Here is a 144,179-nt window from a genome sequence, read left to right on the forward strand (position 1 = left end):
GTCATTACACAATATAAAATTTCATGTCTCTAAATCAAATAATTCTAAAATCCAAACAAATTAAAATGATTGGTATAAACTTAATAATTTTGCTATAGGACACTACAAATCGGTAGAGTTAATAATAATTTAAGTTAAAATTTATATTGATTAATTTAAAATAATAATTTATTCAATTAGTTGAACTGTTAAAGATTTATAAAATTATTTTTAATTATTAAAAATAAATTTTTAAACTGATAGAAATATTATTTAATACAATTGATTGCAAAACATTACCTTATAACGGATTGTGGCCTTTGACCGCTATCTTTAACTGTTGACCCGCATGTGAGACGCACGTGATGCATCAATGTATTTAATTTTTATTTTTATTTTTTTTTTAATTTTTGTTTTTATATTTATTTTTATTTAATTTATTATTATTATTATTATTATTTTATTTTTTTTAAATAAAAATAATAATAAAAATAAAAATTTAAAATAAAATAAAAATAAAAACAAAAGAAATAATAATAATAATAATAATAAAATAAAAATTTTAAAAAAAATTAAAATTAAATTAATTTTTTTATATTTTATATTTATTATTATTATTATTATTTTATATTTTTATTATTATTATTATTATTATTATTATTATTATTATTATTATTATTATTATTTTAAATAAAAACAATAATAATAATAAAAATTTAAAATAAAATAAAAATAAAAACAAGAGAAAAAAATAATAATAATAATAAAATAAATAAAATAAAAATTTTAAAAAAAATTTAAAATAAAATTATTTTTTTTATATTTTATATTATTATTATTATTATTTTTATTATTTTTATTATTATTATTATTATTATTATTATTATTTTTTTTTTTTTTAAAAATAAAATAAATAATAATAATAAAAATTTAAAATAAATAAAAATATAAAGAAAAGTAAAAATAAAAAAAAATAATAATAAATATAAAAAAAAAAATTTAAAAAAACTAATTTTTTATATTTTTTAGTATTATTATAATTATTTTTTTAATTTTTATTTTTAGTTTTAATTTTATTTTTATTTTTTTTTATTATTATTATTTTACTTTTTTTAATATTAATTATTATTATTATTTTTTAATTTTTGTTTTTATTTTTATTTATTATTATTATTATTATTATTATTATTATTATTATTATTTTAAATTTTTTTAAAAATAAAATAATAATAATAATAAAAATTTTAAATAAAATAAAAATAAAAACAAAAGTAAAAAAAAAATTAATTTTATTTTAAATTTTTTTTAAAATTTTTATTTTATTTATTTTATTATTATTATTATTATTATTATTATTATTATTATTATTTTACTTTTGTTTTTATTTTTATTTTATTTTAAATTTTTATAATTATTATGTTTTTTATTTTTAAAAAAAAATTAATAATAATAATAATAATAATAATAATAATGATAATAATAATAATAATACTACTAATAATAATAATAATAATAATAATAATAATAATAATAATAATAATAATAAAAATAAAAATTAAATACAGTAATGTATCACGTGCGTCTCACATGCGGGTCAACGGTTAAAAATAGCGGTCAAAGGCCACGATCCGTTATAAGTTAGTGTTTTGCAAACAATTGTATTATATAAGATAGTTTTTTGCAAAAATTTTTATTTAAGGTAGTTTTTTGCAAAATGAGGTATATACTAGGTAGTTTTTAACATTTTGTCTTTAATTAAACAAATATATAAGAACCATATATAGTAAGTTTTTCTAAATTTAGGGAAGTATTAACTTAAAACCTATTTTTTTGCAACCTATATTTAGCCTATGCCGCAACTCACTAATTATACGGAGTACGGGTTCTTTAATTATATAATAATTCTATTAAATAAAAAGATAAAATAAAAAAAATAAGAATATAATTGGCGAAAACAATGGATAAGTGATAATTTTTTTGTATGATTGCAAAAAATACGAGATTTTTTCCTAATTCCTGATATTATTTTATTTTACTTTTTCAATATCTTTTTACTTATAAATACTTCACAAATATATTTACATCTAAGATCTACGTTCTCTATATTCTTCATTTTAAGAACCATTCTTAAAAAAAGAAGAATTCATGGCTTCCTCCCAGTTGGATATTAGAAATCAAGAGTTTCGCCTTAAAAACATCCAAAAGTAATTAATCTTCTAATGTACTTTCTTGATATTTTTCTTTAAATTCTTTGTATTTTTTGATGATTTTTTCTCATGAATTTATCTTAATGAATGTATAAAATTAAATATAACTATATTGTTATATAATTAACTTAAATAATCTTGGATTTGTAAGTACAGAATTTTCAAAAAACTACTCGAAATACAACATAATCCAAGTGAAAAGACAGTGCAGACAGAAGTAAAAGATTTCGCTATATATATCGAGTCTTCCGTGTATACCAAGGCAACCAACAAGGTATTTATTTTTAAGAATTCTATATATTTTTTTTTGGTAGTGTTATGGTTTCGTATATTGACTGTAGTTTGGAAATTTTCATGTAGGGAATCAAAGTTTTTTCACTTTTTCATAAATGTTTATCAAATTTTTATATTGACTTTTTAAGAATTTTAAGTTTTTCTTGGGATAGATAAAATGTTAAATTTTTAGTTAAATTAAATTCTCTTTATTTTTTTTGGAAAAAAATCTCATTTTGGAGTTAAAAATATCGTAAAGTAAAAAAAAATTCTCTTTTGTCTATTATGTTTATAAAATGTTTGTTTATAATGTGGAAAAACCGAAAGTTTAGGGTTACCACGTAGAATTTCCCTTATAGTTTTTATGACCGTGATACACTAAATATGATGGTAATGATGATTAACTTTGTTTTTTCAGCCCATCTTGTATGAGACCGTCTCACCATGAGACGCGCCTATATAATTAGCTCATTACTTTAAGATCGTAAGTGATCATTTTAAGGTTATGAGTAATCACTACTATAAAAAGTAATTATTTTAAAATTAATCACTTTAACGTTATAAGTGACCACTTTAAGACAAAAAAATATATATTGGGTCAGCCCAATAAAGACAATCTTACTGTGAGACCGTCTCATTTAAGAACACAAATTCTAGTGAGAGAGCTGGCCCATTATATATTTTTTAAAATATTGTAAGTAGACATTAAGAATGATGTAAGTAGACATTTAAGATATTGAAAGTAGGCATTAAAGATACGGTAAGTAAGCATTAAGGATAATGTAAGTAGGAATTAAGAATTAAGTTGATATTAATCTTTAATGGGTTGAGCTTGAGATACGTCTCTAAAAAAAACGGTCTCTCAAGTGACTAGTTGATTTAAGAATTAGTGTAACATTAAAATCGTCACCTAAAATTAACCTATATTTGTACCTTTTGTGCATTTTTATTGCGAAATTGCAAGCTGCAGATGATAATAAATATGTTATTCAAATTAGTATATAGATATAATCATATCAAGTATATCAAATAGTGGCGGATTTATGGTTGTAAATTCCACTTTTTGATTTATGATTCTACAATTTTACGATTCTAAAATAAGTAAGCAATCCAAATTTTAATTAGTAGGATTTTAATAATGGTAGGACTGCAGGATTCTACTATGATCAAGAATATGAGTGATAAAATTATAACATGATTCTACGATTCCACGATCTAACGACCCGATTCTATAAGAGTAGTCTAACTTTTACTTATATATAAATATAAGTTAAGATTATATACTTCCTGCGATCTTAAAAATTCGTCTACTTTTGATTTGCAGTTCATAAATAATTACGTCTCAAAACTTTAAAGATAAAATAATTAATATGAACAAATATATCTCATAATCAATTAGCTTATTTCATACAAAAATATATTATAAAATTTTACAATTTATGTCCATCAATTTTGATCCTACACTTATCGATTCTTTATTCTTACGAGTTTTAGCACAAATCTTTGGTTCTTGTTTATTTGCAGGAGGACTATATAAATCGGTTGGACAGAAGATTGAACGAGGAGATCCATCGTTTAGTTTCTAGTGGTTTTATACAACCATCAACGGGTAATTAAATAAAATCTACCTTGTCGGTTTTAAGTTTAATTTAATTGATAAATGTTTTTCTTTTTAGAGACAATGTCTTTGTAAGTTCATCTCCTAGACCCGCCTAAAACTATTTTTGCAGCAAAAAAAAAAAAAAAAAACTTTCAAAATAATAAAACACGCGCTGCTCTTATACTATCACTTTTAAGTTGTAATGGTATTTTTTTTATAGTTATGGTAGGGACTCTTTGGCTGCATTCTCCTTGTGGATATGGGTTGCCGTCTTCCTTCCCTTCCCAGATCCTACTCATAATTTCTATGAGCGAATATATTGGATATGATTATGATGATGAATTGTTGTTTTCGAAAATAGTAGGCATTTTCACTAAATATACTTGGCATTTAAAATAATCGGCATTTTTACTAAATATATTGGGTATAATGATAATGATAAGTTAGTGTTTTCAAAAATAGTTTGCATTTTCACTGAATGTAATAAGCATTTAAAATAGTTTGAATGGACATGTAAAATTAAATTTGGTAGGTATTTTTAGTTATAGTAGGAATTTTTAATCATCAATGTAGATTTTATAATAGTTATAATATACATTTGAACTAGTTTTAGGCATTTTTGTTATTGTTTATTAATGCAAGAGTTATAATTTTAGTCAATAAAATAGATGTTTTACTTGATGAGGTAAGCATATGAATTAACTGAGGAGGGTATAAAAAGTTACCATAGTAGTAAATTAATAGGCATTTACGATATTTCCAAAAAGTCGTTTTTTTGAAAAGGTATCAATGAATACAAATTTTTGTGAGAAACGGTCTTTTTGAGAGACCATCTCTAATTGAGCCGGTCTATTATATATTTTTTAAATTTTTGTAAGTAAGTATTAAGAATGATGCAAGTAGACATTTAAGATATTAAAAGTAGGCATTAAGGACACGATAAGTAAGCATTAAGAATAATATAAGTAGGCATTAAAAATACGGTAAGTAGGTATTAATCTTTAATAGACTAGGCTTGAGATACGTCTTTCAAAACAACGATGTCTCAAGAGACTAACTGATCAATGAAATAGATATTTAACTTAATGAGGTAAGCATATGAATTAACTTAAGTGGATATAAAAAGTTACCATAGCAGTAAATTAATAGTTATAGTACCCATGTGTAATAGTTATAGTAATAGACATTTACGATATTTCCAAAAGGTATTTGAAAAGTATATAATAGATGTTTTTAGTACTAGTATGTATTTTTACAAATAAAAATAATTGTTTTGATTAAATTCATCCAAGTAAGTGATATTATTTTGTTCATCAACATTTTTATTCACATCATAAAACTCGAGCGATTGATATTGGCTAATCTCGATCGATTCCAATAATAACAATAGTTTTTGCTATGGATTTTACTCAGAAAATCAACAGAGACTTGGAACTATTCAGAGACCTCCTGTTACAGAAACAAACAGGAGAGCTGTTGCACCACTTGATACAACCCAGCAGATGGTTGTTCTACAGAGATTAGATCAAACAAATAGGACACCAAATGAACCAAAACCAATTCCAAATACATCAATTAGCTTCCAACAACCAACGCTTCGCAGAAAATGGATCGCAGAGAACCGACAGATGAGTGCTGCACATTCAGTATATGCATTTCGAAACCGCATTCCTACATCATTTTCAGGGATTCAACAAAGGGATGTTGTTGCACAACCTGTAGCTTTAAACCAGTTACCAAAATATGAGCAGCAACAAGGTACATCAAATAAGATGCCGAATAGAGTTAGTTGCTCACAACAAACGCCTAGCACAAAGTGGATCGCGGAGCATCAACAAACAAGAACTCCATTTCTGGATGCGCAGATCGAAACTCACAGGAATGACCCATATCGGTGTCCTAACACTGTAGTAGCTATTCACGATACGCAAGCTCCTCGGTTGCCAAAAGCATCAGGTAAAAATCTGGTTTCAATAGCTATATGGGTAGGGGTCCTAAAAAAAAGGGTCCTGAACGATCACTAATTGGGCTCCCCTTACAAAGACCCCTTTAGACTTTATCTATCCCAATAATAACATTAGTTTTTGCAATAGATTTATTTTCAGAGAACCAGCTGATGAGTGCCCAACATTCAGTATATGCATTTTGCATTCCTACGTCATTATCAGGGATTCAACAGAGGAATGTTGTTGCACAACCTGTAGCTTTGAACCAGTTACAGACATTTAGTTGCACACAACAAATGCCTAGCACACAATCTGTAATTGTTGATCACGATAAGCATGCTCCTCGGTGGCTAGCAGCATCAGGTAAAAAACTGATTTCAATAGCCGTACAGGTAAAGGTCCTCAAAAATAGGGTCCTGAATGATCACTCATTGGGCTCCCCCTACTGAGACCCCTTTTAACTTGATAAATTCCATTAATAACAATAGGTTTTGCAATTTCTTCTCAGGGAACCAGCACATGAGCGTTGGACATTCAGTACATGCATTCCAGAATCGTATGTTTACATCAATATCAGCGAATCAGCAAAGGAACAAGAACAAACAAGTTCTACATAGTTCAGCGCAAACATCAAATAGTATGTTGAATACATTTAATTGCACACAACCAACGACTAACAGAATGGGGATCGTTGAAGAAGAACAATTAAGAGCTCGATTTCAGAATTTACATATCGGGTCTGACAGGAATAACACTTCTCTGTTGTCTCAAACCGTAGTTGATGATCAGAGTAAGCATGCTCCTCAGTTGCTAGACGTATCAGGTAAAAACTCGTTTCTTTTAAGCAATTACTCTGTCTTTCATAACACCCTTTGTATAACTTAATTAAGACTCGTGGAACACACAACAACACAAATTATACTCCACTTTAAACATTAGCTAACTAAAAATCTTTACAGCATTAAATTCTAATGTCAAAAGTGCTGATGCAACAGACTGGAACTCCCTTTTTGCCAAGGTAATTCCTGATCAATTTCCTCCGGTTTACTATTTTTCGTTATAAGTTATACAATTCAATAAGAATAGGGTATTATGGATCATGATATCAAGTTTTGTGTGGGTGCATTGTAGTTTAATCACATTAGGGCAACATACTTATCTGATCTAAGCTTACTAAGGAATGCAGCCGGAAAAAAATATGAAAAGGTACCGGATTCAAGCATTCAGCTATTAGTCCTTATTGTATACAGTTTTAAATTACACCCTTGATTCTCTGATTCTCAAATTCGTTACACTTTCGTTGCAGGCATCATCAATTACCAGAAAAAGGGTATATTATCAACAAGCTCTGTCATTTAAAAATTTAATCGGGATTCTAGATTGTGAAGAAGGTGTTCTAAAGAAAATGTCTAGAGAAATAATGATCCACAATTTGCAGAGAATCAAGACAATTTCGGAAGCCATAAAGAAAAAGTTTAAGCCTGCTAGCAATCAAGCAACAGAGAAAACAAGGGGAAGTGTACTCGATTGTGCTTCAAAGGAAACAATGCAGATGGATAAACCAATCGTGGTGAAATCAAAAAAGATAAGGAAGTCACGAAAACAGAAAGACATTATGGACTCGATTGTGCCTCAACAGACCTATAAACACATTGGAGAAAGTTCAAATACCCTACAAATTAGTGCTTCAACAACAATGGAGAAAACGAGGGGAAAAGCACTCAATTGTCCTACAATGGAAACAATGCAGATGAATGAAAACATTGGAGAAAGTTCAAATACCCAGCAAAATAGTACTCAATCTGCACAACATATAATCCTTGCTACCAATCCTGCTAGTGCCTCAGCAACAATGGCGGAAACAAGGGGAAATGTACTCGATTACCCTCTAATGGAGCATAAGGAAACAGTGCAAATGGATAAACCAATCGTGAACAAATCAAATAAGATACAGGAGTCACAAAAACAAAAAGGCATTATGGACTCGATGGTGCCTCAACACATTTTAATTGCGAAATGTTCAACAACAATGGAGGAAATGAGGGGAAAAGCACTCGATTGTCCTACAAACGAGACAATGCAGATGCATAATCACATTGGAGAAAGTTCAAATTCCCGGAAATTTAGTACTCAATCTGCACAACATGTATTCCTTGTCAACAATCCTGCTAGTGCCTCAACAACAATGGCGGAAACAAAGGGAAATGTACTCGATCACCCTCTAATGGAGCATAAAGAAACAGTGCAGATGGATAAACCAATCATACGGGAGTCACGAAAACAAAAAGGCATTATGGACACAATGGTGCCTCAACAAATTTCAATGGCCAAATGTTCTTCAACAACAATAGAGAACATGAAGGGAAAAGCACTCGATTATCCTATAAAGGAAAAAATGCAGATGTATAAACACATTGGAGAAAATTCAAATACCTTGCAAAATACAACAATAATGGCGGAAACGAGGGGAAATGTACTCGATTACCTTCCAATGGAAACAACGAATACGCCACGTTTTTCACATCCTGAGCCAATATTGCAGCATAAGGACTCAAAGATTACAAATGAACTACCTCCAATTTCTGAGACGATACTTGATGTATCCATGGAAATGTTTGATGTATCCATGGAATTTGGGGCACCTACCAGCTATGTGGTTCCAAACGAGCAAGAAGAACCTGATTTAGAGAAGCTAAACAAGATTTTGAGCACCAACCAAACAAAAGAATCATTGAGATCTTCCTTGGTTATGGAGGGGTCAGATCCGGTTCAAGTTCCAGATGATACCGTTCAGGATCCAGATCAGGGGATACTGCCTGTTCAGCGCTTAGTGGAAGCGGTATGTGTTTTTGAATGGTTAAATTAGTCCGGTTAATATTTGAATCAATTTGAAAATGACATGAAATTTAAGTGAACATATACTCTAACATATTCTAACAAGAGATACTCTAACATGTTCCAGATGAGACCCCAAAATATATTATATACTTTAACATGGTGAAAATCAAAATTAAGACTTTATTAATTCGAAAAAATGTTACCTATTCTGATTAAAATATGACATAATTCTCAACCTTCATACTTTAAACCTTAATTAAAATGATTGCTAAGTTTGACTTTTAATGGATAAAAAATTGTTGATATAATTAGGAGTTGGTATTAAATTTTTAATGTAATTTTGCAACAAAAACTATTTTAAAGGGTTTATACCATATTTGACCTATTTTAATCATTTTTTTTACAAAATTTATATTCAAACAAATAATACCTCTTGAAAAGGAGAAAAGTAAGTGGTAATGGACAACATATTAAGTAAAAGGTATGTTTGAAGCATGGTATCAACTAACCGACATTCTAACACGACTCAGGCGAGTTGTAACAGATTTTTAAGAGATTGTTTTGAAATAATGCGAGAAAACAGTCATTTAACTCGAATTTTGTCCGATTCAAGCATGTTGAAATCGTATTTTGCAGAAAATACGGGTGGGATTTTATTTTCTTTATGAGATACACAAAACTCCAATAACATTCATCTATCTTTCAAATTATGCCACAATTAAAGCACCTCACCCAAATTTTTGAAGGTGAGAATTCCATTACACATATTATGAAAATTTTAACTAAAAGTCTTAAAACTCATTATTATCAGCACCACTGTTTAATATAAATAATTAAATAAAAATAAATAAATTACTCTTATGATTATAAAAAGATATAAAAACCAATATATCACTAAAAATAAATAAAACATTTTTATATGATTGATGCAACCGTACAGCTTAGTATATTTAGGAGCCTTTGTACGTCATGCTTCTGACCACCCCTTGGAGCGGGCAAGCTTAAATTGATTTATTATACATTTTGTTGCAGGGCAACCATAATAAAATAGCAGCTGAAGTCCATAAAGCAAACCAAAGGCTAATTGAAACTGAAATAGAAATAGTTTCTTCTGCTTCTACTATTAAGTCTAATGAATATGAAGGAACAATGATCAAATGTATCTATACGCCTATTACCTTCACTAGGGGATCTTGGAGACATATTGCACCCAAATTAGCTGTAAGTCCTTTTTGAATCGTTTAGTTGTTAGTGTTAGATTATATATAACATATTCTGAGACCTTAACTATCAGTTTAAACTTTTGGTTGAGTTGGTTTCTTAACGTGGTATCAGAAGCCAGTGTGACAAGAGATCACGGGTTCGAATCTCAACCACCCCTCATTCAAAGTGAAATATCTAGCGCCATGTATGAGGAGAACATGTGTTGCATTCACAATTCTAACCCAAAAGGCTCTCGTTTAAGAGATCGTTTTAGATTATATAACTATTAGCTTAAGCTTTTAGTTGAGTTGGTTTATTGACACATAGATTTCCAATTATAATAAATTATATCAAAATGGACTATGAAGTTATAAATAGAATAATTTGCAAATTACAGCCTTAAAGTTAAACACTTGCGAATACAGACTCAATGTTTATTTTTTGCGAATTACAGCCACCAAAGTATCAAAGTTTGCAAGTTCACGCCAAAACACTTAATTCCGACAATTTTGGTGGTCAGAATTTTAGGTTAAATGGTTGGACTTGTGTGTTGTTGGCCTAAATTTGTAAACTTTAATACTTTGGTGGCTGTAATTTGCAAAAAATAATTGAGATTGTAATTTGCAAAAGTGCTAAATTTTAAGATTATAATTTGCAAATTATTCCTATATGTTAAAGCAAGTGTCAATAATCTTAATGATGACGTTAACTTTAAACATATAATCGAACATGCTTTGTCTTGTACTTTGGAAAAGGTTGATAAAGATGTGTCGGATATGAGTGGTTTAAGGTTTGGGACGGTTGATGAGAGTTGCTTGATCAAAGCAACAAAGTAAGAAGCAGACTGTGAGTGGCTCGATCGAGCAGAGCCTAGCTCGACTGGTCGAGAGGTGTTGGCTCGATCGAGCAGATTGTCCAGAACAAGTCAGTAGCTTCACTGGAAGCTCACTCGACCGAGTGGTAGTTGAACAGACTACATTGAATTCTGTTTTTTGTCAGAATTTGTAGTAACTATGCAATAATGTGGTGCATTACTCTATTGTTTATTGTAATGTTTATTGTCATAGTTAATTAGGATGTTAATTGGAGTGTTACATGTGAGTTTATGGTGAATTATAAGGGAATATTAAGAGTGATGAATACCTTGCCTATAAATAGGATTCATCACTCATAGTAACATTCACCACAAACACACGTAATGTTGAGAGGGCTATTACATTGTTAAAAACTTGAGAGTGTTCTTACTTTGCTTTAGTATTTGTGATCTTGAGAGATTGTTCTCAAGAGAAGGGTGGTTTATTATACTTGTAATTGTTGAATTTTATATAATAAACTACATTTGAGGGGGAGGTATCCAAGATACCTCATATATACTTGTATTTATCTTTGCATTACATTTTTTATTTGTTTTTCTTTTATGAAACCTCTTTGAGGCTTTCATTTCAGTATAAATAATATTTTCTATCGAGACTCAACTCATTACATAATTTCTTCTATAACGCAGGTTAAATCTCTTTCCGTTAATCTCCTTGTTCCATGGGATTATCCTACAAGTTCTCCTAAAATCCACAGGCCGCTAGAAGAAAATGGGTGAGTGAATATATGGATTCTTCAATTCATTTTTTTTTGCTTTTGAATTCTTGAATGAAGTTAATGTTAAGACTATGTAACATATAGCATCAATCATTTTGTTATGCTTTTGGTTTAATTGGTTTTTTGACATGATATGAGCCAATATAACGAAAGGTTACGGGTTTAAATCTCACACATTTCTTATTTTAAAGTTCAATATACAATATACAATGAGTTTCAAATATATATGGGAAAATAAAAATCTAATTTGGTTGTGTTTTTAGGGAAAATAATGAATTAGATGATTTCAATCAGCGCATTCAAGGCCTTGTAACCATAGAAGAACTGGCTAAAGCTTGGGATGCTTACGGTCGTTGGATTTTTGGCCAAATAATACGTCCCATGGATCTTTCATGGGTAAAGGTTTCCTGAAACAGATGAATATTAATATGTACATTTGAATTTGCATACAACTAAAATGAAAGGTTTTCGAACGGCAATCTATTATTTCATACTTCCTCCGTTCTGAAATAGTCGCTACATTTCTGTTATTTACACTATTCATCGTTCAAATTTATTTTATCTATTATGATTAATGTGTAAGAAAAAAATAATCATGTAAGATTTAGTTTGAATCGTCTAATTGCATACTTTCATAATATTAACTTTTATAATTTTTAGATGTGTATAATTTAATATATAAATGATTAAAATATCATATTGAATTACATAAAAAATTAAATGTAACAAATATAATGGAACAAAGAAAATATAATACACGGTTCAAAAGAAAAAGAGTAACGAATAAATTATGCTCGTGCCTCTTTAAGAAGTGGGCAAAAGGTTTTCGAATGTTGTGCAGCAATTGATGAAACACATGAATTTGTTTATTCCTGTATTAATTATTTTATTTTTTTTATTTGTTTTTAAATTCGGTTTTGTACAGTTCTCGGTAGATTTGATTTGTGCTCATGGTCGTCGGTTAGCAACGACAAAGTAAGCTATAGTTCAGGGCCCTGAACTTTTTAGGGCCCAACATACTTATTTTTATGTATATATGTGATATTAAATTGAATTAAATTAGATATAAATTACATTTTTATGTATATACTATCATTTATAATCACATTAGTATACTACCATTCATAACAATTACTATCAACGAGCAAAGTCTTTGCCTTTTATTGTCTTTGTCCTTTGTTTGTTGTTTGTAATAGCGAACAACCTTCTTACTTAGGTAACAAAAACATGGGTGAGACCGTCTCACTTGTTAGACGCGTCTTATTGGGCCGGCCCAATTGTATATAGTTTTTTTTAGCAATTTTACAAATTAAAATGTCAATTTCAAGAATTAGAAGATCAATTTAAAGACTTAAAATACCAATTTTAAACAATTTCAAGGATTTGAAATTGACATTTTAAGTCATGGAACTTGTTAGTTTTAAGACTTAAAAGGTCAATTTTAATACTTAAAAAATCAACTTTAAGATATAAAGGACCAATTGCATGACAATAAACTTTGAAATTAACCTTTTAAGTCTTAAAATTGTATTTTTAAGTCTTAAAATTAGTATGTCAGAATATTTTAAAAATTATTGGGTCTGAGCCAATTGCACGACTAAGGCTGTATTACTTAGATTTGGAGATCTATTTGCTTATTTTGGTATATAAGTTTTTCCATGACAATTTTAAAAACATTTTTATACATTTTTGTTTATTTTATTTAAATTTTCATGGAATGAACCAAAACCCGACCCAAAGAATGACTTCGGGCTTGTCCAATTCTAGGCGGTGCTCTCCCATTTTCCCTGCCAGTATGAATCTCTTTCTCTTCTTTTTTCATATCAAAAACTGGATCTTTTACCTCTTAATTTCTCCCTTATTGATTTCTTCTTCGAAATCTAGGGTTTATCATCACCTTCTGTAGGAGTACTTGGTTTTTCTTTCTTTGAGAATTCATCATTCAAAATCGCAGAAATCGGGAGTTTAAGCACAATATTTCAGGTAAAGACAATCTTCCATAATTTCGGTCATGATAGTTGGATTTAAATAAAAAAGATTTTACATAGAAATTTTGATTGTGGGTATTCTTGTCTTGCTACTGCTATGTTGGTTGTTCTTTTTCTTGTGTCTTGTATTACATTAGAGGACAAACTCTCCTTTAATCAATTTGAGTTTCCTTCATTTGTCAGGCTGATTGAATTTTATTGTCTAATTGTTTTGCTATTATTTGGTAAAGTCAGCTATTATTTTAATTGGGGCTTTTCATTTTTGGTTCTTAATGGTTTTTGATTACTTTTAGTCCAAGTTGAATGCGTTAGGAAGTTGTTGCAGGACAATTATTGCAGAAATTCAGCTAATTCTATGAAAATTTATGTAGATTAAAAAATTTTTGGTGTAGGATTGAGTTAGGGTTTTGGGTTGTGGTTGTTATTCAGTTTAAAGTAATGTTCTTGTTTTGGCTACATATTATATGGAAATATCCCTTGACTTTTGAACTGTTTAGCTTGTTAGCAATTATCAAGCATAATTAGTTGACATTACAGATACCTAATGATCTTCACCAAATTCCTTTTCAGTATCAGCATGTCAAATATTTGGTAATTAGTTGACATTGGAGATATATAAGGATTCATAGCATCTGTCATTGAAACTTGAAAATAATCATGTTTATGATATAATTTCGTGTATTCTTGATGGATCGAAAGATTTGTTGGAGTATTTTTTAGTTGTTAGATTATTATGGACTACAGTATAATAACTCATTCGACAAAAAACAGCCTCCAGTTATAACTTTGCTTACCTCCGGATTCCCAAACCCTGTGGAGTTAGGTTTGGGAATGTTGTGTTTATGTAAAAGATTTAACTAGTAAAGTGAGGTTCCATGATGGAATAAGTGCAACATTACGAGCTGTTGCTGTTGTTTTAGTCACTACACCGTAAGGGTATGTGTGCACAACATTTTAAAAGGGAAAGTAAGGGAAGGGAAGGGAAGAGAAATGATGGGGTGTTTTCCTTACAAATGGGTAAGGAGTTCTTCCCTTCATCTCTCTTTCCTTCATTTTCATTATCTCTATTTTGCTATCCTAATGTAGGAAATCCAATCCCTCTATTTGATGTTAAACTTAAGTTGTGAATCGAGATTCTGTGATGGATTAAGTGTGACATTACAAGATGCTGCTGGTTTTAGTCACTACACCAAAACTGTATTTATATATCCTAATGGCCCATTACTTTCGAAAATAACCTCTACCTCTTTGTTATCACTATAAAGAGTAAGGCTGCGTACACCTGATTCCTAATGACCTGTTACTTTCGAAAATAACCCCTACCTCATTGTTATCACTATAACGATTAAGGCTGCGTACACCGGATTCCTAATGACCTGTTACTTTCGAAAATAACCTCTACCTCATTGTTATCACTATAAAGAGTTAGGTTGCGTACATTTGATCCTTGATGACTTGTTCTTTTCAAAGATAACTTCTACCTCTTTGTTATCGCTATAAAGAGTAAGGTTGCGTACATCTGACCTCTGAGCTCACCATTGGTGTGGGAGCCATTTAAAGGCATTATAACAAAATGTTGTAATGACCCGTTACTCCGTTAAGATGTTATTGCATAGGTCTACGTTGTTGAATGCAACTCATTTTGCTTGTCTCTTCTATTTTGGATTCATACTATGTTGATTATGTACTCGGACGCCACATGAGTTATGAGAAACCGTTGTCTTTTTTTCTCTAATTTCTTTTTTAGTATTCCCTTAATTTACGAATCACAACAACTATTTGAAGCCAATTCATGTGGATAATTAATTTCAATTTTATCAGCTTTCGTATTTGAGAAGGTACCTGAATTTGGAACTGGGTACTACTAGTTCCACCACTGGTTATAGAAATTTACGACTCGTTTGAGTAAAACCAGTACAGTTCCAAAATTTTAGCCCTGCGCCTACTTTTCTTTCTCCCAAAAACAACAATGGCGAGCAGTCTTAGCCGCAGAATTGTATCAATGGTGAAGATCACACCCTCTACAACCCCGAGTCACTGGACAGAATCGTTGACTCGTATGGTACCAAACTTAGTTTCAGGTTTGAGTTTTTCAACGACCAAAGATGAATCCAAACCCAAAGAAAATGATGCAATTAATAACACTACACCAGTAGAAGAAGAGATAGTAAATGTCGACAACGATGAAGAAGACGATGATGGAGAATATGTGAACAAAGAAACCGGTGAGATCGGCGGGCCTAAAGATGATAATGTACTTGTTGGGTGTATCAGTTTGAGCTTCTTGAATGTCTCTGAAACAACTCGTTTTATGGTGAAAATCCCACTTGAGATGAAGCAGCCATAGAAGGAGAGAAGGAAGAGGAGGGGGAAACTAACCATGGTTAGGTCAAATTCGAGATTTAACGGCAACTTAACGGAAAAATGATTAATAGTGTCACGGTTGTAATTAGCATATAGTTGGGGGTACCATTGAAATTAACTGGGGTACCATTGATATATTGCTATAGTACTGGGGTACCATTGATAATATCCCTTTCTTTTATGCTCTTGATTATACATACTACTAGCTATTTACCCGTGTTATGCATGTGATTATAAAACTATTTTATAAAAAAATATAATATTAATTTAGACATTGTTGTTAAATTAATACAAATGTTAACTTAAACAAGTATATCTATAAAATTTTTAGCCTATCTTGTATGAGATCGTCTCACCATGAGATGGACCTATATAATTAGTCCATTGCTTTAATTAATAACTTTAAGATCGTAAGTGATCGTTTTAAGAACTATTTTAAAACTATAAGTAATCACTTTAACGTTATAAGTTAACACTTACAAAAAATGTATATTGGGCCAGCCCAATAGAGATGGTCTCACTGTAAGACCGTCTTATTTGAGAACTAGTGTAAATTTTTAACTTAACCAAAAAAATATCAACTAACTATAATACAAAATATCTTTAATTTGTGTTAAGTTTATCAAATAAATTAATATTAGTATTTTTAATCAAAAATATTTACTAACCCTTGAAAAGAAGTGATAATTAAAAACAAAAGCTACTCATATGCTTACTAAACTTCATCTTCATCATAACATATATTTGATTATTATGACATTTATAACTACACAACATGTTAACATGAAAACAAATTAAACATGATCTTCATCAATATCTTATTTCTCTTTGCTTTCATTTTATCTCCACTCAACTTTTCCAAATTTGATCTTAATTTATAAACCTTATTTTATCCCATATCTGCATCCATTAAAAATGTTTTTTGCAACGAATTCCATTGTTGCGGGTACAACCGTAGCTAAAGGTTTTAGCAACGACTATGATGGTTGCAAAAGGTATCTGTTTTTTGCAACGAGATCTATTGTTGCAAAAGAAGTATTGTTGCAATTCCTTCCAACGTTTTTAGCAACAAAAAAGCTCGTTGCCAAATTTTCTGCATTTTTAGCTACAACTGTTTTCGTTGTTAAATATATGTTTTTCACAACAATTCAAGTTGTTGCAATACATGATAGTCAATCTTTTGCAACGACTTTACTGTAGGGAAAACAATTAAGTAAATTTGTTATTAATGTTTTTAGCAACAACTATTACCGTTGCAAAAAATGTACACATTTTTCGCAACGACTTTGTTATCTTCTAAAACAATCTACAATCTATATATAAACTAGACAATTAAAATAATAAATAATTTATAACCAACTAAACTAATATCATCGATTATCATTATATATTAATTTGTATCCCAAAATATCACACGTCCCAAATATTATCGTGTGTCAAAAATACACGTAATTCATATACATGTAACGTATAACCAATTTTCCGAAATAATTCTCCTACCATATACAAGTTTTCATGTAAAAATTTACAAGTGATAGGCACTTTGCATTCTCAATCTCCATAGTTGATGCTTCAATTTCATCTGCTTCCATTGAATCTAACACCTCCGTTTGTATTGAATCTGCAAAATAAGCAAAACATCCGTTCAAAACTCTCCAAGCAATAAACATGTAAAGTACTTTGTTGAAGCCCCACCTTTCAAACTAACCCATGAAACTAATGACCTGTAAGAGAGCTCAAATGGTCTTAACTTATTAGCTACCTCATATTCTATTATTTTTTTAGTCTTATTTTGGACAAACTCAAAAAGAGAACAGCAAACATACACCAATACAGAATTATGGATCCCACTATATGCAGCACATAAGCATAGTACATAACTCATGAAATAACGTACTTAATTAGCTACCTCGTATTCTAATACTTTTCCGTCTTATTTTGAATAAACTCAAGAAGAGAACAGCAAACATACACCAATATAGAATTACGGATCCCACTATATGCAGCATAGTACTTACCTTATGATATAACATACAAATCAACTTGAATAAACATTACCAGCTTCAATTTGAAAAGAACAATATAATTTCAATGCTCAAACATTACCAGCTTCCACCTCTTCTCTTCAACCGATGTCCAAGACGATAAGCAACCCGAAAGCAAGCAATACATATTTACAAGCACGAAAGTGTTCAAGTTTTACATTTGCTCTAGAAATATTATAAGAAAGGAACCAGAATTTGGAATTAGCTAACTAACCTGTCATGAGCTGCATTGCCTTTAGAACCTTAGTATCAGGTGTGACAGTAATGAGTTTGTTCTACGAGCACACAATACGTTCAGTAAGAGGACATGGAAGAGTTTAATTAGACTCAAAGGCAACCATATTTAACGAAAGTGTAGACAGAGTCCCGAATATATTTCGATGTGAATAATTCATTTGCATAGTAATTCAAGTTTTTCAGGAAAATATATTTCAATTAAAATGACAGCTAATAATGGTTTATATGTTAAGAGTGACAGCTAATAATAGTTGTTCCTATACGTTACGTAACGGGGTTTTGCGATTCGGTATGCTCAAGAACTGTTATAAACTGGTCATTATGTAACGGAACGACCTCTTTATATTCCCGATGAGATGTGACATACCTGTTCAGTCATGATGTCACCAACTTTGGTGGATTTTGAAGATCTTCCTTGTACAATGATTTTTCTTAGATAATCTGCAACATGAAAAACAGATTTTAGTTGCCTGAAGTCCAGCCGCTATGCTTTTGTTAGTTGCATTTAGCATGATATGAACTAGTTTAAGGGATAAGTTTGTGCAAAGAAGGTACAGTTTCTTTTGAGTCTAATCCAGGAAGCAGCTCACTGAGCATATGAAACTCACTCAAAAAGTAGCAAAGAGCATATGCAGGAAGCAACTCACTGAAGCATTATCTTATGTATTGCAAGCCTCTTAACACTGCACATTCTGAACATGTGAAAAATAAGCTAATTGCTTACCTAAGGCTTTTCAGCCTTGCTTAAACGCTAGAAAATGTGTGGAGAGCTCAAAAATTGCCAAAGATACTTGACAATGAATCAATGACATAAGACTTAGAAGAATCCAGGAGAGCCATCTGACCAACACTATTATAGAGTCAAATTGTCATAACATTGGGCTTTTAAATGAGACATTGTAGGAAGATTGGGTAGTTAAGATGAGTATGTTAAGGTAGATTAAATAGGCATATCCTAAAGGAAAAAACTAACTGATATAACCCCATCTTTAGTTCATTACATGGTCTCATTTGATGATTTTTTTCCCGTATTAGAGATCTAAATAAGTCAAACCCTCACATCCGCTTCACCCAAGGCTATTTAGGATTTCTAATGAAAATTTTTCATAAAATTTATAAATAAAAAAAGCTTTTGTGAATTAATTGGAAAAATAAGCAGCATTATCAACCCAGAAATAAAAAAAGCTTTTTATTAGTTTTCATCCTGCAAAGTCAAAGAAGCACAAACATGGAAAAAAATTACAGATTTAGAGATGAATAAACAAGAAATTGAAGAGCTGATATGAAGAAACAATGAAACAAATCAGTAAATCAACAAATTATAATTAGGGATTTAGGGAATTAGGGTTCATAAATGAAGAAATTATAATTAGGGTTCAAAACCAGCATCAAAACGAGTAAACGACAGTCGACAAAACCAACATTCAAGCATCAAAACCAGCATCAAAACCAGGCCAACATTCATATTTTGATTCATCTTCACCATAAAATCAAAAATAAAACGAATGATGAAAACCAGCATTCAAAACCAACATTCAAAACCGGCATCAAAACGAGTAAACAACAATCGACAAAACCAACATTCAAAAATTAGGGTTCATAAACGATTAAACGTACGGCGTGACAGCGGTGGCCGGTGGCACTAGGGAGGCAGGGACAGGAGCGCCGAAGGTACGACGTCGACGTGGGGAGGCCGGAGGCGAGGCAAGCAGGCAGGAGGCTTGAAGCAGGGAGGAGGCGATTTTGCTGTTTCGCGTCGCATGAGGCTTAGCTTTCTGAAGCAAGCTTTCTCTCTTTCTCCAATTTCCCGTGTATTTGGTTTTCAATTTTCTTTTTTTGCAACGACATTGTTGTTGCAATACATAAAATAATTTTTTGCAACGACTCGTGTTGTTGCGTTACCTAATAATGCTTTATAGCAACGACTGGTATCGTTGCAAAAAACAAATATTAATTATTTCAAAGCCCGCGCTCATTTTTTTTATGGCAACGATTATTTAGCAATAACAACGGATTTTGCAACAATTTGTATTTTTCGCAACAAAAAAAATATAGTCGTTGCTAAAACTTGTTGCTAAAAACAAGTTTTCTTGTAGTGCAATAAAATCAACTCTTAAAATATCATCTACTCTTTCTTAAGTATGTGGGATGCACTAAATGAAGACTTTGAAATTCAATCATATAAATAAGACAAGCTATGTATGTGACACTAACAAAAAATCTTAAAATTTTGTCTTTACATCTTAAGTATAATTAAATTTAGAAGACAAAGAGTTTTATTTTCTAGCATATGATACAAAGAAAGATGTATTTAATTGATGAAGACTAAAAGTTTCAATATAATTAAATTTAATTGATATTTAAGAGTTTCAATGCAAAAAAGACATAAAAATGAAAATTGTATAATTTTGAGCGGCAATTGTGTTGTATATGAATGTCACGTGACACAAATTTTCCTAGATTATAATATGTATATGATATGACTATATCTTTTGTATTAAATTTAATTTATTGTTCAATCCAAATTTTCAACATAATTTGACCCAGTGTTATTAAGATCGAGATTCTACCTAGGATTGTTGAAGAGGTAAGATTGTAATTAGTAGAATCGGATTTTATGATCGTGTGATTCTAAAAATATGCATTAATGTTTTTTGGATTACTGATTGCCAATTATATTCATTCTCTTTTTAAGTTTTAAGGTATAAATAAAAACTTATTTAAATTCATCGATTAAGTTTTGAAAAAAATACTTTTAATAATCATTAATAAACAACAAATCAAAAAAAAATTTGAACATTGTAGAGGGTATTGACATAATTATTTTAAATATATATTTATACGTAGGTGAAATCTATATTATATGAAAATATTTTGCGAACTACCCATGTAGAATTGAATCGTAGGATCATAGAATCGTATTATGACCCTACCATCTAATTTCTTGAGCTAAGTAGTGGTAGGATCGCACGATTGTTGAGAGAAGGAAGGAATTTCTAGGAAAAATATGTTAAAATATATCTAATATCTCTTAAGGTGGAAAAATTTAGAGAAAAAACATTTATTATCCTTTTTTTTTCTTTTTTTCTAAACACATAAGATACACTCTCTCTTCTTATTCCTCCCATTCCTTTCTCTATTTTCCTTTCGTTTTTACTTTCTAGATTTGTTATCCAGTTCCTTTTCTAAGTTAATCATGTAATAATAAAAAAAAATTTATTCTAACGCATAGAACTTTTGCACCAATACTTGAAATACACAATGTGAGTACGCAAAAGTAACACGTAATTCTTAATCAACACAACATAGCACACGTATATGTATTCTTTACAGCATTACAAATTCCACTGTGAATCAACATTATTATTTATTTATTATTACTCCTATAAAACCCAATATTGATCAGTAATGTATTAGTACAATTACAGGAAGACTATAATGGAAGCACACAAAGAAAGAAAAGAGCAGCTAAATTCGGGAGGGAAGAAGCTTGATGAAGATAGCTGTAATGGCGGCGGCACTATAGACGACGGCGGCGAGGCGGCACGACGGCCAGGAGTTATTGATCGGACGGTTAAAGAATTGATTAGAGATGCTATTTTTAGTGATGATAAGGGAAAATGTAATATGACCCAAAATCCTAATGATGTTCTTGCTTTCTCTCGTTCTGTTAATAAAATCGATTCCTCTTTGGAATGAATGAATGAATGAATGAATGAAATAGTTTCTGATTTTATTGATGTTTTTTTTTCTTGTATTGGCGATAGCAGGTCACTTAAGTTTGGGAAAATTGAGATATCCTTAATTTAATGGTATAGAGAGATAAATAAACGTTCTGAGTTGATATAATTTAGAGCTTTTTTTGTAATAAATGTCCAAAATTTAATGGGATAGATTGATAAAATAATGTTATAAATTAAGTAGAAATTTCACGTGGGTAGCATTCAATTTATACCTTATTCAATTTATACCTTATTTAACCACTGTAATATTTTTCGTTAAATTCTTATCAATTTTCGTTTAATTTACCATTTTAATGTTTCTATCCTTATTAAGTGTTGATTGTTGTCTTTATAATTTGCCTTAAACATTTAAGAGCGTTGATGAATTAAACGTCAAAATGGTGAATTTAACATTTGAGACTATAAATTGGATGCAAATAATAAAGACAACAACTAACACTTAATAAGGTAGAAAATTGATAAGAATTTAACACTTAATAAGGTAGAAAATTAATAAGAATTTAACAGAAAATACTACGGCAATTAAATAAAGCATAAATTAGATGTTACTATGTGGAAAAATCTATAGTTGGATGATACTATTTGAAAATTTCCGAAATTCAATGAGGGAGAGAAAATTTTCATAAATTTAGTGAGATAGATAATAAATTAACCAATAAGTGAGCTTATATTTAACTAATTTTAAATGTATTAGTAACTATCCGATTACCATTAATAAACATATACTTATGTATATTTGACTCTCAAATCTGTGGACTTAAGAACACATTTAATGGTACGAAAAATGTTGGTCTCATAAAAGAATTTCAATAAACAAATTTTTTTAAAAAAATTATGATTGGTTTGAGTTTCGGTTTTATGAAGATTGAAAACAGAAACTAAACACTTCATTATGAGAGAGAGAATAAAAATAATAGACCAAAAAAAATGCTCTATATAAACATCAGAGTAAAAGTAATAAAATGTACAACTCGTCTTGAAATGTGTTCATATAATTAGTTTATTTTTTTAAATGATCACTTTAAAATTGTAAATGATCATTTTAATAGACTAAATATATATCTGCTATCAGCCAAATAAATATAATTTTACTATGAGACCGTCTAATTTAAGAATTTGGGTAAAATGTAAACCCCAAAACTAAAATAAAAATTGTTATAAGAGACGATCTCTCCAAAAGACGCATTAAATATATAGGTTAAATAACACAATTAATATAAATTAAAAAAAAATAAAAAAATGTATTTTTGTAAAGATTGCAGTAGCTGAAACTAAAAACATGACTAATACTATCATGTATATCCACATCCTTTGATTTTGCACCTTCCAACATTCAGCATGACACATAATCCAAAGACAACCAATGAGAAATGAGATAACATTGTACTTTCAAACCACACATATCACAATATCCAGTCATTCAAAACCACTAAAATGCCCACAAATTAAGACCACACAAACACTCTTTAAACCTTACCATAATCTTCTTTTCTATCATCTCTTTATTAAATCCCACCTTCACCTTAATTTCTCATTTTTCTTAGACATTTCTTCAAACACCTTACCTTCAAACCTTCCAAGCATCTTCCAATGGCTACTGTCACTTCCTCCACCGCCGTCTCCATTCCTTCCTTCACTGGCCTTAAATCCACAGTACCCAAAAAACCCACAACCGCTAAGGTCACCACCACCATTTCCGCCGCCCCAAGAATGTCCATCAAAGCTTCAATGAAGAACGTCGGAGCTGCCGTGATTGCTACAGCTGCAGCAGGAATCCTTGTGGGAAACGCCATGGCGGCTGAAATCTTACTAGGATCTGATGATGGAGGCTTGGCGTTTGTTCCGAACGATTTTACTGTCGCTTCTGGGGAAGAAATTGTGTTCAAGAACAATGCAGGATTCCCACACAATGTTGTATTTGATGAAGATGAAATTCCATCTGGTGTTGATGCGGCAGGAATCTCCATGAATGAAGAAGATTTGCTTAATGCAGCTGGAGAAACTTACAAAGTTACTTTAACTGAGAAAGGAACTTACAGTTTCTACTGTGCTCCTCATCAGGGAGCTGGTATGGTTGGAAAAGTTACTGTTAATTAAATTATCTTATGTTTGGAGTATTAATTAAATTTAATTTTTAGCTTAAGATGAGTTTGTTTGTGGAGCTATATAAAGACTGTCAAATCATTGATACTATCAATTATGCTCTCTCTTTTTGGTAGTTTCATTTCACGACTATTTTCATCATTTTATTTTTAATGCCAATGTTTTCTTGTTAAGTAATTAGTAATTAAATAAAGAAACCATAGAACTTTTATAAAATATAAAATGACACTGATAGCATTTTTTAAGAATTTTTCATATGTTAGCATTCAGTTTATATCTATCTAACTGTTGTAGCATTTTTAAATTTTTATCAATTTTCGTTTAATTCATCATTTTGCTACACTTGTTAAATGTTAGTTGTTGTCTTTATACTTTTCTCCAAATATTTAAAAATGTTGATGAATAAAACGGTAAATTAAACGTTAAAATGATAAATTAAATATTAAACGTTAAAATGATAAATTAAATATTTAAAAGCATACAAAAGGTTTAGGGCAAGAGTAACTATCTCATCATGATTACTAAGATAGGCAGCCAATTCCATAATTCTAGTTCACCAATTTTAATTAAGCATTTAAACAAATTGATTTAGTTTTTTACAAATTCAAATTAAATGATTTATTTTTTATATGTTTTTATAGAATTTAATTATAATATGATAAAATAAAATTAAGCTAATCGAATTGGCCGGGATGATGAATATTAACCATTTTACATCCTTTTTCTTATAATATTGATAAAATTTGATTGGTTTTATTAGAAATAGACTGAACATTTATTAAATATATAGATATGTTAATTATTAAAAATATTTTTGTATATTATTATTTTTATTCATTGATTTAGTACTTTATTAATTTATCACTAGTGTTATCTTTATCGTCATACTCGGTCTATCCTATTAATTTACAAACAATGAGATAAGTAATTCTTGATTGATTATTTGGAGGATTGTCGTAGGCTTTTGTGTATTGTTAAATTAAGAGAAGAGGAAGTATTATGCGAGAGAGAGTTTTAGTTTGTGTAAATAGTGTTTTTATATTGGTTGATGTTTGCAATACAACTACTAATATGTATTTATAAGGCTTGAATGTGGGTTAGTATTAGCTACAATTCTAGTTTTCTATTTCTAAACTTATCTAGATATATCTAGGTAGCTTCATAATATTTAGATATATTTATGAGATATTTTCTTTTGAATTTTCTAGATTAAAATTAACAATTCGATAAATCTTAAACTCTTATTTGTCTTCTGAAAATTTTTTCTATTGATATAGATTTTGTGCAAATATACACAACATGCTCCCCCGTCTTGCAGAATTATTACTCGATCTTTTTCTTGTTGACCAACTCGTAAATGTAATAATGTCGTATCTCTATATGTTTTAATCTGCTATGAAATGCTCCTACTAAATTTTTAGATAGCTATAGTTGACATGGTGTGGCAAAAAATGGTAGTTAGTTCTTCTAGCTTATGTTGTAAATCGAGTAATATCCGTTGAAGCCAAACAGCATTGCAAACTACGCTTATAGTTGCAATGTACATTGCTTCTGCTGATGACAATGTTACTGTTGTGCGCTTCTTAGATAACCATGAGATTATCTTGGATCCTAGCCGGAACACGTATCCAATTTTGCTTTTTCCGGTTATCCATGCTTCCAGCATTGCTTCCAGTGAGCTTAAATTCTTCTTCCATCTCGTACATTATGATGTCTTTTAACATATTTTTTCATATAAATATCTTATGAAATATTATAATACTATATAGTACCCGTATGATACACGACTTTATCAAATTTTCTGACATATTTGTATAAATTAAGAAATTAAAATTTCAAAAATAAATTGTACATTATAGTTATATTTCGTTTCACGCTAAACAGTTCTATACATTACGTACATTATATCATATTTTGTATTGTGCGCAATATAATTATATTTATACTTTTATTTTTTTATTTGAATAAAAAAGCAAATGGTTCGTACCCTGAGTACAATACGAAAATATGATTTTTATAGTAAAAAATAACACTCATTTTTGCTAACAAAATAACTATTACATTAATTTATAGAAGTATTAAATATTATTACTATTAATAACACACTTTAAAAAATCAAATATAAATACATAGAAATATGTAAATTTGTTTTATTAGTTTACACGACAAAGATAATTTGTTCTCATAAAAAATGTAAGTGACTTATATAAAGATACTCACAACCTAGATCATATTAGAATTAATCATTGCATTTAAGTAACCAAGAGTGTAAATAACAAAAACAAATCATAATAAAAGTATATTACGTTTTAACCATCTCAAAATATCCAATACACTAAATAATATTCATTTAATAAACAAAATTAAAAACATTTTATAAATAATTGAAATAAATGAAATATAATATATAGTTTTCTAGTACATTAAATACGATTTGACCTAAAAAGTAAAAAAATAATTAATAAAAATATAATATACTCAAAATAAGAAAGTAATAAGTCAAAAAAAATTATAATAATAATATCATCATTAAATTTTAGAGAGAAAATTTTAATAAAAAACCAATACGTAAGTAATTTTAAAAGATGATGATATTAACGTATTTTGTTTTAGTAATAGTTATAATCTTTATAACCATATAAACAAGCTATGTATTTACTTACTATTATCGTATGTTATTCGAAGATCTAAATAATCATGAAAAATTTTATAATTGTCATTCACCGAAAAATATTAATTCATTATAGTTTTTAACAAATTTGCATCTATTATTCTATTATATATGAACTGCTTAGTGATTAGTCATCTCGGCGATCTTGTTATACAACTAATTGCCATATTTGTATCTCACATTGGTTATAATTTATAAGGTTTCATTCCAAGAATTACTCCCACACTTTTAAATAGCTAAAAAAATCCCTTGCTTTTCAAAGAACGCAATTTTTTGTTTCTTCGTGCTTAGCAATATAAACTATAAACAGCCAAGACAATTATTATTATGTGTTGTCGTCTTCCAATCTAAATCTTTTTTCATTCATGTAAAATTTTATGTAATAGTTTCTAGAATGAATAGCAACAATACTTTAATTGATACATTCAAAAAGATTTTTCAAAACCTCTACCTCTACGTCCCCTTTTTAAAATAAGCAACTTTATTGTTTATTTAATATATATATATATATATATATATATATATATATATATATATATATATATATATATTTTGTTATAAGCAATTTATATTAATTATTACAGTTTTATGAAAATATTATAATTTAAACTTACATGTAAGTTTATACTAATAATCTCCGTCCGTGTATTATACAAATTCATATACTAGTTCAATATAATATATATAATCCGTAATAAAAATGAATTATTAGCCATATGATGAAAGAGGGCAAGCAAGTATTTATTTGAACTGCAAATTGACATTGCAGAGATTACGGACAAATTCGAAGTATAATTAATCAACTGCCTGTATTCTGTTCACAATAATCATCCAAATAATTTAAGAATTGACAAGAACCAACTACCATTACAGCACAAGGTTAAGTACCTTGCGAGCTCATCATACGAGCGAATCCTTCACAAAGACTCGGATAATAAACCGTTATCTTCTGCTTGAATGGTAGCCTCCAACTCTTCGGTAGTCAGAATCCTCGAAGAAGGAACAAACTCTGTACTGTCGAGAGATTCAATTTCATTCAGCAGGACGAATCTCACTGAAAACTGGCTTTCCACAGCCTTGATCGTTCGTACGATGAAACCTGATCTCGGAAGAATATCCTTCATCCGGCAAATGAATTCTGAATGGTCCCTTGCCTAAGCATGAGATATATGTCTCCATTGTAAGAACAAGCAGTTGCTATATATATATAAAGTGTATGTGACATAAAAAATGCATCAGTAGATCAGTAACATGCCTGCCTATACTTTGGTGCCCGCTGAGGTATTTTCAAGTATGTCATATTTGCTTCTTCATAGTCCCATAAAAATGATGTATGGTGGATCCACCGGTTTTTTGTGATTGATTGAGCATTTCCACCGAATTTGTGGCTGCCAAAAACATAATCTACGAAAGAGAAAAGGCAATCAAATGCAGCTCAAAATCAAACACCAGATTCCTAGATGTTACTCGTTAGTAGTCCCATCATCATCGAAAAGAAACAAGAAACCCAAATTTAATTTCTAAGAGGAACTTCATGGATGATAACTATCAATATCAAAATATTAATTTGCTGATTACCATTTTCACGCAGCTTAAAATCTCCAGCTTTGCAGAACACTTTATTATACAATAGGCTACTCCATGCCATTATTGGATGAGGATATGGTTGCAAATTGGGAACAGCATCCTTGTTGCATATGAAAGAAACAAAGATTGTCCCATCATCGACAATCACTGTACCTCCCCCAGTAAACCGTTTAATGACAGGTATCTTCTGTTGGAGCACAGACCTAACGTCAAGAAGTTCGGTTGGTTTCCTGATAACAAGCCAAAAAACAAAAAACCTCATCAAGTCCTGAGGCCAAGGGAACGACTCAAAAAAATATGACAATACAACACATTCCAAACCTCTACACAGTGGCTTCTATCTACGGTTCCACTCAAAAAAGCATGCAATATTTGAAGCAAATCACATCTTCCAGAGAACTCAACCAACCTAATGAACATAACATGCCTAAACTTAATACTAACATATAGGGAGTACATCTGTACTTTGGCGTTCCCTGTCAGGCTATCACCACAAGCAAGTACAGATGTTATAGCAGTATTACGCTAAAAAGATAGATAATTAATATCCAAAAATAGCAATCAGCATCTGTTTCAGTCATTAAGCACATAATAGGATCTTGAAATTTAAAATCCAAAAGTACTAGAATCACTATCAAACCGTAAGAAACTACTTTGTGTATATGAATGCACATAAAACCAAATCCAGGCCATTACTCAACTGAGATAAGAAACTAAAACACATTACGGAGATGCTCAATCATGAAATGATAAAAGTGACATACTTGTTTTCTAACCTAAGCTCCCTACGCAAGACCTGAATGCAGCAAAAGAAGCACCACATTCTTCACAATTTTTGGTCAGGAATGCAAACACCAGCATTGACACCTCTTGCCTTTGGGAATCCTACATCACAACACAGCTAATCAAGAATAAACATTCTTTGATGTACTGAACTTATCATCCTACTTTATCGGTCAATACATTTCACACATACAAGCTGATATCATGGTATTATAAGTGAGCAAGATAAGAGATGTTCCAGCAGATTTTTATTAGCAAAAGAATGTGAATTGTTTGGTATACAAACAAGTGGACACAAAGAAAACAAGAAGAATTGTTGAAAGAAGTATGTGTTTGATGCAATCAATGAACTAGAACATATTCAAGTAAATAAGATGAGATGAGCAACAAACAAACTAAAATAAACAACACACAAATTTACAAGGTTCACCAAATATGGTTACATCCTCACTTAGGCTAGTGTTTGATCATGTGTTTAAAGGACAAGAACAAATAGTTCACAAGTATGAAGGAATTACAAAGGTAAAATAACTAATTGTGTTTGGGAAGAGAGAATAGCTAGAGAGTGGTTTTATAAAACTTGGAGCAAGTAGGAAAGCTGAAATACACTTTGTATAAAAGTTCTTAATGCATACAAGGGGTGATACATAGGCGAATGAAAAGGGGCAGCAGCTAGCAGGTACCAAGCTGGTCAGAAGCACATGAATTAAAGCAGTAGTATGGTGCTTGTCTGAGCGCATCATGTGCTCGTCTGAGTAGGACCTCTGACTCATTATTCCTTCTTCATGTGTAAGCTTTAGCCCCTTCTCAATGCTTCTTCCCAATGCTATTTAACCAAACCCCTAAACTTGAACTAAAATGGTATAGCTTCTTTGGCACACACTCCATCCATGCTTTGCTTCATCAACCAAAGAAGCATGATCAGCTTCCAAGGTGCACATACTATACACTCCAAATCAATAAAGAGTTGGAGACAAACTTGCTTGTTAATTCCCAAAGCTTGGGTCAATTTTGCCAAGACATATCTTTCGGAATTAATCTCGTTTTCCAAACACTATTACTAGAGTCCAAAATACTTAGCGAAACTAAGCAAAACTGGGGTGAACCAAGTCACCAAATCACAACAGAATGTAAAGATAATTTAGAATTTTATGAATAATCATGCTGGTGAGCCCATCCGTGGTTAGTAATCTTTTTAATTTAAAAGCATTATCCTTCTGGGTGATCCTCACAATAACAAGTACCTAACATACTGCAGTTGCAGAAGTAAAAAAAACACAATTCATCATAAACAAAATGTACACTCACATCATCATACCATAGGCATTCCAAGCACACACAAATTTACAGAAGCACAGGGGAAAAGGACTTACCCTGAGACTCCCATAACAATTGTAGGATCAGGAGTCCCATCATTGATTATGCACCAATTATCTGATGAAGTCCGAAGCAGTTTTTCTTCCAACTGTAGCTGCTGTAAAATAGGTACTCTATTTATCCTTACTATATTCATTAATGGAAGCCCAAAGTTTCTGATTTGAGATATATCCATTAAGGACAAACTGAAATAACTTCAATCCCTGCTCCAAAGGATACAACAATGAAAGACTTCTAAACTTGGATTCTGCTCCTCTGCTTCCAAAAGCTTCCTGATAAGAGATCATTTACAACAGGAAGAAAAAGGAGTTTACAGGCCGCATACGCAATAGCAGAAGATGAAATTGCAACTCAAGAAAATTATCACTCGTTCAAAGGTTGAAATATGTTTGGAAAAGTAGAATATAAGGATGATATTAATGATAATGTTCAAAAACAGAGTCAAATTAATGGAGCTCATAGCAAGAAATGGAATATATATATATATATATATATATATATATATATATATATATATATATATATATATATATATATATATATATATATATATATATATATATAGAGGGCAGAATCAGGTAAAAACAAGTAATGTAGTGAAAATGGAAAACCAAATTGAGATATACATGTTGTGACAAAAGATGTATATATTGTCTAAAAGGGTGTACATATTTTGTGAAAAAAAAAGTTTGTGTGTATGTGGTGAAAATGAAGTGCATTGATCATTACATTTGGTGCTTTGTACTAAGCATGCGTTACACTAGATATTGGAAGACCAGTCAATTTTTGGGCTCTTTTGCTATTCCTTAATCCTGGTTTTTCCATGTTTGTTTGATTCCACCTATTTGCTCTATGTTACTTAGATCTAATCATGCATAACTAAACATACAAAAGTTCATATTAATTAAAAATTACATAAATTAAAACAGAATTTCATAATACTTTTATTTATTCATAAAAGAGAATAAATGAAGTAAATTTCAAAGTGATTAATAAACTGTGTAAAAAAAGGAGGTTCAATTTAGTAGTTTACCACTTGTAAACAATAATTCATTGCCCTAATAACATTAAGCGGCTCGGATACGAGGTATCCTCCAGGGTCAGTCTTTTTTAATCTTGCAATTGTTCTGTCTGTTCATTTATTTCTCAAGCAAATTTCAATCGAACCAACAAAAAAAAAGCATCGATTACTTTAACCAATTCAAGGTGTGAGTATCCTCCAAGATCAGTCTTTTCTTCTTGCTTTTGCTTAAATTTTCTTGTTTTTGCTTCAATTGCTGTTAGATTACTGTCTCTGGATTTATCAGTTTGTATAACCATTAATTGGATTGTTTTCTTATCTCGGTCTTACTACTGAACATGATAATTTATTTAGCGACTTTGTCTCTGTTGTTACTTTTGATCATCTGAGCTTATTTCATTACTTCATGGTAATGAATTGGATATGCTTCAAACGGAATTATTGAACTATTGGGTTATTGGATATGCTCAAAATGGAATTATTGGATTATGGGAACGATTAAGATTGTTTTTTTGGTTGAATGGTCGGTTGTTTCGGTTCTTTTTTATTTTTGAATCGTGTTTTGGTTGAATTTTATGAGGGTGTTCCATAATTTTTATTATTAAATCCTAAAATCACCTGATTTTATGTTCATGTGGATGCAATCCTGAATCCTAGTATATGATGAGCAGAACAATTATTTCTTTGTGTGTGCTAAACCAACTCAGCTACCTTTTTTGATTATATGTTTCACAATTCACTCGAGCCTAGATTCCCCCTATGGGGATATAGAAATAGTTTAATGGAAGAATGATAACTACTAAGTGCTAAGTAGTTTCTTATGATTACTAGCCATTCTTTTATATTTGTTGACATTGTTCATTCTGGAGAAATCAAGCAGAATTGTGCGACCATGAAATTCACATGGAATTAAGAAACTTAGAAACTATGCTTTCTTCTCTCAAAGATGTGTTATGGGTTATCATTTGTTTACTACTCGTGATTACGAGAACAGGTAGCCTAACTGTAGTGTCATTGACTATTAGTACATTGACTTACATAGCTTGAAAAATCAGGCTCAACAAATACGAATGATTGCTTGCCTTAAAGTAACTTTGTCTCATAATAGAACAGTAGCATAATCCGTATTACTCGGCTTTGGGTACTTCGTACTAGGATATGTATTCAAGTGTTCGGAACACCTAATATTGAACACGAAAACCCTTAATTTGGACACCAAACTCCCTGAAAACAAGAACAAACCCTAAAAACTCTCAAAAATTCACAAAAATCCCTATAATTGAACATGAAAATCCCTATAAACAAACCCTAAAAACAAGAACAAACCCTAAAAACATATCAAATTAAATCCAAAATAGCAAACACTAGAAAACCCCTAAAAATTAAACCCTAAATTTTCGAAAAAAATTAGATATGAGAAGAGAAGAGAAGATACCTGGCGGCAGAGGCGGTGGCCGGCGGCAGAGGCGGTAGACCTGGAGAAGTCGTAGCTGGAGGCGCTAAGGGAGAAGGGAACTAAGCAGTAAGGGAGACTTTGTGATGAGATAGTAAGATACTATAATTGAAAGTTGAGAGTTGACTTGACACTTTGGGACGAAACTTAAAAATAAGATATTGAAAATAAATATTTTACTCTATGTTTTTATTTGATAAATAATAAAATAGATAAGGAATCAAATAAAAACAAATAATTATATTTAGGAAAAATTACATAGAATAATCAACATTTTCATAATTTTTATATAATAATTTCACTTATTGATTAACCAAGAATAATCTCAATTTTATGGGGTATTTGCTTAGGGTAAACTTGAGTAATTTGATGAAAATTAGAAAAAAATTTTGAAAATTTACATAAAAAAATTCTAAATAATAAAAAAATCATAAATATATTTTTGAACAATTTTTTAACATTTTTTCGGATATTTTATTATAATTTATCTTTTTTTAAAAAAATAAAACTTGCTATAACAAGTCATGTGATTATCGGTTTACTCCAAGAAAATAGCCCTTCAAGTTGAGATTATTCATGGTTGGTTAATAATTAAGATTATTGTAAGAAACTCATGAATAAATTGGATTATTCTATGCAATTTTTCCTTATATTTATAAATTTGTCTTAATTCTTTATTTTTCTTTACTTTTTTTTCAAACGGTCTTTATTTTTCTTTACTTAATACATTAATTGATAGAAATTTCTTTTTATAACTTATTTAAGTCTCAATTCAAATACATACTCTTTAAAACAAAAAAAAATTGACACTACCCTTTACCAATGAGTTCCAAGTCTCATCTTCCAATCTTTCTTAATTATCATCCCCTCACCATACAATAAACTTTCTAATATTCTAGCACAAAGCCCCAATCATTATTGTTTTTAAAACTTTTCTTTCACCTTCTTTCACCTTTTCTCATTACGCTACTACTGAGTTAATGCTATATGATTCATATATATATATATATATATATATATATATATATATATATATATATATATATATATATATATATATATATATATATATATATATATATATTACTACAGATTTGAATTAGTTTCTACAATCTATTGTAATATGTCAATGTTTTATAGTTCTATATCCAAGGGGTCTAAAAAATAGGTTATCTGAGCCCCAAAAAAGATTTGATTCCATGAATTTAGATCAAATTTAGGATTCATTATTATTTTTTATTAGAGATATTAACAATTAAAATTGTTCATTAATGGATGTCAAAGAACAAATGGAACACATAAGTTGAACAAGAGGAAATAACATTTTTCCCTTTTTATGATTCATCATCCAAAGTTATTTTATGTATTGTGGATAATATATAGGGAAAATAGTCATGTTTAATCTAACTGTTAAATTAGGCTGGACTTATTGTGAATGCCAGCATATTAACGGGGGGACACAAGTGCACACACTTCATAAGCCAAGGAGATATATACCATCCCAAAACCATATGGCAATGGGAAGAAGGTCTCTAATAGCTTATAAAGCGTGCACACCATTTTTAATTTATCGATGTGGAATAACTCATCCCAACACTAACTAATTGCGTATTATCATAATATTAATTTTTTTAAAAAATAATCTTATACAACTCACAAAGTAAACTATCGGAAAATACACTAAAGGCATAAAAAGTTAATTTGGAGCAATTAAAAAATCAAAGAAAGTACTAGTATATGCTAATTGCTATGATTTTAATTTTGAAATAATTATTTTATTTGATTATCGATTTTTCCCATGGTATGCTAAGATCTCGTTTAGTTGACATCAAAAGCAAATCTCAACAAGAATTTCTTTTCAAAAGTTGCCCCCTGTTTCAATCCAATAATTTTTGCTATAGTCGAATGTAATTAATATAAATTAAAAAAAAATTAAAAATAAATCGCCCAGATCTAGGCGATTCATTTTTAATTTTATTATTATTTTTTTCATTTTTTTTTGAATAATTATTATTATTTTTAATTTTATTATTGTTATTATTATTATTATTATTATTACTGTTATTATTATTAATTTTATTTATATTCTTTTTGAAGAATATAAAAAACTTAATTATTGTTAATATTATTGTTATTGATATTATTATTATTATTATTATTATAAATAAGAAATTTGCAGGGAGTGGCAAAGTTATAATTTTTTAAAAATCAGGGGTAAATTCGTAATTTTATGAGGGAGGGGGTGACGATAAAATAAAAAGGGATGACAGTGTTTAATAACTCCCATATAAAAAAAAGGCAAATAATCAAAATGAGAAGAGTCAAACAAAAACAGCGAAAATATAGTAGTGGAAAAAGTATATCAATTTATAAAATATTTTCTTCATACCAAAATCTTATTGAATAGAGTGCATTACATTAAATTGTTTTCCATTGCAAAATGTATACTTGTACATTTTTATATTATCATTTTTTCTTTGCAAATTGACAATAAAATTTATGAAAAAAACTAGGAAATGAAAGAAGAGGAAGAAGGTAGAATGGAAACTATCTCTTTTTCCCTCAGACCTAAAACTATATCTACATTTTAGCATTAGTTAGTATACAGATTCTGTCTCATAAAATTTGCTATAAATTTCTCGAAAACTCTCAAATAGCAAAAAAATAAAATATTGCAAATTCTATGTAACGAAGAAATATCTAAGATTAGGGAGCGAATCTTGTCTACGTGACCAATGGTGGGTATTTATGGCTCTCTATACACCAATAGAGTATATATCTAATGATACAATTATGTTTAAAGATAGCATTCCTAAATCATATGGACTATGGTGGGTATTTGATTTATCTAAAGTTATATTTCTTTTCTCTATCTCTATGAGTTTGCTACTGTAGGGTTTGCAAATAAATCAATAAAAAGGGAGAAAGTGAGTATTATAATAGATTAATAGGATTTGTAAATGGGTTACGTCTTGAGTGAATATTGGTTTTAGTCTAAAACAGAGAAATAAAACTTAGGTTTTGGTGGGGTATTTGTGTTTAAAAGAGAGAACAGACTAAAATAAGATGTGTAGTAAAATCATGGGAAGAAGGGAGTAATAAGAATCATGCTGATCCGACCCTTTGGGTTATACTAAAATTCTTTCGCTCCTCAAACACTTCTGGTAAAAGCATATCAAATGCCTCAAGGAAGAAATCCCATTCTCTTTCTTCCATTTCACCAAAAGAAATTCCCTCAATATCATTCATCCTACCTGGTGTTGCAAAACTTATGCTCTTAACTAAGTTTGCTCCTTTACGATTTTCACTTGCCTTAATGCTGTTAGCTTTTGTTGTCTCCTGGACTACATCATGATTAACACATATAGCCATCGGCCTTAAGTTTTTAACTTCCATTTTGCAATGAGGTGTTTTGCTTAGACAAGTCGTATTTGGTTGGTTTAACATGTTGTCGTGTTCACACTCCTCGTCGAATTGAAACAAAGGGAACTCCTTCTCGTCTTCTGTTTGGGTATCGCCATAGTGAATATTGAATGTTAGCGCGGAGGCTACTGCGACCTTTGCTCTAGCACAAATAGTCTCTAACACACTCATAGTTTCCTCTCCACCAAGGCAATCCCGAGTCATCATTTCACCAATTTCACCAAGACAAAGTCCTACAGAGGCTGCCCTTTTAAGGAAAATTGTGCAAATCACAAAAACACGAATTGAAGCCTCACCAAGACTAGGAATTTGAGTTCGCAAAAGTTTTGCATCTTCAAAAGGGTTTAATTTTGATATGTAGTTCATTTCATCATCTGAGAAAGGAATTGATGATTGAGGCCAATGGAGCCACTCAAAATATGGGTCATCTAGCCACTCAGGTAAACAAAGTCCATGGTCAATAGGAATGAGTTTAGCAGCACCAAGAGAGTGCTTATCTCGTTCATACTTTCCAACAAGTATATTCCCAGAGTGTCGATCAATGTTAAGGACTCTTATATCGAATATTCCAATGCGATGTACAGACGAGACAGAAAAACCAGAAGGACTTAAGTCACCTGCATCAGAATCGTGTTCTACAAAACGCTGAAGAGAAGCAATCTTGTATCTCGAACATGAAGTTGGTGATGAATTATTGACATGAAAGTTAACATTCGAAAATTTTACAAGTGCCGTTGGAGAAACTCCAGCAAACCCATCATGATCAAGAATATAAGCAGCCAACTCCCTAATTCCAGTGTCGCCAACTCTAATTGAGCGTCTTAAGCCAGGTTGGCCAAGCATTCTCCCTGTGAACCCTTTTGGGTTGTTCAATGCTAAAGGTTCTTCGTCAATAGGTTTTGCTACTGCAATAGCTTCTCCATTACGGTTATTCAATAAGTACGCACCACCGAGCCCATTACAAATAGGCATCGGATGTACACCAGAAGCCAAAGCTATAGCAACTTCTACAACAAGTGCTCGCACTTTAAAGGCACCTTTACCCCCAATGAGTTCAACTTTCCGACTCTCATCAAAATCTTCTTCCGCCTTTTTAGTTAAAGTTAAGCAAGGAGTAGATATACTGCGATGAAAGCTAGTATTAGTAGTAAGTTCAGCTTGCCCAATGGAATGAAACACGTCATTTGAACTCTTTTCGCGTGCAAAAAAATCGAGGTGTGTAAACGTTAGAAGTCTACATCTTTGCGATCGAGCAGGAGGTTTAAATCTAGGATGTTGATCAATAACTAAAGCCATTTTGTAATCAATATGAAGTTAAGTTTATTTAAGAGTTAGTAATTTACATTCCCTTTTTAGTAGCCTTCTAAAAGTGGGGTTGAACATAGAATTAGCAATCTTTCTTTTCAATAAGTAACTTTCCCAAGAACAATAGCCATTAGATGCTCCTACACAACCCAAAAAATAAAAAAAAAATTCAACCCATGTAAACTATACATAAGTAATTAAAAACAAATGAAGAACAAAACTATTTCAACATATATAACAAACAAATCAACCTGTGTATTTGTCCCTCGCTCCTCTGTACTGTACATATCTCGTCAGAGCTTCTGCATGGTTTATCACGCATGTTAGTTATTAATCCAAGTTTTAATTATTTAACTTAGTCTAGACAAACTGAAAGAAATGAGCTATCTCTATAAAGGGTCGATTTTGTGTTTGGAAAAATAACAGATACGGACTCTATACATTATAATAATAATAATTATTATTATAAATAAAGATATGTCATATACTTCTTGATTGATAAAAGAATAATTATAAATTTCAAATATTTAAATGTCTATTTTGTTAACCAAAATTTTGGGATGTAAGGGTCTTTTCTTACTATGAGCCATAGGTAAATGCTTATTTTTCCTATAATTAGAAACGGCCCTGTTTAAACGAGAATGTATATCTTGATGATGCATAACTAACTTATTTGATAAAATCACGCAATATGTTGAATCAAAACTCACATACAATACTTGCAATGTAGCAAATGCCATATTCTAATCACAAAAAAGATTTCATATATCTGATAAATAAATACGAGAACAATAATATTGCATTATCATAATTTCATTAGGAAAAAATTCAAATATACTTATTTTCACTAACACAAAAACAAATTTAGTTATTCTTCAAACAACATAACAATCATAAGTAGTAACTTAATTGATACAACATTCATTACGCTGAATCAAATCTCACATACATCTCATACAAATGCAATTATTTATACGACATTTTAAGTACGACAAATCCAACAATATTATATTATCCTAATATCATTACGACAAACATTATATATATATATATATATATATATATATATATATATATATATATATAAACAATAGAAAAGGCTAGAAATTTGAAAACAAAAAAAAAAAAAAAAAAAAAAAAAAGTTACCCTGAACACTGGGAATGGCATTCAGGCAGACGAAAACAGGCCAAAGAGAGCGTGAGACAATGAAAAAAATGTAAAAAGGTTTAAATTAGTCTCCAGAGGATTTATACTCCTCTTGGAAAACTTGCATAAAAAAAATGCTCCCTTCCTCCTTTTCCTTTTTTTTTTTTCCAAAATAATTCAACTTAATCCTCCTACCCCACCCCTTATATTCTTCAAACTTCCCTAAATTATTTCTACTATTTTTGTCATTTTTAAAAATAGATGTTTTTATCTCCTTCCATATGAATTTTTATGAGTTGTTTTTCTATTTTAAGGTTATTTTTCTCATTTTTCTGTGCATAATTCACTATCACACAACAAAGCAATTTTACACATAATATATGAATTTAGGTGTGTAAATTTAGCATAAGAGTTGTGTTTTTAAGGAGAAAAGGGAAAAAAGTTTGTTATTGAGGAAGTGTTTATTTGTCCATTTGTTCATTTTCTAGGTTAAATAATTTTTGAGTCTTTATCATCAATTATAAGTCACGAGTTTGTATAAAAAGAAGACAATGGGTTTATTTTAATTTTTAATCGTTACTATTAGTTTCCCATAAATAAATCAAGTTGATGAAAAATACTTTTACATTTATTACCAAAAATAACTTACAATGAAAACAAAATATTTGTTGATTTATTGAATATTTATCTTTTTATCCTTATAGACTTTTGGTGGAAGATAACAATTATGATTGCGACACATGTTATTGAGATTAAGTGCTTTAATATATTAGGGTAATGATATTTACAACCCTTAAGGTTGTACATAAAAGTTAGTAAATTAAACTCCCTCCGTTTCTTTTTGTTCATCCCATTTACTTTTTGCGTAGTTTTCAATGTAAATTTTAAACCTCAATATCTCTAAATATACATAATAAAATATTATAAAAAATACATAATAAGAAAGTATACATCAAGACGAATCTAATGAAATCTCACATGGATATATTTTATCTTCTAAATATGCGTCAAAAATATTAATTAAATTTTTCTCCCCTTAAGGTGAAATATTCCAAATGGGAAAATATTAGAGAACGGAGGGAGTATTTATTATCAATAATTTTAGGTTTTCAAAAGAATCTAGTATAAAAAATTAAGAATAATTAATATTTTTTATAGTTATTTTAAATTACCAAGAAAGAATTAATGATAAAGTAACACAATATAATTAAATCTTATGTTTTCAAAGCAAAAACAATAATGAATTACATAATAATTATACAAAATTCTTTTTTATATATAGCTTTTAGGGCTGTATATATCTTTTTCATATAATAAATAATAATGTATAATTTGACAATATTGAATGATATTTCCTTTGCTCCATTAAGAATGCAATGCATACCCAAAAAAATTTTGGAAACTTAAATGTCGCATTTTCACTGGAACACGAGGAAGAGTTGAAAGAAAAAAAGTTAACTACAAAAATATTATTTTTCGTGGCAAATATTATTTGCTACTTAAAAAATAGAAAATGCAAATAATTTAACAAACCTTATCCTAATAAATATTGCACCAGTAACAAACTTTTATTCAATTTTCTACATAAGCATTGAATAAAATACAACGCAAAAAGCTGTAAAAGCAATGAAAAATTCTAAAACTGCTATTTTTGAGTTTGAAGTTATTATCAATCGTTATAAAAATTTTATTTATGATTTTATGTCTTATGTATTTTTTATTGTTTCTGACGACTGTAACAAAGTAGTATATATGTGTACTCACAGATCTCTTGATTTTGAATGTTGTATGATATAAATGAAAGGTTCTTCTTTCATTCAATCGATTATTTTAAATGAAATGAAAAGCAGTGTCTTCTTATCCAAAAAAAAATACAACAGTGTCAAAAGTAATAATGTTCTATTTTCCTTTTATTATCATCACTTTTCTTGGCTTTGTATTATTTCATGCTGCCAAGCTTTGAGTAACTAGCTTGCTAGTGAGACAGCAATGACTCTTTAGAAGCACCTACTTCCACTTGCTCCTATCGAAAATACTTTTATGAAACTGCCACTGCCACACCATTCTGGATTTTTTCCGATGCTAGCGCAGGCGCCTAACTCCCTTGATTTGAAGCTTTTAGAATTTCTTCATCGCGAGGATATGATCTTCCACTGCCACATACGAGATCTTTGATAGCGATCTTCAGTTCCTCGTCCTTCAATAGTGTCTCTAACGTAACATGGGAACCTAAAAGTGGGAATTTGAGCGCATTAGGATGATAGTAAATGGTCTTCGTGTATAAAATGGTGACAGAGTTCACAGTTGTAAACAGCAACTAAATGATACGCAACTAGGACACGGTTTTGGTATCGAGATGTATCAAACAGTGAGGCTCAGCTAATTACAAAGGAGAACAAAAATGTTCAAAAAAAAAAAAAAAAAAAACATGTAGCGCAAGGGTAAATTTGATCTAGGAGGGTCATAGCTATCTTAGTTTGGTAATCTACAATTTAGCCCTTTTTGCTTTTTTCTTTCACCTTTAAGATTATTTATGGTAATATAATGAATTTTTCCCATCACCTTTCTCGGTCCTCAAGAATCTAAAAGAGTGTAGTTTCGCCCCAACTAGTGTCCTTACCCATATCAGTGCCAAAGATATGACATGGGACAATAAATCGGTTTTTTAGCTAGAGCATAAAAGCATACTCTTTCTCTGGTCCCCAAGAATCTAAAAGAACGTAGTTTCGCCCCAACTAGTGTCCTTACCCATGTCAGTGTCAAGGATATGACATGGGACAATAAATTGCTTTTCTAGCTAGAGCATAAAAGCATACTCTTCTGTCCCATTGAAATTATTACATTTCTCTTTAAAAGCTCTACTGCGGAAAAGCTAATATAGCAACTTCAGTGGGACAAGGGAGTAATTATATTGTCCACAAGTGAAAGGACAAGACTGTTCTTACATCCGGGAATTTTTTTTTTTTTTTCATTGCTCTGGTTGATGTAAAACCTACAATCTTAACTCTTGCAAACTCCATAAGATGGCAGGAAGGAAGAAAATAATGAGAAATAAAACATACGGAATCTCCAGTAATGTTTCGGATTTGTGGGATCATTGATTGTCTCTTCATTTGCAGGGCGTGTTGTGTACTCATTCTTCAAGGCCAACAAGTCCTGAACAACCATAGGATGACATGTTTCTCAAGTCAATCGATGTCTCTCGACCTAGCCACTGACAATATTACTGCAGAAAACGAGAAATATATGTACCTGGAGAGGGAAAATAGCCCACATAGAAGGGGCTTCGACATGCTGACGTATGATAAAATAAGCGATCTCTGGTACACATTTACTGGGTGGAAGCTTATTTGATCCCACAACGGTCTTGAAAAAATGGCGTCTTCTCTCTTCATCTTCTTCCCACCAAGCACGCATAGTAGAGCAGTCATGGCATGACGGAGCACATACCTGAGACAATTTATACATTTTTCTTTGGTTACAATACAGCTTAGAATCACTGAATCACATTTGCTTTACTTCCTAGTCTCCTAAGTCCTATTCTAATTATTGATAGCTGGGAACCAACCAAACATTCCTTCTATATAAACAACAGATAAACAAACATAAAAACCCGAAAGCCACCGAGAAGACTATAGAGAAAAGGAAAGTTTCGGAACTATCAGATTGATATCAAGAAAATTGGGGGTTCGCACTAGGGGTGTTCAACAGACCGGACCCCAATTTTGAGCCCTTATACGGCCGGTTTTTATAAGGACTTTGTAAGGGCCGGATTAATATGGGCCGGGCAGAAAACAACTCTACTAAAATCAAATGGAGCAGGCTATAAAAGGGCCGAAAACGGGCCTTTATAAATAGGAAAAACGAGCTCTACTACAATTATTATAAATGAAAATACCAATGGGAATTAATAACATTTCTACAATTTAATTATTATAAAAAATAATTTAATTAATTATAAATTGATCAATGGGGATAATAATAATTTCTATTTATGAGAACAGGCCGGACCGACCTTTTCAAGCCCGGCTCATATAAAATTTTAAAGGCCTTTGTCCGGCCCGACCCATATTTACTTAGACCCAACCCGGCCCATGTCCAGCCCATTGAACACCCCTAGTTTGCACCATGCCATGTATAGAAGTTCTGGTGACATGTTGGAACAATGACCACTACGAACAACTCCAATATGTCAGTCAGACGTGTGTGTTACAGTTCTTCGTTTCCCCTTTTTCAATCACTTTTCTTTTGATCACAACATTGAATGATATTACACATCATGTGAATATTTCGATTGACATGAGATATCTGCATTCACAGAAGTTACTTAACGATGAATTTGATTTGACTTACAGTCATATAGCCATATTGAGAAGGAATACCAAACTCCAAACCAGGCTCATTTGGCATACGTTGAATCCGTAAGCCTATTAATCCAAGCTCTTGCATAACCTGCGACAATCACACTCAAGTCAAACAGAAGCTACTCTACAACCACAGAGAAGCAAATGATAAGATCGTCGACAAGCCACTTACAGGATGAACACAAGAAGGAATTAACCCTAAATCCTCACCACATGCCAGCATATCTGATGAGTTCAAGAGGACTGGCAGTGTCTTCAAAGCGTTTTGGCGCCAAAGATTTTCTTGCCGGTGGAAATAATAATCATAATACAATCTTCTCAGAACATTTTTACTGTAACAACGAGGAATCAGTCAGAATTTCTTTGTGTTTGTCAACTTATCGTCATATTATAGTAGTATCAGTTTAGGAAAATGATACCCAAGTTGGTATTGCAGAACTATTTCAACCATTGAGTCCCAACTTTCAGTTCAACAGTCACTGTCTCCTAGAAGATTTTACTTCTATTTGCCTTACTTTTGCGTGATTTACTCATCAAAACATCCATGTACGCCACATCCGTCTCTTAGTTCCCATGATATTTAATTCGTTATTAATATAATCATGATTTCAATTTAAAATTTATCAAGATTTAGTTAAAAAGCTTAGTTGAGTTATTTGACCTTTAAAAGGAAAAGAAAACTTCATGTTTTAATTAAAGCATTCTTTTTCTTTTTCTTATCAATGAATAGATCTCTTTACTTGTATGACTTAGATGTCTCGTATTTCTCGAAAAAGGGATTCGATTGATGGGATTTGGTATGATACTATGAGATCGATGAGATCAGGTACCTGTGATCATCAAGATCTCTGAAACTTGTAGTATCCTCAAGATTGAAACGAGGATAAAATTTGCTAGCATCTTCCGGATCTCTGATCAGAACTATATTCTGAAATATCAGTTTGAAAAACGAAAATTTTAGAATCGCTAAGAGGAAGGCACACAATGCAAAGACTTAATTTCCCGTCATATATGTACCCGTAGAAGATCAAACAGATTGAGCCTGAGGGCTGCTTCACTTCCCAACAACAACGATTTTTCTGTGCATTCCTTGAGCTTGGAAGCTATCTTCTTCTCAGTGTTGCAATCTTCCCTAAACTGAAAGAATTTCATATCAAAAGGCACATAAGTTTTGGACCAATTTACACTAGGACTAGTGACTATACAACCCCGGAACGCAAAATCTATAAAGAAAAATTAATTATTAGATGCAACATTTTCTAACGTTCCGCATCATAGCATGTTAAATCTATGTGACATAGCGAATTAATGCCAATCCTGATACTTGGATGAGTGAGAATTCTTTGAAAAAACGGACTTTTAATCCACTACTATCTATGGTGCTACCTTTGGCGTGTGGAGAGCCGGAAAATTAGGAAAACTAACACTGAAATGAAGGTGACTAGAATACCTCATAATGGCCTTTCTGATGCTCATGCAGAAAAAGAGCTGCGATAACCGTCCAAGAAGAACCAAATTTTTCCTAAGGAAAGAAATTCATAATAAGAATCGAAAATTAAGAGTTCTACTTTCAACAAGTTACGGATAAACTGTTTCCAAGTTGATAATCCAAAAAACGAATCAGTTGCTAATTGCGTAATAGAGGCAAGAAGAGAAAAAAAATTACGAATTTACCTGCAAAAACTCTTGTCGAATGAATGGACGACTCAACCGGTCAAAATCTTTGATTCCCTCTTTTTCAAGCTCTTCCTGTAAGCAAGCATCATTGGCTCATTAGCACGCCCCAATAATACCGCAACATGTAAATGATGGCATCTTCTATTCGAAGAGGCATAGTAAATAGGAGTATGACTACTGCTCTTAGCAAAGCCCACATTAGATAGGAATTTGAGTATTAGACTACGACGACAAAAGTGCACAACTGCATGAAAAGGACCGTAAAACACCATCGTTTGTCTTCTTTGAAGAGTGTACACTACAACATAATTCGCTTTTAGTGGGATATATTTAGCAACATTTAATTTAAATGTCACTACTTCAAATTTTTAAATGTATATATATTGGATTTAGTGACATTTATTAAACCCTTTAGCAGCATAATAAAAAATCATACTAAAAATTTTCGCGACATATGATCTAGTGACGTCATTATACACTATAGTAACAATTACATGTCACTAAAGGCCAAATATAGTGTCACTAAATCACTTTATAGTGAAACTTAAAATAAAAACCAACAATTATTACACTAAAAATATAAATTCGTGACATTTTTTTAAATACCACTAAATAGTATCTCACGAAAATTTAATTTTGTTATAGTGGTAAAGGGTATTTCAGCAGATACCTGGCTTAAAGGAATTGATGGTCTGAATTTTCCAACTAGACCAGTCATAGCATGATCCGGGAGTTCCCAAATTCTAAAGAACCCCAATATATGATCTATTCTATAAGCAGTAAAGTACTTCGCCATCTGATAAGAAAAAAGAGTTAAAAGAAAGTTAAAACAAGTATACAACTAAAGACATGCACACATTTTGAGAGCTAAGTAATAAGCTGAAAGTTGCCTCCGAACCTGAGTTAAACGAGCACGCCACCATCCATAGTTGTCTTTCGACATTTCCTCCCAATTGTAAGTTGGAAAACCCCAATTTTGCCCATTTTTATCAAAGTAATCCGGTGGTGCTCCAGTTGATGTGTTCATCCTAAACAAGCTCGGATAGACCCATGTATCAACACTATTCCTGTCTACACCAATCGGGAGGTCTCCTTTTAGCACTACTCCTTTTCTCCTTGCATATTCAGCAGCCTCCGATAGCTAAAACAACAACCCCCTCTCATGAGAAAGCTTCAAGCTAATGCCTAATGATATACAGCTCGTCTTGTATGAGACCGTCTCACCAAAAGACGAGCTCATATAATTAGCACAATTATGTAATTGATCACTTTAAAATTATAAGTGGGCCAGTTCAATAGAGATGGTCTCACGATGGACCGTCTCATTTAAGCATTTGTGAATGATATAATCTTCAAACAAAATTTATTCTACTCACTTGTATATGCAAATGGTATTGAATGTAATAGTGAAAACAAATGATGTCGTATTGGGGACTGTCTTCGGAGATAAGTTTCTCAAGCTGCAGAAGCAGAAAATATTTGTCAAGGTTTTGCTAATGATAAGAATGTAGCTTCAATGAAAAGTACTACAAGACTGTTTTTATTTTAACACAAGAGAAAGTGAAACAACGAATCAGAACGTATTAGTTTGTTTACCTTCTCGTTTGAAAACTGCGAAAAGCGACCCCACTGACTATGATCTGAGGTTTCGAAGAAATCCCGTAGAAAACAGAAGGCAGCATAAGGTTTCAGCCACTCCTTTTTATCAAAAACAAAGAGTTAGATTGCAGGACTGTAATTTATGTAATTCATATCATTGACTATCTCAAGGGTGCTTAGGAGAACCTCGTTTTCAGAGAAGAACTTCTGGAAAGAACTAGACTTGAGTATCTGGTCCTTTTCTAGGGAGAAAATTTTCTTGGCAATGGAAAGCTTGGTGGCCATAGTGGCTTCATAATCAACATCCTGCAGTGTCAATGAAAAGAGCAGCTATTATGCACTTTTTCTATGATCAACATCCTGTTGTATGAAACACAGTGGCGGATGATTACCAAGGTGGGAGGGAGCGTCACCTCCCAGCAGGGCCGTCCCGTTCACTTTTGGGCCCCAGAGCAAAAGATAAAAAGCGCTCCTAAAAACTTAAGGCGTAACGAATAATATAATACATCTTTTGTTTTTTATTGTTGATATTTAAACTACTTTATTAAAAAAAACACTAAGAAATCATATTATTTAGCTAAAAATGTAAATTATATATAAATTTAATTCAAATTAAAATCACTTATATACATAAAAATAAGATTTTTGGGCCCTAAAAAATTTGAGGCCCTGGGCGGTGGCCCGCTTTGCCCTTGCTAATTGACGGCTCTGCCTCCCGCACTCTTTTTTATCTAAAATAATTAATATATGTACAATTATGCTTTTAAAATCATATACTAATAGTTAATTTTAGTGGTAAAGTTAATTTTTTATAAAATAGAAGCCAAGAGTTTAAAATTTTTCCTCCTCATTTTTTAACCCAAGTTTAGTGTTCAAACTTTAGCCTCGTTAAATTTTCTTTCAAGTTTCGCCACTGAGGATATATATAGGGTATGTTTTAAACTTAAAAGAACTGATGTTAGCTAATGCCTAATAAAAGAGTACCTTCAAATCAAGTCGTTCTTTTGCTTTCAGAATCTCTTGCTGCAGGAAAAAAAACAATGTAACTATGAGGAAAACTATCCGATAACATAATCTGAAATTGATCAATAGTATTTGATGTTGAATTCATCATAAAAACATGTATCTCGCGCATATATTACCTTAATTTCATTGGGAATACTATCAGAAAGTGCTTGAATTCTCAGATACAAGGGATGCAATGCAAATACAGACAGAGAGCTGCAAATCAATGGAGAAAAGAGTCATTTTTATACCGACTTAATAGACGCATCACGCAAGCAATGTGTGCAACTAAAGTTTTGTTTCCTAATTCCTTTAACAAGTATATACAGAATCAAAAACCCAATAAAAATACTAACAGCACAACGAGAAGCATACTTAATTCTCAAACCCAGCCCAATATAGATCCAATCATAGTCAAAAATGCGGTGACGGTCACAGTTGCAGTAACGGGGATGATGCGGTTTTTGTACCGCCAAATATCGGCCTAAACCCTTAAATAGCGCTTGGAATGGCCTAAAACACGAGGTTTTTACACCTTTACAATGCGGAAAATATGGTTCGGTAAATATGAAAACGTTTACGATACTTTATGGCCTTATTTTTGCACTATGGATCCAATACAAACAAGGTATTTACTTCAAAAAAATATTAAAGCATGAAAATTAAAGCCATAATGAATCTCTCATAATGCAATTCTAGATTCCTTAATAAGTTTTCTCATGTTCAATAATATCTACAGGATACAGGCATAGAAGACAAGACCTTGACGAGTAGGTTCAGGAGCTCGGGATTTCAAGACTAACCTGTAGGGATATGAATCCCACCACATTCCATGTACTGAGGTGTCATTGATTGGTAAAAGTTGAACAAGATGAAAGCCTGAAGAAATAGCCCAGTCAACAAGCAACTTAAGGTCAAGAAACTCCCCGACTCCAACATCCTCTTCTGATCGAACTGAGAACATAGGGATTGCCATGCCAGCACCCCGCCATGGCATTTCCTGACATTACGATCCATCACGAATATATAAATTATCTCTAAATTTAAATGACATCCAAAAGATTCAAGGGTTTCAGTTAAAGTGCTTACTCTCATCATCCCATCTGAGAGAAAGATGTATCTAGCTTGCCTACTCAGTGTTTCCACTGAAATCTCTCGGTTTGCCCCTATCTCAACAGAAAATTTTCCGGACTTATCGACTTTCCCATATCTGTATGTGAGATAATTGTTAAGGAACTCAACAAACATTACATTTTCCGTTAGAATCCCATTACGTAATTTCTACATAAAAAAGGATATTTTATAGGAAAATCTTCTTTTCCCATCACACAGTCCGCCTGCCAAATCGAGTCCCCAGCATAACTGAGCTTAAGACCACTTTCAGCCTTCCACTGGCCCAGCTTTTGAGGACTACCTATCACACAAACCTGTAAAGATAATCAAAATTCAATCTTATTACAACTCGAGACAAAAAAAAGGTTAATATGGTGCAAACGTAAAAGAACTATCGACTACAACGGAGTTGGAGGACGTACTGATGTCCCGTCATCTATGTTAGGACAGCAAATTTGGAAATGTACTAGAACTGAATCTGTTCAAGACAATCAAACGTTGGAATCAATATCTTCATCACAAATGAGAGGCATCATCATCGTACCCGGTGTATCCCGCCTATAGAAAACTATGATCAGGATCTTGGGAGGTAAGAAAGGCGGCAAGCCGGCAACCCATACCCGTAAAGGAGGATGCGGCCAAAGAGCCCCTCAGCTCTAGAGATATCCTCGGAAATGAAAGGCGAACAAATGAAAAAGAACATGAAAAAAAGAAAGAGTTGATAATAGTAAACAAAAAAAATCCACAAGCAAGCAATACCTTCAAGACCTAATTTATTCTGCAGGACACCAAGGGGTCTCTCAATTGGCAAGCTTGAACTCTTACGAAAAATGACATTTTTGAATGCACTTGTGAAAGGTAGAGCATCTGAACCCGTCTGGAGACCAAGAACAATTTTATATTACTCTAAGAGAGAAAGAAATCTTAAAAACCATTTCATTCTTTCTTCATGGATCTTTAAATGTTGTCAACATTATCAACAAAGACTCCATTACCGTTCAAACAAGAGTTGAAGGCAATATTTATGATTCTCAATTGACTTAACATTGCATATCACCTATCTGTCCATTATAAGCTTTCATTCTAAAGCCCTCCCAACCCCATCAAGCCAAAAGGTATGAGCACAAAAATCATGACTGAGGCATTTGGTGATCCATTGAAACAGTAATTTTCCGAAGTTGCCTACTTGTATACAAGTCTAATCTCAAATGATTATGTGATTATCATATGCTTATAGCTTGAGGGAAAGAAAAGTACCAGCAATAATCTATACATAGCTACAGTAGAAATGATCATATGACCCAATATAATCAACATTCAACAACATTACATTATCAATGCCAATAAATTGACTCCCACCTAGGCAGCATAGCTCAAAAACACGGTTTAGATAGTCGGTAAACGTGTACGAGGTCAATTTGGCCTATATTTGGTCGCAGTAAACTCAAAAACCTTTCAGATACAGTCTCAATACTGTGATGTGGCCTATATTTTGGTCGCGGAAACTCAAAAAACCTTTACAATACAGTCGCAATACGGTGATGCGGCCTTTCAGAAGCATTGAAAAACAAGTAACCAAGAACTATATACCTGCCAGAGATCATGAAATTCCACAATTTCTCCATCTTGAATACAACCAGACAATAAAAGCTTCCTCTTTTTCCCCATTTCTTCCCTCAAGATATTCTTATCTTCATCCACCACATAGTAACTGTATTCACATTCAAACCCACTTGGAACTTCAATGCTCCCATGCCATGTGAGTTCACTACTTTCATGCACAGGGCTCAATAATAGACCCCTTCTCACATTCCATGAACCAAGCAATGGTATTGACCCACAAACAAGAAGATTCTGACCCCATTGAGTATAATATGGTATTCTGAAACTAACACTCACTGATTTGATTGTATTCTCACTTGAAAACAATCCCAAATTCAACATTTTCTCCACAAATGAGTGAACTTCCTATTCAATTACCACAATCTTGCATAGAACAAACAAAAACTGTTAACATTTTTAAGCAATTTACAAATAAAGATAAATGAAATTTGTTAAATTGAACTCAGATTCAGATCCTGAAAATGACCAAAAATAGCCAGAATTCAGGTATATATTCAAATCTTGAAACATCATTCAATCAAATGGTAATAAGAACAAACCCATTTTAGCAATTTCGGTTATTCTCAACAGTAATTGGTGCAATAAGTGTTGACTTTTACACAAATATGGAAAAACCCAACAAATCCCAATAATCAGAATCACAAAAAGTGATGAATATTCATTAATTGGCACAAAAAAGGTGAAGAACAACAATATAAAAATACAACCATACACTAAAATAACATATAATCCTATATCACAGACAAAAGAAAAGCAATTTACATGATCACCTTTACTTGGATGAATGGATCAGAGACCTTAGTAAATGTGTAACAAATTAAAAAAAAAAAAAAAAAATTCTACAATGGATGAATGAAAAAACAGCTATAAGGGAAAATATGGAATTAATGAAAGATTCTTTTTCTCAATTTTATATATTTTTTCTTGGTGCGATGTGTAAAGATATCATATTTTAAAAAGCTGAAAACTTCCAAATTATGAGGGGTGAAGAAATTCACTAGTGTTCTTCTAGAAAATTGTAAAACTCTATGTGACTTTACTATAAAATATCCTGTGCGGTGGAGCTATCAAATTTGTGAATGGTGAGAGCATATAATTCCAAAATTTATGAGAATCATAAATTATAAATTAATTCACATATACATGAAAATGATGATTTTGATGTTTGTGAAGGATGATTTTATCATACTCTCTCCTATTCAGCTGCTTATGTGTTCCATTTCATTCGGCTTATGTGTTTCATTTCATTCAGCTTATGTGTCCCATTTTTTTTTATGGTCAAGTCACCTTAATTGTTTCAATTCTATTTTTGTTATGGGTTTTTGACTTTTATGTCCTTAGTAACTTTATCCTATTTTCAATTATACCATCCATTACCCATACTAATTTTCCTTCCTTACATTAAAAAACCCATAATACCACTCTCTATCTACCCTTAGGGTCCCACTTTTGACTCTCCTTAAAATCCGTGAAAAGTCAAATGAGATTTCTAAGGTGAATAGGAGGGAGTATTAATTTATCTTTTTTGATTTTATCTATTTTATTATTATTATTATTATTTTTGTCTTTTGTGATGATTTACAGATAATAGTTATTGATTAGGAATTATTATTTTAATCTTTGCAGAAGAATCAGAATACGGACTTTTGAAATAAACAATGATTTTGAATTCTAGTAATATGAAATAGGTTGGTCGATTTAAAATTGAATTCGATTTTGCATTTATCTAACAACTAAAATTGCCACTAAAATTGCACCTCATATATTATGTTTTTGTACGAGTTATACGTAGTCTTTTGCCTTTTATAATTGCCATTTACTTCTCTAGTTTAATATTAGCCTCCTCGCTAGTTTCTACAACTAGCACAATATCATTAGTCAATCCCTATTGTAAAGCCACTCTTACTGAAAAAGATTTTGTAATCTCAATATGTATCTGTATGTTAGTTGATGTTCCATCATACATGTCTCGTATTTCTTCAATATGGCTCCGTGAAAGCTTATACATAATGATTCGAAAAGCCCATCCATAATGATTGCAAAAAGGAAAGAGTTTAGTGTCGATCCCTAGTGTAAACCTACTTCCATATGTCTCGTTTTGTGTGTTAGTTGTTTTATTAATTGAAGAATTGAAGCTTTTCTTAAGGCTTTAATGGAGATTTGCAAGAATGAAGATTTTAGAATTGAAAAAGAAATATGAGGCTTTGAGAGAGATTACACCAATCACCTCACACGCTTTAAAGACTCTTCTAATAAAAAAATATCAAGTTGAAATATCATAAATGTTTCATCGAAATGAAAGGTGTCCTAAATTTTATTTGGAAGAAACATCGTCCAATACAATGTCCTCAATCCATCTAGGACCATCATCTAACCACACTTCAATATACAAAAATATACGAAAATCAAACGATATAATTTGTGCTTTAGGTACCAATGACACTAATTGATCAATTCTTCTCTTCCCTTTAATCACCTTATCATAATCCCTTGCTGCATATTAATTTTTATTTTATTATTTAATCTTAAATCTTTTTAATCCTTAATACTTTGAATATAATAATGAAATATGTTTGAGCTCTTTTTAATTTCAATCTTTTATTTTGTACTCAAATAAAGATATTGTAAGGATTATCCCTATCACTAATGTGAATTAGAGTGATAGCTGCAATCAAAATGTTTTCATTTATAAGACTTTCTTAAACAGAGGTCTTAATAACCTCGACTTCTTCGATAATAATAAAAGTATAATATGACATCTTCTTTTCCTCTCAGCAAACTGCTGCGGAAATCAAAATATGAGTGTTAAAGTGAAATGTAAAAAAAAGCTTCAAATATGTTATGTTTTAACCCTAAATAAATTATGTTATAACTCTCAAGTATATGCTGGTATAACACCAAATGTAATTGTTATAACCCAAAATAAATGTTGTTATAATTTCAAATATATTATGTGACTTTTCATATTCCACTTAACACATGCGCTTTAATTTCAATAGCAATTTTTTAAAAAATTAATATAAATTAAATTTAGGTTGGGCTTTTGAGAGCCATCTTTACAAAAGACGGTCTCTCAAGAGAGCACCTGATAAAGTAGATAGACTGGTGATGATGATTCTAAAAAAATTATTATGTTATAACTCCCAAATATATGCTGGTATAACACCAAATGTAATATGTTATAACCCGAAATAAATGTTGTTATAATTCCAAATATATCATGTGACTTTTCATATTCCACTTAACACATGCGCTTTAATTTCAATAGCAATTTTTTAAAAAATTAATATAAATTAAATTTAGGTTGGGCTTTTGAGAGCCGTCTTTACAAAAGACGGTCTCTCAAGAGAGCACCTGATAAAGTAGATAGACTGGTGATGATGATTCTAAAAAAATTATTATGTTATAACTCTCAAATATATGCTGGTATAACACCAAATTTAATATGTTATAACCCGAAATAAATGTTGTTATAATTCCAAATATATTATGTGACTTTTCATATTCCACTTAACACATGCGCTTTAATTTCAATAGTAATTTTTTTAAAAATTAATATAAATTAAATTTAGGTTAGGCTTTTGAGAGTTGTCTTTACAAAAGACGGTCTCTCAAGAGAGCACCTGATAAAGTAGATAGACGGGTGACGATGATTCTAAAAAAAATTATTACTTCAACATTTTTTAACGGTGATTAATTTTCTCACTAAATATTTGGAGCGTTCCTTAATCCTTTTACTCGGTCTCAGTACACAACTACACACACACTTCCCTCTTATAAGCTTAATACACCTTTAACATTTTCGAAACGCTTAATTTTTTCAATTCTCTCTCAAAATTCCCCAAAATTTTAATTTCTTTCAATCCCTAGGATCTTTTGGTGACTTCTATTTCACGTAAAACAATGGGCGGAAGAGCAGTGGTTTCAGACGATGAAGGTAAACCCTCAAAGTTTTTCCCCAATTTTGTTTGAAGTTCGATTTTCGCCGTTTTCACACTTCCGGAAAACCCTAATTTCTCATGTTATACAAATTTGAAATGATTTAAATGGTGATTTCGATTTACAGAGGAGCTTGATCTTCAAGATGACGAGAGAGAGCAAGATGAAGAAGGCGAGGAACTTGATGATGGGGAAGGTGGTGGTGGTGATGATGACGATGAAGACGAAGATGATGGTTAGTCTTTTTAATTTTTTTTCGTGTTATGATCTTCAAGTTTATGTCTTTTGCGCTGATTTGGTGCTGTCTAGGCTACGGTGAGAAACTAGGGTTTTGATTTTCTAGGTTTGCCTTTTTGGATTGTTTAGTGCCTTATGGAAATGTTTTTGGTATTGTTAATCGGAAAATGAGTAATTTTTTTAGCATTCTATATGTTACTGAGCTGTATTTCTAGACCCAATAGCGTGGATAATAAAATTGATTGTGTTACCGATGTAAATTCTTGAAATGTCAATGAGGTTTATTTGGGTCCATGTATCAATGCTATGTCTATTGTGGTTGTAATGAAAATTATTGGCTGTGTAAAAGGAAATGCCTTTTTGTATTACTTTATGGTTGTGATTGGATTTGATGGGCACTAAACATCACTAATGTGAATGAGTAAATAGATGCTAATGAGCTGACTGCTGTAACAGAAGGACAGGATGAGTTTGAGAATGATGGTTTCATCGTTGATGGTGATGAAGAAGAGGAAGAACCAGAAGAAGAAGAAGAAGAAGATAGGGACGATGATGAGGAGAGACATAGAAAGAAGAGAAAAAAGAAAAGGTTGATCTTTTTCTGAATAATTTGTTATTAAACAGTCTCAAACGTTATCATTTTTTTCTGACGCGGGTTTGACTCTTTAAGGGAATCCTTTGAACTTGATGATGATGATTATGAGCTTCTTCTGGACAATAATGTTAAGGTTCCTCGTAAAGTGAGTATGATGTTTGATCCTAATGGACTATCCCACTGTAAATGTTATATTTATGCATTGGATGTTTTGTTGGTGTTTGAACTTTTAAATATCTGATTTTACTTTGTTTTTGTAACAGGAAACTAAAAAGTTGAAAAGGTTAAAGAAGGCTCGGCGTGATGCTGATGTTGGGCATTCTGGTCTCTCTGATGAGGATGAATTTGATGGAGCTGGGAGAGGTGGAAGGACAGCAGAGGAGCAGGTCAAACGCTCCTTATTTGGTGATGATGATGGTAAATTGCTATGTCTTTTCTGGTCGTTGCATGCAGTATTACAAGTTAAATTATTTTATGGGATATTGTGCTTTACAGGAGGACCGGTTGAGGATATCCCTGAAGATGATGAGCAGGTAGAAGAAGAGGATCCAGACTTGAATGATGAAGATGATATGGCTGATTTTATTGTTGACGAAGATGAAGTTGATGATGATGGAATGCCTATCAGGTATTTATAGGTTTTTTTTTTTCAGTTCTCTCTAGCTCCCGTTATGTTTCATTTGATAATTTCCGTTGCTTTTTCTGGAATGTAGAAGAAAACCGCAAAAGAAAAAGAAGCATAGACAAGCTCCTGGAGTTCCATCATCTGCACTGCAGGAGGCTCATGATATCTTTGGAGATGTCGAAGAACTTCTGGATATGCGTCGTCGATTGAATCTTGAAAGAGATGGGTATGATGATAGTGGTCAATGGAAGGACAGAGGGCTGGAATATGAGTTTGAACCTATCATTCTTGCGGAGAGGTATATGACTGACAAGGATGATCGTATGCGGGAGATCGATGTACCTGAAAGATTGCAGGTGAATATCTGTGCACCTTGCTCAACAATATCTTGTAGTTTCTGGTTTTTGTATTAGAAATGTGCTGTTGTTGGCATCTGCTGAAATGACGGGTGACTTATTTTGCTATGCTGAAAGATATTCGAGGAGAGCACAGGTCCTCCTCCTACTGATGCTGAATTCATTGAAGCTGAGACCAAGTGGATCAAAAAGCAGCTAGAATCTGGTCAAATTCCTGGGCTTGCAAATGTAACATTTGGAGAAGAAGTAGAAGATCATATTAGAAATTTTCTGAACTTCACACATGTTCAGAAACTTGATGTGAGTATTGGCTTGCTGCATGCTGTATTTGGGGAAGCTAGTGTTTTCATTCTTTTCTGGTTGGTCTTATAATTTCTTAATTTGTTTGAATTTTTTCCAGCTTCCTTATATTGCTATGTACCGCAAGGAGGACATTTACAGTTTGTTGAAAGACCCCGAAACAGGTGAAGATGTCAGCCATGATAAGCCTGCTTTAAGAAGGCACAAGGTAAACCTTTTGTGGTATGAGAATGAGTTTAGCTTTCACGTTGGTTTAAATACCTTTTGGATATTTTTGGTGACTTTAGATTTTTGACTGTGGAAAAGAGAAAAGAATTGCAATCATTATGTTGTGAATTTTTTTTTTTTATGAAAATGAATGGTTAGCTCTCTCCTCTCCTCACATTACATGATATGTCCTGAGTTCTTTGACCTTATTGAAAATATCGCGTCTCTTAAAAGAGTTTGTAGAAAATAATGGTGAGTGGACAAGTCAGGTCACAGTGGTGAAAATCAAGTTACTCATTAGGGTAAAACAATACCATTAGCATCTTAGGAGGTTAAAATAACACGCTCCACTAAAATGAATTGTTAAACATTCAACTTTAAATTTTTGTTTATTAATGTGCGTATGTGTGTGTGTTTATTTGTTTCTTCTTAAATAGTTTTGATAATTTATTGTGGCATTCGATCTTCATGGCCTTTTCTTGTTGCCTAGACAGGACATGCTATATGCTTACTTGATAGGTAAGGTTTTTGAGACAGATTTGCCTATGCAGGTGCTTTGGGTTGTCTATGACTCAGATAGAAAATGGTTGCTTCTTCAAAAGCGAAAGAGTGCTCTCCATGGATATTACAATAAAAGATTCGAGGAAGAGTCCCGCAGAGTATATGATGAAACAAGACTAGGTTTAAATCGACAGCTTTTTGAATCAATTATTGAAGCCTTGAGACTTGCCGAATCTGAAAGGGAAGTGGATGATGTTGACTCAAAATTTAATTTGCATTTCCCTCCTGGTGAGGCTGGTGTGGATGAGGGGCAGTATAGAAGACCGAAGCGTAAATCACTTTATAGCATTTGCAACAAAGCTGGTTTATGGGAGGTAGGCAGCAAATTTGGCTATAGCTCTGAGCAGTTTGGCAGGCTGATCTCTTTGGAGGTAATGTTGTTTTTGTGGTACTTTTTTTTTTTGTTTTTATATTAATATTTGGTTACCTATTAATTTAACTCTCTATCCTTCTTAACTTGTAGACAAAAATGGATGAACCTGAAGATCCAAAGGAGACACCTGAGGATGTTGCCTCAAACTTTACATGTGCGATGTTTGATTCACCTCAAGCTGTTCTAAAAGGTGCTAGACACATGGTATGTGCTTGAAAAATTAGGAATATATTGTGCCTGGATTGTTATAGCTGCTTTATGAATGGTTTGTGGTTATTTTCAGGCATCAGTTGAGATAAGTTGCGAGCCTCGTGTGAAAAAGCATTTTCGTAGTATATATTTTGACAATGCAGTGGTTTCAACATGTCCTACATCTGATGGAAATGTCGTCATAGATGCTTTCCATCAATTTTCTGGTGTCAAATGGTTACGCAATAAGCCATTAAACAAATTTGAGGATGCCCAATGGCTTCTCATTCAAAAGGCTGAGGAGGAGAAGCTCCTCCAGGTTACTATTAAAATGCCTGAGGAGAATCTTAAGAAGTTGTTAAGTGATTCCGAGGATCAGTATGTTAGCTGTGGTGTTAGTAAGCTAGCACAGTTGTGGAATGAGCAGAGAAAATTGATATTGCAGGATGCAATTTTTAATTTTATATTGCCAACACTGGAGAAGGAAGCTAGACTGTGGTTGACTAGCAGGGCTAAGACCTGGTTGCTCATGGACTATGGTGAACATCTTTGGAATAAAGTTTCTGTGGCTCCGTACCAGCGGAAGGAAAGTGATATGAACTCAGAGGATGAGGCAGCACCAAGGGTCATGGCATGCTGTTGGGGTCCTGGAAAGCCACCAACCACTTTTGTCATGTTGGACTCATTTGGTGAGGTTATTGATGTCTTAGAGGCTGGGTCAATCAGCCTGAGGTCTCAAAATATTTCTGATCAACATCGTAAAAAGCATGATCAGATGAATCTTTTGAAGTTCATGACTGAGCATCAGCCACAGGTCGTAGTCCTGGGGGCTGTGAGTTTGTCTTGTACCCGGCTTAAGGATGATATTTATGAGGTATCCCTCTTATCTGAACTTCGACTTATTGAACTATAGTTTGTAGATTTGAAGATTGCAGTTGCTACTTATATTTTTTATAGCCCTTCTTTTAATGTACTTTCAAAAATTAACTGATTTTCTATCGAAAAAATTGGCTAGGGTTGATGAAGCTATCAAACTTGTGTAATTGATGTAGTCTGTGATTATAGTAAATCTGTATTGTTTCAGCTAGCAAATGCATGATTATTGATATATATAAAACCAAATATCCTCTTTTAATAATTAATTAACAATCGTTGTGGAAAGTAGATCAATAGTGTAACTAGTAAAAGAATGGTAAATTTGAAAGCGCAATTCAATTTTTGTAGTGGAACAGAAAAGAGGTAAAAAAGAAAGTTATGATGAGATATTTCTTGTTTGCTTGGAGGAAAATTACATAAGGGAATAGGGACTAAGATTTCCTTGGATGTTTATGCATGATGACATGTTGTTTGGTTGGCATTTGGCATTGAATAGATTAAATGTGAGACATGAGCCTCCTTGGGAAGTAGAAATTCTCAAGAATATGGCATACGTTCCTCTTATACTAAGTCACAAAAGTTAAGTACGTGCCTTTGGTATCAAGAGTGCAAGTTTCCTAATGTTCATCTAACAATTAACCATTATTTCTTCAGAATTTTTCTAGGGGTTTTACTATTCTTGGGAATTTGCTACCTTTGTGAATCAAACAAGCATTTACATAGGCATGTAGGGTCTTCATTATATTTTTGGGTTTGCAATCCACCTTATGGTATAAGTCTGTTTTAATTTAAACTTAAAAAGAAAGTACTGGATACAGATGGTTGAGATGTTAGAAGTACTATAAGTTAGCCCGTGAGTCATCTTGGCTTGCTTTTCTAAATGAACGATTGAATTGTCATCACTCATCAGTTCACTGCTATACAGTGAATCCCTGATTCTTTTTCTTCCAGGGATTGGGAAAATCGTTATTTGTTCATTGGTTCATATTGTTTTTTACAGTGAGGTGTGTAAACCTTAACATTGAGGTTGTGGTGGTGAAGTAGTGGCATCATTTCACACATCATATCTCTATGGTATGGTTCAAACCTCACGGGACTCATTTGTGGGAATTCTCTTTTCTTACCCCGTGTCCTCTTCATCTTATCAAACCCCAAAAAAGTTTTATAACAGATCAATGTTCCTTTCAGATTGTCTTTAAGATGGTTGAAGAAAATCCCAGAGATGTGGGGCACGAGATGGATGGATTGAGTGTTTTCTACGGAGACGAATCTTTACCTCGTCTCTATGAAAATTCGCGTATTTCATCTGATCAGAATCCTGGGCATAAAGGTAAATATACAATTTTTTTTTTATATCGATCATAAACAACCTCTTTGCTATTACATGGGAAAGGTTGCGTACTTCCGATCCCCTGTGGCCTAATAATGGCATTGGGGTAAGGAGTGTTGCTATAATCAACAAGTTGGACTTCATATCGCTATTTTTCAAGCAGGTGTTGTGAGACGAGCTGTTGCCCTTGGACGCTACCTCCAGAATCCATTAGCTATGGTTGCAAATCTTTGTGGACCAGGCAAGGAAATTTTGTCGTGGAAACTTAGTCCTTTAGAGAGCTTTCTCAATGCCAATGAAAAGTGTGCAATGGTTGAACAGATTATGGTTGATGTAACTAACCAGGTGGGGATTGATCTGAATTTGGCAGCAAATCATGATTGGCTATTTGCTCCTTTGCAGTTTGTTTCTGGTCTTGGGCCCAGGAAAGCAGCATCTTTACAGCGGTCACTTGCAAGAGCTGGGGCAATAGTCACAAGAAAAGACTTGTTGACTGCACATGGACTTGGGAGAAAGGTGTTCATAAGTGCTGCTGGTTTTCTGCGTGTTAGGCGTAGTGGTTTAGCTGTTAGTACCAGCCAGTTTGTTGACGTCTTAGATGATACAAGAATACATCCAGAGTCCTATGCCCTGGCACAAGAAATGGCAAAAGATATTTATACAGAAATTGTGGGAGATGATAATTTTGATGATGATGATATTGAGATGGCAATTGAACACCTCAGAGACCGACCAAGTGCATTGAAATCATTTAGTGTTGATGCATATGCAAAGGATACAGACCGTTTGTCTAAGATAGAGACCTTGCATGCGATTAAAATGGAATTGATACAAGGATTTCAAGATTGGCGTAAAGCATATGAAGAACCTAATCAAGATGAAGAGTTCTATATGATTTCTGGGGAGACAGATGCCACATTGAGTGAAGGACGAGTTGTTCAAGCTACAGTTCGCAGGGTGCAACCTCAAAGAGCAATGTGTGCCTTGGAATCAGGATTAACTGGTATGCTTGCACGAGAAGATTTTTCAGATGATTGGAGAGATTGTGATTTGACTGAGAAGTTGCATGAAGGTGATATCCTTACCTGTAAGATAAAAAATATCCAGAAAAACAGATACCAGGTGTTTTTGACATGTAAAGAGAATGACATGAGGAATATGGGGCATCAGAATATTGAGAATCGAGACCCTTACTATCAAGAAGACAGTATCAGCTTACCAAGTGAGCAAGACAAGGCTCGCAAAAACAAGGAGCTTGCGAAGAAGCGTTTCAAACCTAGGATGATTGTTCATCCTCGTTTTCAGAATATTACTGCTGATGAAGCGATGGAGGTATGTATGTTTTATGTGACTTGATTTGTGTCTTTCTTGAAATAGATTTTTTTTGGATGATATAGGTATTGTTTTTCCCCCATTTTTGTTAGAATTTTTTTGGGAGATTTGTGGATGGATGGGTGACACTAGCAAGTGTTTCTCAAGTCTATAGATGCTAAATATTTCCCTAGAAAATTCTGAGAATGTTTTTCTTTAAAACTCTCTGAAACATGGTATTTCAAGGCATAGAGAGTAGTTTTAGACTTTATTCGTATGGAGATCTTTTCTTGCTTATTTTTTTTATCACTGTGGCCTGTCCACCTTCTATTAATTATTCACAATTTATGTTCTACAGCTTTTGGCAGACAAAGAACCCGGGGAAAGTGTTATTCGTCCAAGTTCTCGAGGTCCATCTTATTTGACCTTGACTCTGAAGATTTATGATGGTGTCTTTGCTCACAAGGACATAATTGAAGGTGGAAAGGACCACAAAGATATAACAAGTTTGCTTCGGATTGGGAAAACTTTGCAGCTTGGTGAGGATACTTTTGAGGATTTGGATGAGGTTAGTATAAATATCGTACACCTTGCATCACTATGCTGACACGTGGGAGCAATATTCTCTTGTACAAAATGAGTCTAGATTTTGCTAGCTGTGCTTAATCTTTAATCATGAATAATGAACATGATTGTTAATGTTCATTACAAATGTCTGGTGTGCCGGTACAAAACAATCTCTGTTGTGTTTTTACTCTTGGTCACAATAGGCTGTTTAGTGTGGTGTCAAACTGTCAATTTGATGCTCATCCTGAGCTACTCTTGTGACAAACAGTCTCTTGGTGAGACGACCTCAAACAAGAACATATTCTCATACAATAATATATACTTCTAGATGGGCTATTTAGCCCAAGTATAAGACACGTCTCTGGGTGAGACCTTCTCGTATAACAATTTGTGTTTATGTAATTCTAGGCTTGAGCAATATGCAGCATGACTATCCTTTTTTCCCTTCAAATTGCAGGTTATGGACCGCTATGTTGATCCCTTGGTTACTCATTTGAAGGCAATGCTGAACTATCGCAAGTTCCGAAAGGGTACAAAAGCAGAAGTTGATGAGCTCCTTAGGATTGAGAAGTTAGATAACCCGGCTAGAATAGTTTATAGTTTTGGAATTTCACATGAGCATCCTGGCACATTTATCCTTACATATATTCGTAGTTCAAATCCTCATCACGAGTATATCGGTTTATACCCTAAAGGCTTCAAATTCCGCAAGAGGATGTTTGATAATATTGATAGGCTTGTAGCGTATTTCCAGAGGCATATTGACGATCCCATACATGAATCACCGTCTATTCGATCAGTTGCTGCTATGGTGCCAATGCGTAGTCCAGCAACTGGTGGTTCCTCTGGTGGTGGTGGATGGGGTGGCTCAGGAGGCAATGATGCTGGCTGGCGAGGATCTTCTGATAGAGATCATTTGAGGGCAGGTAAAATTTGCGATGTGCATAACAATTTTGACTTAGATCCTCGCTTTCTTCGTTTTCCTCTGAAAATTGTACAAGGCCCGTTATCTATTTTTTGGAATGTCTAGCTTATTATATTATGTGCATGGCCTTTTGAATGCTATTGAAGTTTAGGTGGCTGATCTATCTCATTCTTTAGGTCACCAACACTTGAAATAATTTAGTGCAAAAACTAAAAAGAAATTAGTAAGATATAAAAATGAATTTCTCTAGAGTTTGGATGGTTGGATGATTGCAACCTTATCCTTGTCAAAACCAAGAGTTTCTGATCATTCTTTGATAGCAAACTACAACTTCACATGGATCTAGCCATTTTACTAAAGTTGAATAAATCCTTGCTTTTATTGAGAATGGACACATGCATTGAAGTTTATGGTGATGAATATTGATTTGAAGATTGTATTATCTTGATAGAGAACAATTATAGTATTTTAAATGGTATCTGTTCATGAGTGACAAAATTGTTTTTGTTTTTATAGGACGAAATGATTACAGAAATGGTGGTCGTGATGGGCATCCTAGTGGAGCACCTAGGCCATACGAAGGAGGAGGCCGTGGTCGGGGTCGTGGCCGTGGCCGTGGTGGTCGAGGCTCATATGATGGAACCAGAGATGGCGGGAGCAGGGATGGTGGTGATTCCAGCTATGGATGGAAGCGGGGCTCTGATAATAGAGATAGCGGGCATGGTTCCAAGCGTGGTTCAGACAATAATAAAGAAGGAAGCAATAGTGATTATAGAAGCTTCCCTGGTGCTAAAGTCCATAATGCTCCAGGTGAGGAAGCTTTTCCTGGTGGATGGAGTTCAAGTGGGGCTGGTGGTAGTAGTAGTGGAGGCGGAGGTGGAGGCGAAAGTAGCATTGGAGGCTTGCGCGTATCTGGTGGTGATGCCCGCAAAGATTCTAGGCGGGGTTCAGGTTCAGTTTCAGGTTCCAAGAGCTACTCCTTGGGACTGTCGGACAGCCGGGGTGGAGGAGGTGGGTGGTAGGTAAATACCATCAATGGTTTTCTATACCTGAAATAGATGAACATGTTATCAGCTTTTGAATCACCAAATCAAGTTTTGACTAGGGACTCTTGTATTTTAGCCCAGTAATGACCTTTTTCAAGGTAAATGTAAGCAATTAGTGAGTAAAATATTCTAGTGTCTAATTACAGTCTCCATCCCTTGATCGTGGTGTTATTCAGTCCACCGGCGTTACGCGACACATCTGTAACGATTTTGGCGATGTAGAGATTTGATTTGGCCAATTTAGGGTTAGATTACGACGAAGTCACAGCCTCACAGGAGTCGACGAAAATTGAATATGGAAGCAGTGTTTGTAGAACTCTAGATACTTTTATTTTGGTCATTTATGGGATTGGATACAAGCTACAAAGTATTTGTAATGATATAGTTTAATAAATTAATTTTTTACTTCCATATTTTAACTTACCTATAATTAGAGATATTAACAATTTAAATGGTACATTAGCATGCGTGTTTCAACTTGAATAAAGGAAGTAGCATAATTTTACGAACTTCTTTTTCTTGCGCGAGCCTTTATATAATTTTTTCTTGTTTTCTGGTTAGTTTCGACAGTGGTTCACTTTTTTAAAGATGTCTTCTCAAGATTTTATTTGAGTCAAGGCAAATTTTGTGTTTTGGTCAAATGTGTTTTTTTCATACATCGATCTTTTCATTGTTTTTTAGCTTTATAGTCAGTCAAACAGCCAAAAAAACTTATTTGCAAATACTTGAAAGTGGCAATGCAAATAATGTTTATTGTTTAAACATACAACAAATACTAAGCAAAATAAAATTACACAAGACCAGGACCAGAACAATGTTTATCAGCCCCTAACCCTAGAGATTCTGGTCAGGGAAATGGCAACATTGGTGAGGACATTGTTCTCTTCAGCCATCGAAACTCGAGCTTTTTCCCTGTATCGTTCGAACACCTCGTCTACGATTTCTTGGCCAACATGAGCAATAATCAAAGGCTCAAGCACAGATCTCATACATGTTGTAAAGTCATATTGATCAGAAGTGTCGTCTAAAGTGCTGTCAAACTTGTAATCATTTCAATCCCAGCTGACTTGAAAAACATGAACTAGATTCACATTAAAAGACCCTTCTTTTTTCACTAGAAACTCTAGTTCTAATGGTGATGGTGTGTATACCGCGATATTGAATGCGTTTAGCTTTGCTTCATCTATGTTACCCTGCACATTATTATGCATGAGATAAGGACCCTACCGCCAAGAGACGAAGGAGAATTAATTTTAGTGAGAATTGAATTCTTATCACAAGGGTGAAATGAATTGTTTTCAATTATTAAATCAATTTATTATTCTTATACGGTAATTAACTATATTTACAAGGCTTTATATATGTTAAAATTACACTTGTCGATTTTTAACCGGATTTGAAATTTTGACTAATGTAGAACTAAAAATGATATGATACTTTTTAGAATTTTAGAATTCATAATATTTAATCATTTTTTGGTGTTAATTAAGTTTTTAGTGTATTAATATAGTCGAATATATTTATAAGATTTGGGTAAATATATAATATTACAATACGCATATAATTAATAAGTGCTTCTCTCTCAGTTTCCTTTACCAATTGACTTTTGATCATAAGTAGGGTCTATTTTTTGATTATAGGGTAGGCCTTATAAAGAAAAAGTTAGGTGAGATTCGATCTCAGTACCTCATTTAAAAAAGACAATACTTGCGCAAATTGAGAGAAGATTCGATTCTCATAAAAAAGGTCTATGTGAGGAAATTTTTTTTTATTAAAAAGATTGTTCATATATGCAAGTAATACTTGCATGTTCACTTTAAAAAAAACCAAAAAGTGGTGAGGAACCATTTAAAAGTGGGTGGAAAACTCTCTTTTTCCATAAAGAATATTGATATTTATATGTTATTGTGTTGTTGTAGTAAGGGTAAAAAATAATGACGAAAATAAAAATTGGATATTTTCAGTGAATTAACCCTAGAATTGTGATTCTTCGCCACCTTTTTCATTTTATCACCACCCCTCTAATTGAAATTACAAATTTGCCCCTAGACTTAAACAAATTACAACTTTGCCACTGGACTTAAAATTTCTTATTTATAATAATAATAATAATAATAATAATAATAATAATATTTAAAAAAATAAATTAAATATAATAATTAAAACAGAAATAAAAATTTAATAATAATAATAATAACAATCACAATAATAATAATAATAATAATAATAATAATAATAATAATAATAATAATAATAATAATAATAATAATAATAATAATAATAATAACAAGAACAAGAACAAGAACAAGAACAAGAACAACAACAACAATAATAGTAATAATAATAATAATAGCAATAATAATAAAAATAAAATTAATAAAAATTTTTTAAAAAATAAAAATAAAAAAATATAATACCAGTCGCACAAAAGTGCGACTGTACCTAGGTCGAGTCGCAAAAAAACTGCGACTCGACCTAGGTACAGTCGCACTTTTTGTGCGATTGGTATTTTTTTTTATGAATTTCGAATTGTGAAATTTTTTTGTTTAATTAATTTATTTTTTAAGTTATTGTTATTTAAATAAATGTTGTAATAAATTATTTTATTTTAATATATTATTATATTATGATAATGTTATTATAATAATTAGTTTTGAATTTAAATAATTTAGTTAATGTTTAATTATTTTTTAATATAATAATAATATATTAATTAAAATTTAGTTGTTAATTGATTTTTAATTTTTTATTAATAATTTTTTTACTAATTTAGTTGATAATATTGTTATTAAGTCCAATGACAAATTCGTAATTTTTTAAAGTTAAGGGGCAAATTATTAATTTCATTCCGATAAAATGAAAAGAATGACGAACTATAACAATACCCATAAAATTTCTCATCAAATGACAATCTGGCCAGACAATGATTGTGTACGACGAAGCTAAGGATAATAAAATCCAAATAAAATTTCTCATCAAATGACATCTGGCCAGACAATGATTGTGTACGATGAAGCTCAGGGTATGAAGTAGCCAATATAGTAAGAGAAAATAAGAATTATGTTTTAAATTAATGGTAGAGGATGAAGAAATTTTGAGATAATTATCATTTTATTTTGTAGTGAAATAAGAAGCTAAAAATGTTACTTTTGTTTGAAAAAAAAGTTGGTACTTTTTAGCTAAAAAGTATTACTTTTATAAAAAAAATACTTTATATTTTATTTCCTTTGTTATTTACATGAGTTTTTTTAATATTTAATATTTTATTTTTGTTGTCATTAAATTGCGTTAATAATTCATATTAGAATAATTATATTATTATGATATATTGTTATTTTCATGAATTGTTTTATATATTTTTATTGTCATTAACTTACTTTACTAATCAATTGAATAATTATATAATTATATTATTATACTCTCTCCGAACCATTATAGATGTCTCATTTTCTTATTTGGCAAAGTCTTTTTAGTTGTCCCATTTCTATTTTTGTCAATCTTTTTTTACTTAAATACCCTTAGTTCACATACGTAATTATGAATCTACCCCGTAAACCCTACTAACCCAAAATAATGAACAATATAACCCAACATCAATAATCTTAATCATTCTTTCCCTTTTTTTAATTCTCCTATTTGCTCTACTGAAACCCTATCTCTCCCTCTCTCTCATCTTCATCCTCAACATCTGTATTTTTCTTCATCTTCTTCAATGATCTTCATCTTCATCCCCATTCTTACTGTTTACGGTTTATTATCTTCATTTTCATTTTTTTTCCACCATCTTCGTCTTCTTTGAAACCCTAATAATTTTAGGGGTTTTTTTTTAAATCTGGGTATGTTCTTTACTTTTCTGGATTTTTCGAACATGGCGTCACCAAGGTCTTGTCTTTCTTGGGACTTGGTTGTCTTCGTCCCAAGAAAGTGATCCTACGATTGGATCTCCTAACCCATGGTTCGATTTCTACAATCGCCTACCTCCATCTTCTACGACTTCTGGTGAAACGGATCCTAACTGGGGAAAAAGTATAACTTCTGAAGATGAAGAAATACAGGGTATGTTTGATTTACAACTAGATCTTCAAGATCTATACATTGAGAACATTTTTCCTTCCTCAGATGAAGAATCATTGGATGATGATGAATTACTGTCTGATATAGATGTTCAAGGCTCATTTTCTCGTATGGATACATCTTTCCTCTATGACTAATGATGATTTTGTTTATGTGGTATGTATGGTATGCATGTCTATGTTCGTGTTCTGTTTTTGTTGTTCTATGATTTTTTTTGAGGGTAAACAATTGATTATAGCTACAAAATCCCTAAATCCATTCATTTTGCCACCAATCTAGGATTTTCAGTTCATAAGCCACCAAACATTATGTTTAGGAGGCTATGTTCTTACCAGATGTAGGGGACAATTAGTATGGGATTTGGGTTATCTATGATGAGTTCAATTTGTTCTCTGAGATGAATTTGTTTTCATTTTGTTTTTGAAGCCATCAATAAATTGTTATATGACATTTCCTTCTAAATGTTTACGGCTAAACAACTTTATAATTTAATTTCTACATCGTGTTTAGACCTAAACATTTACCTAACAATGTAACCCAAAAGTGAGTACAAAAGGTAACCCAAAAGTATACTCATGTGTGTGACATTCGAGAATTTAAAATAAATAAAATTATTTTGGGCTTTAAACTAATTAGAAAATTTGCCATGAATCAAGTGAGTTAAGTAGGTTATAATAATAATAATATAATAAAAATAATATATATATATATATATATATATATATATATATATATATATATATATATATATATATATATATATATATATATATATATATATATATATATATATATATATATATATATATATATATAAGAGGTAGAAATGTAAAAAAATGGGCGGCAAGCTAAAGCTAGGTGACAAAATTTTTTTAAGACTTATCCTAAGGATAAACCCAAGGATAAAAATCTTGGAGTAAATCATTAATACTTGCCCATGAAGGAAATTAAAATAATAAATAATTTCATAATCTTTACCTATAAATAAATGAAGCATGCCGTGGGTAAGGAAAAGAAGAGAAGGAAAAATCAGAAAATTATTTCATAAAAGCTAATTCTTAAAGAAAAATTCTACAAAACCCTAGAAACATTCATAAAAATTCTCAAAAAATTTTCTAATAATAGTATGTATTTAGTGTTAATTATAGAAATTCAAGGGGAGGAAGCTAATATTGTGGTTGAAAATTCTACAACAATGGATTTAATTGATAGTGAAATTATTAAAGGTATAAATTCTTACATATATTTATTTACATAAAATTATTCTCATAAATTTTATATGTGTATAGTATATATAAATTAATATTTTCTGGAAATTTTGATGAATTGATTCGTTATAATTTATTTTATATGATTTATTTATTAAAATTGTCAAAAAACCGCATAATCTGAAATAATATAAATTAAAATAGTAAACTTTAATATTTTTTTAAAAGAAAATTTTTTGGTACATATATATATGAAATATAAGTTATGTATTAATTTCATCAATTATAGTCGAGTATAAATATTATTATTAATTTTGACTAAGATGTGTAAGTTGAATCTTGATTAAAATTGGAGACTAGTAATATTGAGTAATTTGATATTCTTGAATTGACTGTAAGATTTTAAAGGTTAGAATGCTAGCATAACTCTTGGTTAAGCTACGGTCTTAGGAGGAGAAGTAATAAGTTACATGTTAGTATAGTAGTATCGAACGCTCTCTAGTGATGTTATGATCTTGTTATGCTTTAGAAGACGACGTCATCGAGGAACCTTTCTAGTTGATAGCTGCAAATCGATCACGGCTTTTTGGAGCGTCTCGTTGGTGAGTAGTAACAGTCCCTTAAAAAGGGGTCTGGCCAGGCTACCATTTGTAAAATGTTTATTTAAAGTTTGTGAAATTTATATGAACGTGATAAATGTTTATGAATGATTATGCTGATATTGATATGGTCAATGGATCAGGCTTGCGAGCTGGTCATTGACGGAGTTGAGGAACATGGTTCCCTACTCCCTGTTTTTGAAGCGAATTGTCATTGAGATATTGACTAGCTTCACCCGAGAGTGACATAGCCTTAGAGCTGTGGATGTTCCTCTCAACTAGACTCCCTGTGCGCACATAGATCTAGGAAACTGATGTTGCTTTTAAATCATTTTTTTGAATTGCTGTGTTTAATTGTTTTGGATTGTTGCTTCTCACTCAGTTTAATCTGATTCCTTGTTGTTTCCATCTTTTAGTTGATTACAGAACGAATCCGGTCGGGAATAATCGGGTTAGCAATGTTGATGAGAGTGCTAAGGATGTCCTTTTGAGCTGAGGCCGTGGAAGCTTATAGTTTGTATTAGGAATTTGTTTAATGTATATTAGTTCTGATTAGTTCTGATTATGTTGATTATAATGGACTCGTAGTGGGTTGTATGGTTACTTTATGTTTATATTAGATATTTGGTTGAGATTTAGCTGTGTTGGTTTCGTTATAGAGCTGGTGATTCCTTTGCCCAGGTTTTGGGATATGATTTAAGTTTCTTGGGAAATAATCCCCGTGACGACCCTGTTTACCCAGTCAACGGTAAGTCGGGTTGTTACAATGTGTGTCCTATTTACATGTTACTAGTGTTCATGCTGGTGCTGCTTCTGTTAATGTACTTGTTTCTTTTGTTGGTGCTGTTGCTTCATTTGTTGCTGGAATATCTGCTGCTGCTTCTGTTATTGTACATAGAATTGGTGTTGGTACTGTTGTTTCTTTTGTTGGTGCTGTTGGTTCATTTGTTGCTGCAATATCTGCTGCTGCTTCTGTTGTTGCTTCTGTGGTTGCTGTTGTTAAATGATGATGATGGAAAACTGCTTCGTCTTTGATCCCCAAGTAAAATAAAATGACCTCAAATGTAGTTTCATCCACCTTTGTGTCTAGATATCTTACTGCCTCGTAAATTGTTTCCTGTTGTACCCCCAAACAATGTGGGAGTCTCCCTTCCCTTTTAAGTTTTGATTTGCTCATGTGTGGAATGTCATAATCTATACCACCTAGTTTCTTATTAACCTCAATTTTACATGCTTATAGTGTGATCCATACATTCTTCAGTGCATTTGGTTTTAGATTGTCAAATGCTGTAGTCACTGCGTTTACTAATTGTGCATAGTTGTATGCTGATTTTTGATGTTGTAACGATTGACCTAAAGAACCCTAAGTCAAGCACATTCATATCTGGTGAGTTAGGAGGTTGTTGCACTAAGTGGAAGCTAAATCCATCAAGTGTTGCCACCTCTCTAAACACTTTATCATCATCTAAAATGTGTGGTTTAGCATTGTCGTGTTGAATGAAAATTATTGTGCTTAAATGTGGTGCCCATTTACTTCTAATTGCTGGTAGTATCTTGTGCACAATTATGTCTCTTGTGTGATCTTTAGTGATTGATTGTATTGGTTTGGTCTCTGGCTCTCCTCTCTTTCTGTTTTTTGAACTCCTTTGTGCTGCCACTTCATGTGTAAAAGAAAATATGCCTATCTTTCCATAAAAAATCATCTCACCTTCACTAGAAAAGATTGGTCTTGCAACGGCACACATAAACATGATCTTGGGGACAAATCTTTTAGATTGGATTTCTCTATGTGGCTCTATTTCATCTTGAGTTAGATAAAATGTTTGTTGTGTCCTTGTAATATAAAACAACTTTTCATCCATGTGCACTACATTTGACATTTCATTAAATGTGAAGTTGCTTGTTTGCTCATCTAAAATACAACTAGTAAGACAAAAAATTAACCTGTCGAGTTTATTTTTGTCTGTAAGTAACGGTTTGATTGCGTTGGTGTGCTTTCGAAAGTACTTTTTTGTTTTCCATCTGCAGATTGTAGTTTGGCTAACTCCCATGGCCCTTGACAGTGCTCTTAAAGTTGTCTTCTTCACTTTTTCAATTGACTTGAATTTGTTTTCATCGAAGGGGATGGATGGCCTTCCTTTGTTGCCTTTCTTCTTGTTGTTGACATTAATTGGAACTTGATTATTTTTTTGATCCCGAATCTGTCTCCATATTCATTCGATTGTCCTCCTATGCACATTGTACTTCTTGGCAATTTCATTGATGAACCAGTATGGTGGTTTCCCTTCACTGTTTAGCGACATTAAAAGCTCATGCATTATTTGAGTCTTACTAAAATTATCTAGCTCTTTTTTTATAACCATTGTATGTACTTCAATGTGGATTGGTGGAAATTAATTGGAGGTGCTGATTTCTTTATTTAATGCTGTCTTATATAGATGCACTGATTCTTGGTGTTTTGAGGTGTTGTATAGGCGCAATTTTTTTTAGTTTGGCGCCATTCCACCAAAACTAATTGTCAACTATCTGGATTGATGGCTTCTTTTCATTAGTGTATTTATCTTCTAGTTTCATTGATGGCTTCTTTTCATCAGTTTATTTTTCTTCCAGTGTCATTGATGACTTCTTTTCAAAATCAAAACCTTTAGATTTTTTGTAGTTATTTAATTAATTTTGAACACTAAATGCATACCCTGTTTGTTTTTTTATAAATTTGAAGTCAACGAAAGATTTAATATCCGCATGCGCATGTGGCGAGAGGGTTGCTCGTTTTCAATTGCCGTTCAAAAAACGTTGAAGAAATCAAGGAAGAATTGAAGACTTAGTTTATTTTATGATTTTGATGGTTTTTGTAATTTATTTGATGTAATTTTTTGAAATTTAAATTAAGTAGTTTAATGGTTGGTTAATTATAACAATTTCGAAAATGTATTAATTTCAATTAATTCCCAAACAATGTGAAACCCAATTTTCTCTCCAAAATTCATTCTATCTACTTTATTAAGCAAAATGAGGGAATCATTAACAATTAATCCAATTACTTAAAAATACCCAACTACCACCTTTTTAATGGACTCCACACACCCTTAATAACCGTGCCCAAGCAAATGGGACATCTATAATGGTTCGGAGGGAGTATTATATATAGGGGTTAAAAATGAATTTTAGCCAAGAAAGAAGTTAGATGTACAACCGACGAAAAAATAAAAATTTAGTTTAAGATTTATGAGAGGATTTGAAGAGTTTTTAGATTTATGCTATGAAGTGTCACAGCCTCACAAGAGTCGATGAAAACTGAATATGGAAACAGTGTTTGTAGAACTCTAGATACTTTTATTTTGGTCATTTATGGGATTGGATACAAGCTACAAAGTATTTGTAATGATATAGTTTAATAAATTAATTTTTTACTTCCATATTTTAACTTACCTATAATTAGAGATATTAACAATTTAAAGAGTACATTAGCATGCGTGTTTCGACTTGAATAAAAGAAGTAGTATAATTTTACGAACTTCTTTTTCTTGCGCGAGCCTTTTTATAATTTTTTCTTGTTTTCCGGTTAGTTTCGACAGTGGTTCACTTTTTTAAAGGTGTCTTCTCAAGATCTTTTTTAGAGTCAAGGCAAATTTTGTGTTTCGGTCAAATGTTTTTTTTTTTTCATATATCGATCTTTTCATTGTTTCTTAGCTTTATAGTCAGTCAAACAGCCAAAAAAACTTATTTGCGAATACTTAGAAAGTGACAGTGCAAATAATGTTTATTTTTTAAACATACAACAAATATTAAGCAAAATAAAATTACACCAGAACAGAACCAGAACAATGTTTATCAGCCCCTACCGGCCCCTAGGGATTCTGGTCAGGGAAATGGCAACATTGGTGAGGACATTGTTCTCTTCAGCCATCGAAACTCGAGCTTTTTCCCTGTATCATTCGAACACCTCGTCTACGATTTCTTGGCCAAAATGAGCAATAATCAAAGGCTCAAGCACAAATCTCATACATGTTGTAAAGTCATATTGATCAGAAGTGTCGTCTAAAGTGCTGTCAAACTTGTAATCATTTCAATCCCAGCTGACTTGAAAAACATGAATTAGATTCACATTAAAATTAATTTTAGCGAGAATTGAATTCTTATCACAAGGGTGAAATGAATTGCTTTCGATTATTAAATCAATTTATTATTCTTATACGGTAATTAACTATATTTATAAGGCTTTATATATGTTAAAATTACACTTGTCGATTTTTAACCGGATCTGAAATTTTGACTAATGTAGAACTAAAAATGATATAATATTTTTTAGAATTTTAGAATTCATAATATTTAATCAATTTTTGGTGTTAATTAAGTTTTTAGTGTATTAATATAGTTAATATATCCATTAATTTATAAGATTTAGGTAAATATATAATATTACAATACGGATATAATTAATAAGTGCTTCTCTCTCAAGTTTCCTTTACCACTTGACTTTTCCAACATAAGTAGGGTCTATTTTGTGATTATAGGGTAGGCCTTATAAAGAAAAAGTTAGGTGAGATTCGATCTCTGTACCTCATTTAAAAAAGACGATACTTGCACAAATCGAGAGAAGATTCCATTCTCATAAAAAGGGTCTATGTGAGGAAATTTTTTTTTATTAAAAAGATTGTTCATATATGCAAGTAATACTTGCATGTTCTTGTAATTGAAATATCGTACATGCTTTGAAATTTATATATTAGAACAAGTTAGGTATGACAGGCTTGTACGTACCTCAGAAACCATATCATTGAGAACATTCGAGAGGAGCTCTAACGAGTAACTCGATTCCTTGGCATAACAATATTGATTGTTTTGTCTTCCTAGTAAAGTTAAAACCATTTTACCACCATCTATCATTTCCATGGCTCGACATTGTAGAAACTTCAAGAAGTCTTTTTCAAATTGCTCATAATACGCTTTGAGGACACTCGGAGGACTTGCTCTTGACATGTAAATGTTTCTCTTCTGGTTTTCTATTATGTTTTCGGGTACCTGACATTTATAACCATGACAGATCGAGAATTTTAACTAAAGAGATTATCAAAATTGATTATAAATAAACATAAAATGAAGGGGCAATGCTATTTTTTAGATAGGAAATCCAACATGATTTTTTTACGATTTTATTAAGAAAATCACAATTTATATTTTATAGTGGAAATGACACTTCCAAGCTAGTGTTAAAAATTGGGTTAAAAATAATTAATTATGGAAAAAAAAAATTATTTTAGTGTTACTGTATTTTCTTTTCATTTAAATTATTTTTTTGAAATTTTGTGATATTTAAATTTTAAAGAAATAAATTAATAATCTAAATTTTTATAATAGGCAAAAAGAAAGAAAAATAAAAATAATAATTAAAATTAATTTATTTTGGTGAATAAGAATATACGCCAACTCATTTAATAAATTATTTAATTTAACATATTTCGTGTCGTTTTTGATCTTAAGGGAATTAATAATTCATGTACTAAATCTAAAAATAAGCTATTAAGAAATTAATTAAATGAAATAAAATTTTATTTTCTAAAAATTTGGATAAATGAGCTAGGATCTATAATAAACCCAATATGTCCTTTTAAAGACATTTTTAGCGTTTATTTATGATGGAACTATTTATTTTATCATTTAAAATAAATAGATATTTAAGAAATTGATTATTAAGAAATTAATAAAGCTTAATTGAAAATTTATCTATAAATAAATATTAAAGACCCATTTTAGTTTTATTTAGTTTAAAAATAAATGATTATTCATATGTAAGATGTTATAAATTTATTTCTATTATATGTTATTGTAATGTTGCATTAAGGAAATGCCAAACCATGCTTCCGGCATGTAAAAAACGTGGGACGTGTTTTCCGACACGTAAAATACGGCGAGCACAGTAAGGTTGTTTAACCTGATCTGTGGCTCGAGCAACATTGTACTGGAGGAGTGACGACTCCCACTAAGTTAGGGGTTTTTGTTTACCTCACCCTAACAGGCCCTTACATATATCAAACAAAGATCATATGTGTTGCATTTATTAAATAAGTAATCGGATTCCACGCCCTAACACTCAAGCAGAAGTGTTAGTAAATCACACCCTGGTACTCAAGCAGAAGGACCAGAAGTTTAATATATTTAAATAAATCTAATCTTAAAATGAATTCCCTATAATACATAAGATACCTTGCATATTATTTGTTGTGATGCACTTATCTTTGCATATTACTTATTGCAATGCATATACTTTCTATACTTGTATAATTGTGGTAAGTTTTTATACTCGGTTTTTTTTAAAGCTGACCGATTTCCATCGGCTGTTCCCATATTTCGGGAGCAGATGCTGCAGGTAACTTTACATGAAGTTATTAAGAAGCTATTGTATTGTTTATGTGAGATTAAGATATAATATGTATGTAGTTTATATTATGGACGATAATTATGTATTAAAGAAAGATGTAATATTTAATATTATATTTTAATGATTTAAGTTTTCTTTATTTATTTTGAAAATTCGTTTTAGTTTTTTTTCTTTTTCGCAATAATCACGGTTCGATAGACATCCGCTTAGCATTACTTACTATTATATTATAATAAACCTATATTTAGAAAAAAGACTGTCCGTTACACTTGGTATCAGAGCATAATGGGGTGGGGGGACGAATGGCTATGGGTAGAGGTGTTTAACACCTAATGGGGTGATCGATCAACAACTCAAGGGTTAGGTTACATTTTAACGAGTTATTAACGGGTCGGAACACTAACAGGCTTCACTACAAATAAGTATTGAAATAGCGATGGGAAAAAAGCGAGGGGAAGGGTTGGTCGCCAGTGGCGACGGTAAGGTGAGGGGCAGTTAGTCGCCAGTTGGAAAAAGCTCTTGTGGCGACGGGCACGTTGGTCGCCATTAGGCACCAGAGACGGTATTCTTTTTTTGTTTTTTATTTTAACCTGTGGCGAGGGGAAGAGCGGTCGCCATTTCGTCGCTAATGTTTTTTGTTTTTAATTTCAATGTGTTTTAAAAGTAGGCGATGGATAGGTTGGAAGCTCTTTGGTCGCCAATGCTAGTACTGTTTTTTGTTTTTTATTTTAATCTGTGGCGACGGGTTATCTAGTAATCACTGTCTCGTCGCCATTGTTTTTCCTTATTTTTTGAATTTGAATTTGAAAAATGGGGATGGGTTTGTAATCGTCGTGTTGTCGCCATATTTTGTATAAATAAGACGCATAATTGTTGTGCGTTGTATATTTCGGAAACTAAAGAATTAGGAGAGGTTAGTGATTTTATTATTCTATTTTGTAGCTTGTTTTTTGTCTTTACATGAGTTGTTTTATTTATTTTTATTATTTATATTTAATTTCTATTGTCATTAATTTGATTTAATTTTATTATTTAATTATTACATATTTTATTTCCTTTGTTATTTACATGAGTTTTTTTTATATTTTTTATTATTTTATATTTTATTTTTGTTGTCATTAAATTGCGTTAATAATTCATATTAGAATAATTATATTATCGTCATATGTTGTTATTTTCATGAATTGTTTTATATATTTTTATTGTCATTAACTTACTTTACTAATCAATTGAATAATTATATTATTATATTATATATAGGTGTTAAAAATGAATTTTAGGCAAGAAAGAAGTTGGATGTACAACAGACGAAAAAAATAAAAAGTTTAGTTTAAGATTTATGAAAGGGTTGGAAAAGTTTTTAGATTTTGCTCGTACAAATAGCATGAGTTCTGAGATTAGATGTCCATGTAAAAAGTGTAAAAATTGTTGTTATAAGGAACCAGATGAAATAAGAGAACATCTAATGAGAAGGGGGTTTGTTGATAATTACTACGAGTGGGAATATCATCATAACACAGAGGTAGGAACAACATCTGATGTTGTCGCGGTAGTGGGAGAGCAATCGTTAAACAATCAAAATCCATACTCAGAGATGGTGCATGATGCAGTAGCTAGTGTATTTCCAGACACTTACCATCAGTTTCTTCCCTCCCGCTATGATGTAGTATCAGTAGATAATGAACCACCGGTAGATGTTGACGAATATTCAAACCCTTATGTCGACAGTTCTTTGAAATGTTAAATCTTGTAAATAGTCCTTTATTTCAAGGTTGTAAAAATCACACCAAGATGTTTATTATTGGTTGACTTACAAACCTAAAGACAACTTATCGTCTCACTGAGAAGTGTTACGACGATATTTGTGCTATTGTGAATGAAGTAGCCTCACAGGAGTTGATGAAAACTAAATATGGAAGCAATGTTTGTAGAACTCTAGATTCTTTTATTTTGGTCATTTTTGGAATTGGATACAAGCTACAAAGTATTTGTACTGATATAGTCTAATAAATTAATTTTTTACTTCTATATTTTAACTTACCTATATTTAGAGATATTAACAATTTAAATAGTACATTAGCATGCGTGTTTCGACTTGAATAAAGGAAGTAGTATAATTTTACGAACTTCTTACTCTTGCGCGAGCCTTTTTATAATTCTTTCTTGTTGTCTGGTTAGTTTCGACAGTGGTTCACGTTTTAAAAGGTGTCTTCTCAAGATCTTTTTTTGAGTCAAGGCAAATTTTGTGTTTTGCTCAAATATTTTTTTTTCATACATCGATCTTTTCATTGTTTTTTAGCATTATAGTCGGTCAAACAACCAAAAAAATTATTTGCAAATACTTGAAAATGACAATGCAAATAATGTTTATTGTTTAAACATACAACAAATATTAAGCAAAATAAAATTACACCAGACCAGGACCAGAACAATGTTTATCAGCCCCTAACCCTAGGGATTCTGGTCAGGGAAATGGCAACATTGGTGAGGACATTGTTCTCTTCAGCCATCGAAACTCGAGCTTTTTCCCTGTATCGTTCGAACACCTCGTCTACGATTTCTTGGCCAAAATGAGCAATAATCAAAGGCTCAAGCACAGATCTCATACATGTTGTAAAGTCATATTGATCAGAAGTGTTGTCTAAAGTGCTGTCAAACTTGTAATCATTCCAATCCCAGCTGACTTGAAAAACATGAACTAGATTCACGTTAAAAGAGCCTTCTTTTTTCACTAGAAACTCTAGTTCTAATGGTGATGGTGTGTATGCCGCGATATTGAATGTGTTTAGCTTTGCTTCATCTATGTTACCCTGCACATTATTATACATGAGATAAGGACCCTACCGCCAAGAGACGGAGGAGAATTAATTTTAGCGAGAATTGAATTGTTATCACAAGGGTGGAAATGAATTGTTTTCCATTAGTAAATCAAATTATTATTCTTGCAAGTAATACGAAATATCGTACATGCTTTGGAATTTATATGTTAGAACAAGTTAGGTATGACAGGCTTGTACGTACCTCAGAAACCATATCATTGAGAACATTCGAGAGGAGCTCAAACAAGTAACTCGATTCCTTGGCATAACAATATTGATTGTTGTGTCTTCCTAGTAAAGTTAAAACCATTTTCCCACCATCTACCATTTCCATGGCTCGACAATGTAGAAACTTCAAGAAGTCTTTTTCAAATTGCTCATAATACGCTTTGAGGACACTTGGAGGACTTGCTCTTGACATGTAAATGTTTCTCTTCTGGTTTTCTATTATGTTTTCGGGTACCTGACGTTTATAACCATGACAGATCGAGAATTTTAACTTAAGAGATTATCAAAATTGATTATAAATAAACATAAAATGGAGGGGCAATGCTATTTTTTAGATAGGATATCCAACATGATTTTTTTACGATTTTATTAAGAAAATCACAATTTATATTTTATAGTGGAAATGACACTTCCAAGCTAGCCCTTTCATGTATGCCCCAATGATAGTCTGTTATTAATATTTTTTTAATGCTTATGATCTCTACCTTTTCTCATTTAAATTTTATTGTTCAATAAAACAATATATTACCATCTAAAAGGTTCTATTTTTGTTAATTTTCATGAATAATTCTTATAAAAACAACTTTAAGGAATAATTTATTAAGAATTAGTTGTCGCTAATAATTGACACGAAATTCAAACTAGTTGATCATCACCTGAGATAGCCAGTGAAGGCTACTGGAGGAGTGGACAAAATTCATGGTATTGGTAGGAAAAATTCGGCCATAGAAAGAGCCAGGAACACCATTCACAAAGCAATGCCCAAAATCATCTCCAATTTGCTCTAAAAGTCTATCTTCAAAATTTGTGATTGACCCAAAAAGAGTGTTAAAATCATTTCCTGGAAGATCATTCAAGTAAATTTGATATTCTTTTGGATCTTGTTTGAATCGTCTACGAATATTATCCATGGTCTGAATGAGATCAAAGATGACAATTAAGCTGTTTTTCTCGGACGAAGAACATCCTAAGTCTGCTATGCGAATGGCTTTTGTTGGTGGTTGTTTGCTGTACATTTCTGTGATTGCTTTGTCTTTTATGGGTTTTGTCAGTGATAATATCTGCTTCTGCACGTTGCACGAAACATTAGTAGTGAGTTCGATTTTTTATTTACGCATATTTTTATTAATAGTGAAAGCCAAATCTATATATATGATTAGAACAAGTAATTTATATTATATTTTAAATTTTATTTATTAAATTATAAAGAAAAATTTAAGAATCAGAAAAGTTTAGTAAGTTATTTTCAAATTTTTAACATGGTGAAATTTATTCAAATTACAATTTAAAATTAAATTTTTATTAATTTGTCAAATATCAAATTTAGTCAATTTTAGATTTCTAAATCCAAACATAGCATAACGATATATTGAGGTAAAGCTGATTTTGAGGGATAGGCAGAACAAAGGGCGAAGTAGAGAAAAGGGATCCCAAATCGCAAATTTAATTAAGGGGACAAAGTTGAACTACCTTTTAATTGAAATATTTAAATAATATTTTTTATTTATAAAATGATCCTAAAATAAAATAGAAAAAGATAGACTAGGAAGTAGCAACTGGTTTGTGGCTTTGGGATGGTATATATCTCTTTGGCTTATGAAGTGTGTGCACCTCGTGTTCCCCGTTAATATGCTGGCATTCACAATAAGTCCAGCCTAATTTAACATGGTATCATAGCCGATGGTTCGATCAATAATTTAAAACTTAAAAATAAAATTCATAAATTATATTTGAAAAGAACGTATGAAAACATAATCAGTATATAAAAAAAATACCTGCACGTAGGACGTTTTCGCAAAACTGGTTTCGTCGTTGCCTCCGTTCATCCGAAGTACTTGCCATAATTGTTTTGCCATCACTACTCTTTTCTCATCTCGCAAAGTGTTCTTTTTCATTCTATAAATACTCGTCTGAGGTAATAATCATTATGACCATCTTGTTTATTTTTGACTCTAAAGTGATAAAAAAAATCTTAAAATTCATGGAAAAGACTTGAGATATATCCATAATGAAAATCAGCTCCTCCTACGAGACATTGTCTTCATAAGAGATGGTTGTCCATGGTCAGGTCCAACAATTAAAAAAAGAAAAATCTAAAAATTGACGCGTGCATCCTATTTTATAACTTATTGAAATTGGTACTTAAACCTATTAAAATGGGTTTTATAATCTATTAAAGTTAGTATTTGGAGTTAGTGTTATAATCTATTAAAGTTGGTATTTGGAGTTGGTGTTATAAACTATTAGAGTTGGTATTATAGTCTATTAAAATTGATATTTAAAATTGACATTTTAACATATTATAACCTACTATAACCTATAGAGTTGATATTATAATCATTCTTAATAGGTTATAATACCAACTCTAATAAATTTTAATATAAACTTCAATAGGTTGTAAAACTAACAATTTCAACTTTAATGGATTATAACACAAACTTCAAATATTATCTTTAATAGATCATAATAACAACTCTAAATGATAAAATCCAAATAAAATATATCATCAAATGACAATCTGGCCAGACAATGATTGTGTACGACGAAGCTAAGGATAATAAAATCCAAATAAAATAGCATATATTGTGTACGACAATTATAATATAAGCTAAGGGTATGAAGTATCATGAATAAGCACCGACAAACTAATAAGAATAATAAGAATAATGTTTTGTAGTGAAATAAGAAGCTGGGAAATATTTATCTTCCATTTCACTAAGGATATACTTGCATAAGCTAGCATATATTGTTAAGTATACGAGTTAATAGAAAGTGAAGAAAGAGAATAAATATTTGATAATTGGAGTTGCAAAAAAAAAAAATAACAATATTACACCTAATATAATGAAAACAATATCGAAATATATATAACATAATAATTATATTGATAACTTTCTACATAAAAAAAATTGCAAAATATATATAAATATATTTTTAACATTTACCCAAATATTATTGTTGAAAACAATATATTATCGTTGTTAAATCTCATCTTTTAATAACATTATTTTCTTAATTTTACTTTTATTTATTTATTACATATATAAATTCATAACTAATCTTATCCGGCCTTCAAAGAGGTGAAAGTACATAGAGGAAAACTATAGTTAACGTGGCTACTACGTGAAAGCCATAATTTGTGAGCAAAACGTACGCTAACCATTGCCCAAACTTATCTCCCACTTGCCAATTGCCTCTTGCTGCTTAAGCTTATCTTCCTAACTTGTGATGGACACAAAAACATTTCAATGGTGGATATCATTCAACTTCACTGTATATATTTATCCTCATAATTCTGCTATCGACAATGACAAAAAACTATATATATTTCAATATTTTTGAGTTGATAAATTTGTTATTAAACTTGTACACATTAAGACCCGTATAGAAACAGAGTTGATTGGACAGGTAGTAACCCCTCTCTCTCTCTATATATATATATATATATCGTCAAGTTCTAGTGAGAACCAAGCTTATATGAAAACTGTGTGAATCAATCTGCCTGATAAAAATGTGTTACTTTTTTACTAGAAAAGGTGTTACTTTTGAACAAAAAAATATTACTTTTGTTTAGAGCTGTTCAAAACAAACCCGACTTGAAAATCCGACCCGGAATCGAAAATTATCCGACCCGAAAAATGTAAGTTTTTTAGGTTTACCGAACCGCAATTACCCGAACCGATACTTCACTCGAACCGTTTGATAACCGAAAAGGGCAAAATCGAACTCGAACTGCAACCGAATTTTATAACCGACATATAAACCTTAACCGATGTTACCCGAACTGAACAGTGATCGACCCGAGTCAAATCCGACCCGAATTATGCACGTAACCGAATGTAACCTGACTAAAACCGATTAAGATCGAACTTCTTTTAACCCGAACTGATACAAACCCGAACCGATTGTAAATCGAACTGTTATAAATCCGAATCAAATTTTCACCTAATTTTAGCAAATTAAGTCCAATTTCAGTTTTCTAATAATACAGATTAAGGAAGAACACAAGTTCTATACAGAAGAGATTGCATACAGAATGTATATATATATATATATATATATATATATATATATATATATATATATATATATATATATATATATATATATATATATATATATATATATATATATATATATATATATATATATATATATATATATATATATATATATATATATATATATATATATATATATACATATATATATATATATATATATATATATATATATATATATATATATATATATATATATATATACATATATACATATATATATATATATATACATATATATATATATATATACATATATATATATATATATATATACATATATATATATATATATATATATATATATATATATATATACATATATATATATATATATACATATATATATATATATATACATATATATATATATATATACATATATATATATATATACATATATATATACATATATACATATATATATATATACATATATATATATATATATATATATATATATATATATATATATATATATATATATATATATATATACATATATATATATATATATATATATATATATATATATATATATATACATATATATATATACATATATATATATATATATATATATATATACATATATATATATATATACATATATATATATATATACATATATATATATATATATATACATATATATATATACATATATATATATATATATATATATATATATATATATATATATATATATATATATATATATATATATATATATATATATATATATAAACTAATTGAAATAAATTGATCTGCCTATTAGGGCTGGCAAAAGCTGACCCGACCTGCTAACCTGATCTGAAATTGACTCGAAATTAGCGGGTTTGGGTTTAGATTTTTGACCCAATTAATTAAATGGGTCAACCCGACCTGATCTGTTTATTAAATGGGTTAGGTTCAGGTTGAATATTTAAACCCGAAAAAAACCTATTTAACCCATTTATTAAATTTAAGACGGATCAACATTTGCCAAATACTTCGTAAAACTAAGATAATACCAATTACCATCTATTGAGGGATTTGTCAGCTGAAGATGACTTTCAATAAGAAAGGAAGTTGTCCCACATCGGCTAAGGGATTTGTCAGCTGAAGATGACTTTTAATAACAAAGGAATTTGTTCCACATCGGCTATGAAAGATACTAATAAAAGAAAAATCCTTTAAATCACTTCCACAGATCTCATACCAACTTACGCAGCCACGCCGTGAGCAGAAAGCGAACTATTCTTTCGCCTTTTACTAAAGAATACCGTGTGCTCGCTGCATTAAGTGGCATACGTTTATTTTTGGAGGAAGCCTTTGATTAAGGTTAAATGGGTCAAATGACCTGAAATATATGAATTTAATGACCTAAAAAAAAATTAGGTTAAATGGGTCAATAGCAGGTTGATCCGATCTGCTACAGATCAGGTCGGGGTTTCAATTTTTGACCCATTAATTAAATGGGTCAGGTTCAGGTTAAGGGTTTATTGACCCATTTATATATGATCCGAACCTGAAAATGACCCAACCCGACCTGTTTGACAACCCTATCTGCTATATCTGATAAAACAATCGGTAATTATTTTTTGTAAGTAAATGAGCATACATCAATTAAAAACTGACTATTAACTTATTTCGATATTGACCCGGTCAATAGTTATCTGTAACCGATAACTACTCGAAAAATAAAGCTCGAACCCGATCTGTACCCGAAAAAACCGAACCAATTAGTAATCGATGACAACCCGAGACCGATTGACACTCGACTCGAACTTCAACCGACACCGAACTGATGCTAACCCGATAGCTTGAATAACCGATCTCTAACCGAACCGTGACTAACCGACTCGACCCGAGTGTGACCCGTTGTAACATACAGCCGAAAAAAACCGATCCGAAATGCAACCGAACCGAATAACACCCGTCCGAAACCGACCCGATCAACCGAATGAACACCTCTACTTTTGTTTTAAAAAAAAGTTGATAATTTTTAGCTAAAAAATGTTTCTTTTATAAAAAAAATACTTCATATTTTTCATAAAAATAAACATAATACCTAGTAACACGTTTTTTCCAAAAAATAACACCTTTTAATGTCATAAGTAATAACTTTTTGTTTGTTTTTTTTCAGAATTATTTTTAAAGTAACACATTTTTGCTTTAATGTATCAGTTTTATTTTTTTAAAAAGTTCACTTTTTGGCCAAAAAGTAACACATTTATAATAAAAGTATTACTTTTTTGTCAAACAGATTGATTCTCACTATTCTCATATAAAAATGGTTCTCACCGAAATTTTTTCATATATATATATATATATATATATATATATATATATATATTATATAGAGAGAGAGAGAATATACGATTCTACTTCATATTCAAGTTTCTGAGTAGCCTTATCAATTATTAGTTAATTAACGCGTCAAAAAAACAGGTTGAAATAGTTTTGGTAGGACAGTGGACAATTTGTCTTTGTTCCATGATATAGTCGTGGGTCGTTCCACGCCGCAGGCTATACAAATAGCAATTTCAATGAATAAATCATATAAAATAAATTATAACGAATTAATTCACCAAAATTTCCAGAAAATTTAATTTATATATACTAAACATATATAAAATTTATGAGCATAATTTCAATGATTATAGGGAGTTCGGTTTCAATGGGGCGAGAAGCAGAGTAAATCACTAGAAGAGCTTAAGAGGAGACTTACGACTGCACCTATGTTGATCATGCCCGATTGTGGGAAAGCATTTGAGGTATTTGTGATGCATCGAAGGAAGGTTTGGGATGTGTGCTAATGCAAGAAGGCAAAGTAGTAGCTTATGCGTCCAGGCAATTAAGGCCACACGAGTTGAATTATCCAGTACACGACATTGAACTAGCATCCGTAATTTTTGCCCTGAAGTTTTGGAGACATTATCTCTATGGAGTACCATGCAAGATCTTCACTGATCATAAAAATTTGAAATATGTCTTCACTCAGAAGGAGCTGAATATGCGACAAAGGCGGTGGCTGGAAATCATTAAAGACTTTGAAGTTGACATAAATTATCATCCTGGAAAAGCAAACAAAGTGGCAGATGCATTGAGTACAAGGCCGAGGATCTCTGTAAATGCTATAATGACGGTACCTTGGGAATTATACCGAGAAATCCAGAAGTTAGATCTAGAAATTGTTAATCACTATATTTGGGAGCAATGAATATACAACCGGCTTTGTTTGAAAGAATTATAGAAGCACAATAAGAAAATCCCGAGATAATCGAGTTAATCATGCGAGTTCAAAGAAAAGAGATAGAAGCGTTCGAAGTGGGTGAGAAAGGTGAACTAAGAATGAACAGGAGATTGTGTATATATCAGACAACACTGAGTTGAAAGAAGAGATTTTGAAAGAAGGACACTAAGGAATGTTTCACTTACACCCTGGTAGAGATAAGATGATTGAAGAATTAAAGAAATTATTTTGGTGGAAAGGTATGAGAAAAGATGTAGCTGAATTTGTATCCCGGTGTTTGATTTGCTAGAAGGTGAAATTTGAAAGGCAAAAGAGTTTTGGACTACTTCAACCACTAGAAATTCCTGAATGGAAATGGGATTCCATATCCATAGATTTTGTAGTTGGAGTACCAAGAACGCAACGAGGAAATGACACAATTTGGATAATAGTTGACAGATTGACCAAAGTTGCAAGGTTCCTGCCAATGAAGGAAACATGGTCAGTAAAACAATTGCCTGACGCTTATGTTCGAGAAATTATAAGATTACATGGGGTAAGAACCGTTGTGTCTGACAGAGACCCAAAATTTTTGTCACGATTTTGGGAAAAGTTGCAAGAAGCATTCGGATCGAAGTTATGTTTAAGTATCGCATTTCATCCGGCTACTGATGGCCAAACCGAAAGAACCATCCAGACATTAGAGGATCTTTTGAGATGTGTTATTCTTGAATTTGGTGGTTCATGGGAGCAGAAATTGCCTTTGATAGAGTTTTCGTACAACAACAGCTATCAAACCAGCATCAAGATGGCAACAAACAAAGCCTTATACGGAAGAAAATGTCGAGTGCCGTTGTGTTGGGATCAGATGGACCGAAATGTGCCTGAAGGACCAGATCTTATTCAAGACTCTATTGATAGCTTGAGGGTGGTACAAGAGAACATGAAGGCAACACAAAGTAGACATAAGAGTCATGCAGACAACCGTCGCATAGCTTTGCAATTTGATGAAGGTGATAAAGTATTTCTAAAGATTTCGCCAACGAAAGGAGTCCAACGCTTTGGGATAAAAGGGAAATTAAGCCCTAAATTTATCGGACCTTTTGAAATTTTGAAAAGAGTAGGGGAGGTGGCATACGAACTAGCTTTACCCCCGGGTTTAGCTAGAGTTCATAATGTATTCCATGTTTCTCAGTTGAGAAAGCATATCCACGATCCATCACATGTGTTAGTTCACAAACCCCTCTAAATTTATGAAAACCTAGCTTATGAAGAAAGACCAATTAGAATTTTGGATCGTCAAGTGAAAGAATTGAGGAATAAAAGAATACCTCAAGTTAAAGTGCTATGGTCGAACTATCATGTCGAAGAAGCAACTTGGGAAAGCGAAACTGATATGAGAGAACGCTATCCCCAGTTGTTCAAATAGGTTCAAGTTTCGGGATGAAACTATGTTAAGGGGGAAGAGTTGTAACAGACCATTTTTCTTAATCTTAAATATTTTGACAAATTCAATAATCGTTTCGTTTTATTATTTTCTTTTTAATGCCGTTTCAAAATTTTATTCCAATCGTTTTTAAGTTCTTGATTTTCTTTTATATATAATTTATTCTCTTAAAATAAATTACCTAAATATTAAGTCTAGCTAAATTACCTACAATAACTTAATCTTTTTATTTCCCATATTAATTTATTAAAAATAAAGATATATTTATATATAATAATAATAATAAAACTAAAAAAACAAAAATAAAAATCTAAAAAGTGGGCGGCAAGACTAAGTAAGCTAGGTGCCAAAATAATTAATTTAGCCTTATCCTAAGGATAAACCCAAGGATAAAAATCTTGAAGTAAATTATATTTGCTTGCCCATGAAGGAAATTAAAATAATAAACAATTTCCCAAACTTGAAAATAGGAGAAGGAAAAAAAAATCAAAAATTTTATTTCAAAAATATGCTAATTCTTAAAAGAAATTCTAAAAAAACACTAGAAAAAATCCTAAAAATCCTTAAAAATTCCTAATAATAGTATTTAGTGTTAATTATATAAATTCGAGGAGAGGAAGCTAATTTTTTGGCTAAAATTTCAACAACAAAGGAAATTGATTAATAGTCAAATTATAAAAGGTATAAATTCTTACATATATTTATTTACATAAAATTATGCTCATAAATTTTATATGTGTTTAGTACATATAAATTAAATTTTCTGGAAATTTTGGTGAATTTTCATTATAATTTATTTTATACCCCTCCGTTCTTTTTTGATCTTCCACTTTGGGTTTTTCACACATATTAAGGAAGATAGAATCTTTGGGTTGTAGACTTGTAGTGAGTATTATTTTAATTAAATAGTAGTGTGAAGTAATAATTGTATTGGAAGTATGAGGTTGTAGTGGATATTATTTTAATTAAATAGTAGTGTGAAGTAATGATTGTATTGAAAATATGAGAGAAAAAATAATTATAAATAAAAGAAAATGGGTACATTAAAAGAAAATGGGAGGTTTTAAGGGGTAAAAGTGGGATAAAAACTTTCTAAAAATAGAAAGTATTCTAAAGTAGAAGAACTTTTGAAACTACCCGTTATAGTAAGTGGAAGATAAAAAAAGAACGGAGGGAGTATGATTTATTCATTGAAATTGCCCAAAACCGCATAAACCGAAATAATTTTAACTAAAATAGTAAATATTAATATTTTTAAACAAAAAGTTTTCTATACATATATATATATATATATATATATATATATATATGTATATATATATATATATATATATGTATATATATATATATATGTATATATATATATATATATATATATATATATATATATATATATATATATGTATATATAAATATATATATATATGTATACATATATATATATATATATATATATATATATATATATATATACATATATATATATATATATGTATGCGTATATATATATATATATATATATATATATATATATATATATATATATAAATATATATATATAATATATGTATACATATATATATATATATATATATATATATATATATATATATATATATATATATAAATATATATATATATATATATATATATATATATATATATATATATATATATAAATATATATATATATATATATATATATATATATATATATATATATATATATAAATATATATATATATATATATATATATATATATATATATATATAAATATATAAATATATATATATACATATATATATATATACATATATATATATATACATATATATATATATATATATATATATATATATATATATGAAATATAAATTGTGTATTAATTTCGTGAATTATAGTCGAGTATAATTATTATTATTAATTTTTGCTAAAAAGCGCATAAAATAAGGAAATTCATAAATTGAGTTAAAAATAATTAATTATGGAAAAAAAAATTATTTTAGTGTTACTGTATTTTCTTTTCATTTAAATTATTTTTTTGAAATTTTGTGATATTTAAATTTTAAAGAAATAAATTAATAATCTAAATTGTTATAATAGGCAAAAAGAAAGAAAAATAAAAATAATAATTAAAATTAATTTATTTTGGTGAATAAGAATATACGCCAACTCATTTAATAAATTATTTATTTTAAAATATTTCGTGTCGTTTTTGATCTTAAGGGAATTAATAATTCATGTACTAAATCTAAAAATAAGCTATTAAGAAATTAATTAAATGAAATAAAATTTTATTTTCTAAAAATTTGGATAAATGAGCTAGGATCTATAATAAACCCAATATGTCCTTTTAAAGACATTTTTAGCGTTTATTTATGATGGATCTATTTATTTTATCATTTAAAATAAATAGATATTTAAGAAATTGATTATTAAGAAATTAATAAAGCTTAATTGAAAGTTTATCTCTAAATAAATACTAAAGACCCATTTTAGTTTTGATTTAGTTTAAAAATAAATGATTATTCATATGTAAGATGTTATAAATTTATTTCTATTATATGTTATTGTAATGTTGCATTAAGGAAATGCCAAACCATGCTTCCGGCATGTAAAAAACGTGGGACGTGTTTTCCGACACGTAAAATACGGCGAACACAGTAAGGTTGTTTAACCTGATCTGTGGCTCGAGCAACATTGTACTGGAGGAGTGATGACTCCCACTAAGTTTGGGGTTTTGGTTTAACTCAACCTAACAGGCCCTTACATATATCAAACAAAGATCATATGTGTTGCATTTATTAAATAAGTAATCGGATTCCACGCCCTAACACTCAAGCAGAAGTGTTAGTAAATCACGCCCTGGTACTCAAGCAGAAGGACCAGAAGTTTAATATATTTAAATAAATCTAATCTTAAAATGAATTCCCTATAATACATAAGATACCTTGCATATTATTTGTTGTGATGCACTTATCTTTGCATATTACTTATTGCAATGCATATACTTTCTATACTTGTATAATTGTGGGAAGTTTTTATACTCGATTTTTTTTAAAGCTGACCGATTTCCATCGGCTGTTCCCATATTTCGGGAGCAGATGCTGCAGGTAACTTTACATGAAGTTATTAAGAAGCTATTGTATTGTTTATGTGAGATTAAGATATAATATGTATGTAGTTTATATTATGGACGATAATTATGTATTAAAGAAAGATGTAATATTTAATATTATATTTTAATGATTTAAGTTTTCTTTATTTATTTTGAAAATTCGTTTTAGTTTTTTTTCTTTTTCGCAATAATCACGGTTCGATAGACATCCGCTTAGCATTACTTACTATTATATTATAATAAACCTATATTTAGAAAAAAGACTGTCCGTTACACTTGGTATCAGAGCATAATGGGGTGGGGGGACGAATGGCTATGGGTAGAGGTGTTTAACACCTAATGGGGTGATCGATCAACAACTCAAGGGTTAGGTTACATTTTAACGAGTTATTAACGGGTCGGAACACTAACAGGCTTCACTACAAATAAGTATTGAAATAGCGATGGGAAAAAAGCGAGGGGAAGGGTTGGTCGCCAGTGGCGACGGTAAGGTGAGGGGCAGTTAGTCGCCAGTTGGAAAAAGCTCTTGTGGCGACGGGCACGTTGGTCGCCATTAGGCACCAGAGACGGTATTCTTTTTTTGTTTTTTATTTTAATCTGTGGCGAGGGGAAGAGCGGTCGCCATTTCGTCGCTAATGTTTTTTGTTTTTAATTTCAATGTGTTTTAAAAGTAGGCGATGGATAGGTTGGAAGCTCTTTGGTCGCCAATGCTAGTACTGTTTTTTGTTTTTTATTTTAATCTGTGGCGACGGGTTATCTAGTAATCACTGTCTCGTCGCCATTGTTTTTCCTTATTTTTTGAATTTGAATTTGAAAAATGGGGATGGGTTTCTAATCGTCGTGTTATCGCCATATTTTGTATAAAGAAGACGCATAATTGTTGTGCGTTGTATATTTCGGAAACTAAAGAATTAGGAGAGGTTAGTGATTTTATTATTCTATTTTGTAGCTTGTTTTTTGTCTTTACATGAGTTGTTTTATTTATTTTTATTATTTATATTTAATTTCTATTGTCATTAATTTGATTTAATTTTATTATTTAATTATTACATATTTTATTTCCTTTGTTATTTACATGAGTTTTTTTTATATTTTTTATTATTTTATATTTTATTTTTGTTGTCATTAAATTGCGTTAATAATTCATATTAGAATAATTATATTATCGTCATATGTTGTTATTTTCATGAATTGTTTTATATATTTTTATTGTCATTAACTTACTTTACTAATCAATTGAATAATTATATTATTATATTATATATAGGTGTTAAAAATGAATTTTAGGCAAGAAAGAAGTTGGATGTACAACCGACGAAAAAATGAAAAGTTTAGTTTAAGATTTATGAAAGGGTTGGAAAAGTTTTTAGATTTTGCTCGTACAAATAGCATGAGTTCTGAGATTAGATGTCCATGTAAAAAGTGTAAAAATTGTTGTTATAAGGAACCAGATGAAATAAGAGAACATCTAATGAGAAGGGGGTTTGTTGATAATTACTACGAGTGGGAATATCATCATAACACAGAGGTAGGAACAACATCTGATGTTGTCGCGGTAGTGGGAGAGCAATCGTTAAACAATCAAAATCCATACTCAGAGATGGTGCATGATGCAGTAGCTAGTGTATTTCCAGACACTTACCATCAGTTTCTTCCCTCCCGCTATGATGTAGTATCAGTAGATAATGAACCACCGGTAGATGTTGATGAATATTCAAACCCTTATGTCGACAGTTCTTTGAAATGTTAAATCTTGTAAATAGTCCTTTATTTCAAGGTTGTAAAAATCACACCAAGATGTTTATTATTGGTTGACTTACAAACCTAAAGACAACTTATCGTCTCACTGAGAAGTGTTACGACGATATTTGTGCTATTGTGAATGAAGTAGCCTCACAGGAGTTGATGAAAACTAAATATGGAAGCAATGTTTGTAAAACTCTAGATTCTTTTATTTTGGTCATTTTTGGGATTGGATACAAGCTACAAAGTATTTGTACTGATATAGTGTAATAAATTAATTTTTTACTTCTATATTTTAACTTACCTATATTTAGAGATATTAACAATTTAAATAGTACATTAGCATGCGTGTTTCGACTTGAATAAAGGAAGTAGTATAATTTTACGAACTTCTTACTCTTGCGCGAGCCTTTTTATAATTCTTTCTTGTTGTCTGGTTAGTTTCGACAGTGGTTCACGTTTTAAAAGGTGTCTTCTCAAGATCTTTTTTTGAGTCAAGGCAAATTTTGTGTTTTGCTCAAATATTTTTTTTTCATACATCGATCTTTTCATTGTTTTTTAGCATTATAGTCGGTCAAACAACCAAAAAAATTATTTGCAAATACTTGAAAATGACAATGCAAATAATGTTTATTGTTTAAACATACAACAAATATTAAGCAAAATAAAATCACACCAGACCAGGACCAGAACAATGTTTATCAGCCCCTAACCCTAGGGATTCTGGTCAGGGAAATGGAAACATTGGTGAGGACATTGTTCTCTTCAGCCATCGAAACTCGAGCTTTTTCCCTGTATCGTTCGAACACCTCGTCTACGATTTCTTGGCCAAAATGAGCAATAATCAAAGGCTCAAGCACAGATCTCATACATGTTGTAAAGTCATATTGATCAGAAGTGTCGTCTAAAGTGCTGTCAAACTTGTAATCATTCCAATCCCAGCTGACTTGAAAAACATGAACTAGATTCACGTTAAAAGAGCCTTCTTTTTTCACTAGAAACTCTAGTTCTAATGGTGATGGTGTGTATGCCGCGATATTGAATGTGTTTAGCTTTGCTTCATCTATGTTACCCTGCACATTATTATACATGAGATAAGGACCCTACCGCCAAGAGACGAAGGAGAATTAATTTTAGCGAGAATTGAATTCTTATCACAAGGGTGAAATGAATTGTTTTCGATTATTAAATCAATTTATTATTCTTATACGGTAATTAACTATATTTATAAGGATTTATATATGTTAAAATTACACTTGTCGATTTTTAACCGGATCTGAAATTTTGACTAATGTAGAACTAAAAATGATATAATATTTTTTAGAATTTTAGAATTCATAATATTTAATCAATTTTTGGTGTTAATTAAGTTTTTAGTGTATTAATATAGTTAATATATCCATTAATTTATAAGATTTAGGTAAATATATAATATTACAATACGGATATAATTAATAAGTGCTTCTCTCTCAAGTTTCCTTTACCACTTGACTTTTCCAACATAAGTAGGGTCTATTTTGTGATTATAGGGTAGGCCTTATAAAGAAAAAGTTAGGTGAGATTCGATCTCTGTACCTCATTTAAAAAAGACGATACTTGCACAAATCGAGAGAAGATTCCATTCTCATAAAAAGGGTCTATGTGAGGAAATTTTTTTTTATTAAAAAGATTGTTCATATATGCAAGTAATACTTGCATGTTCTTGTAATTGAAATATCGTACATGCTTTGAAATTTATATATTAGAACAAGTTAGGTATGACAGGCTTGTACGTACCTCAGAAACCATATCATTGAGAACATTCGAGAGGAGCTCTAACGAGTAACTCGATTCCTTGGCATAACAATATTGATTGTTTTGTCTTCCTAGTAAAGTTAAAACCATTTTACCACCATCTATCATTTCCATGGCTCGACAATGTAGAAACTTCAAGAAGTCTTTTTCAAATTGCTCATAATACGCTTTGAGGACACTCGGAGGACTTGCTCTTGACATGTAAATGTTTCTCTTCTGGTTTTCTATTATGTTTTCGGGTACCTGACATTTATAACCATGACAGATCGAGAATTTTAACTAAAGAGATTATCAAAATTGATTATAAATAAACATAAAATGAAGGGGCAATGCTATTTTTTAGATAGGAAATCCAACATGATTTTTTTACGATTTTATTAAGAAAATCACAATTTATATTTTATAGTGGAAATGACACTTCCAAGCTAGTGTTAAAAATTGGGTTAAAAATAATTAATTATGGAAAAAAAAAATTATTTTAGTGTTACTGTATTTTCTTTTCATTTAAATTATTTTTTTGAAATTTTGTGATATTTAAATTTTAAAGAAATAAATTAATAATCTAAATTTTTATAATAGGCAAAAAGAAAGAAAAATAAAAATAATAATTAAAATTAATTTATTTTGGTGAATAAGAATATACGCCAACTCATTTAATAAATTATTTAATTTAACATATTTCGTGTCGTTTTTGATCTTAAGGGAATTAATAATTCATGTACTAAATCTAAAAATAAGCTATTAAGAAATTAATTAAATGAAATAAAATTTTATTTTCTAAAAATTTGGATAAATGAGCTAGGATCTATAATAAACCCAATATGTCCTTTTAAAGACATTTTTAGCGTTTATTTATGATGGAACTATTTATTTTATCATTTAAAATAAATAGATATTTAAGAAATTGATTATTAAGAAATTAATAAAGCTTAATTGAAAATTTATCTATAAATAAATATTAAAGACCCATTTTAGTTTTATTTAGTTTAAAAATAAATGATTATTCATATGTAAGATGTTATAAATTTATTTCTATTATATGTTATTGTAATGTTGCATTAAGGAAATGCCAAACCATGCTTCCGGCATGTAAAAAACGTGGGACGTGTTTTCCGACACGTAAAATACGGCGAGCACAGTAAGGTTGTTTAACCTGATCTGTGGCTCGAGCAACATTGTACTGGAGGAGTGACGACTCCCACTAAGTTAGGGGTTTTTGTTTACCTCACCCTAACAGGCCCTTACATATATCAAACAAAGATCATATGTGTTGCATTTATTAAATAAGTAATCGGATTCCACGCCCTAACACTCAAGCAGAAGTGTTAGTAAATCACACCCTGGTACTCAAGCAGAAGGACCAGAAGTTTAATATATTTAAATAAATCTAATCTTAAAATGAATTCCCTATAATACATAAGATACCTTGCATATTATTTGTTGTGATGCACTTATCTTTGCATATTACTTATTGCAATGCATATACTTTCTATACTTGTATAATTGTGGTAAGTTTTTATACTCGGTTTTTTTTAAAGCTGACCGATTTCCATCGGCTGTTCCCATATTTCGGGAGCAGATGCTGCAGGTAACTTTACATGAAGTTATTAAGAAGCTATTGTATTGTTTATGTGAGATTAAGATATAATATGTATGTAGTTTATATTATGGACGATAATTATGTATTAAAGAAAGATGTAATATTTAATATTATATTTTAATGATTTAAGTTTTCTTTATTTATTTTGAAAATTCGTTTTAGTTTTTTTTCTTTTTCGCAATAATCACGGTTCGATAGACATCCGCTTAGCATTACTTACTATTATATTATAATAAACCTATATTTAGAAAAAAGACTGTCCGTTACACTTGGTATCAGAGCATAATGGGGTGGGGGGACGAATGGCTATGGGTAGAGGTGTTTAACACCTAATGGGGTGATCGATCAACAACTCAAGGGTTAGGTTACATTTTAACGAGTTATTAACGGGTCGGAACACTAACAGGCTTCACTACAAATAAGTATTGAAATAGCGATGGGAAAAAAGCGAGGGGAAGGGTTGGTCGCCAGTGGCGACGGTAAGGTGAGGGGCAGTTAGTCGCCAGTTGGAAAAAGCTCTTGTGGCGACGGGCACGTTGGTCGCCATTAGGCACCAGAGACGGTATTCTTTTTTTGTTTTTTATTTTAATCTGTGGCGAGGGGAAGAGCGGTCGCCATTTCGTCGCTAATGTTTTTTGTTTTTAATTTCAATGTGTTTTAAAAGTAGGCGATGGATAGGTTGGAAGCTCTTTGGTCGCCAATGCTAGTACTGTTTTTTGTTTTTTATTTTAATCTGTGGCGACGGGTTATCTAGTAATCACTGTCTCGTCGCCATTGTTTTTCCTTATTTTTTGAATTTGAATTTGAAAAATGGGGATGGGTTTCTAATCGTCGTGTTATCGCCATATTTTGTATAAAGAAGACGCATAATTGTTGTGCGTTGTATATTTCGGAAACTAAAGAATTAGGAGAGGTTAGTGATTTTATTATTCTATTTTGTAGCTTGTTTTTTGTCTTTACATGAGTTGTTTTATTTATTTTTATTATTTATATTTAATTTCTATTGTCATTAATTTGATTTAATTTTATTATTTAATTATTACATATTTTATTTCCTTTGTTATTTACATGAGTTTTTTTTATATTTTTTATTATTTTATATTTTATTTTTGTTGTCATTAAATTGCGTTAATAATTCATATTAGAATAATTATATTATCGTCATATGTTGTTATTTTCATGAATTGTTTTATATATTTTTATTGTCATTAACTTACTTTACTAATCAATTGAATAATTATATTATTATATTATATATAGGTGTTAAAAATGAATTTTAGGCAAGAAAGAAGTTGGATGTACAACCGACGAAAAAATGAAAAGTTTAGTTTAAGATTTATGAAAGGGTTGGAAAAGTTTTTAGATTTTGCTCGTACAAATAGCATGAGTTCTGAGATTAGATGTCCATGTAAAAAGTGTAAAAATTGTTGTTATAAGGAACCAGATGAAATAAGAGAACATCTAATGAGAAGGGGGTTTGTTGATAATTACTACGAGTGGGAATATCATCATAACACAGAGGTAGGAACAACATCTGATGTTGTCGCGGTAGTGGGAGAGCAATCGTTAAACAATCAAAATCCATACTCAGAGATGGTGCATGATGCAGTAGCTAGTGTATTTCCAGACACTTACCATCAGTTTCTTCCCTCCCGCTATGATGTAGTATCAGTAGATAATGAACCACCGGTAGATGTTGATGAATATTCAAACCCTTATGTCGACAGTTCTTTGAAATGTTAAATCTTGTAAATAGTCCTTTATTTCAAGGTTGTAAAAATCACACCAAGATGTTTATTATTGGTTGACTTACAAACCTAAAGACAACTTATCGTCTCACTGAGAAGTGTTACGACGATATTTGTGCTATTGTGAATGAAGTAGCCTCACAGGAGTTGATGAAAACTAAATATGGAAGCAATGTTTGTAAAACTCTAGATTCTTTTATTTTGGTCATTTTTGGGATTGGATACAAGCTACAAAGTATTTGTACTGATATAGTCTAATAAATTAATTTTTTACTTCTATATTTTAACTTACCTATATTTAGAGATATTAACAATTTAAATAGTACATTAGCATGCGTGTTTCGACTTGAATAAAGGAAGTAGTATAATTTTACGAACTTCTTACTCTTGCGCGAGCCTTTTTATAATTCTTTCTTGTTGTCTGGTTAGTTTCGACAGTGGTTCACGTTTTAAAAGGTGTCTTCTCAAGATCTTTTTTTGAGTCAAGGCAAATTTTGTGTTTTGCTCAAATATTTTTTTTTCATACATCGATCTTTTCATTGTTTTTTAGCATTATAGTCGGTCAAACAACCAAAAAAATTATTTGCAAATACTTGAAAATGACAATGCAAATAATGTTTATTGTTTAAACATACAACAAATATTAAGCAAAATAAAATCACACCAGACCAGGACCAGAACAATGTTTATCAGCCCCTAACCCTAGGGATTCTGGTCAGGGAAATGGAAACATTGGTGAGGACATTGTTCTCTTCAGCCATCGAAACTCGAGCTTTTTCCCTGTATCGTTCGAACACCTCGTCTACGATTTCTTGGCCAAAATGAGCAATAATCAAAGGCTCAAGCACAGATCTCATACATGTTGTAAAGTCATATTGATCAGAAGTGTCGTCTAAAGTGCTGTCAAACTTGTAATCATTCCAATCCCAGCTGACTTGAAAAACATGAACTAGATTCACGTTAAAAGAGCCTTCTTTTTTCACTAGAAACTCTAGTTCTAATGGTGATGGTGTGTATGCCGCGATATTGAATGTGTTTAGCTTTGCTTCATCTATGTTACCCTGCACATTATTATACATGAGATAAGGACCCTACCGCCAAGAGACGAAGGAGAATTAATTTTAGCGAGAATTGAATTCTTATCACAAGGGTGAAATGAATTGTTTTCGGTTATTAAATCAATTTATTATTCTTATACGGTAATTAACTATATTTATAAGGATTTATATATGTTAAAATTACACTTGTCGATTTTTAACCGGATCTGAAATTTTGACTAATGTAGAACTAAAAATGATATAATATTTTTTAGAATTTTAGAATTCATAATATTTAATCAATTTTTGGTGTTAATTAAGTTTTTAGTGTATTAATATAGTTAATATATCCATTAATTTATAAGATTTAGGTAAATATATAATATTACAATACGGATATAATTAATAAGTGCTTCTCTCTCAAGTTTCCTTTACCACTTGACTTTTCCAACATAAGTAGGGTCTATTTTGTGATTATAGGGTAGGCCTTATAAAGAAAAAGTTAGGTGAGATTCGATCTCTGTACCTCATTTAAAAAAGACGATACTTGCACAAATCGAGAGAAGATTCCATTCTCATAAAAAGGGTCTATGTGAGGAAATTTTTTTTTATTAAAAAGATTGTTCATATATGCAAGTAATACTTGCATGTTCTTGTAATTGAAATATCGTACATGCTTTGAAATTTATATATTAGAACAAGTTAGGTATGACAGGCTTGTACGTACCTCAGAAACCATATCATTGAGAACATTCGAGAGGAGCTCTAACGAGTAACTCGATTCCTTGGCATAACAATATTGATTGTTTTGTCTTCCTAGTAAAGTTAAAACCATTTTACCACCATCTACCATTTCCATGGCTCGACAATGTAGAAACTTCAAGAAGTCTTTTTCAAATTGCTCATAATACGCTTTGAGGACACTCGGAGGACTTGCTCTTGACATGTAAATGTTTCTCTTCTGGTTTTCTATTATGTTTTCGGGTACATGACATTTATAACCATGACAGATCGAGAATTTTAACTAAAGAGATTATCAAAATTGATTATAAATAAACATAAAATGAAGGGGCAATGCTATTTTTTAGATAGGATATCCAACATGATTTTTTTACGATTTTATTAAGAAAATCACAATTTATATTTTATAGTGGAAATGACACTTCCAAGCTAGCCCTTTCATGTATGCGCCAATGATAGTCTGTTATTAATATTTTTTTAATGCTTATGATCTCTACCTTTTCTCATTTAAATTTTATTGTTCAATAAAATAATATATTACCATCTAAAAGGTTCTATTTTTGTTAATTTTCATGAATAATTCTTATAAAAACAACTTTAAGGAATAATTTATTAAGAATTAGTTGTCGCTAATAATTGACACGAAATTCAAACTAGTTGATCATCACCTGAGATAGCCAGTGAAGGCTACTGGAGGAGTGGACAAAATTCATGGTATTGGTAGGAAAAATTCGGCCATAGAAAGAGCCAGGAACACCATTCACAAAGCAATGCCCAAAATCATCTCCAATTTGCTCTAAAAGTCTATCTTCAAAATTTGTGATTGACCCAAAAAGAGTGTTAAAATCATTTCCTGGAAGATCATTCAAGTAAATTTGATATTCTTTTGGATCTTGTTTGAATCGTCTACGAATATTATCGATGGTCTGAATGAGATCAAAGATGACAATTAAGCTGTTTTTCTCGGACGAAGAACATCCTAAGTCTGCTATGCGAATGGCTTTTGTTGGTGGTTGTTTGCTGTACATTTCTGTGATTGCTTCGTCTTTTATGGGTTTTGTCAGTGATAATATCTGCTTCTGCACGTTGCACCAAACATTAGTAGTGAGTTCGATTTTTTATTTACGCATATTTTTATTAGTAGTGAAAGCCAAATCTATATATATGATTAGAACAAGTAATTTATTTTATATTTTAAATTTTATTTATTAAATCGTAAAGAAAAATTTAAGAATCAGAAAGTTTAGAAAGTCATTTTCAAATTTTCAACATGGTGAAATTTATTCAAATTAAAATTTAAAATTAAATTTTATTAATTTGTCAAATATTAAATTTAGTCAATTTTAGATTTCTAAATCGAAACATAGCATAACGATATATATATGAGGGATCTAATGAGAAGGGTAAGAAGGATTTTACACTCTTAATTTCACTAAAATAAAAAATATATGGTCACAATTGAGCCAAAAACATATAATTGTAAAAGTAACTATGTTACACAGAAAGGTAACTATAAAATAATTTTTAAAATGTTTTTAATTTATATAACATAGTATTCTTTTTTGTATATATAGTAACAAAATAAAATCAAACAAAAACTCTTCTCATCCTTCTCATTTTAAAATCTTTCTTATTAATTTGATCATATATATATATATATATATATATATATATATATATATATATATATATATATATATATATATATATATATATATATATATATATATATGCGAATCTATTTACATTCCACTTGAATATGTTTTTTATATAGATCGATGAAAAATTATAGTCAAAATTTAAAAATAAAATTCATAAATTATATTTGAAAAGAACGTATGAAAACATAGTCAGTATATAAAAAAAATACCTGCACGTAGGACGTTTTCGCAAAACTGGTTTCGTCGTTGCCTCCGTTCATCCGAAATACTTGCCATAATTGTTTTGCCATCACTACTCTTTTCTCATCTCGCCAAGTGTTCTTTTTCATTCTATAAATACTTGTTTATTTTTACTCTAAAGTGAAAAAAAAACTTTAAAATCATAAGGCATAATAATTAAGATAATAATTCGTCCTATTCGTAGAGAATTAGATATTTGGATTTTGCACTTAAATCAAAAAGTGGTGGGGAACTATTTAAAAGTGGATGAAAAACTTTCTTTTTCCATAAAGAATATTGATATTTATATGTTATTGTGTTGTTGTAGTAAGGGTAAAAGAGTAAAAATTAATGAAAAAAATAAAAATTGGACATTTTCAGTGAATTGACCCTAAAACTCTGATTCTTCACCACCTTTTTCATTTTATCGTCACCCCTCCAAATGAAATTACGAATTTGCCCCTAGACTTAGACAAATTACAACTTTGCCACTGGACTTAAAATTTCTTATTTATAATAATAATAATAATAATAATAATAATAATAATATTTAAAAAAATAAATTAAATATAATAATTAAAACAGAAATAAAAATTTAATAATAATAATAACAATCACAATCACAATCACAATAATAATAATAATAATAATAATAATAATAATAATAATAATAATAATAATAATAATAATAAGAACAAGAACAAGAACAAGAACAAGAACAACGACAACAACAACAACAACAATAATAGTAATAATAATAATAATAATAATAATAACAATAATAGTAAAAATAAAATTAATAAAAATTTAAAAAAAAATAAAAATAAAAAAATATAATACCCGTCGCACAAAATGTGCGACTGTACCTAGGTCGATTCGCAAAAAAACTGCGACTTGACCTAGGTACAGTCGCACTTTTTGTGCGATTGGTATTTTTTTTTTTATGAATTTCGAATTGTGAAATTTTTTTGTTTAATTAATTTATTTTTTAAGTTACTGTTATTTAAATAAATGTTGTAATAAATTATTTTATTTTAATATATTATTATATTATGATAATGTTATTATAATAATTGGTTTTGAATTTAAATAATTTATTTAATGTTTAATTATTTTTTAAATAATAATAATATATTAAATAAAATTTAGTTGTTAATTGATTTTTAATTTTTTATTAATAATTTTTTTACTAATTCAGTTGAAATAGTGTTATTAAGTCCAATGGAAAATTTGTAATTTTTTAAATTTCAGGGACAAATTCGTAATTTCATTAAAAAGAGGCTGACGATAAAATGAAAACAGTGGTGAACTATAACAATACCCATAAAATTTCTCATCAAATGACAATCTGGCCAGACAATGGTTGTGTACGACGAAGCTAAGGATAATAAAATCCAAATAAAATTTCTCATCAAATGACATCTGGCCAGACAATGATTGTGTACGATGAAGCTCAGGGTATGAAGTAGCCAATATAGTAAGAGAAAATAAGAATTATGTTTTAAATTAATGGTAGAGGATGAAGAAATTTTGAGATAATTATCATTTTATTTTGTAGTGAAATAAGAAGCTGGGAAATATTTCTCTTCCATTTCACTAAGGATATACTTGCATAAGCTAGTTTATATTGTTGAGAATAAATATTAGATAATTGGAGTTGCAAAAAAAATAAAATAAAATTCAAATAAATTAAATGTACAATTTTATATTTATAGTACAAGTTAAAGTATAAATAAAATAATCTCTTTTTAAATTAACAATATTACACCTAATATAATGAAAACAATATCGAAATATATAGGACATAATAATTATACTGATAACTTTCTATATAAAAAAAATTGCAAAATATATATAAATATATTCTTAACATTTACCCAATTGTTAGATTGTTAAATCTCATCTTTTAATGACATTGTTTTCTTAATTTTACTTTTATTAATTTATTACATGTATAAATTCATAACTAGACTTATCCAGTCTTCAAAGAGGCGAAAGTACATAGAGGAAAACTATAGTTAACGTGGCTACTACGTGAAATCCATAATTTGTGAGCAGAACGTACGGTAAGCGTGCCTTAGAACAGGAAACCATTGCCCAAACTTATGTCCCACTTGCCAATTGCCTCTTGCTGCTTAAGCTTATCTTCCTAACTTGTGATGGACACAAAAACATTTCAATGGTGGATATCATTCAACTTCACTGTATATATTTATCCTCATAATTATGTTATCGATAATGACAAAAAACTATATATATTTCAATATTTGTGAGTTGATAAATTTGTTATTAGACCTGTACACAACAAGACCCGTATAAAAAAAAGGTGATTGCACCAATTCCAGTGAGAACCAAGCTTATATGAGAACCGTGTGAACCAATTTCATTATAATTTATTTTATACCCCTCCGTTCTTTTTTGATCTTCCACTTTGTGTTTTTCACACATATTAAGGAAGATAGAATCTTTGGGTTGTAGACTTGTAGTGAGTGTTATTTTAATTAAATAGTAGTGTGAAGTAATGATTGTATTGGAAGTATGAGGTTGTAGTGGGTATTATTTTAATTAAATAGTAGTGTGAAGTAATGATTGTATTGAAAATATGAGAGAAAAAATAATTATAAATAAAAGAAAAGGGTTACATTAAAAGAAAATGGGAGGTTTTAAGGGGTAAAAGTGAGATAAAAACTTTCTAAAAATAGAAAGTATTCTAAAGTAGAAGAACTTTTGAAACTACCCGTTATAGTAATGTGGAAGATCAAAAAAGAACGGAGGGAGAATGATTTATTCATTGAAATTGCCCAAAACCGCATAAACCGAAATAATTTTAACTAAAATAGTAAATATTAATATTTTTAAACAAACATTTTTCTATACATATATATATATATATATATATATATATATATATATATATATATATATGTATATATATATATATATATATATATATATATATATATATATATGTATATATATATATATATGTATATATATATATATATATATATATATATATATATATATATATATATATATATATATATATATATGTATATATATATATATATGTATATATATATATATATATGTATACATATATATATATATATATATATATATATATATATATATATATATACATATATATATATACATACATATATATATATATATATATATATATATATATATATATATATATATATATGTATATATATATGTATGTATATATATATATATATGTATGTATATATATATATATATATATATATATATATATATATATATGTATATATATATATATATATATATATATATATATATATATATATATATATATGTATATATATATATATATATATGTATATATGTATACATATATATATATATATGTATATATATATATATATGTATATATATATATATATGTATATATATATATATATATGTATATATATATATATATATATATATGTATATATATATATATATGTATATATATATATATATGTATATATATATATATGTATATATATATATATATGTATATATATATATATATATATTTATAATATATATATATATATATATATATATATATATATATATATATATATATATATATATATATATATATATATATATATATATATATATATATATATATATATATGAAATATAAATTGTGTATTAATTTCGTGAATTATAGTCGAGTATAAATATTATTCTTAATTTTTGCTAAAAAGCGCATAAAATAAGAAAATTCATAAATTGGGTTAAAAATAATTAATTATGGAAAAAAAAAATTATTTTAGTGTTACTGTATTTTCTTTTCATTTAAATTATTTTTTTGAAATTTTGTGATATTTAAATTTTAAAGAAATAAATTAATAATCTAAATTTTTATAATAGGCAAAAAGAAAGAAAAATAAAAATAATAATTAAAATTAATTTATTTTGGTGAATAAGAATATACGCCAACTCATTTAATAAATTATTTAATTTAAAATATTTCATGTCGTTTTTGATCTTAAGGGAATTAATAATTCATGTACTAAATCTAAAAATAAGCTATTAAGAAATTAATTAAATGAAATAAAATTTTATTTTCTAAAAATTTGGATAAATAAGCTAGGATCTATAATAAACCCAATATGTCCTTTTAAAGACATTTTTAGCGTTTATTTATGATGGAACTATTTATTTTATCATTTAAAATAAATAGATATTTAAGAAATTGATTATTAAGAAATTAATAAAGCTTAATTGAAAATTTATCTATAAATAAATACTAAAGACCCATTTTAGTTTTATTTAGTTTAAAAATAAATGATTATTCATATGTAAGATGTTATAAATTTATTTCTATTATATGTTATTGTAATGTTGCATTAAGGAAATGCCAAACCATGCTTCCGGCATGTAAAAAACGTGGGACGTGTTTTCCGACACGTAAAATACGGCGAGCACAGTAAGGTTGTTTAACCTGATCTGTGGCTCGAGCAACATTGTACTGGAGGAGTGCCGACTCCCACTAAGTTAGGGGTTTTGGTTTACCTCACCCTAACAGGCCCTTACATATATCAAACAAAGATCATATGTGTTGCATTTATTAAATAAGTAATCGGATTCCACGCCCTAACACTCAAGCAGAAGTGTTAGTAAATCACACCCTGGTACTCAAGCAGAAGGACCAGAAGTTTAATATATTTAAATAAATCTAATCTTAAAATGAATTCCCTATAATACATAAGATACCTTGCATATTATTTGTTGTGATGCACTTATCTTTGCATATTACTTATTGCAATGCATATACTTTCTATACTTGTATAATTGTGGTAAGTTTTTATACTCGGTTTTTTTTAAAGCTGACCGATTTCCATCGGCTGTTCCCATATTTCGGGAGCAGATGCTGCAGGTAACTTTACATGAAGTTATTAAGAAGCTATTGTATTGTTTATGTGAGATTAAGATATAATATGTATGTAGTTTATATTATGGACGATAATTATGTATTAAAGAAAGATGTAATATTTAATATTATATTTTAATGATTTAAGTTTTCTTTATTTATTTTGAAAATTCGTTTTAGTTTTTTTTCTTTTTCGCAATAATCACGGTTCGATAGACATCCGCTTAGCATTACTTACTATTATATTATAATAAACCTATATTTAGAAAAAGGACTGTCCGTTACACTTGGTAACAGAGCATAATGGGGTGGGGGGACGAATGGCTATGGGTAGAGGTGTTTAACACCTAATGGGGTGATCGATCAACAACTCAAGGGTTAGGTTACATTTTAACGAGTTATTAACGGGTCGGAACACTAACAGGCTTCACTACAAATAAGTATTGAAATAGCGATGGGAAAAAAGCGAGGGGAAGGGTTGGTCGCCAGTGGCGACGGTAAGGCGAGGGGCAGTTAGTCGCGAGTTGGAAAAAGCTCTTGTGGCGACGGGCACGTTGGTCGCCATTAGGCACCAGAGACGGTATTCTTTTTTTGTTTTTTATTTTAATCTGTGGCAAGGGGAAGAGCGGTCGCCATTTCGTCGCTAATGTTTTTTGTTTTTAATTTCAATGTGTTTTAAAAGTAGGCGATGGATAGGTTGGAAGCTCTTTGGTCGCCAATGCTAGTACTGTTTTTTGTTTTTTATTTTAATCTGTGGCGACGGGTTATCTAGCAATCACCGTCTCGTCGCCATTGTTTTTCCGTATTTTTTGAATTTGAATTTGAAAAATGGCGATGGGTTTGTAATCGTCGTGTTGTCGCCATATTTTGTATAAATAAGACGCATAATTGTTGTGCATTGTATATTTCGGAAACTAAAGAATTAGGAGAGGTTAGTGATTTTATTATTCTATTTTGTAGCTTGTTTTTTGTCTTTACATGAGTTGTTTTATTTATTTTTATTATTTATATTTAATTTCTATTGTCATTAATTTGATTTAATTTTATTATTTAATTATTACATATTTTATTTCCTTTGTTATTTACATGAGTTTTTTTATATTTTTTATTATTTTATATTTTATTTTTGTTGTCATTAAATTGCGTTAATAATTCATATTAGAATAATTATATTATCGTCATATGTTGTTATTTTCATGAATTGTTTTATATATTTTTATTGTCATTAACTTATTTTACTAATCAATTGAATAATTATATTATTATATTATATATAGGTGTTAAAAATGAATTTTAGGCAAGAAAGAAGTTGGATGTACAACCGACGAAAAATGAAAAGTTTAGTTTAAGATTTATGAAAGGGTTGGAAAAGTTTTTAGATTTTGCTCGTACAAATAGCATGAGTTCTGAGATTAGATGTCCTTGTAAAAAGTGTAAAAATTGTTGTTATAAGGAACCAGATGAAATAAGAGAACATCTAATGAGAAGGGGGTTTGTTGATAATTACTACGAGTGGGAATATCATCATAACACAGAGGTAGGAACAACATCTAATGTTGTCGCGATAGTGGGAGAGCAATCGTTAAACAATCAAAATCCATACTCAGAGATGGTGCATGATGCAGTAGCTAGTGTATTTCCAGACACTTACCATCAGTTTCTTCCCTCCCGCTATGATGTAGTATCAGTAGATAATGAACCACCGGTAGATGTTGACGAATATTCAAACCCTTATGTCGACAGTTCTTTGAAATGTTAAATCTTGTAAATAGTCCTTTATTTCAAGGTTGTAAAAATCACACCAAGATGTCTATTATTGGTTGACTTACAAACCTAAAGACAACTTATCGTCTCATTGAGAAGTGTTACGACGATATTTGTGCTATTGTGAATGAAGTAGCCTCACAGGAGTTGATGAAAACTAAATATGGAAGCAATGTTTGTAGAACTCTAGATTCTTTTATTTTGGTCATTTTTGGGATTGGATACAAGCTACAAAGTATTTGTACTGATATAGTCTAATAAGTTAATTTTTTACTTCTATATTTTAACTTACCTATATTTAAAGATATTAACAATTTAAATAGTACATTAGCATGCGTGTTTCGACTTGAATAAAGGAAGTAGTATAATTTTACGAACTTCTTACTCTTGCGCGAGCCTTTTTATAATTCTTTCTTGTTGTCTGGTTAGTTTCGACAGTGGTTCACTTTTTTAAAGGTGTCTTCTCAAGATTTTTTTTGAGTCAAGGCAAATTTTGTGTTTCGGTCAAATGTTTTTTTTCATACATCGATCTTTTCATTGTTTCTTAGCTTTATAGTCAGTCAAACAGCCAAAAAAACTTATTTGCAAATACTTGAAAGTGACAGCGCAAATAATGTTTATTGTTTAAACATACAACTCAAATATTAAGCAAAATAAAATTACACCAGACCAGAACCAGAACAATGTTTATCAGCCCCTACCGGCCCCTAGGGATTCTGGTCAGGGAAATGGCAACATTGGTGAGGACATTGTTCTCTTCAGCCATCGAAACTCGAGCTTTTTCCCTGTATCGTTCGAACACCTCGTCTACGATTTCTTGGCCAAAATGAGCAATAATCAAAGGCTCAAGCACAGATCTCATACATGTTGTAAAGTCATATTGATCAGAAGTGTCGTCTAAAGTGCTGTCAAACTTGTAATCATTCCAATCCCAGCTGACTTGAAAAACATGAACTAGATTCACATTAAAAGACCCTTCTTTTTTCACTAGAAACTCTAGTTCTAATGGTGATGGTGTGTATACCGCGATATTGAATGCGTTTAGCTTTGCTTCATCTATGTTACCCTGCACATTATTATACATGAGATAAGGACCCTACCGCCAAGAGACGGAGGAGAATTAATTTTAGCGAGAATTGAATTGTTATCACAAGGGTGGAAATGAATTGTTTTCGATTAGTAAATCAAATTATTATTCTTGCAAGTAATACGAAATATCGTACATGCTTTGGAATTTATATGTTAGAACAAGTTAGGTATGACAGGCTTGTACGTACCTCAGAAACCATATCATTGAGAACATTCGAGAGGAGCTCAAACAAGTAACTCGATTCCTTGGCATAACAATATTGATTGTTGTGTCTTCCTAGTAAAGTTAAAACCATTTTCCCACCATCTACCATTTCCATGGCTCGACAATGTAGAAACTTCAAGAAGTCTTTTTCAAATTGCTCATAATACGCTTTGAGGACACTTGGAGGACTTGCTCTTGACATGTAAATGTTTCTCTTCTGGTTTTCTATTATGTTTTCGGGTACCTGACGTTTATAACCATGACAGATCGAGAATTTTAACTAAAGAGATTATCAAAATTGATTATAAATAAACATAAAATGGAGGGGCAATGCTATTTTTTAGATAGGATATCCAACATGATTTTTTTAGGATTTTATTAAGAAAATCACAATTTATATTTTATAGTGGAAATGACACTTCCAAGCTAGCCCTTTCATGTATGCCCCAATGATAGTCTGTTATTAATATTTTTTTAATGCTTATGATCTCTACCTTTTCTCATTTAAATTTTATTGTTCAATAAAACAATATATTACCATCTAAAAGGTTCTATTTTTGTTAATTTTCATGAATAATTCTTATAAAAACAACTTTAAGGAATAATTTATTAAGAATTAGTTGTCGCTAATAATTGACACGAAATTCAAACTAGTTGATCATCACCTGAGATAGCCAGTGAAGGCTACTGGAGGAGTGGACAAAATTCATGGTATTGGTAGGAAAAATTCGGCCATAGAAAGAGCCAGGAACACCATTCACAAAGCAATGCCCAAAATCATCTCCAATTTGCTCTAAAAGTCTATCTTCAAAATTTGTGATTGACCCAAAAAGAGTGTTAAAATCATTTCCTGGAAGATCATTCAAGTAAATTTGATATTCTTTTGGATCTTGTTTGAATCGTCTACGAATATTATCGATGGTCTGAATGAGATCAAAGATGACAATTAAGCTGTTTTTCTCGGACGAAGAACATCCTAAGTCTGCTATGCGAATGGCTTTTGTTGGTGGTTGTTTGCTGTACATTTCTGTGATTGCTTTGTCTTTTATGGGTTTTGTCAGTGATAATATCTGCTTCTGCACGTTACACGAAACATTAGTAGTGAGTTCGATTTTTTATTTACGCATATTTTTATTAATAGTGAAAGCCAAATCTATATATATGATTAGAACAAGTAATTTATATTATATTTTAAATTTTATTTATTAAATTATAAAGAAAAATTTAAGAATCAGAAAAGTTTAGTAAGTTATTTTCAAATTTTTAACATGATGAAATTTATTCAAATTAAAATTTAAAATTAAATTTTTATTAATTTGTCAAATATCAAATTTAGTCAATTTTAGATTTCTAAATCCAAACATAGCATAACGATATATTGAGGTAAAGCTGATTTTGAGGGATAGGCAGAACAAAGGGCGAAGTAGAGAAAAGGGATCCCAAATCGCAAATTTAATTAAGGGGACAAAGTTGAACTACCTTTTAATTGAAATATTTAAATAATATTTTTTATTTATAAAATGATCCTAAAATAAAATAGAAAAAGATAGACTAGGAAGTAGCAACTGGTTTGTGGCTTTAGGATGGTATATATCTCTTTGGCTTATGAAGTGTGTGCACCTCGTGTTCCCCGTTAATATGCTGGCATTCACAATAAGTCCAGCCTAATTTAACATGGTATCATAGCCGATGGTTCGATCAATAATTTAAAATAAATGGTAGGTTCGAAAAGAATGGCGTTCCTACCTTAATTGACTACTCCCACATGCGAACTTGACGGGGGTTCGCATGTGAGGGGGGTGTTGGGATGAGTTATCCCACATCGATAAATTAAAAATGGTGTGCACGCTTTATAAGCTATTAGAGACCTTCTTCCCATTGCCATATGGTTTTGGGATGGTATATATCTCCTTGGCTTATGAAGTGTGTGCACCTCGTGTTCCCCGTTAATATGCTGGCATTCACAATAAGTCCAGCCTAATTTAACAGTTTTCATTTGTTTTTCCTATTTAGTTTTTGCACTAATACTAATACAATTTTAAAAGTCAAATAATTTTAAATGTCAAATAATTTTAAATGTGAGTTTTTACAAAATAAAATTAATTGATATCTAGAATATATATATATATATACACACACACAAATCTATCAACATTCCACTTGAATATGTTTTTCATATAGATCGATGAAAAATTATAGTCAAAACTTAATAATAAAATTCGTAAATTATATTTGAAAAGAACATATGAAAACAGAATCAGTATATAAAAGAAATACCGGCACGTAGGACGCTTTGGCAAAACTGGTTTCGTCGTTGCCTCCCTTCATCCGAAATACTTGCCTTAATTGTTTTGCCATCACTACTCTTTTCTCATCTCGCAAAGTGTTCTTTTTCATTCTATAAATACTCGTCTGAGGTAATAATCATTATGACCATCTTGTTTATTTTTGACTCTAAAGCGATAAAAAAAATCTTAAAAATCATGGAAAAGACTTGAGATATATCTATAATGAAAATCAGCTCCTACTGTGAGACATTGTTTTTATAAGAGATGGTTGTCCATGCTCAGGTCCAACAATTAAAAAAAGAAAAATCTAAAAATTGACGCGCGCATCCTATTTAGAATTGGTGTTATAACTTATTGAAATTGGTACTAAAACCTATTAAAATGGGTTTTATAATCTATTAAAGTTAGTATTTGGAGTTAGTGTTATAATCTATTAAAGTTGGTATTTGGAGTTGGTGTTATAACCTATTAGAGTTGGTATTATAGCCTATTAAAATTGGTTTTTGAAATTGACATTTTAACATATTATAACCTACTATAACCTATAGAGTTGATATTATAATCATTCTTAATAGGTTATAATACCATAAACTTCAATAGGTTGTAAAACTAATTTCAAATTTCAACTTTAATGGGTTATAACACCAACTTCAAATATTATCTTTAATAGATCATAATAACAACTCTAAATGATAACATCCAAATAAAATTTCACGATTCTTATTCTTCGCCACCTTTTTCATTTTATCGCCACCCCTCCAAATGAAGTTACGAATTTGCCCATAGACTTAAAAAAATTACAACTTTGCCACTGGACTTAAAATTTCTTATTTATAATAATAATAATAATAATAATAATAATAATAATTAAAAAATAAATTAAATATAATAATTAAAACAAAAATAAAAATTTAATAATAATAATAATAATAACAATCACAATAATAATAATAATAATAATAATAATAATAATAATAATAATAATAATAAGAACGAGAACGAGAACGAGAACGAGAACGAGAACGAGAACGAGAACTAGAACGAGAACGAGAACGGGAACAACAACAAGAACAACAACAACAACAACAACAACAACAATAATAATAATAATAGCAATAATAATAAAAATAAAAATAATAAAAATTTAAAAAAAAATTAAAAAAAATATAATACCAGTCACATAAAAAGTGCGACTGTACCTAGGTCGAGTCGCTAAAAAACTGCGACTCGACCTAGGTACAGTCGCACTTTTTGTGCGATTGGTATTTTTTTTTTTATGAATTTCAAATTGTGCAATTTTTTTGTTTAATTAATTTATTTTTTAAGTAATTTTTATTTAAATAAATGTTGTAATAAATTATTTTATTTTAATATATTATTATATTATGATAATGTTATTATAATAATTGGTTTTGAATTTAAATAATTTATTTAATGTTTAATTATTTTTTAATATAATAATAATATATTAATTGAAATTTAGTTGTTAATTGATTTTTAATTTTTTTATTAATAATTTTTTTACTAATTTAGTTGATAATAGTGTTATTAAGTCCAATGACAAATTCGTAATTATTTAAAATTCAGGGATAAATTTTTAATTTCATTATAATGATGGTGACGATAAAATAAAAAGAATGGCGAACTATAACAATACCCATAAAATTTCTCATCAAATGACAATCTGGCCAGACAATGATTGTGTACGACGAAGCTAAGGATAATAAAATCAAAATAAAATTTCTCATCAAATGACATCTGGCCAGAGAATGATTGTGTACGATGAAGCTCAGGGTATGAAGTAGCCAATATAGTAAGAGAAAATAAGAATTATGTTTTAAATTAGATAAATTGGAGTTGCAAAAACAAAAAAACAAAATTCAAATAAATTAAATGTACAAGTTTATATTTATAGTACAAGTTAAAGTAAAATAATATTTTTTTAAATTAATAATATTACACCTAATATAATGAAAACAATATCGAAATATATAGGACATAATAATTATATTGATAACTTTCTATGTAAAAAAAAATTGCAAAATATATATAAATATATTCTTAACATTTACCCAATTGTTAGATTGTTAAATCTCATCTTTTAATAACATTGTTTTCTTAATTTTACTTTTATTTATTTATTACATATATAAATTCATAACTAGTTTTATCTGGCCTTCAAAGAGGAAAACTATAGTTAACGTGGCTACTACGTGAAATCCATAATTTGTGAGCAGAACGTACGGTAAGCGTGCCTTAGAACAGGAAACCATTGCCCAAACTTATCTCCCACTTGCCAATTGCCTCTTGCTGCTTAAGCTTATCTTCCTAACTTGTGATGGACACAAAAACATTTCAATGGTGGATATCATTCAACTTCACTGTATATATTTATCCTCATAATTATGTTATCGATAATGACAAAAAACTATATATATTTCAATATTTGTGAGTTGATAAATTTGTTATTAGACCTGTACACAACAAGACCCGTATAAAAAAAAAGTTGATTGCACAAGTTCCAGTGAGAACCAAGCTTATATGAAAACCGTGTGAATTAATATGCCTGATAAAAATGTCTTACTTTTTTACTAGAAAAGGTGTTACTTTTGTATTAAAAAAAAAGTTGGTACTTTTTAGCTAAAAAGTGTTACTTTTATAAAAAAATACTTCATATTTTATTTCCTTCGTTATTTACATGAGTTTTTTTTAATATTTTATATTTTATTTTTGTTGTCATTAAATTGCGTTAATAATTCATATTAGAATAATTATATTATTATCATATATTGTTATTTTCATGAATTGTTTTATATATTTTTATTGTCATTAACTTACTTTACTAATCAATTGAATAATTATATAATTATATTATTATACTCTCTCCGAACCATTATAGATGTCTCATTTTCTTATTTGGCAAAGTCTTTTTAGTTGTCCCATTTCTATTTTTGTCAATCTTTTTTACTTAAATACCCTTAGTTCACACACGTAATTACGAATCTACCCCCGTAAACCCTACTAACCCAAAATAATTAACAATATAACCCAACATCAATAATCTTAATCATTCCCTCACTTTTTTAATTCTCCTATTTACTCTACTGAAACCCTATCTCTCCCTCTCTCTCATCTTCATCCTCAACGTTTGTATTTTTCTTCATCTTCTTCAATGATCTTCATCTTCATCTCCATTCTTACTGTTTACGGTTTATTATCTTCATCTTCATTTTTTTCCACCATCTTCGTCTTCTTTGAAACCCTAATAATTTGAGGGGTTTTTTAAATCTGGGTTTGTTCTTTACTTTTCTGGGTTTTTCGAACATGGCGTCACCAAGGTCTTGTCTTTCTTGGTTGTCTTCGTCCCAAGAACGTGATCCTACGATTGGATCTCCTAACCCATGGTTCGATTTCTACAATCGCCTACCTCCATCTTCTACGACTTCTGGTGAAACGGATCCTCACTGGGGAAGAAGTATAACTTTTGAAGATGAAGAAATACAGGGTATGTTTGATTTTCAACTAGATCTTCAAGATCTATACATTGAGAACTTGTTCCCTTCCTCAGATGAAGAATCATTGGATGATGATGAATTGCTGTCTGATATAGATGTTCGAGGCCCATTTTCTCGTATGGATACATCTTTCCTCTATGACTAATGATGATTTTGTTTATGTGGTTTGTATGGTATGCATGTCTATGTTCGTGTTCTGTTTTTGTTGCTGTATGATTTTTTTTGAGGGTAAACAATTGATTATAGCTACAAAATCCCTAAATCCATTCATTTTGCCAGCAATCTAGGGTTTTTAGTTCATAAGCCACCAAACATTATGTTTAGGAGTCTATGTTCTTACCAGATGTAGGAGGCAATTAGTATGGGATTTGGGTTATCTGTGATGAGTTCAATTTGTTCTCTGAGATGAATTTGTTTTCATTTTGTTTTTGAAGCCATCAATAAATTGTTATATGACATTTCCTTCTAAATGTTTACGGATAAAAAACTTCATGATTTAATTTCTACATCGTGTTTAGACCTAAACATTTACCTAACAATGTAACCCAAAAGTGAGTACAAAAGGTAACCCAAAAGAATACTCATGTGTGTCCTATTTACATGTTACTGGTGTTCATGCTGGTGCTGCTTCTGTTAATGTACTTGTTTCTTTTGTTGGTGCTGTTGCTTCATTTGTTGCTGGAATATCTGCTGTTGCTTCTGTTAATGTACATGGAGTTGGTGTTGGTACTGTTGTTTCTTTTGTTGGTTCATTTGTTGCTGCAATATCTGCTGCTGCTTCTGTTGTTGCTTTTGTGGTTGCTGTTGATGTTGATGGAAAACAGCTTCGTCTTTGATCCCCAAGTAAAATAAAATGACCTCAAATGTAGTTTCATCCACCTTTGTGTCTAGATATCTTACTGCCTCGTAAATTGTTTCCTGTTGTACCCCCAAACAATGTGGGAGTCTCCCTTCCTTTTCAAGTTTTGATTTGCTCATGTGTGGAATGTCATAATCTATACCACCTAGTTTCTTAATAACCTCAATTATACATGCTTGTAGTGTGATCCATACATTCTTCAGTGCATTTGGTTTCAGATTGTCAAATGCTATAGTCACTGCGTTTACTAATTGTGCATAGTTGTATGCTGATTTTTGATGTTGTAACGAATGTATTGAACTAAAGAACCCTAAGTCAAGCACATTCATATCTGGTGAGTTAGGAGGTTGTTGCACTAAGTGGAAGCTAAACCCATCAAGTGTTGCCACCTCTCTAAACACTTCATCATCATCTAAAATGTGTGGTTTTAGCATTGTCCTGTTGAATGAAAATTGTTTTGCTTAAATGTGGTGGCCTTTTACTTCTAATTGCTGGTAGTATCTTGTGCACAATCATGTCTCTTGTGTGATCTTTAGTGATTGATTGTATTGGTTTGGCCTCTGGCTCTCCTCTCGTTCTGTTTTTGAACTCCTTTGTGCTGCCACTTCATGTGTAAAAGGAAATATGCCTATCTTTCCATCAATAATCATCTCACCTTCACTAGAAAAGATTGGTCTTGCAACGGCACACATAAACATGATCTTGGGGACAAATCTTTTAGATTGGATTTCTCTATGTGGCTCTATTTCATCTTGAGTTAGATAAAATGTTTGTTGTGTCCTTGTAATATAAAACAACTTTTCATCCATGTGCACTACATTTGACATTTCATTAAATGTGAAGTTGCTTGTTTGCTCATCTAAAATGCAACTAGTAAGACAAAAAATTAACCTGTCGAGTTCATTTTTGTCTGTAAGTAACGGTTTGATTGCGTTGGTGTGCTTTCGAAAATACTTTTTTGTTTTACATCTGCAGATTGTAGTTTGGCTAACTCCCACGGCCCTTGACAGTGCTCTAAAGTTGTCTTCTTCACTTTTTCAATTGACTTGAATTTGTTTTAATCAAAGGGGATGGATGGCCTTCCTTTGCTGCCTTTCTTCTTGTTGTTGACATTAATTGGAACTTGATTATTTTTTTGATCCCGAATCAGTCTCCATATCCTTCCGATTGTCCTCCTATGCACATTTTACATCTTGGCAATTTCATTGATGAACCCGTATGGTGGCTTCCCTTCACTGTTTAGTGACATTAAAAGCTCATGCATTATTTGAGTCTTACTAAAATTATCTAGCTCTTTTTTTATAACCATTGTATGTACTTCAATGTGGGTTGGTGGAAATTAATTGGAGGTGCTAATTTCTTTATTTAATGTTGTCTTATATAGATGCACTGATTCTTGGTGTTTTGAGGTGTTGTATAGGAGCAATTTTTTTTTAGTTTGGCGCCATTCCACCAAAACTAATTGTCAACTCTCTGGATTGATGGCTTCTTTTCATCAGTGTATTTATCTTCTAGTTTCATTGATGGCTTCTTTTCATCAGTTTATTTTTCTTCCAGTGTCATTGATGGCTTCTTTTCAAAATCAAAACCTTTAGATTTTTTGTAGTTATTTAATTAATTTTGAACATTAAATGCATACCGTGTTTGTTTTTTTTATAAATCTGAAGTCAATGAAAGATTTATTATCCGCATGCGCATGTGGCGAGAGGGTTGCTCGTTTTCAATTGCCGTTCTAAAAAGTTGAAGAAATCAAGGAAGAATTGAAGACTTAGTTTATTTTATGATTTTGATGGTTTTTGTAATTTATTTGATGTAATTTTTTGTAATTTAAATTAAGTAGTTTAATGGTTGGTTAATTATAACAATTTCGGAAATGTATTAGATTCAATTAATTCCCAAACAATGTGAAACCCAATTTTCCTTCCAAAATTCATTCTATCTACTTTATTAAGCAAAAGGAGGGAATCATTAACAATTAATCCAATTACTTAAAAATACCCAACTACCATCTTTTTAATGGACCCCACACCACCCTTAATAACCGTGCCCAAGCAAATGGGACATCTATAATGGTTCGGAGGGAGTATTATATATAGGGGTTAAAAATGAATTTTAGCCAAAAAGGAAGTCAGATGTACAACCGACGAAAAAATAAATATTTAGTTTAAGATTTATGAGAGGGTTTGAATAGCTTTTAGATTTATGCTATAAAGTGTCACAGCCTCACAGGAGTCGATGAAAACTGAATATGGAAACAGTGTTTGTAGAACTCTAGATACTTTTATTTTGGTCATTTATGGGATTGGATACAAGCTACAAAGTATTTGTAGTGGTATAGTTTAATAAATTAATTTTTTACTTCCATATTTTAACTTACCTATAATTAGAGATATTAACAATTTAAAAAGTAGATTAGCATGCGTGTTTCGACTTGAATAAAGGAAGTAGTATAATTTTACGAACTTCTTTTTCTTGTGCGAGCCTTTTTATAATTTTTCCTTTTTTTCTGGTTAGTTTCGACAGTGGTTCACTTTTTTAAAGGTGTCTTCTCAAGATTTTTTTTGAGTCAAGGCAAATTTTGTGTTTCGGTCAAATGTTTTTTTTCATACATCGATCTTTTCATTGTTTCTTAGCTTTATAGTCAGTCAAACAGCCAAAAAACCTTATTTGCAAATACTTGAAAGTGACCGCACAAATAATGTTTATTGTTTAAACATACAACACAAATATTAAGCAAAATAAAATTACACCAGACCAGAACCAGAACAATGTTTATCAGCCCCTACCGGCCCCTAGGGATTCTGGTCAGGGAAATGGCAACATTGGTGAGGACATTGTTCTCTTCAGCCATCGAAACTCGAGCTTTTTCCCTGTATCGTTCGAACACCTCGTCTACGATTTCTTGGCCAAAATGAGCAATAATCAAAGGCTCAAGCACAAATCTCATACATGTTGTAAAGTCATATTGATCAGAAGTGTCGTCTAAAGTGCTGTCAAACTTGTAATCATTCCAATCCCAGCTGACTTGAAAAACATGAACTAGATTCACGTTAAAAGAGCCTTCTTTTTTCACTAGAAACTCTAGTTCTAATGGTGATGGTGTGTATGCCGCGATATTGAATGTGTTTAGCTTTGCTTCATCTATGTTACCCTGCACATTATTATACATGAGATAAGGACCCTACCGCCAAGAGAAGAAAGGAGAATTAATTTTAGCGAGAATTGAATTCTTATCACAAGGGTGAAATGAATTGTTTTCGGTTATTAAATCAATTTATTATTCTTATACGGTAATTAACTATATTTATAAGGATTTATATATGTTAAAATTACACTTGTCGATTTTTAACCGGATCTGAAATTTTGACTAATGTAGAACTAAAAATGATATAATATTTTTTAGAATTTTAGAATTCATAATATTTAATCAATTTTTGGTGTTAATTAAGTTTTTAGTGTATTAATATAGTTAATATATCCATTAATTTATAAGATTTAGGTAAATATATAATATTACAATACGGATATAATTAATAAGTGCTTCTCTCTCAAGTTTCCTTTACCACTTGACTTTTCCAACATAAGTAGGGTCTATTTTGTGATTATAGGGTAGGCCTTATAAAGAAAAAGTTAGGTGAGATTCGATCTCTGTACCTCATTTAAAAAAGACGATACTTGCACAAATCGAGAGAAGATTCCATTCTCATAAAAAGGGTCTATGTGAGGAAATTTTTTTTTATTAAAAAGATTGTTCATATATGCAAGTAATACTTGCATGTTCTTGTAATTGAAATATCGTACATGCTTTGAAATTTATATATTAGAACAAGTTAGGTATGACAGGCTTGTACGTACCTCAGAAACCATATCATTGAGAACATTCGAGAGGAGCTCTAACGAGTAACTCGATTCCTTGGCATAACAATATTGATTGTTTTGTCTTCCTAGTAAAGTTAAAACCATTTTACCACCATCTATCATTTCCATGGCTCGACATTGTAGAAACTTCAAGAAGTCTTTTTCAAATTGCTCATAATACGCTTTGAGGACACTCGGAGGACTTGCTCTTGACATGTAAATGTTTCTCTTCTGGTTTTCTATTATGTTTTCGGGTACCTGACATTTATAACCATGACAGATCGAGAATTTTAACTAAAGAGATTATCAAAATTGATTATAAATAAACATAAAATGAAGGGGCAATGCTATTTTTTAGATAGGATATCCAACATGATTTTTTTACGATTTTATTAAGAAAATCACAATTTATATTTTATAGTGGAAATGACACTTCCAAGCTAGCCCTTTCATGTATGCGCCAATGATAGTCTGTTATTAATATTTTTTTAATGCTTATGATCTCTACCTTTTCTCATTTAAATTTTATTGTTCAATAAAATAATATATTACCATCTAAAAGGTTCTATTTTTGTTAATTTTCATGAATAATTCTTATAAAAACAACTTTAAGGAATAATTTATTAAGAATTAGTTGTCGCTAATAATTGACACGAAATTCAAACTAGTTGATCATCACCTGAGATAGCCAGTGAAGGCTACTGGAGGAGTGGACAAAATTCATGGTATTGGTAGGAAAAATTCGGCCATAGAAAGAGCCAGGAACACCATTCACAAAGCAATGCCCAAAATCATCTCCAATTTGCTCTAAAAGTCTATCTTCAAAATTTGTGATTGACCCAAAAAGAGTGTTAAAATCATTTCCTGGAAGATCATTCAAGTAAATTTGATATTCTTTTGGATCTTGTTTGAATCGTCTACGAATATTATCGATGGTCTGAATGAGATCAAAGATGACAATTAAGCTGTTTTTCTCGGACGAAGAACATCCTAAGTCTGCTATGCGAATGGCTTTTGTTGGTGGTTGTTTGCTGTACATTTCTGTGATTGCTTCGTCTTTTATGGGTTTTGTCAGTGATAATATCTGCTTCTGCACGTTGCACCAAACATTAGTAGTGAGTTCGATTTTTTATTTACGCATATTTTTATTAGTAGTGAAAGCCAAATCTATATATATGATTAGAACAAGTAATTTATATTATATTTTAAATTTTATTTATTAAATCGTAAAGAAAAATTTAAGAATCAGAAAGTTTAGGAAGTTACTGGGATAATTAAAAATCCAGTCGCACAATCCAGTCGCACAAAAAGTGCGACTGTCAGTCGCACTTTTTGTGCGACTGGTTTGTGCTACTGGCATTTGAATTTTTTTTTTTAAATTTTTTCTCAAATTTAAATTAAAAGCTATAATCAATGTAATTTAATTTATTATATTATTGTAATGTTATTATAATAATTAGTGTAGGAGTGTTGAAAATTAAAAGTTCGAAAATTTAAAAAAAAAAAATTAATTAATATAACCAGTCGCACAAAATTAATATAATTTTTTTTTTATTTGTTTGAAGTTCGAATTATAAAATTTATTTTGTTTAATTAAATTATTATTTAAGTTATTTTTATTTCATAAATGTTGTAATATATTATTTTATTTTAATGTGTTATTGTGCTATGATAATGTTATTTTATTTTAATTATTTTATTGAAAAATTAATTCTTCTTATTTTTTATAATTATTTTTGAAGTTGTTATTATTTTTGATATATTTTGATAATTATAATTATTATTTGCAGGACTTTGAAAATTTAGGGGATAATGTAGATTATTCTGATAGATTTATTACCGATAGAGAATTTGATTCTGTAGATGATTTACATGCTTGGGCTAATGAGATAGCAGTAACAATTGGTTTTCAATTTACACGTGCTTCATATAAAAAAAAGAAGGACTATCTAGAGTGAGTCTGTACTTAAGATGTCACCGCTACGATAATAGAAGGGGTGATTTGCATAACTTAGACAATGCTGCTCGACCTGGGTCCAAAAGTAGGGGTTGTGGGTGTAAATTTATGATTTTAGGAACTAGTCGTAACCCAAAGGAAAGACCTTGGACGGTTAGAGTGTTTCCTAGTGAAAAAGGAAGACACAACCACTCGTTCTTCATGTACAGAGATGGTCAAATAAGAGTAAATAGGATGCCTGTCGATATCAAGCAGCACATACGAGATCTAAGTGCAACTGGCATGCAACCAGCGTTTATAATGTCTTCAATTAGTAGAAATTATCCTCAGTATTATGCTAGTATGAATCAAATTTACAATGTGAGACAGTCAATCGGGAGAGAAGAGATGGATGGTAGGACTCCTCTTCAACACTGTCTGTATATGGCCACGGAGCATAATTATGTAGTTTGGACAGACTTGGATAGTGAGGGTCAGTTGACTAGATTATTTATTGCGAATCCAACATCTATCCAGATGCTACGTTCTTGGCCCCATGTTGTGTTGATAGACACAACGTACAAAACGAATAAGCAAAAGTGGCCCCTTTGCGAAATCATTGGAATGACGCCGACGGATCATAATTTCTTGGCTACGTTCTGTTTGATGCGAGATGAGGCGGCGGTCTCTTATTCTTGGGTGTTAGAGAGGTTGAGGGATATTTACGGCAGAGTCCAGAAGCCCGATGTAATCGTAACGGATCGGGATGAGGGTTTGTCTGCAGCTATTCATGCTGTCTTTCCAGGTAAACAGGTTTTAATTATTAATTATCGTCGATCTATATATATATCTCAATTAATTTTAAATTTATGTTTAATGTAGATGTGCGACATCTATTATGCATATGGCATATTGGCAATGACGTGGAGAACATGGTTGACAAATTGTGTGGCGGCAAGAAAAATCAACAGGGGCAGATATTCAGGCAAACAAAATGGAACCCCTTGGTTAACAGTCTAACGATCGCCGAATTTGAAAACAGATGGGAAGGGATTGTGTCCTTGTGGTCGACTAGGAACCGGAGCGTCGTGCGATATTTGGCTGGAACATGGATTCCTCACAAAGAGAAATTTGTGCGTGCGTGGACGAATGATTGTTTGCACTTAGGTAACCAGACTACCAGTAGAGTTGAAAGCCAACACTCTTCCTTCAAGTACTACTTGGGTAGCGGTAACAGCTCATTCGATACGCTCTTTAAAAGGGCACACGCACAAATAACGAATCAACAATCGAGAATAAGACAAGCTCTTGAGGAATCTAAGAATTCCATTTCAAGGACGTCGCGACTTAATTTTCTTAGACCGTTGTATCGTCATGTTTCTATATTTGCCTTGGAACAATTGATGATGGAGCACAGAAGGATGTTAAACCTGGGCAGTTGTATTTTAGAAAAATGCGGTTGTGTCATTCAAAAAACCCACGGATTACCATGCGCGTGTTACTGTTACTTGTCTATCAGGTCTCATGGTGCTTTGTACTTGGACGATATACATCCATTTTGGAAAACGTTAAAGTACTTAGATGCAGAAGATGACGCCAACGAAGAAGTACGGCACGCAAACGCCGATGATAAAGAGTACTTTCAATCGTTGGTGGATGAAGTTTTAAAATCCGACCCCTCAGTTGTACGACGCGTGTCTCAGGTACTTGAACATGAACTACACCCTGATGGAGCAGATATACCTGAGCCACAAGCAAGTCCACCGAGGAAGGGAAGACCAATGACAAGCAGAACCCTGAGGAGAAACAAAAGTGCGTTTGAGTATAGCAGATCATCCTTAAGGGGTCGCGGATCCAGATCTTCATCACGCGGGAGATCCAGTGGTAGATCTAGCAGCCGGACGCATCAATCTTCAGTTGGAATTAACTTCAGTTTCAACTTATCTGGTACCCTTATTTCTTTTCATATAATCTTATATGTTTTACATCAATTGAATGATATTAATATACTGTTATTTTCTCAGGTGGTGCAGCAGGTCGTGATTTTTCACTTTTTCCGTGGCCAGATCACATTCCATTTATTCTTCCACCATATCTGTTTGATTGGATTGATGTTATAGGTGACAGTAATTGTGGATTTAGAGCTATTGCCGTCACAGAGTTAGGGGGTGAGGAAGCATGGCCTCTGTTACGACGTGCAATGAGTTTTGAAATGGAAACGCATAGACAACAATATGCACGCCTATATCTATCAGCAGATGCGGTGGAGGAAGCTATATTCAGAGTTGGTGCCCACAATAAAGGACCTGCTCCGTACGCTCACTGGTTGGAAGTGTTAACACTATATTCTGCAGCAACGTTTCTAAACATAGCAATTGCGTATTATGGCTCTGCGGATGGTCATCCAATGTACAATTGTTTAGTGCTTCCTTTAAGGAGAACAGGGGGAACGCATAGCGTAAATAAACTTATACATATTCTTTGGGTGAACGGGAATCATTTTGTTCAGCTTTTAATGAACGATGATTCATCTCCACTACCGCCAGTCCAACAAAATTGGAGAGCAGCAGCAAACAATTCATATGCAGATTTAGAAAGACAGTATCGTAACAGGATATCACTTTGGAATAGAATGTGCGGGGTACAACGACAACAGCATAATAACACCGCCGAAGACGCGGTCAATTTAGATACTCCATAGTGTTTATTGAACTGTTTATAAATACTGTTATCATTTTAATAATTCTATTCATTGTAATAAATATATTTATAGTATTCATTCCATGATTAATTTATTCAATAAATGTGTAAGTGATTCAAACGCAAATGTGTAACACAAAAAGTTGTTCATCTACAAACATTAAAAAAAAATTGTTCATTCATTACAAAATCCGCAAATGTCTATTAAGGGCTGCGCCCTCTACACTGTTGCCATTCGGCAAACAACTCTCTGACATCATTTAAATACATATCAGCAGCATCTCTTTCCCGAGGCGTCATTTGGGCAATAGGTGGCATCCTGAGCAATGGCGCAAGTCGAGCACTATATTCAGTAGCAAACTGTAAAAACCAGACAATTGCATTGTCAAAACCAGTCAAAAAGTCAATTCGGGTTAAGAAACATAAAAATGAAATAGATAATTAGAAACACTAACGTATTCGACTCTATTATCCGCTACACCAAACGCAGCAGCAGGTCCTTCACCTGGGATGAGAAAACAGTGGGAACACACTCTAAACCAGTCAACGTAATCAGGGCCAGCTTCTGATGGAACCGATGCCCGACGCAGTGCCTGCTCAACTACGCGGGCACAGTAGGGGAACCTACTCCACATCTCCGCAAACATAGGAGAAGAAGCGAATGTCACTGAGTAGGAGCCCTGTGCCGGTCGCACAGCTTGGGTAGGTCTCAGCGGAGCTGGGGGAATGTCCTGTGCAAAACCGAGCTGCCTCACTGTCCTCTCAAGTAAATACGCCTCCACGATATCGAAACAGGTGATACCACCGATATAGGCGGTGCGTGGGTGCTCGTTCAATAAAGCCCTAGCAGAAGTCATGTACGGAGTCCACTCCACCTGCTCACAAAGAAAATAAACATAATCAACATAACATAAAATTAAAATAATAAGCATAATGATGTGTGAGGTCATGTACAAAACCTGTGTCTCTGTCATGGCGTCCAGTATGCTCCTACAGTCTCTCAGTCTACTCAGCTCACGGATTGGCTTCTGTGGGGACCACATTTCTGCCCTAGTCTTGTTCGGCATGTCAGCTGGACGCGGATGGGGGCGGAAGGCTGGGAAGTACTCGTAAATCCAGGTCTGCAACAGGGTCAGACAACCAGCAATAGTCTTGCACCCAATCCTTGTCGCCATACCCAGTTGGCGATACAAGTGTGCAAGCGTCAATGCACCCCACGCAATGTCAGCCTGATCAGCGGCGACAGCAAAAACAGGGTGAGGACGCATCCCGACTCTAGTCTTATCCACGAGCAGCGTAGAACCCACTATAGCCATGAAGTAGGCAGTAGCTTGAGTATCCATAGACTGAGAACGGTGGCATAGCTGCAACAGTGCACCAACGTTAATGCTACCGCTGGTGAAGTGCCTCTTCGCACGCAGCTCCGACAATGGCTCCCCAAAAAGGCCGGCCAGGCCAAGCTGTCAGTCATGATCAGACGGTTCAGCGGGAAGTGAACCGTCAATGCCAATCCCTAAGATGCGTTGCACGTTGTGCAACATTATAGTCATCTCCCCCCACGGCATGTGGAAGGTGTTGGTGTCAGGCTGCCACCTTTCAACAATGCCGTAATGAGAGCACTGTCGATGTGCTTGTGCATTATATACGGCAGACGACCAAGGGGACTGCCGGGTAACACCCTGTACAATTCATCAGACATGTCCTGAAGTCTGATGATTGAATCCAACGTCTTCTTCCGAGGACGACATTCCAAATCGGAGGGGTGCGCTCCGATCCCTCAAATATAACCTTTGCTACGTGCCCACCGTAGCTGGGTATTAAAGTGGTATCAACAGGGCCCCCGGGCTGGGGTGAAGTGATCAACCAGTCCGTGTCCGCGGACTGCGAGCGCCTCCTCGCCCGTGGAGCCGCATCCTCAACCTGGCTTACTCCTGCTTGATCAGAAGTGCCAGCCGAGCCATGCCCTCTAATCCTGAACTGACCAGCACTCCCTCTTACGGTCGTCCAATCAACAGGATGACATGCAGGCTCATCCTGACCGAGAGACTCTTCCAGACTAAGAGACTCGTCGTAATCAGTATCATCGTCATCTGAGCCGACCGTATCACTATGTAGGCTACTCTGGCGCTCATAGCAACTACGCACTTGATCTAGAGTACTTGAACGTTGGGCCTGACTATGTATGGCCGCCTGTTCTTGCCTTGCTCGCCTTGCGGATCCCGTAACCCCCCTCTCATGGGGATCCCCTCTCAGTAAAGTTGGCCTAGATCTATTGCCGCTCAATAACCCTCTAAAAAACCCTTTTCCTTTACCTTGATTTTCAGCCATTTACTACAATTTTCATATTTTAATAAATATTAATAAAAATTTAAAAGCATAAAAAATTAAATTAAGACGACATTCCAAAGTCAATTTAATAAACACTTAGAATCATATAAATTACAAACAATTAAGAACAAAAATAATTCACAATTATTATATTCATAAATATTTAAACAACTAAAATTTAATAAATTAATTACACAAAATAAATTCATTCCAAAAAAAAAAAATTAAAAAAAAACAATAATTCATTATAATTCGAAATTTAAAAAAATAATAATAAAAAAAAAATAATTACAAAAAAAATTTATCATTATAATTCGAAATTTACAAAAAAAAACAATAAAAAAATTATTAAAAAAAAAATTCATTATAATTCGAAATTTAAAAAAAAAAAAAAAAAATCTAAAACCCAGTCGCACAACCCAGTCGCACAAAAAGTGCGACTGACGACTGACAGTCGCACTTTTTGTGCGACTGGGTTGTGCGACTGGCATTTCAATTTTTTTTTTTTTGTTTTTTTTTTAATTTTTTCTCAAATCTAAATTAAAAGCTACTTCTTAGAATAACATTATCATAATACAATCTATTATAACATTTACTAAATAACATTAACTAACAAAATAAATTAATTAAACACAACAAAGTCATTCGAATTTTTTTAAAAAAAAAATTTTTTTGAACACAGTCGCACAAAAAGTGCGACTGACAGTCGCACTTTTTGTGCGACTGTGTTCAAAATTTTTTTTTTTTAAAAATCAGTAAAAAAAATTACCTCGAATTTTTGTGGACGATTTCGATTCCAAAGCTTTAGCTCCGATTACTTTTATGTGAAGAATTTGAATTTATGGAAGTGATGAGATTGTTATTGAGTGATTTTGAAGTGTTTTATAGAGGTTTTAAGGTTAGTGGCATTTTCGTAATTTTTTAAAATCTAGGGGCAAATTCGTAATTTCATTCGAGAGGGGGGGGGTGGCGATAAAATGAAAAGGGTGGCGACAAATAAGAATCGGGTATATCCATAATGATAATCAGCTTCTCCTATGAGATATTGTCTTTATAAGAGATGGCTCTCTAAGCTCAGGTCCAATAATTAAAAAAAGGAAAAATCTAAAAATTGACGCGCACACCCTATTTAGAATTGGTGTTATAACTTATTGAAATTGGTACTAAAACTATTAAAATGGGTTTTATAATCTATTAAAGTTGGTATTTAGAGTTGGTGTTATAACCTATTAGAGTAGGTATTATAGCCTATTAAAATTGGTATTTGAAGTTGACATTTTAACATATTATAACCTACTATAACCTATAGAGTTGATATTATAATCATTCTTAATAGGTTATAATACCAACTCTAATAAATTATAATATAAACTTCAATAGGTTGTAAAACTAATTTCAAATTTCAACTTTAATGGGTTATAACACCAACTTCAAATATTATCTTTAATAGAACATAATAACAACTCTAAATGATAAAATCCAAATAAAATTTCACGATTCTTATTCTTCCCCACCTTTTTCATTTTATTGCCACCCCTTTCCAAATGAAATTACGAATTTGCCCCTAGACTTAAAAAAATTACAACTTTGCCACTGGACTTAAAATTTCTTATTTATAATAATAATAATAATATTATTATTATTATTATTATTATTATTATTATTATTATTATTATTAATATTATTATTATTATAATTATTTCAAAAAATAAATTAAATATAATAATCAAAACAAAAATAAAAATTTAATAATAATAATAATAATAATAATAATAATAATAATAATAATAATAATAATAATAATAATAATAATAATAATAATAATAATAATAAGAAAAGAACAAGAACAAGAACAACAACAACAACAACAATAATAATAATAATAATAATAATAATAATAATAATAATAGCAATAATAATAAAAATAAAATTAATAAAAATTTAAAAAAAAATAAAAATAAAAAAATATAATACCAATCGCACAAAAAGTGCGACTGTACCTAGGTCGAGTCCCAAAAAAACTGCGACTCGACCTAGGTACAGTCGCACTTTTTGTGCGATTGGTATTTTTTTTTTATGAATTTCGAATTGTGAAATTTTTTTGTTTAATTAATTTACTTTTTAAGTTATTGTTATTTAAATAAATGTTATAATAAATTATTTTATTTTAATATATTATTATATTATGATAATGTTATTATAATAATTAGTTTTGAATTTAAATAATTTATTTAATGTTTAATTATTTTTTAATATAATAATAATATATTAATTAAAATTTAGTTGTTAATTGATTTTTAATATTTTATTAATAATTTTTTTACTAATTTAGTTGATAATAGTGTTATTAAGTCCAATGACAAATTCGTAATTTTTTAAAGTTCAGGGGCAAATTCTTAATTTTATTACAAGGAGGGTGGCGATAAAATAAAAAGAGTGGCGAACTATAACAATACCCATAAAATTTCTCATCAAATGACAATCTGGCCAGACAATGATTGTGTACGACGAAGCTAAGGGTAATAAAATCCAAATAAAATTTCTCATCAAATGACTTCTGGCCAGACAATGATTGTGTACAATGAAGCTCAGGGTATGAAGTAGCCAATATAGTAAGAGAAAATAAGAATTATGTTTTAAATTAATGGTAGAGGATGAAGAAATTTTGAGATAATTATCATTTTATTTTATTTTGTAGTGAAATAAGAAGCTGGGAAATATTTCTCTTCCATTTCACTAAGGATATACTTGCATAAGCTAGTTTATATTGTTGAGAATAAATATTAGATAATTGGAGTTGCAAAAAAAAAAAAAACAAAATTCAAATAAATTAAATGTACAAGTTTATATTTATAGTACAAGTTAAATTATAAATAAAATAATATCTTTTTAAATTAACAATATTACACCTAATATAATGAAAACAATATCGAAATATATAGGACATAATAATTATATTGATAACTTTCTATATAAAAAAAAATTGCAAAATATATATAAATATATTCTTAACATTTACCCAATTGTTATTGTTGAAAACAATATATTATGATTGTTAAATCTCATCTTTTAATAACATTGTTTTCTTAATTTTACTTTTATTTATTTATTACATATATAAATTATCATAACTAGTCTTATCCAGCCTTCAAAGAGGCGAAAGTACATAGAGGAAAACTATAGTTAACGTGGATACTACGTGAAATCCATAATTGTGAGCAGAACGTACGCTAAGCGTGCCTTAGAACAGGAAACCATTGCCCAAACTTATCTCCCACTTGCCAATTGCCTCTTGCTGCTTAAGCTTATCTTCCTAACTTGTGATGGACACAAAAACATTTCAATGGTGGATATCATTCAACTTCACTGTATATATTTATCCTCATAATTATGTTATCGATAATGACAAAAAACTATATATATTTCAATATTTATGAGTTGATAAATTTGTTATTAGACTTGTACACAACAAGACCCGTATAAAAATAGAGTTGATTGCACAAGTAGTAACTTCTATATATATATATATATATATATGGTCAAGTTCCAGTGAGAACCAAGCTTATATAAGAATCGTGTGAATCAATCTGCCTGATAAAAATGTGTTACTTTTTTACTAGAAAATGTGTTACTTTTCTAATCTACAGCTGTGGTGGTTCTTTAAATATGACATTAAAACTAAGCCGAATAAATCAAACCATAAGAAGCTAAATCTAGACCATTGAATAACATTTACTGTGCATTTCGTTGAAAAAAAACATCAATAATATAATGGAAAAGACTTGTGATATATCCATAATGATAATCAGCTCCTCCTATGAGACATTGTCTTTATAAGAGATGGCTCTCCAAGCTCAGGTCCAACAATTAAAAAAGGAAAAATCTAAAAATTGATGCGCGCACCCTGTTTAGAGTTGGTGTTATAACTTATTGAAATTGGTACTAAAACCTATTAAAATGGGTTTTATAATCTATTAAAGTTGGTATTTGGAGTTAGTGTTATAACTATTAAAGTTGGTATTGAAAGTGATATTATAACCTATTAGAGTTGGTATTATAGCCTATTAAAATTGGTATTTGAAGTTGACATTTTAACATATCATAACCTACTATAACCTATTAGAGTTGATATTATAATCATTCTTAATAGGTTATAATACCAATTCTAATAAATTACTCTAATATAAACTTCAATAGGTTATAAAACTAATTTCAAATTTCAATTTTAATGGATTATAACACCAACTTAAAATATTATCTTTAATAGATCATAATAACAACTCTTAATGATAAAATCCAAATAAAATTTCTCATCAAATGACAATCTGGCCAGACAATGATTGTGTACGACGAAGCTAAGGGTAATAAAATCCAAATAAAATTTCTCATCAAATGACATCTGGCCAGACAATAATTGTGTACGACGAAGCTAAGGGTAATAAAATCCAAATAAAATTTCTCATCAAATGACATCTGGCCAGACAATGATTGTGTACGACGAAGCTAAGGGTAATAAAATTCAAATAAAATTTCTCATCAAATGACATCTGGCCAGACAATGATTGTGTACGACGAAGCTAAGGGTAATAAAATTCAAATAAAATTTCTCATCAAATGACATCTGGCCAGACAATAATTGTGTACGACGAAGCTAAGCGTAATAAAATCCAAATAAAATTTCTCATCAAATGACATCTGGCCAGACAATGATTGTGTACGACGAAGCTAAGGGTAATAAAATTCAAATAAAATTTCTCATCAAATGACATCTGGCCAAACAATAATTGTGTACGACGAAGCTAAGGGTAATAAAATCCAAATAAAATTTCTCATCAAATGACATCTGGCCAGACAATGATTGTGTACGACGAAGCTAAGGGTAATAAAATTCAAATAAAATTTCTCATCAAATGACATCTGGCCAGACAATAATTGTGTACGACGAAGCTAAGGGTAATAAAATCCAAATAAAATTTCTCATCAAATAACATCTGGCCAGACAATGATTGTGTACGATGAATCTCAGGGTATGAAGTAGCCAATATAGTAAGAGAAAATAAGAATTATGTTTTAAATTAATGGTAGAGGATGAAGAAATTTTGAGATAATTATCATTTTATTTTATAGTGAAATAAGAAGCTGGGAAATATTTCTCTTCCATTTCACTAAGGATATACTTGCATAAGCTAGTATATATTGTTAAGTATACGAGTAATAGAAAGTGCAGAATGAGAATAAATATTAGATAATTGGAGTTGCAAAAAAAAAAAACAAAACTCAACTAAATTAAATGCACAATTTTATATTTATCGTACAAGTTAAAGTATAAATAAAATAATATCTTTTTGAATTAACAATATTACACCTAATATAATGAAAACAATATCGAAATATTTGTGTATATGATCAAGTTCAGTGAGAACCAAGCTTATATGAGAACCGTGTGAATCAATCTGTCTGATAAAAATGTGTTACTATTTTACTAGAAAAGGTGTTACTTTTGGACAAAAAAAATATTACTTTTGTTTTAAAAAAAAAGTTGGTACTTTTTAGCTAAAAAGTGTTACTTTTATAAAAAAAATACTTCATATTTTTCAAAAAAATAAACATAATACTAAGTAACACGTTTTTTCCAAAAATTAACACCTTTTAATGTAATAAGTAATACCTTTTTGTGAGTTTTTTTTCTAAATTTTTTTTAAAGTAACACATTTATAATAAAAAGTAATACTTTTTTTTCAAACAGATTGATTCTCACTATTCTCATATAAAAATGATTCTCGCTGAAATTTTTTCATATATATATATATATATAGAAAATACGAGTTATGGGTAGAGGTGTTTAACACCTAACGGGGTGATCGATCAACTAGTCAAGGCTTAGGTTACATTTTAACGAGTTATTAACGGGTCGGACCATTAACAGGCTTCACTACAAATAAGTATTGAAATAGCGATGGGAAAAAAGCGAGGGGAAGGGTTGGTCACCAGTGGCGACGGCAAGGCGAGGGGTAGTTGGTCTGCAGTTGGAAAAATCTCTTGTGGTGACGGACACGTTGGTCGCCATTTAGTCATCAGAGACAATATTCTTTTTTTGTTTTTTATTTTAATCTGTGGCGACGGGAAGAGTGGTCGCCATTTCGTCTCTAATGCTTTTTGTTTTTTATTTCAATGTGTTTTAAAAGTAGGGGACGGATAGGTTGGAAGCCCTTTGGTCGCCAATGCTAGTACTGTTTTTTGTTTTTTATTTTAATCTGTGGTGACGGGTTATTGAGTAATCACTGTCTCGTCGCCATTGTTTTTCCGTATTTTTTGAATTTGAATTTGAAAAATGGCGATGGATTTGTAATCGCCGTGTTGTCGCCATATTTGTATAAATAAGACGCATAATTGTTGTGCATTGTATATTTCGGAAACTAAAGAATTAGGAGAGGTTAGTGATTTTCTTATTCTAATATGTAGCTTGCTTTTTATCTTTACATGTGTTGTTTTATTTATTTTTATTATTTATATTTAATTTCTATTGTCATTATTTTGATGTAATTTAATTATTTAATTATTACATACTTTATTTCCTTTGTTATTTACATGAGTTTTTTTATATTTTTTTATTATTTTATATTTTATTTTTGTTGTTATTAAATTGCGTTAATAATTCATATTAGAATAATTATATTATTATCATATATTGTTATTTTCATGAATTGTTTTATATATTTTTATTGTCATTAACTTACTTTACTAATCAATTGAATAATTTTATTATTATATTATATATAGGTGTTAAAAATGAATTTTAGGCAAGAAAGAAGTTGGATGTACAACCGACGAAAAATGAAAAGTTTAGTTTAAGATTTATGAGAGGGTTGAAAGAGTTTTTAGATTTTGCTCGTACAAATAGCATGAGTTCTGAGATTAGATGTCCTTGTAAAAAGTGTAAAAATTGTTGTTATAAGGAACCAGATGAATAAGAGAACATCTAATGAGAAGGGGGTTTGTTGAAAATTACTATGAGTGGGAATATCATTATAACACAGAGGTAGGAACAACATTTGATGTTGCAGCGGTAGTGGGAGAGCAATCGTCAAACAATCCAAATCCATACTCACAGATGGTGCATGATGCAGTAGGTAGTGTATTTCCAGGCACTTACCATCAGTTTCTTCCTCCCGCTATGATGTAGTATCAGTAGATAATGAACCACCGGTACATGTTGACGAATATCCAAACCCTTAGTGTCGACAGTTCTTTGAAATGTTAAATTCTGTAAATAGTCCTTTATTTCAAGGTTGTAAAAATCACACTAAGATGTCTATTATTGGTCGACTTACAAATCTGAAGACAGATCATCGTCTCACTGAGAGGTGTTACGACGATATTTGTGCTATTGTGAATAAAGTGTTACCAGAAGAGAATACGATGGTAAACAACTTCTATGAAACGAAAAAACAAATAGCTGCCCTTGGATTACCCGTTGAGAAGATAGATTGTTGTCCTAACGGATGTATGATATATTAGGGGAATAATGCGAATGCAACTTGCTGTTATATTTGTGAAACTTCTAGATGGAGAAGAAACAGTAAAGGTGATAAGGTTTTGCGGAAACAATTTCATTATTTCCCCCTAGGCCCCAGATTAAAAAGATTGTATGGTTCAGAGGCAACAACTAGGCATATGAGGTGGCATGCAGAGCACCACACTAAAGATGGAAAGATGATACATCCGTCCGATGCTGAAGCGTGGTTAACATTTAACGACATACATCCAGACTTTGCAATGGAGGCTCGAAACGTGCGGCTTGGTCTGTGTACAGATGGTTTTAACCCCTTTGGAAGTTCGGGTCAACAGTATTCATCGTAGCCTATAATTATCACACCATACAATCTTCCGCCATGGATGTGCATGAAGAAGCCGTATATATTCTTGACCGTGATTGTCCCTGGGCCGAGCGATCCAAAGCACAACATTGACTTATATCTTCAACCACTAATACAAGAGTTGAATATGTTGTGGGAGGAGTGGATTTGTACATTTGATGTGTCAAGAAAGGAGAATTTCCAACTGCGAGCAGCTTTAATGTGGACGATCAGTGACTTTCCAGCTTATTCGATGTTGTCTGGGTGGAGTACTGCGAGCCGATATGCTTGCCCTTACTGCATGGATGATTCACAAGCCTTCTACCTTACGCATAGCAAGAAGATGTGTTGGTTTGACTGTCATAGAAGGTTTTTAGATAGAATTCATCCCTATAGAAGAAATAAAACAAATTTCAGATTGGGCCTTGTTGAGAAAAGAGATCCACCTATTATTTGGACTGGACATGAATTGCTTGATGAATTAGACCAGTTTGGATTTTTAAGAGTCAATAAAGAAGATGCACTAGAACATAATAAAGAAGTTAGTAAGTACTCTGCTGGATGGAAGAAGAGGAGCATATTTGGGATATGCCATATTGGAAAACTAACATGATTCGACTTAATTTGGATGTTATGCACATAGAGAAATGTTTTTGATAACATTTTCATCACTTTGTTGTGTGTTCCAAGTAAAACAAAGGATCACATCAAGGGAATACACGATCTGCGTGAACTTGGTATACGTTCAGAATTGCATCCTATAGGTCCGCGTACTCTCAAACCTTTATAGTTTTTAATTTAGAATTAATAATAATTCATGTAACATTTATTGATTATATATAGGCACGTCTATTCCTACAGCTTCCTATACATTAAATGAACAACAGATTTGTGCTTTGCTTCAATGGTTGAAAAGTATTAGATTTCCCGATGGTTATGTGTCTAATATGGCAAGGAATATTGACATGGCCAAGCATCAATTGTTCGGCATGAAAAGTCACGACTGTCATGTTTTCATGCAACGCTTAACTCCAATTGCATTCAGAGAATTGCTACCGGTGAAGGTTTGGAAAGCTCTTACCGAGTTGAGCTTATATTTTAGAAGTTTGACAACCACAAAGCTATGTTTGGAGGATTTGAGGAAGATGGAAGCAGATATTTCGGTTATCATCTGCAAACTGGAGACTATATTTTCGCCCACATTCTTTGATAGCATGGAACACCTTCCTATCCATTCGGCATATGAGGCAAGGATTACAGGACCGGTCCAATAAAGATGGATGTATCCATTTGAGAGGTATATAAATCATATGTAATTAATTTTTGTTTAATTATTATACATTTAGGTCATTCATTATTCTACCGGTGAACTAACTTATTTTGTAGGTACCTTAGACATTTGAAACTTAATGTGAAAAATAAAGCTCATGTTGAAGCGTCAATATGCAACGCTTATTTAACCGAGGAAGCATCGCATTTTGTTTCCCATTATTTTGAGCCACATGTCCAATGCAAGGTCAGAGACCTTCCCAGGAATGATGATGAAGGTTACAATCATATTGTATCTGGTGTATTGTCAATCTTCAGTCATCAATAAGATTTCATGGAAAAGGAAAAGCATATATTTTGGATGAAAGAGATTACGAGATTGCCCACAGATACATGCTAATGAACTGTCCAGATGTGGATGTATTTGTATCTGAGTTTAAAAGTTCAATTCAACGACATGAACCGAATTGGTCAAGTCAGAGGATTAAAGCGTGTGTGCAAGAGAATTTTACAAATGCGATCAGAACAGCAGTATGTTGTTCATCTTTTACCATCTTTTATGTATGTCAAAATTATGTTAATTAAATTCATAAACTTATTTTCATTTATCTGACAGGCAAGACAAGGATTATTTGATAACCGAGTGAATAGTGACATTTTGAAGCAAATGGCTGAAGGACCACTTAAACATGCTCGGAGTTACAATGTCTGTTACACTAACAGATATATATTCCACACAGTACTTCATGCATCAAATAAATCTGCAGAAAATAGTGACATTTTGAAGCAAATGACATTTTCGAATTATGATATAATTTGAGCATGTTTAATGTTATTTTTTTCCAAATTTTTTTTTGTTATTTTTAAATGTATTTTTCGAATTATGGTTGTTTTTATTTTATGTTATTTTCGACATATTTTTATGTTTTTTTTCATATTACTTTAATACTATAGGTAGAAATTTTTTGTTTGGAATGATAACTAAGTAATTACTTTAATACTATAGGTAGAAATTTTTTGTTTGGGATAATAACTAAGTAATTACTTTAATACTATAGGTAGAAATGTTTTGTTTGGGATGATAAAAAAAGTAATTACTTTAAAACTATAGGTAGAAAATAATATTAGGGATTGAAATAAATATTATAGGCAAAATGAACAGCGACCCTACTGATTGGGCTAGCGACATCTTGTTGAATAATTTGTCAAGTAACAACGAGGACAACAGCGATGAAGAAAACAATAACCAAGTTGATGTGAGTAATGAAAATACTCCAGTGATTCCATATATAATATGGAAGAGGACGATGGAGACGATCCTCGTCCGAATCATCCATGGCTAACAAACATAAACAAGTAAATTCTTTTATAATTTTATTATCATTAATATTTTTTTCATTATTAAAATTTCATTGTAAACTAATTTTTTTAATTATTATAAGATTTCATCCGGCATTCAGAAATATCATTGCTTCAAAAATAAGGGCTACCTTTAATTATAGACAAGATGTCGAAGGTAGTAATTGGAAGGGTGTGACCAAACCCACCAAAGATTTTTATTTTAATAAATTTAAGGTAAAATTATTATTTAGTTGTTTATTTTCAGACTTTTTATATATAAATTATTTTAAATATTTTATTTGATGAAACATTTATTTATTTAGAAACAATACAAATGGGACCCTCGCCTCGAACATTTCGTTCGGAGGTCATGGGAGGAAAAAGCCGCAAAGCGCTATGCGGATATGCTTTTCAAATGACGCAGAAATTTGAAAAACAAGCCTGATTTTAAACCCCCTTCCATCGATAATGAGACTTGGGCGCGATGGAAAAATGATTCGGAACGCCCAGATAATAAAGCTTTATCGGCTAGGAATTCCTCCAATTGACATGGAGGAAGAGACAAAGCTGAAGCCATCTATATAGGGGGCTCAGTCCCGCACGCCAGAACAATGCGGGATTTGGTGAGTATTTAGTTAATTAAGTAGTATTATTATTGAATTGTTTTATTATCTTTTGGTAATTTTAAATCGTTTTTTTTTTAATTTTAGGAACATTCGAAAGGTCAAAGACCCACACCCTATGAAATATTTACAAGAACACATAGGGTCTTTGACACTGAAACTGGAGATTGTTCCCAATGGACTAATACGAAGTCACAAAAAGTTAATGTAATAATTTTTAAAACTTGTTTATTTCTTTAATTTTAATTTTTTAATTACTGCAAAAAGTTTATTTTTTATTTTTTTAAATTATCAATTAATAACTTGTTTATTTCTAATTGATTTGTTTGTTTTATTGAAGGATGAATATCGTGCTTTAATGTAGGAGCATCCAACCTGCGATCCAAGTCAAATTTGGTTGGATGCTATTAAAAATGTAGATAGCGGATCAAGCACAAAAAACAAAAAAGAGAGAGAGGTATTTGGGGTTGGGTTCGCCTCCCAAATTATTTATCCACCTGAGCCAACGGATAATCCGTCTTCTCAGCCTGCACAACCTGATTATGATGCCATCATTCAACAAAGGTTTGCGGATTTAGAAGCACGCCAAATGGAGTTTAACAATCAATTGGAAATGCTCACACTGCCTATGAGACTCATCAAAATCATAACAAGACGAGAACTTTTTTTGAAATTTGTTCAATCGCATCTCAATTTGTATCAACCCCCTCCTCCACCTCCTCCTAATGAATGATTAAATATATGTAACTTTTGTGACTTTGTAGATAAACTTTTGTTATATATATATAATATGTCTCACTTTTTATTTTTATTTATTTGTTTTATGTATATATTTTTATCTTAATATTACAACAAATATAAAATATATATATATATATATATATATATATATATATATATATATATATATATATATATATATATATATATATATATATATATATATATATATATATATATATATATATATATATATATATATATATATATATGTAAGATCAAATAAGAAGGATTTTAAAATGAGAAGGGTGAGAAGGATTTTTGTTTGATTTTGTTTGGTTACTATATATACAAAAAAAGATACTATTTTATAAATTAAGAACATTTCAAAAATTATTTCATAGTTACCTTTCTGTGTAACATAGTTACTTTTACAATTATGAGTTTTTGGCTGAATCGTGACCATAAATTTTTTTTATTTTAGTGAAATCAAGGGTGTAGAGTCCTTCTTACCTTTCTCATTTTCAACCCCTTCTCAATGGATCCCTCCCATATATATATATATATATATATATATATATATATATATATATATATATATATATATATATATATATATATATATATATATATATATATATATATATATATATATATATATATATATATATATATATATATATATATATATATATATATATATATATATATATATATATATATATATATATATATATATATATATATATATATATATATATATATATATATATATATATATATATATATATATATATATATATATATATATATATATATATATATATATATATATATATATATATATATACATAATAAATCTAAAAGAAAATGCGTACGAGTTGGCGACAGAACAACGACGGAATAGCGAAGGAGTAGTGGTCGCCATATTTCGTCACCTGGTGGTCGCCTCTTGCTGGCGAGGGAACTGCTACGGCCATTTCGTCGTCTGGTGGTCACCATGTCGGTTTGCTTTTGGGCGATGGAAGGCGTGTCTTCCGTTAGTCGCCAAATTTTTCTGAGAAAAAGGTGAGAAAATGGCGTCCATTTTTAAATTAGCGACGAACGAAAAGGCGACCGCCTATGAACCCGTCGTCCACCCCGTTTTTTGACCATTTAGCTATCATATGGCGACGAAATTCGTTGTCGCCAATTCAATACTTATTTGTAGTGCTTGGTGTAAAAGGTCGGGTCGGATCAGATAATTATAAGAATTGGTTGCGAAACAAATTTTACTCCTTTTTATATATTTTTATATGATGTTATTATATTCATAGGTGTGTCGATCCAACGAGCTATAAAATTAAATAAAAAAACTATTATATAAAATTTTAAAAAGTGGGTCAAAGTGAGTTTGGGTTTAAATGGGCTGTGGCCCACCTTAACCTGTTGAACACATCTAGTATGGGGCAAGCTGGGTGGATATGAGGCTGATAAAACTTCATATCCACCACCTACTCACTACTCATGGCATATAGGACTTTTTATACCTTATTCACCCAGTACCCACTAAATTCATATCCAATACCCATATACCCCCCCTAACTAGGATGATACAGTGATGTGAAACTCGTATAATTTTATCCGTGTGGCATCCCTACCACTAAACTTATCTCATTCATAATATGTTTTTGGACATAACCTCACCTCTAATACTCCAGTAAAAGTTATAATTTATTTTTCTTTTTTAAATCCAAACTCACATTTTGCCCTGCATCACTTACTTATTTTCTTAATTTTTTTTTGAAAGAATTTTCTTAATTTTTGAGTAGTCCCGTTCAGAAACAATCTCAAAGGGACAGACGGACCAAAGAGTACTCTAGAATAATGCCGACTTACAAGCTAAATATCCTTATTAAAAATGAGAGATGCATGAAATTTAAACATGTAACTTGATTTCATGTTATTATACCAATTTGATCAAAATTTACAAACTTGAAATATTATGTCTTCTTAAATCCTCTTCAAACAAATGAGCTGTATGTGTAAAGATCAAGACCCTCTAATCAGGGTCAAAAATGGTGATTAAGTAAATCAGAAAATAGTGATCAACACTAAAGTTTTAGGACCCATAAAGTAGTGCCCGATTCAGGGAAGAAGAGATGACTTAATAGAGAGGGTAAATTTAGGGAGACAGAAGGACGGTGCATTTTATAAAAAGGTTGTCCCATAAGCACATCTTTGTTAAGACATTAAATGCATCGTTGAAGGACCAATCAACAAGCGACACGTAAGTACTTGCAGCACAAACAAGACAATATTTTTGGGATTGCTTAAGACATATATTGATGGGTATTTTGGGACATTCCGTACAGCCCAATGATGGGCTATATACTCCAAGATGCGTCAAGAACGAGGTAGCTAATTTCTTACGAAGAAAAAGACAACCAGAACTCAATCTTAAGAACAATTAATACTTAAGCATTGAATAAGAATTGATTCATTAAATCTCATTGATCTTCAAAAGACAATTGAGAACATTTTAAGAGCATTTATTGAATAAAGACAAGGTCTTATTCATTAAATAGAACAAAGCCTCATGAGATCTTGTTTTAATCGTCTGGTCGGATACTTTTATAATATCAAGCTTGTATAATTTTTATTTGATTATAATTCTAGAAATAAACAATCCAACAAACGCATTGGACTACATAAAAAGATGTTTGCGTGCAACTGTGCAAGTAAAAAAAACTAAAGAAGTACATAATTGATGTAGAAAAGCGCTATAGTGTATATATAAGAAAATTCATAAACAATCACCGTGATTTACAAAATCACCAAAAAAACAAAAGACGTAATAATAAAATAAGAAAAACAAGAAAAAAATAAAATAAAACACCATAAATTCTCCCTATAAGATTAGGGCAAGTTGTGCGATTTACTTCTCTCGTAAATAAACGTGATCTACCCAGACGTCCTCTATATATACATACTTGTAATAATTATTATTTTACATGCATGTCTCATTATACTTACTACCGATAGTGACGTTTCTCCACTGAACATATCACTATCAAATACAAGTATTTCAGAATTTACGAGATAATATAAATAATTAATTATTGAAGAGACGCTCCTGATCAATCCATAAATTTTCAATATTTCTGCGGCGATCTTTACCTTTACATTTCCGAAACCAATCAGTAACCAAAGGGCATTCCTCAATTATCAAACTCCTTAGTGCAATCAACAAATCACCTTCCAAAAATAATGTAGACATGGCACTACATTTGATTACTTCTAAATGCTTAAGTGTGTTTAGCTGCAAAATTGTACATGGAATTGTTTCCAATTTTTGACATCTTTCTATAATTAGCTTATTAAGACATGGATAATCCCCTTTTTTAGCTTCTTCCCAATATACCAATTGACAAAACCCAGTAATAGAAAGTCTTTCTAATTTAGGAAATGCAACACTATTACCAAATCCCCTAAATTTAGCCCTAATCTCTATTAAACTATCCATTTCTACTAGACTTAAATACTTCAAAGATGGTAATTGTCCTAAACATGGAAGTATCTCACAATTTGTACATTTAAATAGTGTAATACTTGTAAGCATTTTAAACCTAGAATCCCCAATCCAACTAGGAAATATCTTACCATTATAACATGATATTTTTAATTTTTCCAAATTATAATTCGGCCTAAGCTCTCCAAGAATTATTACCTCATTATTATCATCATCCCCTGATTGGTGGTAGTCGTCACTCCATCTCAATTCCAATTCTTTTATATACTTCTTACGAGATAAACTCGCTTCCTCGACATGGAAAGGGTGCAAAACATTCTCCAGTCTTGATACACATAAATTTCCTTTAAGGTTATTCAAATCCCTCAACTCTATAATGCTACTTACTCCATTAGTACAATTTTGTACTAGAAATGCTGATAAGGTTTCGAGTTTAGTAAGTTTTCCTATTCCTTTAGGCATATACGTTATTTGTCTAAGAACATCAAGTTCTAGATGTTTGAGTGATGTTAATTTATTAGTTCCTTCTGGAAGCTTCCATAAGCGTGTGCAATCATTGAGCTTTAATGTTTCCAACTTTATAAGACAATTTAATGTTTCGGGTAATAATTCGATTTGGGTATTGGATAGATTTAAGTACCTTAACTCGATTAGGTTACCTAATGAACTAGGCAACTCAGAGATATTAGTTTTACTCAAATCTAATACCTCTAAATGTTTTACTGTTAAAAATACAGCTTGAGGTAATAACGCCAAATCAAATAATTTTGGCATTACTATGTCGGAATTTGAAGTGCTGGATTCTTGGAAAAGTACACCTGAATGTTTGGTTTCTGATGGTTGTTTTTCTGATGTGCCTTCCATTTTTGGAATGCTGATCTTGTTGCCTGTAATCATAAGTACCCAACAAGATTAAGGGTGTTAGATGCTTTTGGTGTTCATGTTTGTTAGATATATTTATCTATGTATGAATGTGTAGTTTGGGAAAAAAAAATTTTACTCCACCTAAAATATAAAGATACATGCATTTATTATCAACAAAAATAAATACCCATCAAAATCATGTTTTATAATTTATCAAATAATCATTAATAGCCACCTTGTTAAATTAGGCTGGACTTATTGTGAATGCCAGCATATTAACGGGAGGACACAAGTGCAAGTGCACACACTTCATAAGCCAAGGAGATATATATCATCCCAAAACCATATGGCAATGAGAAGAAGGTCTCTAATAGCTTATAAAGCGTGCACACCATTTTCAATTTATCGATGTGGGATAACTCATCCTAACACCCCCCTCACATGCGAATCCCCGTCAAGTTCGCATGTGGGAGTAATGAATTAGGGTAGGAACGCCATTCTTTTTCGAACCTACCATTTTTAAATTGTTGATCGAACCATCGGCTCTGATACCATGTTAAATTAGGCTGGACTTATTGTGAATGCCAGCATATTAACGGGAGGACGCAAGTGCACACACTTCATAAGCCAAGGAGATATATACCATCCCAAAACCATATGGCAATGGGAAGAAGGTCTCTAATAGCTTATAAAGCGTGCACACCATTTTCAATTTATCGATGTGGGATAACTCATCCCAACACACCTCACTTGTGTAAACTACTAAGTGAGTAGATGTAGCTAAACTTATGTGTAGTATATATGTGGACCTCTGTGAACCACGACAATCATGCAATTTGAAGCTTAATTATTTAAATATTGGAAGATTATAAATAATACTTTCAACTATTGCTCATTAATTCAAAATACCCTTAGTTATAATTTAACTTTGTATATCTTCAAGTATTAGGATATTAATGTACAGTTTACTATGAAACTATAAAAACCTTGTCAAAAACAGCCAGTTGAACATAATATGTATAGTTTTTAAGGTTTAGTATTTATTTCAATTCTTGTGGATATACAAAGTTATATAATATATAGCTAAGGGTATTTTGAGTTAATTGAGATTTAAGGGTATTATTTTATAAATTTCC

The 144,179-nt window shown here is 31.0% G+C and overlaps 13 protein-coding genes and 1 non-coding gene across 21 annotated transcripts in view; 4 read left to right on the forward strand and 10 right to left on the reverse strand.

Annotated features, from left to right (window-relative positions):
* The first annotated feature begins 13,394 nt into the window (after positions 1 to 13,394).
* LOC130827928 (uncharacterized) lies at positions 13,395 to 16,298 on the forward strand. Its single transcript, XM_057693835.1, has 2 exons — positions 13,395 to 13,622; positions 15,449 to 16,298. The coding sequence occupies exon 2, from the start codon at positions 15,597 to 15,599 to the stop codon at positions 15,972 to 15,974; it is 378 nt and encodes a 125-aa protein (XP_057549818.1). The 5' UTR covers positions 13,395 to 13,622; positions 15,449 to 15,596; the 3' UTR covers positions 15,975 to 16,298.
* A 7,176-nt stretch (positions 16,299 to 23,474) lies between these two features.
* Positions 23,475 to 24,240, forward strand: LOC130827937 (plastocyanin). Its single transcript, XM_057693847.1, has one exon. It carries the CDS (start codon positions 23,607 to 23,609, stop codon positions 24,111 to 24,113), a length of 507 nt encoding a protein of 168 aa, XP_057549830.1. The 5' UTR covers positions 23,475 to 23,606; the 3' UTR covers positions 24,114 to 24,240.
* Positions 24,241 to 27,423: 3,183 nt separating this feature from the next.
* Positions 27,424 to 33,147, reverse strand: LOC130827944 (uncharacterized). Of its 8 annotated transcripts, none has more exons than XM_057693855.1 (7): positions 32,994 to 33,146; positions 32,597 to 32,782; positions 30,757 to 30,809; positions 30,534 to 30,663; positions 28,369 to 28,607; positions 28,046 to 28,194; positions 27,424 to 27,944 (listed from the first exon to the last, which is right to left on the reverse strand). In XM_057693855.1, exons 2-7 carry the CDS (start codon positions 32,659 to 32,661, stop codon positions 27,708 to 27,710), a joined length of 873 nt encoding a protein of 290 aa, XP_057549838.1. In that variant the 5' UTR covers positions 32,662 to 32,782; positions 32,994 to 33,146; the 3' UTR covers positions 27,424 to 27,707. The 8 variants fall into 8 exon arrangements, with proteins under 8 accessions (XP_057549838.1, XP_057549846.1, XP_057549845.1 ...); XM_057693862.1 differs by lacking the exon at positions 32,597 to 32,782 and adding an exon at positions 29,154 to 29,262 and having other exon boundaries at positions 27,426 to 27,944; positions 32,994 to 33,147; XM_057693859.1 differs by lacking the exon at positions 32,597 to 32,782 and adding an exon at positions 29,142 to 29,262 and having other exon boundaries at positions 27,427 to 27,944; positions 32,994 to 33,147.
* Positions 33,148 to 35,419: 2,272 nt separating this feature from the next.
* LOC130828030 (phosphatidylinositol 4-kinase gamma 8-like) lies at positions 35,420 to 39,048 on the reverse strand. The gene is made up of 3 exons (XM_057693864.1): positions 38,887 to 39,048; positions 37,991 to 38,041; positions 35,420 to 37,879 (listed from the first exon to the last, which is right to left on the reverse strand). The coding sequence occupies exon 3, from the start codon at positions 37,728 to 37,730 to the stop codon at positions 36,117 to 36,119; it is 1,614 nt and encodes a 537-aa protein (XP_057549847.1). The 5' UTR covers positions 37,731 to 37,879; positions 37,991 to 38,041; positions 38,887 to 39,048; the 3' UTR covers positions 35,420 to 36,116.
* Positions 39,049 to 40,657: 1,609 nt separating this feature from the next.
* LOC130828046 (4-alpha-glucanotransferase DPE2) lies at positions 40,658 to 51,351 on the reverse strand. The gene is made up of 23 exons (XM_057693865.1): positions 51,038 to 51,351; positions 50,235 to 50,630; positions 49,404 to 49,521; positions 49,067 to 49,122; positions 48,828 to 48,958; positions 48,621 to 48,744; positions 48,335 to 48,531; positions 47,669 to 47,747; positions 47,511 to 47,549; positions 46,713 to 46,832; positions 46,524 to 46,625; positions 46,304 to 46,387; positions 45,826 to 46,068; positions 45,598 to 45,723; positions 44,925 to 44,999; positions 44,701 to 44,772; positions 44,268 to 44,387; positions 44,081 to 44,178; positions 43,423 to 43,582; positions 43,240 to 43,338; positions 42,139 to 42,336; positions 41,949 to 42,042; positions 40,658 to 41,115 (listed from the first exon to the last, which is right to left on the reverse strand). The coding sequence occupies exons 2-23, from the start codon at positions 50,586 to 50,588 to the stop codon at positions 40,982 to 40,984; spliced, it is 2,823 nt and encodes a 940-aa protein (XP_057549848.1). The 5' UTR covers positions 50,589 to 50,630; positions 51,038 to 51,351; the 3' UTR covers positions 40,658 to 40,981.
* A 2,640-nt stretch (positions 51,352 to 53,991) lies between these two features.
* Positions 53,992 to 64,115, forward strand: LOC130828062 (transcription elongation factor SPT6 homolog). The gene is made up of 17 exons (XM_057693866.1): positions 53,992 to 54,204; positions 54,334 to 54,441; positions 54,900 to 55,032; positions 55,114 to 55,183; positions 55,302 to 55,455; positions 55,534 to 55,666; positions 55,752 to 56,019; positions 56,137 to 56,319; positions 56,420 to 56,527; positions 57,078 to 57,458; positions 57,551 to 57,664; positions 57,744 to 58,523; positions 59,714 to 59,855; positions 60,019 to 61,187; positions 61,525 to 61,734; positions 62,191 to 62,659; positions 63,175 to 64,115. The coding sequence occupies exons 1-17, from the start codon at positions 54,171 to 54,173 to the stop codon at positions 63,678 to 63,680; spliced, it is 4,962 nt and encodes a 1,653-aa protein (XP_057549849.1). The 5' UTR covers positions 53,992 to 54,170; the 3' UTR covers positions 63,681 to 64,115.
* A 410-nt stretch (positions 64,116 to 64,525) lies between these two features.
* On the reverse strand, positions 64,526 to 76,582 carry LOC130811213 (S-adenosyl-L-methionine:benzoic acid/salicylic acid carboxyl methyltransferase 1-like). Its single transcript, XM_057677418.1, has 5 exons — positions 76,555 to 76,582; positions 76,369 to 76,376; positions 74,347 to 74,607; positions 64,796 to 64,897; positions 64,526 to 64,744 (listed from the first exon to the last, which is right to left on the reverse strand). The coding sequence occupies exons 1-5, from the start codon at positions 76,580 to 76,582 to the stop codon at positions 64,526 to 64,528; spliced, it is 618 nt and encodes a 205-aa protein (XP_057533401.1).
* A 1,799-nt stretch (positions 76,583 to 78,381) lies between these two features.
* Positions 78,382 to 80,906, reverse strand: LOC130828077 (S-adenosyl-L-methionine:benzoic acid/salicylic acid carboxyl methyltransferase 1-like). Its single transcript, XM_057693873.1, has 4 exons — positions 80,787 to 80,906; positions 79,668 to 80,078; positions 78,986 to 79,246; positions 78,382 to 78,774 (listed from the first exon to the last, which is right to left on the reverse strand). The coding sequence occupies exons 1-4, from the start codon at positions 80,904 to 80,906 to the stop codon at positions 78,403 to 78,405; spliced, it is 1,164 nt and encodes a 387-aa protein (XP_057549856.1). The 3' UTR covers positions 78,382 to 78,402.
* A 3,377-nt stretch (positions 80,907 to 84,283) lies between these two features.
* On the forward strand, positions 84,284 to 84,399 carry LOC130801423 (U5 spliceosomal RNA). Its single transcript, XR_009039588.1, has one exon. It is a non-coding gene; the product is annotated as a U5 spliceosomal RNA (small nuclear RNA).
* An 8,810-nt stretch (positions 84,400 to 93,209) lies between these two features.
* LOC130811221 (S-adenosyl-L-methionine:benzoic acid/salicylic acid carboxyl methyltransferase 1-like) lies at positions 93,210 to 96,839 on the reverse strand. Its single transcript, XM_057677430.1, has 4 exons — positions 96,755 to 96,839; positions 96,398 to 96,405; positions 94,376 to 94,636; positions 93,210 to 93,672 (listed from the first exon to the last, which is right to left on the reverse strand). The coding sequence occupies exons 1-4, from the start codon at positions 96,837 to 96,839 to the stop codon at positions 93,301 to 93,303; spliced, it is 726 nt and encodes a 241-aa protein (XP_057533413.1). The 3' UTR covers positions 93,210 to 93,300.
* A 1,500-nt stretch (positions 96,840 to 98,339) lies between these two features.
* LOC130828087 (S-adenosyl-L-methionine:benzoic acid/salicylic acid carboxyl methyltransferase 1-like) lies at positions 98,340 to 101,482 on the reverse strand. Its single transcript, XM_057693885.1, has 4 exons — positions 101,390 to 101,482; positions 100,188 to 100,598; positions 99,506 to 99,766; positions 98,340 to 98,802 (listed from the first exon to the last, which is right to left on the reverse strand). The coding sequence occupies exons 1-4, from the start codon at positions 101,468 to 101,470 to the stop codon at positions 98,431 to 98,433; spliced, it is 1,125 nt and encodes a 374-aa protein (XP_057549868.1). The 5' UTR covers positions 101,471 to 101,482; the 3' UTR covers positions 98,340 to 98,430.
* Positions 101,483 to 108,592: 7,110 nt separating this feature from the next.
* On the reverse strand, positions 108,593 to 111,887 carry LOC130828095 (S-adenosyl-L-methionine:benzoic acid/salicylic acid carboxyl methyltransferase 1-like). Its single transcript, XM_057693897.1, has 4 exons — positions 111,653 to 111,887; positions 110,041 to 110,451; positions 109,359 to 109,619; positions 108,593 to 109,147 (listed from the first exon to the last, which is right to left on the reverse strand). Exons 1-4 carry the CDS (start codon positions 111,770 to 111,772, stop codon positions 108,779 to 108,781), a joined length of 1,161 nt encoding a protein of 386 aa, XP_057549880.1. The 5' UTR covers positions 111,773 to 111,887; the 3' UTR covers positions 108,593 to 108,778.
* Positions 111,888 to 118,687: 6,800 nt separating this feature from the next.
* LOC130828104 (S-adenosyl-L-methionine:benzoic acid/salicylic acid carboxyl methyltransferase 1-like) lies at positions 118,688 to 121,036 on the reverse strand. Its single transcript, XM_057693910.1, has 3 exons — positions 120,575 to 121,036; positions 119,893 to 120,153; positions 118,688 to 119,188 (listed from the first exon to the last, which is right to left on the reverse strand). Exons 1-3 carry the CDS (start codon positions 120,932 to 120,934, stop codon positions 118,820 to 118,822), a joined length of 990 nt encoding a protein of 329 aa, XP_057549893.1. The 5' UTR covers positions 120,935 to 121,036; the 3' UTR covers positions 118,688 to 118,819.
* A 20,384-nt stretch (positions 121,037 to 141,420) lies between these two features.
* LOC130828113 (putative disease resistance protein At3g14460) overlaps positions 141,421 to 144,179 on the reverse strand; it is a 5,897-nt gene continuing 3,138 nt past the window's right edge. The window contains exon 5 of the mRNA XM_057693922.1: positions 141,421 to 143,066. Coding sequence (XP_057549905.1) covers positions 141,763 to 143,066 — 1,304 coding nt within the window. The 3' untranslated portion in view covers positions 141,421 to 141,762. The remainder of the gene's footprint in view (positions 143,067 to 144,179) is intronic.

Source organism: Amaranthus tricolor, chromosome 1, assembly GCF_026212465.1.
Source record: "Amaranthus tricolor cultivar Red isolate AtriRed21 chromosome 1, ASM2621246v1, whole genome shotgun sequence".
NCBI classification, from domain to species: Eukaryota; Viridiplantae; Streptophyta; class Magnoliopsida; order Caryophyllales; family Amaranthaceae; genus Amaranthus; species Amaranthus tricolor.

What these genes read in the sequence shown, in the direction of transcription:
- LOC130811213 (XM_057677418.1), bottom strand. Translation starts at nt 76,582, where the DNA reads ATGGCGACCGCTCTTCCCCTCGCCACAG. An exon ending in TCAATGATATGGTTTCTGAG is followed by an intron (nt 64,898 to 74,346) that starts GTACGTACAAGC and finishes AATAATGTGCAG; the next exon opens with GGTAACATAGATGAAGCAAA. An exon ending in AAAAAGAAGGGTCTTTTAAT is followed by an intron (nt 64,745 to 64,795) that starts GTGAATCTAGTT and finishes AATGATTACAAG; the next exon opens with TTTGACAGCACTTTAGACGA.
- LOC130828077 (XM_057693873.1), bottom strand. Translation starts at nt 80,906, where the DNA reads ATGAAAAAGAACACTTTGCGAGATGAGAAAAGAGTAGTGATGGCAAAA. An exon ending in CGAAAACGTCCTACGTGCAG is followed by an intron (nt 80,079 to 80,786) that starts GTATTTTTTTTA and finishes TGCAACGTGCAG; the next exon opens with AAGCAGATATTATCACTGAC. An exon ending in TCAATGATATGGTTTCTGAG is followed by an intron (nt 78,775 to 78,985) that starts GTACGTACAAGC and finishes AATAATGTGCAG; the next exon opens with GGTAACATAGATGAAGCAAA.
- LOC130828087 (XM_057693885.1), bottom strand. Translation starts at nt 101,470, where the DNA reads ATGGCAAAACAATTATGGCAAGTATTTCGGATGAACGGAGGCAACGAC. An exon ending in GCCTTCACTGGCTATCTCAG is followed by an intron (nt 99,767 to 100,187) that starts GTGATGATCAAC and finishes TATAAATGTCAT; the next exon opens with GTACCCGAAAACATAATAGA. An exon ending in TCAATGATATGGTTTCTGAG is followed by an intron (nt 98,803 to 99,505) that starts GTACGTACAAGC and finishes AATAATGTGCAG; the next exon opens with GGTAACATAGATGAAGCAAA.
- LOC130827944 (XM_057693855.1), bottom strand. Translation starts at nt 32,661, where the DNA reads ATGAGACAAAGTTACTTTAAGGCAAGCAATCATTCGTATTTGTTGAGC. An exon ending in AGCCTGATTTTTCAAGCTAT is followed by an intron (nt 30,810 to 32,596) that starts GTAAGTCAATGT and finishes ATCTCTTATCAG; the next exon opens with GAAGCTTTTGGAAGCAGAGG. An exon ending in ATTGTTATGGGAGTCTCAGG is followed by an intron (nt 28,608 to 30,533) that starts GTAAGTCCTTTT and finishes GCTTGTTATCAG; the next exon opens with GAAACCAACCGAACTTCTTG.
- LOC130827928 (XM_057693835.1), top strand. Translation starts at nt 15,597, where the DNA reads ATGGCGAGCAGTCTTAGCCGCAGAATTGTATCAATGGTGAAGATCACA.
- LOC130828095 (XM_057693897.1), bottom strand. Translation starts at nt 111,772, where the DNA reads ATGAAAAAGAACACTTTGCGAGATGAGAAAAGAGTAGTGATGGCAAAA. An exon ending in CCAAAGCGTCCTACGTGCCG is followed by an intron (nt 110,452 to 111,652) that starts GTATTTCTTTTA and finishes TGTAACGTGCAG; the next exon opens with AAGCAGATATTATCACTGAC. An exon ending in TCAATGATATGGTTTCTGAG is followed by an intron (nt 109,148 to 109,358) that starts GTACGTACAAGC and finishes AATAATGTGCAG; the next exon opens with GGTAACATAGATGAAGCAAA.
- LOC130828104 (XM_057693910.1), bottom strand. Translation starts at nt 120,934, where the DNA reads ATGTACAGCAAACAACCACCAACAAAAGCCATTCGCATAGCAGACTTA. An exon ending in GCCTTCACTGGCTATCTCAG is followed by an intron (nt 120,154 to 120,574) that starts GTGATGATCAAC and finishes TATAAATGTCAG; the next exon opens with GTACCCGAAAACATAATAGA. An exon ending in TCAATGATATGGTTTCTGAG is followed by an intron (nt 119,189 to 119,892) that starts GTACGTACAAGC and finishes AATAATGTGCAG; the next exon opens with GGTAACATAGATGAAGCAAA.
- LOC130828046 (XM_057693865.1), bottom strand. Translation starts at nt 50,588, where the DNA reads ATGTTGAATTTGGGATTGTTTTCAAGTGAGAATACAATCAAATCAGTG. An exon ending in TGGGATTCATATCCCTACAG is followed by an intron (nt 47,748 to 48,334) that starts GTTAGTCTTGAA and finishes ATTGATTTGCAG; the next exon opens with CTCTCTGTCTGTATTTGCAT. An exon ending in ATCTGTTTGATCTTCTACGG is followed by an intron (nt 44,179 to 44,267) that starts GTACATATATGA and finishes CTGATATTTCAG; the next exon opens with AATATAGTTCTGATCAGAGA.
- LOC130827937 (XM_057693847.1), top strand. Translation starts at nt 23,607, where the DNA reads ATGGCTACTGTCACTTCCTCCACCGCCGTCTCCATTCCTTCCTTCACT.
- LOC130828062 (XM_057693866.1), top strand. Translation starts at nt 54,171, where the DNA reads ATGGGCGGAAGAGCAGTGGTTTCAGACGATGAAG. An exon ending in ATGTTAAGGTTCCTCGTAAA is followed by an intron (nt 55,184 to 55,301) that starts GTGAGTATGATG and finishes TTTTTGTAACAG; the next exon opens with GAAACTAAAAAGTTGAAAAG. An exon ending in GCAGGCTGATCTCTTTGGAG is followed by an intron (nt 57,459 to 57,550) that starts GTAATGTTGTTT and finishes CTTAACTTGTAG; the next exon opens with ACAAAAATGGATGAACCTGA.
- LOC130811221 (XM_057677430.1), bottom strand. Translation starts at nt 96,839, where the DNA reads ATGGCGATAACACGACGATTAGAAACCCATCCCCATTTTTCAAATTCA. An exon ending in TCAATGATATGGTTTCTGAG is followed by an intron (nt 93,673 to 94,375) that starts GTACGTACAAGC and finishes AATAATGTGCAG; the next exon opens with GGTAACATAGATGAAGCAAA.
- LOC130828030 (XM_057693864.1), bottom strand. Translation starts at nt 37,730, where the DNA reads ATGGCTTTAGTTATTGATCAACATCCTAGATTTAAACCTCCTGCTCGA.